The sequence below is a fragment of the Chionomys nivalis genome, chromosome 20, assembly GCF_950005125.1.
Source record: "Chionomys nivalis chromosome 20, mChiNiv1.1, whole genome shotgun sequence".
In the NCBI taxonomy this organism is placed as follows: Eukaryota; Metazoa; Chordata; class Mammalia; order Rodentia; family Cricetidae; genus Chionomys; species Chionomys nivalis.
The window spans coordinates 30,893,742-31,037,920 of record NC_080105.1 but is presented as its reverse complement, the minus strand read 5'-3'; the positions used below and the strand labels follow the sequence as shown (position 1 = coordinate 31,037,920).

The window sequence follows — 144,179 nt, the reverse complement described above, 5'->3', positions numbered from 1 at the left end:
AGGAGGTGGTACTTGGTGTATCTCAAAGTGCCAAAATAAGAGTAGCAATGCCCATGGTTGGTACAGAGAATCTGGGACTCCTTCGCTGCAGGTTTGGACACAAAATTATGTAGCCACTTGGAAGATGGTTTCACAGATTCTTTTTCTCTTCTTTTTAAAAATTTCCGAACAATCTAGTTGGCACCTCTTTCCTCTGTGCACATGCGCATGCCTGTGGAGGCCAAAAACCAGCATTTGAGGATCTTTCTCAGTTTCTCTCCACTGTGCCGCTTTGGGACAGTCTCTCACTGGCAGACCAGGTAGCTCCAGGGATCCGCTTGTCTCTATCCCTCCCCCTCCCCTAGTACTAGAGTTATAGACATGCATTACACACACGGGGCTTTTGCATGGATACTGGGGATCAAATTCATAGTCTCATGATTGTATGCAAAGTCCTTTACCAACTGAGCCATCTCCCCGGTCCCCAGTTTGACAGATTCCTGTAAAGTCAAATGTAGTTTTTCTTTATGACTTATATCCCACTCTTGTGTATTTGCCCAAGAGAAAGAACATGCATTCATATTAAAACCTCTATGTGAACCTTTCTAGCAACTTCATTCACAGCAACTCCTAACTGGAAATCAATCTAATGCCCATCATCTGAAATATCCTCAAAGAGTGATGTATCTGTGCAGAGGTCTACATACAATTCAGTGACAACGGGGGCCAAACGATTGCTACTCAGAACAACCTGGATGGAATTAAGATGTTTATGCTGCTTGAGATCATATGGAAGCAAAAGGTAAGTTTGAGTCTCTCTATGCTATGTCCTTCAAGTTTTATTTTTTAAGATTTCTTTTATTCTGAGCCAGGATCAGTAGCAAATACCTTTAATCCTAGCACTTGGGAGGTTGAAGGAGTTGAGTTGGATCTTTGTGAGTTGCGAGACCAGCCTGTTGTACATAGAGCAGGCTAGCCAGGGCTACATGGTGAGATTCTGCCTTTAAAAGAGAGAAAGGAGGAAAGAAATAAAGAAATGGAAAGATTTTTATGAGTACAGGTGTTTTTCTTGCACACACGTCAGTGCACCACATGTGTGTCTGGTGCCTGCATAGGCTAGAGGAAGACACTGGAGTCCTTGAAATAGGGGTTACAGTCATGAGCCCTCATGTGGATGCTGGGAAGCCAACCAGATCCTTTGCAAGAGTAGCAAGGGGTCTTCTTAACTACTGAGCCATCTCTTCAGGCCCACATTATTCATGTTTAAAAGGAAAATATGTAGGAAGAAAAATCTGACTATTGATGGCTGAGGTCAGGAACCAGGGAGCAGACTAATGTTAAATGGCCAGCAAGAACTCTTTGGGATAGCAGAAAGGTCTATACATGCTGTTACTAACCATATACACTTGTCTAGACTCATCAAATGGCGATAAAAAAAAGACAGACTTTATGTCTGTATATTGTCTTTATATTTGACTTTAGAACTATAATACAAATTTTTTTTTTTTTTTTTAAAAGCACAAAAAAGAAGGGTGAAGACAGAGCAGCAAGGATAAGGTTCAGGCTAGGGCAGGGGCCACCGAATCAAAGGCGCGCAGGATTTAAGAATCTTTGACCTTAAAATCAAATTTGAGATTGACTTTTGTCTTGTTGTGTTACCTTGGGGACAGTATTTACCTTTGCACCTCTGTCTTTCCATCTTTAAAATGAGCTCGCAATTGTGGTCGTGTCCGTCCGTCCGTCCCTCCCGTGTCCTCCCCCCACCCCCCAGTGTCAGCAAAGGGTGTAACTAATCACCACTCTGTTTGGGTTGTATGAGAAGTGGAAATGGTTAACTTCCATGCTTGTTGAGGGGTGGGAGCAGGGAGTAGAAGGAGGCAAAGCTGAAGGTCCTGGGGGTAGAGAACCCCCAGGGGACATGCAGATGGGGGAGCGGGGGGGGGGGGGGGGGGGGGGAGACCTTGAGTTCAAACCCAAACCTGCTGAGGTTAAAGGGATGTTTTGAGTAGCTTGCTGGCGAACCTTTTGCTGGGATGCAAGTAGGCATCAAGAATTGTTGACAGCAAAAGGCTGTTGCTCAGAGTAATCTAAGTTGTAAAGCAAAGGCATTAAAAATAAAATTCCCAACTTGGAAAGTGAATTGTGCTTTTAATTTGGTCTCATGTTAAATACCTGCTTCTGAAGTTTCCACTAATATATTTAGGGATTAATTTTATTTGGTTGTTATCTAAGCCAAATAGATAGCCAGTCCTTCATACCCACAGGCCTCACGTCTTCAAACCTTACCATCTGGGAGTTGGAAAATGTCCTAAAGAAGGGTTTGCATGTTGTTGCTGCTATGTGGCATGCAGTTAGGCCTGTGAGGGCTGCATCTGTACTGAGCCTGTCACTACTTCCTACATAGTTCCCTCACCACGGTTTCAAGTGCTCTGCCACTGAGTTACGGCCCCAGCCTTATGTTGTAGTTCGTGTTGAAGGTAATCAAGGCATGATTAAAGTGCAGGGAAGAATGTGTGTGTTACATGCAAACAATACGGCATTTAATATGAAGGACTCCGGCATCCCTGGATTTGGGAATCTGAGAGGGGACTCGAGTGAATTCCGAGGATGTATAGGGAGAATTCTATTATTTCAATGCTCCATATTTTAGTGCCTGAAAAGGCACTCAACAGATGATGGTGATCAGGAGTCTAGGAAGTGGTTGAGTGTGTAAGAGCACTTGTGGCACAAGCATAGAGACCTGGGGTCAGATTCCCAGTACCCACATAAAATAGACAGGCATGGTTGTGTGAACCTGTAACCCCAGTGCTGGGGAGTCCGGAGAGAGGATCACTGGGGTGGGCTGGCTGTCAGCCTAGCCAATCAACAAGATCCAGGTTCCGTGAGGAATTCTGTGTCAAGAGAATAAGCCAGAGAAGAATGAGGAGGAGGAGGAGGCCTCATGTCCTCATGAATTCCACACACATGCTCATGGGAACATACTTAGGTATACACATGCATAAATCGCACTTATACCAGGCAACTAATAGATGATAATAATAATATTGAGCAGACCTATTGAATACTTTCTCTTTAATTATTGGGGGGTTCTTGGAGCACCTGGACTCTGGGACTCTAGCAAAGTAGAGATGGATCTGAGATGTGAGTTGGGAAATGGTTACACGTCTTGATACACCCCTTAAATTGGTCTCTGCTGGCACTGGCTTTAAGTGTTACTTGGTTCCTTCACTTTTCAGCAAACACGGTTTCTTCATTTGCTGTCTTCAGGATGTTTTTCTTGACCAGAGCTGCAGTCTTCTCTTACCCCCACAGGCACTTTTCTTTTGTTTATTGGCAGTTGGAACCATCCAGGAAAGACCTCCAACTTCTCTGAAAATGGGAGTTTTGCATTTCCTGTTGTGCCTTGGGCAACAGGGCCGGAAGGTGGCATAGAGAAAGCAGGTCTTGTTGTCTGGCAGGAAGCCAGGCTATTTCATTGTTACCCATTCAGCCAGGGCACCAGAGTGTTGGTTAGGTTCCTAATCACAGAGCTGTGTGAGCCTGCGATTGCTGAGCGACTTCCTGCAAACAGTTGGATGATTGCATTCCCTTAACTCAGCTGGGCAGGATGGCACATGCCCTAACCCTTGCTGTTGTCTCTTATTAGCATTTATTTCTCACTCCCCAAAGTCCAGGGACACAACCCTGGCCCCATGCTTGATGGTTCTGTAGACCCTCGGTTCTTACCTGGTCTTCTTTGAGCATCCTGCGCATGAAGACAGGTTGGGGGTGAATGTTATGTTTATTGAGCAAATTTGAGAACAAGTGGGTTCGTTGGAGTCAGAGTGAGACGGGTCGCTGGTTTGGTGAGAGGAGTAGGAAGTTAACGGACCGTAGGAGGAATGAGTCACAGCTGCTGTGAGTTTCAGAAACAGCTTAGCCTGGCCCCGCTGCAGGCCCTGGCTTGGCAATTTTAGCAAGCAAATCTGTCCTCGCTCCTCTGAATGGGGTAGGACAGGAAGGAGGTGGGAAGTCCTGAATAGGAAATCTCATGTTTGGAAACTGGACCGTGGTGTCTTGGTTCCTCTCGTGGGTAATCTTGGAAGTCTGGTCATCAGGCTGAGCTCAGAGGAGTGACCTTCCCAGACAACAAAGGTTTGGATGTACATAAGCTTCCCCGCTTTGTGGGGAGAGTTAAGTAGATGGATCTGATGCTTGCTGCATCTTCAAAACTAAGATGTTCTTAGCGCTTTGTCATTGTTCATGATCATGTGCATTTACACACCTCACCGTTAGACACTATTCCAGGAGTGTGGAAGGGTTTTTTTCAATGAGAAGGAGGGATATGCACACTCAAGGTTCCAGTAGTAATTCCTGGGACTACAGTGCTAGCTAAAGGAAGCTCAGAGTTCTTAGAGAAGAGGATAAAGAAAGGTCAGCATCTATAGGTTGGGTCAACTATTCAGACTATCAAGGGCATCTTTAGGCAAAAGCTGTCCAGAGAGATTCCTAGATATCAGAGCACCCTGGAGGATTCTGTGACCTAAGATCTTGGGAAGGCTAGGAGATTAAGAGGAAAGCTCCCTTCCCCTCTCCCCACCCACCCCTTGCTCTTTTCCTTGCAAGGATCTAAAGTTGTCACTTCCCCCTCTTAGCTCTTGGGAGAACGTTGTGAAATGAAGATTTGTTTCAGTTTCTTCTGCGTTCGAGCCCTGAGTTCAGGCCTGGGGACCAGACGAGCATCCAGCTTGAGAGACTCTGCAGACACCAGAGTGTCCCCAAGTTGCTCAGTGCAAAAGACAGAGATGCAATCTAACACGTGCCTTGGGAAACCTGGCACAGTTAACTGGGTCAGACTCCCCACTTATTGCCTGTAGAGATTACAGTATGAGAACCCAGGATCCCTGGGGGAGGTTCCTAGATTTGGAACAAGGGGAGAGGTCACCTACAGCATCCCGTGCACCAAACCCTCTTGATTGATCTTGTGTCATTGGTCTGAAAGGTCACCTCTAGCCAAGCCGTCTTGGTTCCGTGGAATAAACATTTTTCCCCCTCTGAGCATCAGTACATGTCATCTGGGAGCAGAAAATTTAAATGCATGTAGGTGACAGCTGAGCAGCACAAGCAAGACTTGGACGTTTTGTTCCTAGCCTGTCTCTTACAGAAGTAAATGCAGCACAGGACGGCTCGAATGCTTACTGCAACGACAGCCACATGCAATGTTCCCTTTTGTGTTTTTGGAGAATCCATAATCATTACCTGTCCAAATAGTCCCCCTGAGCATAATTAAATGGCGTTGTTTGACATTTATGCTACGGATATTTAGGATGTGACTTAACTGCTGTGCGATTAATTCCAAATCATCTGAAAAGCAGAGAAAGCGACAGCCTAGCAAAAATCCAAGCTAATGCACTGGCTGAAGTGCACGCTCAAGAAAGGACGTGGGCCTGAAGGCAAGCCAGGCTCGCTAGGGTGGACCCAGCTTGCTAGGCAAGGACACCGTGACCTGTCCATAGGGACGAGCTCCTCTACCACCTTGAAGACATGGAGTTTTAGAGTCATAAGGAAACCACCTGGACTCACAGTGATGGGGTTTTGTTTTAAAATAAAAATTCTCTTTAAAGCTGAGCTGTCACCAACATCACCTTTTATTTATTTTTTTTTAAAACCATATTAACTCATTGCTTTTTTGGACACTCTTTGTCTCCGATTGTGAGTTAATTATCAGCTTGTAGGTGCTCTGTGTTCCACGCTAACACAGGAGGATCTAGGTGTGTCCTGTAGAGAAGGCTGCAGGCTACGCTGGGCAGAGCTTTGTCATCTTAAAAAGAGTTTTTAAAAAGCAACTCTGCTAACTCACCGCCCCCTCCCTCTCTTTCTTATTCATCACCGACTCTAGGTCTGGGACTTAATTGAAGAAATGTTTAAAACTCCACTGATAGGTGGCCCTTCCCTGATCCTGGCCAGTGGAGAAGCGGTTGCTTTTGTTCTGAAGCTGCTCCAGGGGACAGTGAGAAATCTTCAAATTTCTTGCACGCAACGGTCAAACAGCTGCAGATTATTACAGACACTGGAACACATTTTGTGATTAAAATGAATCCCTGCACCTTAAGGCAGCTGGGGAGGCATCTGCAGAGTCAGGGGAAAGGCTCCCAGGAACCGAGCCTCTGAAATACTACACCCCAGGACGAAGGCCTCCTGCTGCAGGGGAAGGGAAATTTGCAGAGTCCCCAACCATTGCATGTGAAATCTCTAATTACATTTACTTATCTGGGACTCCGAATTTTCTTCTCCAAGCAACCACAGGGTTTGCATGCCATCCACCTACTCTTGCTTTTGAAAATGCCTGTCACATGATGAACTGTAACTATTAATGAAGATGCTCATTAAATAAAGTAATGTATATTTAGAATATTCATCCCTGTTCGACTTGTTCTACCTCAGCATCAAAATGACTAAAAGGATATAAGTTATGACAATTCCAGCTAGAACTTCAGTCTTTCAGCATAGAGAACCACAAACTCACTAATACGCTCAAGGCACATTTTTCTTGCCCAGAGAGATAAAAGCCAGATCCCTAAGAATCTTGCCCCTGATTTTTCTCTTGACTTAATTAGATGCAAGAAAAGAACCCAGCAACTTTTAGATGAATGGAAGTCAAGACTTATTTTGGTCACAGATTATCTGCTTATTTTCTAGATATGTGTGTGTGTATATATATGTGTGTGTGTGTGTGTGTATACATATATGTGTGTGTATATATATGTGTGTGTATGTATATATGTGTGTGTATATATGTGTGTATATATGTGTGTGTGTATATACATATATGTGTGTATGTATATATATGTGTGTATATATGTGTGTGTGTGTGTGTGTGTGTGTATATATGTGTGTGTGTATGTGTGTGTGTGTGTAACTAACTCAGCAAGCCGAGCCCAGTGTTCCTATCTGTCGTTTGAACTTTGAGAAGAACACAGGTGAGCTAAGTGACTGTCACCATTTTTCAGATGAGGAAACCGGAGTCTCTCAGTGTACGTGGCTGGGAACCGTCTGGCAGCAGAGGCAGTGACCTAGCCAACCCTCACGCGCCTGTGCTACACGACAAGCAGATGCTGAAGCGCAAAGAAAGATAAAAACCGCAGAAGTCAGGCTGGGAGATGTCTCAGCGGATAGGGCGCTTGTCAGGCAAGTGTGAGTATCCCACCGCTTACATAAAAACTGGGTGGTGTCATGGCCTGTCTGTAATCCCAGTTCCTGGGAGGTGGGACAGAGGAGCCCATGGCCGGTGGACTAGGTGGATTAGTGGAATAGATGGACTCTGGGTTCAGAGAGATGCCTGGCCCCAGTAAACAAAATGGAGAGTGGCCAAGGAAGATACTCAACGTCAACCTCTGGCCTCTGCGTGAATACTTATACATAGACACACGCACTCACCAACATATCTGCAGTAAACACATGTGAAAACACATATGGACACATATACAAAGTAGAAGCAACAAAAAATACACTAAAAAGAGGTGAGATTTATGAGGGGTTCTGCTAAGGTGTTGTTTGGGTGTATCTAGTTAGCCCCATGAGCTTCAGGATAAAAACAGTAGATGAAGAACTACTACACGGTCTGTCGAAGCACAATCTATGGAAGCCTTTTGGTTGCCACTAGGGTGGCAGCAAAGTGAACCAAATGAGTCACTAGGCAGTTTGTATTGGCTACGTGAGGCTACAAACGTATTCCAGTTCCTGGGATGACGTAAGGTTCATGCTCTTGGCGTCTACATACAAAATATATTCATCGCCTTCCCAAGAGCCCAGGTCACCTTGCTGCGTGGCATCAGGACAGGTCAGGGTGGAGCGGAAGGCAGAAGATTCCCCTCACTTCCTGCACCCCACAGGGACTTTGGTCCTCAGTCCTTTGACTTCAAAGACTTATCCCTGGAACCCCTTTTGTCTACACCACAGAAACGATTCCTGATCTCAGCTCCTGTGTCAGCGCTCAGTATTATTGTCGGAAAAAGCTTGCCTATCACGTGGAGAGCCCTGGGTCAGGCCCCAGTACCACGTACGCTGGGTGTGATGGTAGGGGGATCAGAAGGTCAAGGTCATCTTCAGCTATGTAGTGAGCTTGAGGTCAGCTTGGACTACATAAGACCCTGTCTCAAAAAATATGTAATATGTATATATTCATTTGTATGCGCTTATTTTACAGGGGAGAAACCGGCCTATCGGAGAGCAAGATCACACAGTGTGTTGGAGCACTGATGTGGACTCACAGGTCCTAACTCCAAGCTCACGGCACCATGAAGCCTGGACACCCGTAAGTCTTGACTGGTGCTAAAAGCTCTCCTAGGCCCACACCCTTTCGGTTCTTTTTCGGAGTTTTGAAGCCTTCTCCGATTCACCTTCTTGTGTTTCTTTCCAGTGTCGTTAGCGTATCTGCTTTCTGTCGTGAGCAGAGGAAGGGCAGACCCAGTGGCTGCTTGTGCCAAGACAGTGAGCCAGCACTTAAGTGGTACTCAGTCTAGGGTACCAGCATTTGTTCCTTTCCAGAATAATAGCCTGCTGTCTCCTCCTAGCACCATGCTTTGTTTGGAGGGGGGAGTGCAGTGTGTGACCCTATTCAAACCATAGCAAATTCAAACCACAGCGCATTCCAAAGCGGAAAAATTTAGTTCACCCATCAGCAATACTAGGTAACAAATAAATAAAAATAAGCCAATGTTTAAATGTCTATAATAAAGGCTTTACAATAAATTTCTTTTTAAAAGCTTAATTTCTATAAGGACATGGTTGTGCATACGTGTGTGTGTGTGTGTATGTGTGTGTATGTGTAGTGTGGTGTGTGTATTTTCCACGGTGTATCTGGCTAGCATTAGTTCTTTCCTTTTCAAAGGACTGGATTCAGTTCACCTGACTTGCCTAGCATGTGCCTTTACACACTGATTCCTCTCATTGGCCCTAGAATAAGTTTTTAATAAAACAGTATTGAAATAAGTGTTAACAATATCCCAGCGTACCGCAATGGATCTTTAGGATGTTGGTGAGTTTTCTGCGAGAGCTTGGTAGGCTACCATAATGAAATATCTTAGGGTAGATAACCTAAACAGCAGGAATTGGTCGTCTTGCTGTTTTGGAGGCTAGGGGTTTGCAATTGAGGGCTTGGGAAGTTTGCTTTCTTTCCTAGGCTTCCAAATGGCCGCTCTCTAACTGCGGGTTCACATGGCATTATCTGTGTGTGCACCTGTCTTGGGTCTATCTCTGGGTCTTAATCTCATGCTTTATAAGGACACAAGTTGTATGGGATTAGGGCTCACCCTGATGACCTCGTATTATCATGATTGCCTCCTTGTCTCTCATGTAGTCACATTCTGAAGTGCTGGGGTGGGGAGTCCAGCACATAAATTTAGGGACACGAGGCAAAATTTAGACTCTAAAATTCTGCAGAACAATTGATTTGAGAATTCTGCATGCCCTTTTATTATCAGAAATTAAAAAAAATCATATTGAGATGTTACACAATGTGAAGAACATTCATTACTTTCTTTCATTCTTCTTTCTATTTTATATATTATTGATCAATAAGAGACCCCTTTCAATACACTGACTCATCATATTGAGCCATTGAGGGCAATATTTTCTGGCAAGTAGCCAGAAAGGGAAGATTGGATACAAAATAGGGTCAGATCAAACAGCAACTGGTACCTGGACAGCATCACACATAGGGAAGTGTGGGTAGGAGCAAGTGGCTGGGGATGAGTGATAAGGGCATTGGCGTCAAACACTCAACTCTCCAGTGGGCTCCCCTAGCACCAGATATGGCCATGCAGGCATCTCCCACCCATTTGGTCTACTTTCTGTTTCCTTCTTGCCCTCCCACCGGATGTTCAAACCGGCCATTTTAGCTCCAAGTTTGCCTTTCCTTCTTGCCCGCAGTGGTCAAGTTCTCTGCAGACTCTGGTCCCCGCTTCCTTTGGGAATTCTTCCCTTGGCATTGGCTTGTATCAGTCCTCTGACTAAGACCCCAGACTCTCACTCTTCAGCCAACTACAGATTCTGTGGGTTGCCTGGCGACCCAAGCCAGCAGGTGGCCCTCTCTATCCTGGCTGTGTTCTTCTCATGAATCACCTCCAGATGCCCGGAGATGATCTATCAGCTCATGATAGAAGCTCTGCATCTCCACTGAGGTTTAGCAGTCAAGGAAGCTGACTTGATGGCAATGAGGTGTACATCTCAAGAATGACTGAGCCGTCAATCAGAGCAGTACCTGCAGCTTCTCTTAATCAGGATATGTGGGCTGGTGCTTTGGAGACATTAGCTTACTCCCCTGGAAAGAAAGAATATATTGTTCTGGGTCTGGAGATGCAGCCCCACTGGTAGAATGCTTGTCTAGTATGTGGAGATTTCTGGAACAGTCCCCAGCACCATGTAAACTGGGTGTAATGGTAGGAGGGTCAGAAGTTCAAGGTCATCCTCAGCTATGTAGTGAGGCCAGCTTGGACTACACGAGACCCTGTCTCAAAAAAAAAATGTAATATGTGTAGATTCATATGTATGTGCTTATTTTGTAGGGGAAAAATCTGCTTCTCAGAGAGCAAGATCACACAGTTAGTGTGTTAGAGCCCTGACACGGACTCCCAGGTGCTAACTCCAAGCCCATGGCACCATGAAGCCCCACACCAGCCTTGGCAGGTGCTAAAAGCACTCCTACGTCCAGCCTGTTTGTCACTCTGGCTGGACTGTTTCTTTCTACGTCCCAGTTCAAAAGTCCCCTCAGCAGACTCTGTCAGAAGCTCCCCCGGTATTCGTAATTGCTCCTCTCAGTAATGTGAACGGTTCCCACGGAGAACCGGAGAACCGCTCTGCCTGGTTGCTTGGGGAAAGAGATGCTTTCTAAATTCAAACGATCACACAGGGGTTTCTGTCTGGCTTGGCCTTGATCTTTAACCTTCTGCAGTTTGACCTTTTCAGTATTTCCATCTCTCCTAGGACAGTATTTCCATCTTGGCCTAGGACAGGAAGCGCCCTGCATCTCTCCGAATACATTTGTGATCTCGAAGTGTCCCTTATCTTTCCTGCCTGTATTTTAAAGAAAAAAGTGTACATGCACAGATGTGCAAACTTAGTTGAATTTCTTTAAAATCTTTGATATAAATTGTGTGTGTGTGTATATGTGTGTGTGTTACAGGGTATTCCTTATGTAGAATTGTGTACTGCTGTTTTATGATTTGGGTACTAATGAAATGTTATCTATTCCTTTAACATTTGGTTTTAAAGAAGTTTTACAGATATTTTCTCATCTGATCTTACTCTCTGGGATTAGGCGGGTTCGCATTTTGCAGATGAGGAAACATGTTCCATGGGGCAGTGACTGAGGGGTCCACAAGTGTAGTTCAATGACGATGTGGGGGAGGAAATCCCAGATTCATGCAAAGTGATGACCCCACACACTCAAAGATCTAACTTTTGTTCGAGGGCTTTCTGGCTGGTTCTTCTGTGGATCAGTCTGCTGTAGCGTTGGAGGGCCGTGCTCACAGTTATACTGAGGATTTAACAACAACAAACAACTCCAGTCTACGTTTCCTTCCTTGCTGGGATCATGAGCTGGAGGTGCGGCTGAAATGGCACATGAGAATTTCAGTAACATTTCCCTTGGCTTCCTGAATCTGGGTCTTGGAAAGTGCAGTCTCTTCCTTCAGCTTCTAAAGTGTGTTCAACAGGAGAGGGGACAGCCACTCACACACTGCAGAAAGTGTCGCCATGGTAATGGAATCGCACCAACCATGTTCTCATGAAAGTATCTTGTTCCCTTGCTACTGCCAGAACTGCAAACCAAAACCCTCCACCCAGAATTTAGAAATGTGTTGCCGAGTGGAAAGACATGCATCCTGATCATCAGTGACTTTCTGCTTGTTTTGTGCAAGTTCAGCGAGACCTTAAGAAAATAAACACTATGCGAGACGCTAGAGAAGAGAATTCCAGAAAGAGAAAGACCTGGAAACAGAGTTCTAGGAAGAGGGGTTGTGCAGGTTGGATTTTAGGCACAGAGAGGAGGACAGTGTGACTAACACAAGGGTACCAACTTCTTTTACAAAGGACCAATTGGTGATCATTTTAAGTACCGTGGGCCATGCAACCTGGGCTGCAACTGTGCATCTCTGTCCTTTGAGCACAAAGCAACCCTGGACAACACACAAACAAACACGCATGGCTGTTGTGCATTGCAACTTTGGCTATGGACACTGAAATCTGAATTACACATAATCGTTGTGTATTGCAAAATATTATTCATTTGATTCCCTCGCCCCCCCCCCCACTGAATTGTAGCATGAATAATAAAAACCCAGAGGCAGATATTGGAGTTCAAGCTGAAAGATCAGAGAAGCAAAGCACCCTAGAGAGCTCTCTCTCTCTCTCTCTCTTTTTTATTTATTTATTTATTTATTTATTTTGAGACAGGGTTTCTCCATAGCTTTTTTGGTTCCTGTCCTGGAACTAGCTCTTCTAGACCAGGCTGGCCTCGAACTCACAGAGATCCTCCTGCCTCTGCCTCCCTAGTGCTGGGATTAAAGGCGTGCGCCATCACCGCCCAGCCACTAGAGAGTTCTTACCTCTACGAAATCTTCAGACTGACAAGAGAGTGAGTTCCTGTCTCATCCCGCCTTACATTCCTCTCTAATGCTGGGTTTAAAGGTGTGTGCCACTACTGCCTGGCCTATGTGGCTGACTAGTGTGGCTAGCTTTGCATTCTGGTCTTTAGGCAAGCTTTATTTATTAAAACACAAATAAAACATCACTATACTGAATGACTTAAAAATGTGAAAATCATTCTTAATAAAATATCACTATGCTGAATGATTTAAAAAATGTGAAAACCATTCTTGGTTTAAGGGCTATACACAAACAGGTAGTCAGCTAGATTTTGCCTGTACACTGTAGTGTACTGTTCAGGGATAAGAAAACGAGTGTAAGGAAAAGCTATAGAGAGGTGGGCAGGCCTGGGTTGGAATACATGTGGACCATGTGATACGTTTCAACAACACGTGTGCATCTGAGCAGAACCAGCTGTCAGAAAGCAACAGTAGTTGCGGAGATGCTACTTCAGAACTTGTTCTCATAGATTTTAAAAGAGGGATAACATACTGTGGTGGTTTGAATGCAATTGGCGCCCATAAACTCAAAGGGAGTGGCACTATTAGGAGGTGTGGCCTTGTTGGAGGAAGTGTGTCACTGTAGAGAGGGGCTTTGAGGTCTCCTATGCTCAAGATACAGACAGCCCAGTGTCTCAGTTCACTTCCTGTTGCCTCCACCAGATGTAGAACCCTTGGCTACCTCTCCAGCGTTATGTCTGCCTGCACACTGCCATGTCCCACCATGATGATAATAGACTGAACCTCTGAACTGAGCCACCCAGTTGAATGTTTTCCTTTATAAGAATTGCCATGGTCGTGGTGTCTCTTCACAGCAATAAAAACCCCAAGACACATATTCAACTGGAAATTAGACCCTCAACCCCCAAGGAACTGATCAATGGGAGGATGACGGGTTTCAGCATCCAGCATCAGTGAGGACCACGTATGTCACAACCAATAGTTTTTCTACACTGTTTTCTTCTTGCTTTAGTGATAACACTGAGAGCACTTGCCTTGGTCAAAATTTTTTACCAGTCTCAGAAAAATAGGCTATTCTACAAAAAGTCAGATATTAATAATAAAAATGAACAGACACGCTTAGGTTTTGTTGTTGACTCCATGTATTCATATGTGTGTACATGCTTGCTGTGGTCAGAATCATGCATCAACTTCACAAAGCTCAAGGAGCCCAGGTTGCTTGAAGTCCATTGTTTTTGGGTGGGACTGACGGTGTTTCTGGGACATCAATGCTTGTCAAGTGTTGACTTTTTAAAAGAAGGTTGTCTATAAAGTAATGTGTTTCGTTATGATGTTTTCACCTATAGATGCCAGTGTGTTTTGTTCTAATTTTTGCCCTCTGCTCAATGACTATCCCTTGAGTTGGTAGATGGAATAAAGAAGATCCACCCCAGTGATGTGGGAGAGGCATCCTATCTGTTGAGGGAGGGTCTCAATAAAGCAGCAAGGAACACAGTAAAGTCAACTTCTCTATTCAAGAGAGGACACCCCATTCCTGGCCTACGGGCTTTCAGACTGAGGCCTGCACTGACACCATCATCTTGTTAGGTTCTCAGGCCTTCACACTTGGGTTCATTTGCACCACCAGCTTGGGCCTGGTGTTCGATTCCCAGGGCCTCCAGTTGTCAACGATAGGTCGTGAGACTCCTTAAGCACACGAGCCAGTACCTATATATATACACACAGCATAGATGTATATATGTATGTATGTATGATGAATGCATATATGTGTATACACACTTGTACTGATATGCATATTCACATACATTCCTATGTCATATCAAGGTATAATATGACATTATGTTAATATATTATATTAATATTATATATTATATCATATATTAATATTATATAATATTGTATTAATATTATATATTATATTAAATATTATAATATTCATGTTTTGTTGAAGCATATGATAGCAAAACTTATTCTGCTGATTGAAGCGCATTGCAATATCAAAACCATTAAACTTACAGTTGTCACAAGAACACATTCAGTTACTTGCTTTTTCCCCGTTTCAGGTTTATTTGTACAAATAGTCCAGGAGACCATCGGTCCCATGTGTACCTCACAGTCCAGGAGTTATAACAGTCCTCTGTCCTCACCTTGGTAAATATAAAGAGTCTCTATGTGGAACCCTCATGGTGGGCTGGACACCCAGAGCTGGAGCTAGCCTCCAGACACACACTATCAAACATCTGGTAAAATGTTATTTTAGTCCACAGGTGCTCTGCCTCCTTGGCCAGAAGCTAAACATCTGGAGAGAAGATATTTTCTTCAGTTTCCAGCAGATGTTTGGTGTTACGGCATAGACACAGGCATGTAATTAAAGTAACTTGTGAGCGAAATGCTGAGTTAACACATAACTCGAGGCTAATCTTCCATTCATCCTGAGTGTGACCGTGAATACCCAACTCTATCATTACAGCTGCACATCTACTAATGAACGCCCTGCGAGGGTCCAGGAATCCCCATCTCCGGGCCTCCCTCTGGGGACTGTGACTTTTCCCTTTCCTTCTTGGGGGTCCAGTTGAAGTGCCACAGGAAAATTGTTTTCAATCTGGGGCCTCAGGGGCTAAGAGCTGTCCTATGGATCTTTTGAATGATACAAATTTCTTCTGCATTGGCTCCGGGCTGCCTCCTCTCAGTTCTACTTCTAATGGGAAGAAACGAGGCTCATACCTCTACTAATATCAGCTCTGGTTTAGAACCGTAACCGTATTGGCTTATAGTACCAAATCAGTTTGCCAAGTCGGGGCTCTTCACGGAGGGAGGTGGATTTTTTAAGGTCTGGAACCTTCTGTCATGGTTTCTAAATGCTGGGAGTCAATAATTGATGATGCACATATGCATGCCTTTTAAATACTCCGCTGTTTACTTTTCAGCTCAGCCCCCAGTGCTGGAAGCTGCTGAACATTTCACTTCAGTGCTTTGCTCTGCTCCATTCTTCACCATCTGTATGAGGCTGGCATCTGCTGCTATGACACGGTACCCGATAGTCAATGTAGAGAAGTATGGGAGACACGGAAAGAGAGTCCTCAGTGGCTAGGAGTGCCATTCCCACCCACACTGGGTGCCTCATAGGCATCTGTAATTCCAGTTCCGAGGGAATGTAGTGCTCCCTGGAGCACCTATACTTAAGTGCCTGTGCACATAGCCTCATACAGAAACACATACATAATTGAAAACATTATTATTATTATTATTAAGCTCACGGTTCTGATCATTCAAGAGCAGGTTCCAGCAACTGTTGGGCTCAGGGCAGAACTTCTGGTCACATCACAATAAGGCAAATGGCATTGCTATAGGAAGTCATATAAGAAGAAGGGATGACATGACAAGATTGGAAGGCTGACAGGTCCACAGGACAGGCTTGCTTTTCTTTCCTCTTCTTTCTTATGACAACCCACCACGTCTGTAACTCATCAGGGTCCCAAAAGAACCGCATTGAGTCTCGAAGCTGACAGTGAAGACTAAGTCAGCTTTTGCTGGGTCCCACCTTTGAAACGTTCTGCTTTCTCCCTGCACTGCCACCCTGGAACCAAGTTTCCCAGCACATGAGCCTGTGCCCAGGAGCTTGGGTGGGAGGGGTGGACACAGCCATACACGCTGAGGTTCTAGCCAGCCCTTGTCTTGCCCTGATAAGTGTCACATCAATGAAAGAAGCAGCCATCTCTTCCCGGTGAGTAACTGTCCAGATCTGAACTTGGGATGTGGACTTCCCAGCTGTGCTGAGTAGACAGGCGCAGGACACTTGGTGTTCAGAGCATCTTCAGTAGCCTGGACTCTACTAGCAGTTTGCCTCCTTGGACGCCATGGTGGTCCTTAAAGATGGTATGTATGGGGTGTTTTGCCTGTATGTATGTCTGTGAACCACATGCCTAATGACCATGGAAGTCAGAAGGGGGCGTCAGATCTCCTAGAACTAGAATTACAGGTGATTGTGGACCTCCATGTGGGTGCTGGGAAGAGAAACCAGGTCCTTTGGAAGAGCTGTAAATAGTTTTTAACCACTGAGCCATCTCTGAAGCCCCTGATTTGGACTTTAAAACAATTATATATTTGAGCTGGGCATGGTAGTCCATGCCTTCAATGCCAGCACTTGGAAGGCAGGGGCAAGTGACTCTCTGAGAGTTTGAGACCAGCTTGTCGTCATAGTGAGTTCCACACCAGCCAGAGCTACATAGTTAGACTCAACTGGAGAAATGGCTCAGAGACTAAGAATGCTCGCTGCTCGAGCAGAGGACCCAAGTTTGGTTTCCAGCACCCACATCTAACAGACTACAGCTGCTATTTACTCCAGCAGATCTGAGGCACTTTTCTGGTCCCCCCAGATACTTCTCCCACACGCATGGCGAGCACCCACACAGACACATACACACCAATAAAAAGAACTCTTTAAAACGTTTATGCTTTATTAGTGTGTGCACATGTGTGCATGATATATGTATGGTAGGGTGCATGCGTGCAATGGCGTGTATGTGGAAATGAGAGAATTTCTTCCAGAAGTCAGGGCGTTGTGGTTCCAGGAATGGAACTCAGGTCATCAGGCCCAAGCGACATGTGCCTTTACCTACTAGTCAGCTTGTCAGCTCCTCGAACTGGACTTCTCAGAATCTAGTAATTGAACTTACACATAACTGAAGTGAAATTAAGAACTAGAATAGACTTTTTCATTGTTATTAGATTTCTTTGAATTCTTTCAAATAACACACTTAAAGCACTGTGCTTAAGTTTGAACATGAATTATGTTATTTTCATATTTTGTGAGCATCAAATTCCAGAAACTGTGCTCTTCTGTATTTATTTCTTACATGTCATATATGTTCCTTTGAGAGTGAATATTTAAATCACAAGGAACAAATGATTTTGAAAAATAGCTAAGACATTATAAAGCAATTGTAGGAAGATGATATTCAGTGTAACTTGAAGATATATGGATTTTAAAAACCTTCAAGTACTGTGTGTATGGTATCTTGGATGTGGGAGCTCAGTGCTTTCTTTTTTAAATACTGTGGAACAGACAACTAAAAGTTTTAGGGAGTTTACATAAAATTCATAAAAGTGCTCTGTGGTAAATTCCTGAAAAGAATCCCAGATTTTATGTTGTTAAAAATGAAATCTATAATCAAGTATTACTTTTTAGTAGAAAAAAATAATTTCCACTATACATGGAAATCATCAGGCAAGCAGAATAGATGTTATGAGGGGCAATGGGAAAGTTCCAGAAGAAAAGGAAGTAACTTATTCAAAGAGAACTGTTGACATTTTGAAGAATTCCTTTGGGTTTATGCATGATATTCATTGAGGTATTCACATAAAAATTTAATTTTGTGTCCACTGTCACACTTAGGTTCATAATGAATGAAAATGTTCACAAATGAGAAAGTGCTTATGTAATCAGATGTAAGTACCATGACAGATGACAAGGCCAGTTTCTCAAGTCAGGGAAAAAAGAATCGGCAGGACATTTCATGGCAGCATGGCTGGAATCAGCCGCAGGTACCGTGAAGCACGCGCTGTAATTCAGCCAGTTTCACATTATTGAAAAGTCCTCATCCAGAAAGGGACAGAAAACAAATAAAAGGGAGATAATTTGAGGATATCATGAGCAATGATGGGCCCGTTAAGCAGGTAATCCTGACATGGCTGGGCTCACTTAGAGCGATCCTGGGTTCACCCCATAGAACTCCATCAGTGGTACCCACGCTTGCACAGCCGTGTGCGGCTTGGTTGGAACACTTCCTTCTGCTTTATGGTGTCTCGGATGTGGCTGATTGTGTTTTCTTTCCTATCTCCAGTGATCTGGAATTGAAGGGTGACTAACAGATTGTAATAGTGACTCTCTTTATCTTCTGCGTTTCAACCAACAGCCTATCTTCCCCGGTCCAGAACTGCAATGTTATCAAACAGGTAAAAAGAAAACCTATTTAGTTAGAAATGAGGGCAACCCACAGGCCATGGAGGCATGCATCGGTAATCCCAGAACTTTGGCCGTGGAGGCTGCATAACAAAATTTAAGGCCAGTATGGGCTTCTCTAGGCCCAAGTTCAAAAACAAACGCGAAGAGTGGAGCTTGAAGCCAGGATCCATAGTTTGAAGATCAAAAATAAACAGATGCTAAGTTATGAAGTTCCACATATGTCAATAAAATTTAAAAATTTTAGAAACTATTACAAAAGGAATTTTTCATGGGAAAAAATCTGAAAAATGTTAGAAATCAAACCACACCCCGGAACTACTATAATTCTGGAATGAATATTGATTTTTTTTTTAAAAGTCATGACACAATCTCTAAAAATCATCACTTTTCACCCAAAAATCTGAGGACAAAAGTGTATGCCTGAAATCTGCCCCAACATAAGGTTATTTGGGGCTATGTGGTGTAAAGTCATTAATTAAATTCACTTCATTTACCCCTGGAGAAGGAAATCAGAGGGGCTAGATAGAAATGAGCATTCTGCCTTTCAAACTTAGAAGACAGAATTGAAAACACTGACCAGAGAACAGAGTGTTTCAGCAAATCCCTCCGGTCCTGGACAGAGAGACAATGAGGGAGCAGTTGCGAATTCCTCCAAAAGGCCGGCAAGTTGAGAAATTTCTTTGATGCTCAAGAGGTGATTGGGAAATTGACAGCATGATTTTGAAACCATAGATGGATCCCACGCAGACCCCTTCACAGCTCCCACTGCCCACGGAATAAAATCCAGACCCCTTGCTAGCTCTGCCCACCTCTTGCCACATTCCATGTCTTTCCAGCCCTTTCTGTCAACTCCCAGAAGATGGTTCAAAGTTAAACCATGTCCCTGCCCTCATTTGCATGCTAAAGTCTACCCAGTATCCTCCAGTACCCAGAATGTGACCTTATATTTACTTACTTGTTTGTTAGTTTAGAGACAGGGTCTTATTAGGTAATCCTGGCCCAGACCTTACTGTATAGACCAGGCAGCTTTAAATTTCCAGAGATTTGCCTACCCTGCCTTGAGATAGCTGGGATAATTGGCATGTCGCTCCCTGTCCAGCCTTTAGGTGAACACTAAGGATATGGACCCTGGTCCCCATGCTATTGTGGGAAGCACTTCACCACCTGAGCCAAGTCTCCAGCTCTACTTTACCAACTTGAGGTTCCACATGTGAAATCTCTCTCTTTAATCCCTAAGGGCATCACAGCAGTCTTTCCAATGAGCATCGAGATAAAGCTAGGGACCCTTCCTCAGGCCGCTTTAGAGGCAGAGGCTGAACTCCCTCCCAGTCACTTGGGAAGTGATTCCGAAAAGCATCTCATGACGTCCTTTGAAGTTGAAAATCTTCTCTTTGGACAAGATCACTCATCACACACAGGAGAGAGAGACACACACACAAAGAGAGACGAGGGAGAGGGTGAGGAGGAGGGGAAGGGAGAACTATCTTGGAAATTTTAGAGTTATTCATCAGAATATTTATTACTAAGCATTGGGCAATATATTACCCAATGTAAACTCATGATTTTCCTGATTTTGTAACAGACTAAGCTCTGTTACTGTTTCTAGTGAAATAATACCGAGCAAACATGCTCAAAAAAATGTCTTCAATGTGTCAGTAGTTTCACAGAACTGCACATGGCTGCAGTTCTGTCGTCTTTGCTAGAGTTTAACCTTTAACCCGGCTGTCTTTATTCATCTTAGACTTCGCTGGAAGGCTCTTTGCAGCACAGGACTTACCTTTACATTGATTGTGTGCTCTGGAAAGTGTGGAACCCTCATCTTCTTTGGCTCTCCCCTCACCCTAAATTTTAAAAGCCTCGGAGGAGAGCCCTGGTGGCCAGCACAGAAGTGGTACCAGTGACCCTGTGGACTGATCTGGAGTCTTAGCTGGCAGTCTGCTGAGGGTCTCTGACTTCATTTCAAATGTGTTTATGTTTACCCGAGTTAGCGTGCCACATATTGTACAATCCTAGGCGCTGCTATAATAGCTGGAGGCCACGACCCTGCCCTTACCGAGATGCTACAATGGAAATGAAATAGGAATTGAGTAGACTGTAAAAAAGATGACAGTGGCTCTCTTTCTTTCATTCACAGCTATACAGCCAGTGCTGAGGGCAGCCAGCAAATATTGCTAATTGAATGATTAATTATTTTGTTTAAGTATCTCACTTGTCCTCAAGATAAATTAAAAACCCATTCAAAAAGGGACTCAGAGTGTATCTCCAATTTGTCCCCCTCAGGCAAGATCGACTGCTTAACTAAGCAGTGTTTTTCCTCAACCCTCCCAAAGAGAAAGAAAACACCATCAGTACACCCGGGAAGATTCTTAGGACATCCGCTCTGCAGACGAAATGAAAAACTCAATCCCCAAGGAAATAGTTTAGTTTTATCATTCAGCAAATGATACTTTTCTCACAGACTATTAAAAACATTCTTTTGCTATATTGACTAATTTCCTGCAGAGATTTATGTGTGTGTGCATGTATCATCAAAGAGCCAAGAAATATTTAGTGACTGTGTATCGATACCATGTGGATGCTCTGAGTCATTTTATATCTATGATTGGTAGTGATATCTCATCAAGGGCATAAGAACATGGTGTTATTCATCCTATATTCTGTGAGTTAAGGGTCTGGAAAATTGCAGGCAGTACCTATGCCCAGGGTAGGCCCAGGGGTGCAGACAAGGGGTGTGTGTATGTGTGTGTGTGTGAAAGAGAGAGAGAGAGAGAGAGAGAGAGAGAGAGAGAGAGAGAGAGACGGTGGTGGGGATGGCTGTAATATTTCCCAGATTTCTGGCTCTTGATAAAATGACAAATCTGAGTTTGTAAGCAAAGATGTTATGAGTTTACTTTTAGACTGCAACCCCAGAACTTGTGAGGCTGATCAAGGACAGTTCTGACTTCCAGGCAGCCTGACTGACATGGTGAGACCCAGTCTGTGTTTTCCTTGTGTGAGCATTGACCTGAATTTGATATATATGTATCTCATGGGCATCTAGGAGGTAATATGACTGTAGCTCAGAGTTTTACTTTGAAATCATTACCAAATATAGATGCTTCTCAACTTATAAGAGGCCTGACTCCCAGAAACCCATCACAAATGGAAACACTATACCTTAAAATGCACTGGATAGACCAAGCCTTAGGGACTGTTATAGTTTAGCAACTGGTACATTGCAGAGTGTGGGCCGTTCCACCTGGTGATCTTGGGGCTGACTAGGAGATGAGGATGTCTGCCTTGCTCAACATGGCAACAAAGTATTATACTGCATAGTGCTAGCCCAGGAAAAGGCCAAAATTCAAAATTTGCAGTAAGGTTTCTACTGAATCCTTGTTGCTTTTGTACCACTGCATAATTGGAAAAATTAAAAGAACGACTGTTAAGTTCAGGACCATCTGTAGCGATATTTGAGGTTTGGGGCGTGGAGGAGAGCACCCAAAGAGAAAGAACATATGAAATGAGAAAATAAGGGGGTTGAAGATAGGATGCTTGGAAACACCATAATTTAGGGGGCTGGCAGAAAAACAGGAGGCAGCCAAGAAATGGAACGGGACAGAAAGATATCACATCAGCCCGGAGGGGGATGGGAAGTGCAGTCTGCACGTGAAATGATTAGCGGATGAGAACTGGAAACAGCACGTTTGAAAAATTACTAGTTGGAAGTATGTACGAATACTGGTAAAACTATTTCTGAGGGTAAAATTTTAGGTCCTCCCTGGTCGCTGTGTGTGTGTGTGTGAGTACATTCATGCACACGGTGGGGGCCAGATTTCATGTCCTTGCTCACATTAGGAAAACACTAACAGCTGAGCTATATCTTCAACCTTGTTTCTTCAAGCCAAGGTCTTACCTAGAACTCAGGATCAACCTCCCTCAGTCTCACAAGTGCTAGGATTAAAGCTGTCTGCTATCATGCTCAGCAATGCTATTTTCTGACTTCCATATTATGGCAATCAGTTACATTTGTATTAAAATGTTATTAAAGGGGTCTGGAGAGGTGGCTCAACGGTTAAGAACACTCACTATGCTCTCAGAGGACCCAGGTTCAGTTTTTCGGTCCCCAAACGCAGATTCACAACCACCCATATTCCAGTTCCAGGAGATCTAAGGTCCTCTTTTGACTTCTGTGGGCTCTACGCGCACACACACAATGCACTTATATGCACACAGGAAAAACCACTTCTACATATAAAATAAAGTAAATGAATCATTTAAAATGTTATTGAAGTATAAAACAAATGCCGAGACAGCCTAGCCTGTTCTGTAAGAACTTACAGATAGGAGCAAGGAATTGTGGATCTAAAAATATCTGACCATGGATGTGCTGGGCCCCAGGCTAATGATAAACAAGGAACGTAAGAATGACTCTGATGTTCTACACAGAAAGGAGGCCAGCTGGCTTAGCAAGGGAGGGACGTGGGTCCTGGAGGGTGCACTGGCAACACAGGAGGTTAGAGGGCAGTCTGCCACCACACTCAGATGACTTCATGTGTCTTACAACCAGTATGGCCTTTATTCTGAAAGCTCCAGATGGGTTGCGGAGGGGCGGTGAGAGAACTAGAACTGGGATGGAAGCGAAGTAAGTTTCTGCTTAACTTTGGTAACAACGTGTCTATTGACGAGTCAGAACCCAAGGAGGCAACTGGGCAGGGGTCTCAGGAGCCACAATGGTGGAAGGCAGTGCTCTCGGGGTGTGCCTTAGCCAGAGACACTGGGGCATGGCATTGATGTGTGAAGAGGGCGATTGATTGTGATTGGATGTATACGGATACAACTGATTGGATGGACAAATGTTGTGGGAAGGAAGAAATGAAAGACAACTAAAAAACCCCAAACAGTCCAAGCCGACTTTTCGTTGCTTCTCAAAGATCACACATGATTAGGACATGGCTCTTCCTCAAACAGTGAGGTCAGGCTGCACTAAGAGCTGGCAGGGCCAGTTCCTGATGGAGCATCTCGTGAAGACTCACCGATGGGAGGACAATCTTCAGAAGCAAACAGTTGGGATGCTTTCTTTACCAAGCAACGGGCCTTCCAGGACTGGCCTCTGTGCACAGCCGTAAGTCATTAGGATGCCAGGTAGAGAGACTTGTGGGCATGTCCTGTCTGGCTCCCCCGAGTGTTTGCCACTGAGGCGGCTACTGTCACGGACACCAGCAAGGTAACATTGATTGGCCCCATCACACCTCATTGTTTCTTTCTCTCCTTGGGCCTGCACATAAAAATAATGCTGAATTGAGCCTGGAATGATGCAGAAATTCAGAAGGATACCTTTCTTCCCTTCTCCTTCTTCTAGGGACGAGAATACAATGGTCTGGGTACAGATGAAAATAAACAGATACCTATCACACACGCCTAGAACTTCAAAACTGGAGAGCTAAGGCAGGGACATCTTAGGTCCAGGACTACTTGGGCCACAGTTATGGCTAACCTGGACTTCTTTAGATAGGAAGATCCTGTCTAAAAACAGAAAAATACATGCACAAGCAAACAAACAAACAAACAAGTAAAACAAGCAGAACAACAGCAGCAAAGAAAACAACAAGCAGGGGCTGTCTAGATGGCTCAGCGGGGAAGACTGTGGCTGCGAAAGCATGGACAGATGAGTTCAAATCCCAGTTCTCACTTGAAAAGCCAGGCCTGGCTGTGTGCACACCTAATTCCACCGCTGTGGCTGGGAAAGCTTGCTGGAGCGGCTGGCTGCCAGTCGTTCGAGGTTCAGTGAGAAACCTTGTCTTAAAGCAATACCGTAGAGGATGACAGAACAGGCCACTCTGGCCTCTGCAAGTGCATGACTTGCACACACACCAACACACACACATGTACCACATACGCTCATGCACACAAAAAAGCAGGCAAGCATAGAATGATCAGCGGTTATTAGGTTTTTAACTTAGGCGCCATCTTGCAGTTTGTACACTCTCCTGGTTATTGATGTATGTAATACATATATGAAAACAAGGTTTGTACAGTGTTATTAGGGGAGGGATAAAGGACGATTTGTACATGAGGGAAATCTATTTTTGAGACAAGGCAGAGTCCTTAATCCCGCTGTTTTCCTTTCACAAGTGCATGGATACTTTCCTTTCTCCTGTCGGTGGAACCCAGCACTTCTGTGACAAACAGGAGACAATTAGTTTTCAGATGTGTACGCCTAGGTCGTTACAGTCTCCTGGGATGGGACCTTCTCTAGTGGCTAGAGAAGGCCGAGAGGCTGATGAAATGGTAAACCCAGGGAAGAAACAGGTGTAACTAAATGTAACGAAATATTTTAAAGTTAAATGATCACAGAAGAGGTTCCAAGGGAGCTGGCCTAGGAGAGCTAATGGCAACAGATGTTGCACCTGTCCTAAGTACCGGACCCCCTTAAATTCTTTATTAGGTCCATTGTACAGCATGGAAGACAGCGGCCAGGGATGTCCAGCTAATAAGAGGGTCGAATATGGACTTGGCTAGAAGTCATCTGTCCCTTTAAGCCTTCACTCCAGGGCCAGCCACAAGCAAGACATTTTAAGTTAAGTAGTGCACAACCTTGCCCATCTCATCTTGCAGGAAAGGAACATTAATAGTGAAGGCATGAAGTAGCCTTGAGGAATCACTTGCTAGGGGAAGGCCTTTCTAATCATCCTAGCGCTCACACAGAATGCCAGGCTGCCCCCCCTCCCCCAGTAGACCAGTAGGAGACGCAATAAAGTCGGGAGGAAAGTAATGCCCTCTTTTCAGCTGACTTCGTTCCTTACATTCCTTTGTAGCGGGCGACTTTCCAAGATGAGTTTATGTGTGCAGCCTGAGCACAGAGGTTCCGAACACTTAACCCACGGGTCAGGAAGGGTTGCCAGGCTTCCCAGGCGCCCCCTGGTCGGTCCCCGCCTTCAGGTAGGATGCAGAGTCAGGTAACTCCTTCCTTCCCTACGGTCACCTAGCTGGTGGCTAGATCCCGAGCCTGCGCCTGGCCCGCCACTTCTGGAGTCCCCACTCCAGCCTGGCCGCGGTGAAAATCGAGCGCCCCTCAGCGCGAGCCACACACTCACGCGCTGCCGCTTGTTGCTCCCCCGCAGCCGCGACGTGGGGAAGTGAAAATGAAATTGACTTTTCCGAGAAATGATGAAAGCCGCGCTGCCCGCCAATGAACAGCGGCGGCGAACTTCCGCACCTCCCGGCTGGCGGCTGGAGCCCTCCCTCTGCCTCCACCTCCGGGTTGCACAAGCTTGAAACAAACACTGGGGAGGAAGGGCGGGGAGGGAGGAGGGCGGAGGGGGAGCGAGGGAGGGAGCGGGGCCGGGAGAGGGCGGGGGTGGGGGGATTTCCAGCCTCGGCTCCTCGCAGTTTCCTCTCCTTGTTTTGCTTTCGATCTGGACTGTTCTCAGGCAAGCCGGGGAGTAACTTTTAGTTTTGCTCCTGCGATTATTCAACTGACGGGCTTTCATTTCCATTTTACACACCCTAACAACACTTACACCTTGCGGGATTGTATTGGTAGCGTGAAAAAAAGCACACTGAGAGGTAACATTTTTTTCAAATAATAGTTGTGACTGTGCGTGTGTTTTCTCTCGAGGGCATGTTGATGGGGACAGGAGGAGCTCTGTATGTATGTGCGTCCTGATGCTTTGACACGATGTTTTGCAGACGGAAAATGCCGGGGTTCATAAATATTAATACCGATTTTTGGAGGAAGAGTCGGCGCAGTTATGGATCATCTGATTTTAGGGGAAGCAGGGTCTGCTGCTGTTGCTGCTGGTACTGGGGCTGCTGAGGCTGCAAGGAGGAGGAGGAGGTAGAGAGGGAGGAGGAGGTTAGTGGAGGTTTAATTTCACTTTTGGATTTGCAGATGCGAAGAGGTGGCTCCATGGACACAGATCTGCTCTGTGTGATTCTGCGCCCCAGGTGTCGTGCGTTGTGGGTGCTGGTCCGCTGGAGTCGGGCCTCATTTAAAATAATATTGGGTTGTGTGTCTGCGTGTGTGTGTGTGTGTTTACAGACACTGTCGCCACCAGGTCCGAAGAAGGGAACAGGGGTTCTTCTCGGTGCCCGGCAGCCCTTCTCTCCGGGCAGTCTCTGGTGTAAATAGACTGGCACCCGCGGTCCCCAGATACCCATGCCCGGGCAGTGGCCACAGTAAACTTGATGGGTGCCATGAGACGCTCCCGGGATGCGCTCGCCCGCGGGGCTCCGGATCGGGTGACGGGCGTCGGGTGCCAGCGGCCACTCGGGCCGGGCGGGCTCCGCGCGCGGCTGGGCGCGGGCCTGGCTGGCGCGCCCGGCTTCCCGGGGGCTGGGCCGCCGCCACTCGCCAGGGACGTCGCGTCCTCCTACCCGCCGGCCAGCGCCTGGCCTGGCCTCGGGGCTTTGTCACTGCACTTGTCCCAGTGCTCAAGGCACCCGAGAGGCGCGTCCCGGGAGGGCTCTGTGCGCAGGGGTCACCTACCCCGGCGCGGCCTAGCTGCGAGCGCCTCCGGGTCCCCGCGGGCGCCCCCGGGCCGGCCTGGCGCGCTGGGCCCGACCCGCCTTGGCTACGGAACGGGCGAGGTGTGGGGGCGGGGAGCCTCCGGGGACCGTGCGGCGCCCCCGCGGGCAGGAGTTGGGGGCTGGCGAACCCTCGGGGGGTCTCCTGAGCTCGGTGGAGATCCGAGTGCCCGCCCCGTGCCCTCCGACCCGCTCCGGGCGCCGGGTGACATTCGCCCGCCAGCCGAACATGGTTGGTGCAGAGCCGCAGCCGCCACTTCCTCTCCGCCCCAGCGGCCCGGCTCTCTGGGCGAGCGATGCGGGCCGCGGCCAATCGCGGTGCCCGGCCAGTCCCCGCCACTCGGCCTTAGGGGCCGGCGCCCCTGAGTCGCCCGGGGAAGCCTCAGCGAGAGCGCAGGGCCCGGTCGTCGCAGCCGGTGCCTCCGCTGGGCCCCGGGTCTTAATCGTTGGCCACCCTCAGCCCCCTCGCCCCTTAGGAGCAGGGAAGAGAAGGAGGCCAGCAGCCTCAGCCCCGAGCCAGGACAGTGCTCGGGCACCAGGTGAGACGCCCGGGTCAACCGGTGGAGGCAAGACCCTTGGTGATCGGCTGTAAATAAGACACTAGGGGTTGGCAGTCGAGGTTGTCACTGGTCCGCTGCCCGGTTTGCAGACCTCCCTTAACCCCCTGTGTTGGAAACTTGGGGACATGTTCCTCCTCCTCTCCTCCCTCTGGTGTGGGCACTCCTTGTCCTTGGTTGTGTCTGTGACAGGGAGGCAGAGTGGTGCCGGGGTTAGCTTTCTGCCACTGGCCTCCGTGTGGCCGGGACTCCGGGCTGCTCTTGACGAATGGCTCCGGAGGGTGGAGGATAGTTAGACTTTCTGTTGTGCATTTTCAGGAATCACTGAGGTTGTCGTCAAAGCCTGAAGTCATTTATTAGTTCTTTTCCAGCGACTGACTGCAAATAACATTTGAAGTCTGTACTTCTCTGGTGCTTAAGGGCAGGTGCAGGGACGGGTCTGTTAGCCCACTGTTTACAGAAGGTGGATGACTGGATGGTAGACAGATGTACACTGCCTGGTCAGGGCAGGGCCCCAGAGGTCGCCCCGTTTAACTTCATCACTCGCACAAGTTCAGAATTACATGATTTTTCTCAACTCTCTCTCTTTTAACTTGGAGTGGGGGTGTCACAAAAACAGAAACCAATACAATCTTGGAATCTTGTCTTTTCTAAGGCAGATTCTGGCAAATGTTATATTTAGGACTTAAGTTGGCATCTCTTTTAAGGGCTAACTCTGGTACATCCATTGATTGACGAGGCAAAGTCCGGAATTTCACTGTAATTGGTGAATGATTATCATTTACAGCCTCGCTTGTGTAAGAAGTCAGCTTTTGTCCCGCATTAAGATCTCAGAGATCTTATCTGTTAACGATTTGTTACTGCTTCTTAAAATTAAACATATTTCCTTCTCAATGAGTTGTCCTTTTTTTCTGCTGACCTTCAAAAGTTAGGAAGAACTCCACATATTTCAGACTGACTTACCTGTAAAAATATCATCTTTATAAAAAAAATGAGGGTTTGTAATCAAACTGGAAGCAAATTAAGGCAAAAGAGGAATTGCCATAAATTCTTGACGGTTCTGTGAACTATGGCCTTACTTTTCTCCTACCCCACCTCCTGAAATACTTCATTAAGCAAATATTTAATATGCCAGAGCTAGTGAAAGCTGTTTAAATTTAGAAGTGGAATACTTAAAGCTTTCGATATTCAATATTTGATACACGTCGATTTCCTTGCAAACCCTTTTATTCTCAGCTTCATTTAGTAAAAGCTGTGTTTTATTTCTAGCCTTTTCACTTCAGTTTTTAAAAGAGCAAACAGACTGCTGAACCAACCGCACAGGGGCTATCACATCCCAGCTCCCTTATCTGCCTTCCACCAAACGGGCTGAAAGTAATCAAGAGAGAACTTATTTATACATTTGGCAAATATTTGTGGGACATGAACTGCCCGATACAGTGGTAGTCTGTGTGAATTTATCTGGAAGCGAGGAGGACAGCTAGCTTCCTCAGCTTCTACAAAGGCTGCCTTCTAGTCATAAGCTGACAACCAAAAATAAATACAGTAATTACCTTTGGGGGTTAGTCTCAGAAAGGTAATAATACATTCTACTTACAGGGCCGCTTTGGGGAACAATTGTGATACTGTGCGGGAAAGAACATTGTGTACATTTTAGCAATCTACAAATGTGTTACTCATTAACTTTGCAAGCTTTATTAGATTATTGTTAAGATTTATATATATATATGTAAAGCTTATATGTACACACATATATATGTATATATACATATGGAGGTGTGTGTCCTGGTACATACTTCTAATCCCAGTATTAAGGAGGCAGAAGCAGGAGGATTGTGCGTTCAAGTTCAGGTACAGATGGAAACCCTGTATTTAAAGTAAAAGTGGGGAATCACAATTAGGACGATACTTCTGGGGACCTATAAAATAATGGCAGAGGATTAAATAGCGGGCAACTATTATATGTGAAATTTCAAGAAAATATTTAACAGTGAAATACCATGTAAATGAAATTGTGTGTGTGTGTGTGTGTGTGTGCGTGCTAGGAGAAAAGTTAAGTGGTATCCATGGAGAGCAAATGGTATGGGAACAACGGATTTGGATGAATGTTTTCTTTATTTACTTATACATCAATTAAATTACTTTATCATAGTGAACTCACACAAATACTAGCCCAGTCCCAAACTCTCTGCATTTCTGTGAGCTTTTATACAGTTAGAATGGCCTTTCTGAAGTCATGGAGCTTCACTTGGGGGTTTATACTTCACCATTAATTCTATTTGTGTGCACTTATCTCCCACTAAAATGGAAACCTATAGCAGGGTTGAAAGTAGAGAACCATTAGCTTTACACCCTCGTTCATGACTCATGGTCCCCTTTGCCTACATTCTGTCCTTCCCTGTCACCTACTGTGACCCTTTCATGATCTCTTTTTTAAATAGCATTCGATACCCACACTTACAGTTGTGTCCATATGTGTTGCAGGTTAGGCTCTGAACATGAGAGACAACATCTTTTCCCTGTTTACAGGAGAGACAATACACAGGTCGCACCGTGCTGTGGCCTGAATTTCCTTCGCCGCTGTTTCAGACTCGTTAAGTGATGGCTGCGACAGATATGGCTTAGCTCTTGTCTATATTTAGTTGCATTGTCTTTGGAAAGCCTCGGGACACTCGGATTTACCGACTCCTCGAGTGCTCAACACTCTGTGTGTAAAAATAGTATGACATGACAGGTGAAAATAAACACCAATAGTGCATATTTATAATATATGTAAATATATAATCACATACACAGGTATATTTCTATGAAACAGCAGAAAGTATTAATAGTAGGGCCAGTTGTTTTCATCTGTATGGCATCCCACGTTCCTTCCTGAATAGGGGAGGGGATGAGCAGGACTTTCTACCTCTGTCTGTCCCAATCATGCCCTGCTCTCTGGCTTGCATGGATTAATATTTAGTTAGAAATATCAGCTTAATGTATAACTGGCCAACTTGAGGGGGTGTTAGCTGGTAGCGATTGTATCTGAGAAAGTTTGATCAAGCTTTGATTTTTACCTCCCCACCCCACCCTGTAACAAATTATGTGTCGATATCAGATTTAAACCTGAAACTATTATTTGAGAAGAAAATGCTAAAGAAAATACTACCCAGAAAGATACATGCCCCAGGCAGCTGCCACCCAACTGTGGCCATGTCATGAAGATTCCCCGGGCTTTCTCTGAATTAAGTCAAAGGGCTGTCAGGGAGCCCTTTAAATTGATTTCACTCTTTACCGATTCACCTTTGTATAGATTCTCTGACACAAATTTTGTTCGTTTAGGAAGAATTAATGAGACTAGACTTCTTTTTGCCACTTAGCCTCCTATGACTTCCAGTCAGAAATCCTGGCCAACTCAAGAAAGCTATTCTCATCAAATCTAGTAAATGTAATCCTATCCAAACATAGGGAAACCCAGCATGTTGGCACTCTGGGCAAGTCTGTATTAAGGTGACAGCCATGAGGTACTGGAACCAACTTGCGATTTCCCTCAGAACTTCAAGTTCTGCTGGCATCCAGGAGTCTCAAATCATTGCTTTAAGTGAATAGTTAGTTAAACGTAGCAACAAACGTATTCACTTATCAAACAACTTGTGGACAACTGGTCATGTACAAAACTTTGTTTAGAGGAAGGTGGATGGGCTCAGAATCCTAGAATTCACTACACACACACAATTTATATACATACAAAAGCATAGTACATGTATATAGATTACTTAATTTCAAGTTCTGTTCATATAGAATGTAAACATAAATTGATTTGTTTAAAATAATATAGATCACACACAGAGACACATACACACAACACACACACATGCATGCACACACACACACACACATATGTGTATGTGCCCTGAATTGAACCCAGAGCCTTGAGAATGTTAAGCAAGTGTTACACCCCAAGACTTGGAGATGACTTTTATTGCTTTTATTTATTCTTTAGTAACTTCCCCTTTTGGGACCTTAATTTCCATAAAATGTGGTTAGATAGTTCTGTAATCCTTAGGGGACCAGGAAATACATTTGTTTATTATTAAATGACCAAAGGAAAGGAACATTTAAAAACTATTCAGGATTCTTTAGATTTGAGACTGGCTACAGTCCTCAAGTCTAAATCTTTCAGACTTGAGCTTGGCTATAATCCATAGTATTATTATACATTATAGCATATAATATATCTCTTCGCTCCATCATTATGAACCTTTTGTTCCCTAGAGTGTGCCAGGTCCCTCAATTGTGTGGCCAGGGCAAAGGTGCAGAAGCACTCACTGTTCAAGGATTTCTTCCCAGGGTGAGTCTTCGGTCTTGGCCTGGGCTCAAAGGCTATGCCAAGCAGACAACAAGCAAAGGCCACTTGCTTCTACATTTTACATATTGTTTTGAATAGGGCTCCCTGTGTTGGTGCCGCCCATATTGACCTTAGGGATCCTGCCAAAAATGGTATTCACATCATGGTTGTCCTACGCTGACTTTTGCATTCTAAAGAGTGAAGAAAGACAGTGTCATATGGTGGCGCCTCCTTGTGCAGGAAGGTCATAGTTATGGTGGGTTCTTTCTCCTGTCTTGTTTGCTTCTGTTTTGGATTGTACTTCCCTTTATCAGCTCTGGTGAGCCAGAAAGAACTAGAGCTGAGCAAAGAGACACGTGGAAACACATAGGAGAAACAGGAGGCTCTTGGGGGGACTTCCTAAACTTTTTTTTTTTTTAAATCTTGAGAACATACCCAATGCAGTTGAACAGAGATCTTAATTTAGAATTTTGTGTGATAAAAGCCTGCCCAGTTTTCATTAAACAAACTTATTTTTGAGCAACAAGTACTTCCCATGCCATTTTTCAAAATAATTTATTTCCAAATGTACTTACCAACCTACTGCTATCCTGAGCAACAGTATTGGATGCCCATGCTTTAGGCAACCAAAAAGGAAGTAAACCAAAAGAACTTAATTGGTCCTTAGTGAGTTTATGCCTATCGGATTTAGGGACAACCCAAAAAAAGTCCTTTTGCAGACAGAAGATCTATCTGTTTTGGCCCTGTGAGCTTCACATCTGACTCACTCCCCATTTTATTGGGTTGACATTGTGAATGAGAGGGAGGTGCATACAGATTGCTTTATCTCAGCCAATATCAGGCATTTTTAATTCTGTTCTCCTTATCCTAGATTTACTGAAGGTGAAGAAAGAGCAGTGTGAGAAGGGAATGTCCTGACACCTAACTGTGGTGTTGGTAGGGTGGTGGAGTGGAACTGGGGAGCGTGCGTGCACACAAGGGGAGAGTGGGGGAGAGAAAGAGGAGAAAGCTGAAGAGTTGGTACTTGGTAGCGGAGGAGAGGGGAGAGGCAGTGAGCAGGTAGAAATTGCACAGCTGACTTGAATGGTTAGGATTTATCTTTATTTCATATGTATGAGTGTTCTGTCTGCATGGATGTCTGTGTATCGTGTGCTTGCCTGATGCCTGTAGAGACCAGACCAGGGTGGCAGATCCCCTGGAACTGGAGTTACAGATGGTTGCTAGCCTCTGTGTAACCTCTGGGAATCAACCTGGGTTCTCTGGAAGATGACCAAGCATTCTTAAACACTGAGCAATCTCTTAGGCTCCAAGTTTAGCATTTTAAATACTGTAAACATATCCCATGAAGTTAAGTTCCGGGAAATTCCTTTCATTGCAAAGTGTCAGCCACACTGTGTAGTGAAGGAAGGAGAGGTGCATGAGGTTGTTAGTACTTACTCGTGGGTGTGTTGAAATGCTGAAGGAGCCCCCTCTGTTGTCTTTGGGGTTAGACCTTTAACCCTGCGCAAGACAGAATGTGACATGGAGCTGCCAGGCAGCCGCTGCCTCTGTGCAAGTGAACATAGATTTACAGGTGACTGTCTTTTGGGCATGGTCAGAGTCACCTTAGAGGTATTGATGTTGAAGTTTTGGGGATGGAAGGACAGAGACTCACACTGTAAGGCCCCTAAACTTTATCTAGTCCCCACCCCCAGAAGATAGGAGACAACACAGCAAATCAGAAACACTGTGGTAGCTCTCATAGGCTATGTCTCCCAGACTGCTCTGCTTTGATTGGGTTTTACTCTTCTCCCATCCCAAGTTGTTTATATGGAAGCCAGAAAGCTGGAAATGAGACTGGACAGTATTGTGCTTCCTGCCAGCTCAGGTCAAGAGTGAACTGTGAGCTCCTTAGCTAGGTAGGTACCACAGGTCGCCCACTGTTGGGAAACCTGGTGAAGCATCATATAGCTGAAGCTTTACACAAAGAGGAGTTTTCTGGAATTTAGCTTAGTGATATATGCTCCCAGTGTTGAAAATGTTAAATGTTCTAGCCAGGCAGTCACAGTGGTGAATACTTGCTTCCCTAACATCAGGGAGGCTGAGGCAGGAGGATTGCTGCAAAGTTGAGGTGGTCTTGGGTACACAGTGAGCTCAGGGCTAGCTTGAATACAAAGTCAGCCTTTGTTTCAAGCCAAACAAACCTTAATGTAACAAGAGTTAAATGGTCTGTTCCATTAATGGTGCTTCTAGGAATCTACTTCCTTGAGGTGACTGGAGGTTAGAACAAATATTTATGGGTAAGGTAGTTTATTCAATTGGATTTCACTGTATAGAGACTTGTGAACCTTTTGAATAGCCAACAAGAGAAACACATGTAAATTATGGCGTATCTGGAAAGTAGGTAGTTTTTAAAAGTCATACTTTTGGCTAGCATTTAATGAGGGGAAATATTTATCATATATGTATTGGCTGGGAGAAAAGGATATTAGATTGTGCCCCTGCTCTTATTTTAAAAATTGTGCGAATTTTGTTTATGCAATGTTAAAAGATACTGGAAGAAAACAGTTTGATAGTAGGATATAGTTGACTCTCTTTAAGTACCCTCCCCCAAGACACTTTGTGTTTGTTTAAATTTGAGTCATCCATAGTTCCTTTCATGACTAGAGAAACGGTCTCAAGACAGTGCTCATGTGTTCCCACTGACCAAACTCTAGCAAGTGTGAAATTAGAAAAAGGAAATTGGGCCAGGTAGTTTGGGTGCTTGCCTTTAACTTTAGCACTCGAGAGGCAGGGGCAAGCAGATCTCTGTGAGTTTGAGACCAACCTGGTCTACAGAGTGAATTCTAGGACAGCCAGTGTTACACAGAGAAGCCTTGTCTCTGAAAAACAAACAATTAAAGAAAGAAAGACGACCTAGGAAACTGAATGTTGCGGAGCAGGATGCTAACTATTGACTTAACCATTCTCCATCTCACTCTGCTTCCTTATACAGATCCAGGCTCAGAATTGGGATGCTCCTAGCCAATGCTGGGAGGCACCATTGCCTTGCTATGCCAAGAACTAGTAATGGTCTATGATGTTATCCCATGAGACAATTCTGCCATAGAAACACAACACTGGAGAAGGAGACAAGAATTACCGTTATTTACAAGCAAGTCAACAAGAGGATCAGTGCAGTATTGGTCTCCACACCTAGACCCTGATGCATCGTGTTGGGGGCATTGCATGCTGTAGAGAAACTGTCCCTAGAGGGAGGAAGAAGGAGAGAGGTATGAAGAGAGAGACAGGCAAGGACACACAGAGAGAGCTCTAAACCTTTGCTCCTTTGAAATGGAGTGGAAAGGATTCAGGCTTCTTTTATGATATATGGCTCTTATCTAGTGATGTCCTCCAAGTTCTGTCCCTATCCTTTGTGTAGTAGAAATGCCTGGACAGACAGGGATTAGCTTTAGCAGCTGGGGACCCTCATTAAGTAAGAGGTCTGGACTAGGCTCTATTTTTTGGTCCTGTTGAAGAGATAAAAGGTTTTTTTTTCCCCATCAGATAAGAGCAGTTCATTTAGACAAATGACCACAGATCTACTTCTCAGGGTGTATGCAAATGAGGAGGTCTAGTGAGCATGGTCTTCCTTTACAGCCTACCCCTTCCCTGGTGACTTCACATGTCTGTTCTTTATCTGATGAAATATTAGAACAGTTTCACTCCAATTATGAATATAGTCCTATTTTATGATTGTGCTGAAACTTAGGTTAGGTGTATCAATCCTTAGTCCAGAAACTCGGGGGGGAGGAAGTTAATGAGGAGCACACAGTCCGGTACAAATACAACACAAGCCATGTGTTTATTTCTTGGTTTTAGTATCTATATTAGTAAAGTAAAAGAAACAGGTGAAATAATAAAATTTGTTTGACGCATTACTTCCCAAATGTTACCACTTTAGTATCAGGAGTGCAAAGATAATGTTACTTTACATTTCTTTTTAATAGTAAATCTTTAAAGCCTAGTGTGTTTTTTTTAAACCTGCACCTTGTCTTAATTGGACCTCACTAAATTCTGAGGGCTCAGCAGACACAAGAGGCTAGCTACCATAGTTGATGGTAAGGAGTGGAAGATGCAGAGAGCCTGGGGAGATGCTTAGTTGGGAGAGTGTCCCCTGCACAAGCATGAGGACCAGCGTTTGATTCCCAGCACCCACATAAAAAGCCAGGTCTGATGGTCCACATTTGTAATCCTGACACTGGAGTGCTGGAGTCAGGAGGATCACTGCCAGTGACAGGCCCTGTATCAAAAAAAAGGCAGACTGTGCCAGAGGAGTGATACTGAGTATTTCACACCCCCACATCCCCCCCACACGCACGCACGCACGCACGCACACACACGAGTGATGCTGAGTGATCTCCTGATACACACACACGCACGCACACACACACAGACACATGAGTGATGCTGAGTGATCTCCTGATACATGCACACGCACACACACACAACACACACACATGCGAGATCAGTGTCACTCCTCTGGGACAGTTTACCTTTTTTTGATACAGGGCCTGTCACTGGCAGTGATCCTCCTGTCCCCACCACCCCAGTGCTGGGATTACAAACGTGGACCATCAGATCTGGCTTTTTATGTGAGTGCTGGGGATCGGACTCTGGTCCTCATGCTTGTGCAGTGTGTGTGTGTGTGTGTGTGTGAGAGCGGGATGTGGGGGTCTGGGGACAATTTTAATATAAGAACGGAGCTTAGAAGGACTAAAAGGAAGTAGGTAAAGCCTTCTGCTTTAGCCAGAGCCTCATCACTCTCTTTCGGCCTCTTATCATAAGCCTGACTTGATTTCTTCAGCCGAAAACAGTAAGCACTCTGAATGGCCACAGAAACAGCACACAGCACATGCTGTTCCTATGGCTTCAAGCTGTGTGCATACCTGAGTGTTTGCGGGCCTCTGGGTGTGTTGTGAAAAGCTTTGGTTATTTCATTTTTCTCATCTCCGTGATGTGTCACTTGAGACCCGGGATCATGTGCTTCTCTGCATTCCTCGCGGGCACTTGATGCGCCGTAAGAACTAGATAAATATTTGCTGCGTTGATTTTCAGTTTAGAGCAAAGGTTAGCTCAGAAAGCTGAGATCCAGCCCAGAAGGAGTGAGGTCGGCTTTGTGTTAGAAACCTGTTGGTATGTGTATCTAGCACATAGGCAAGGAATCTTGTCACCTAGCAGGGGCCTTGTCGCTGTGTGTAAGAGGTCCAACAGCCGTAAGATGAAAAAATCGCTCAGCTTTTCTTTTTCGTACCACGACTCTTGAAAGAACCTGACATTTCATTCCCAGTGGTGATAGCTACACCTTTTTTTTTTTTTTTTTTTTTTTTTGTGAATATAAATCTATTTGGTGGTAAACTGGAGATGGGCTTCCAAGAGCTGCTGCTCTCTGCATGGATAAAACTAGCTGCACCTTTGTTATCATCATTAACAAACACTTCCGGCCCTTAACCTGTGCAGTGAAATTCTTTGGAAATCAAGTGCGTTTTATAGCTGCCTCTGTTTGTTCCCTTTGGCTTTAATTGTTTGGGCTCAAGCACCAGGCCTGTCTGCAGAGCTCGGGCCATTCATTTTCACTGAAGCCAACCTAAGAAATGCTTAGGTAGCCTGTCGCTGCAAGATTAAATGTGACCTTCACGGAATTCTGTTAGCAGGGCCAGCAGCTAGAAAAATAAAGACCAAACCAAACCCTCAGCAACAAAACTCCCAGCTGTTCAGTGGGGCCGAACTTTCCTGATTATTCTCCTCCATAAAAACACAGCAGCAGATTGGTTTTAAGTGAATTCCAGTGGGTTTAGGGATTTGCAGCCGGCAGAAGAACAGAAAAATATAATCTCACTTTAGAATAATAATCCGGAAGGCAAGTCTACAGTGAGTGATTCTCAGGGGTTCTGGGATTTTCCTCGTCTGGGAGAGTTTAACTTCCGTGCACAGTTGGCCTCGCCTTTCAAGTTAAGGAGCCCTTAAGTGGGAAGGGAAAACCGCAATAGGGAGAGCATGAGCTTAGGGATGTGGGGCATGCTGGTACCTGTGGCCATGTTGAGGCTCCCTTTTCTTCTCCCCACTGTAGAATGGAGGTAGAAGCTCGGGGAGCCTGTAAAGGAGGCCCCGGTCGGGACAGTACCTGAACTGCTTCTACTGCTTTGAGGTACACTGTACTGATGACGCGGGCATTCACACAGCGGCAGGAAAATGTTCTGGGAGAGGAATTGCTGGGGCCAGGCAGCTTCAGGGCAGCAAAAGATTGTTTATGGATTGATTTAGTAGTTTTTGAAAATCAGTACATTTACAGTTTGGGAGATGGGCTAGAGGAAAGCGCTCGGTAGAAAAAACCAACTGTTCTGTTCATGCGCTGAGTCATTTGCTGAGGAGGGAGATGGGGTTTGACCTAGCTAGGTACCTCCATCCCCAATATTGGGGCGCCTCAGTCGTCTATAGCAGGATTACTCGACTAGGCAACTAAAACATGGTTTTAGCAGCCACTAGAGATTATCTATGAGTCCAAAGGCCACATCACAGCTATCTCATCTTGTCAGGGAAGCCACAGTGAGCAGGACTTCTGATCAGTGTATGTATCTTTTGGTTCTAGAAACCAGATTGTTGGTAGATTGTAGAACAGGCCTAAAAGCATAGACTGTTTTGATGTTGCTTCCTGTATCCCATGATGCTTCCACATGTAGCAGTGGCCATAGCGCTCCTGTCAGGGACCTGCTTTCTCTGAGGAAGCCTGAGGATAAGGCTGGTAGCTGTCCACACAGGATTCTTCCCTTTCGCTGAGGGTCGATGCAGCCGCTGATCCTGACTAAGCCATTCTGCCCTGAATCTCTCCTTGAAGGCTTGTGCCAAGAGAACCCACCTCTTGGCGTGACTAGTGGGGCTTCTCCAACCTGAGCTGAGAGACCATCACCATGAAGGGAAAGCTAGCCTTTAGTTGATCCAAAAAGCGCTACTCTCCTCTCTGTGTGTGTGCCTCTAGTGAATACTTCAAGTCACCTATGCTAAAAATGAGTGCTTTTCATCAGAGAAGACCGAAGACAACTGTGGCAGCAAGTGGCGGATTTACAGATAGATGCCTCCTTGTCACCTCTCAATTGCAAAATTTAAGTCATAAGATTTGCCCTCTCAGTTATCTTTAAGTGGACAGTTCAGTGGCCTTAAGATTATTTATAATGTGTGTAACCATCGCCACTAACCATTTCCTGAATTAAAAAAAAAAAATCATCTGAACCAGAAACTCTCTTCCGTATTCAGCAATCACTCTGCTTTTCTTAGTCCCTGGAAGCCACCGTTCTCCTTTCTCGGCAAACTTGACGCCTCATGGTGGTGGAAGCATTCCATGTTTGTCTTTTTTTTTTTGTGTGTGTGTGTCTGACGCATTTCATTCAATAGCCTACTTCCTTTGTTCATCCTGGCAATGGCATGTGTCAGACCAAAAGATGTTCTCATGCTTTGTTAGTCCAGCACCTGTCGGTGGACGCGGGCTGTCATTACATCTCGGCTCTTCTGAGCAATGCTGCTGTGAACATGGCTGTAGACAATATCCGCTGAGGGTGTTTCTACCTGGACATCTATGATTTCTTTGCTCTTTTCTCTCAAAAAAATCTTTTAAGACTATACTGTAAACCATTTTAGAATTTGTAAGTTTATTGAGTATGGTTAAAAAAAAACCTGTGACCAAATTTAGCCTAAAACTTACAGTGACAGGCTTATAGTTCAAAAGCTATACCTAGGTAATCTTTGTTCACTACAACTTAGTATATATGTGATTCAATTCTTATTTAGATTATGATGTATATGTAACTTGGATTTAACTCTTGTTTAAAAATAGATCTACTAGGAAAAGTTGATGCTTTTCAATAGCAACCATGCGACTTGCTTCCATCTTGTCTGATGACTTCATCAGAATAAGCAAGCATGTGGCTGACAGCCATCTTTACTAAGGTTAAAAGAGTATACGCTGTGTCATTTCACCACTGTCTTGATTAAGATAGCCACGTGGCATAAACCAACTAAAGCAACACTTATAAAACTTCTTAGTCCTACTGAGTTGCCTGCTTATCATTGTATCTCCGTTTTAGACTACGGAGGCAACAGTATGTCTCCAGATTGTCCTGAATTAGGATGCTAATAGCATAGTCATGAGTTCAAAATTTTAAATTTCTTTTGTCATCTTCTAAGTATAGACTTAAATGTGCTTCTCATTGTACTGACAACATCTCTGTCCAGTCTATATAAGCTATATAATCCAGCCGTCTGGATAGAGGAAAGAATGTTCATTCTTTTAACCCCAAACCATAGCTTTTGTTATGGCTTGAAGGTGTGAGTCTACTGCTTTTTCCATGATGTGGATTTCACTACAGATTACAAACAGTGGTCATGTGTCTAAAACTTTTATTGTTCCTTTTTATTTTTATAAACTTTTCGGGAAGTCATGACTTGTATCCATCTGTCACAGGTCAGACAGACTCCAGATAAGTGCACCTGTCAATAAACAGCCTCAGTTTCCCCACCTGCCTATCTCTGAGAGTGGGATCTCTCTTTGTCCCATGGCCTTGGGACTCCAAGTACCAGAATTTGGGGCCTGGAAGTTTCAAGTGTACACCCAAGTTAAAAATTTCCCCCAAACTTCTTAATTTTACCTTCTGTCTCTAGTCTGTATCTGTCCCCACGCCTCCGCAGGTTTCCAGTCGGCTGCAGACCTCCCCAAAACTGCCTGTAACGCTGCAGCCCTAGATCCTAGTTCACAGACTGCTCCGGGGCTTGCCTGCTCTTCCCTAGTCCAGATTGGTCCCGCAGAACATGGGCAGTGAGCATCTCAGAAGCAGATGTGATGTCCTCCAGCCCGCTCTCCTCTTTCTTACATCTCAGCCTTCCCGAAACCTGCCGACTTCCTAATTTCGCTAAGAAGCATTACACAAGAGATTGGTTTACCCCTTACTATCAGCATAAAGGCCGGAATGTTAGGTCCTAGGAACCACTGAACTGTTTTACATAGTTACTGTACCATTTTCTTTTTATGCTTCTTCTTGAAATGCACACCAGTTCCAAGGACTTTGCCTCTTCCCCAACACGTGTTGCTTTTTAGGGGCTATTTGTACTTCTCCTTTTTAAATAATCCTGATAGATGTGAGGGATTCCTCATTATGATATTGTGATTCCCAGTTCCTTAGTAACTATAGTAGGGTAGAATGTCTTTTCGTGATGAGAAATATCTGTTTAAATTCTGTGCCTGATTTTAAATTGTTTATTTCTTGGATGCTCAGCTGTTAGATCAAATCATTCTCTTGGTAGGTTTCAGATGACATTAAAATACGGTCTGGAAAGTGAGCCTCCAAAATGAACTGCTGTTAAGTGTTGATAAAATGCACTTTGGGCAGTCTTTACGTTATTGATGAATGAAGTGCATGGGTACATGGAAAATTAGGAAAAAGTTCTCAACTTCCCCATAGAATGGGGATTTCTTCATGCATTTTAAAAAATGATGTATTTTATATGTATGATGTGTGTGTGTGTGTGTGTGTGTGTGTGTGGTGCCCATGAATGTCAGAAGAGGGCATCGGATCTTCTGGAACTGGAATTATGGGTGATTGTGAGCTACCATGTGGGTGCTGGGAACTGAGTCCAGATGCTCTGTGAGAGCAGCAAGAGCCCTTAACCTTCTAGACCATCTCCCCAGCCTCCGAATTAGGAGTTTCTTCAGTGATTATAGCCTGTCTTGCTGTTCAGGCTCTTATTTTGTTGGGCTGTGCATTAAATGCTTTTTTCCCTATTATATTTCAAGTCCCACCATTTCTATAAAGAGGGGAAAACATCAGGGGAATGTGGAGGTGAGTTAATTGCAGCCAGCCCTTGCTTTCAGGATAACTGCTTAGGACTGATAAGGAAGTCCATTGGACCCCAAGGCTCTGCTGTGTGTCTATTCTGGGGGCATATGAGTAAGTCTTTGCTCACTCCAGATAGGGGACTGATGATAGGCCAAAGTACAGACACCACCAATGTTCAGCTTGAATCGATAGTTTATTGGGGTCACTCACAGGGCTGCTTATTCTCAGGAGCATGCATTATTCGAAGGCAGAAACATCACTGAAAGACCATTTGTAGCACGGGGAAGAAGGAACTCTGCACAGCTTACTGGCAGCTATACTGCAATATCTGTATCTATTCTATGTTATATTATACTCTAGCCATACTGCCTTCCTATATATAACTGCTATCCTAGATATAACATCTAGCCTATGTTATATTATACGCTAGCTATAATCTCTTCTCAGCTGTCCTTATTGCTTATGGGGAGGAAGCGGTCTTGTAAATCCATTATATTTTGGGGACTCCCTGAGACTGGCGAGTTATTTAATGTCCCGAGTCTCCAGGAACTTCTCTATAGGAGGGAATGTTTCCATTCAGATGAAATCTCCACACAGGCTCAGCGCTTGCACTGCATCCCAGAGGGAAGGTGAGTCAGTTCAGCCTCGGAATAACAATTAGGGGCTTAATAATTTAAGCCTAGCCCTCTCCGCAATGGCTCAGTACCACTATGTGGATGGAAAAATGTATTGCTGTAATAACAGCCCTGTTAAGCAAATAAACGCATTTGAATATTTGTTATGAATCATCAACAGAATGAGGAACCTCTTGTTTCTGAGACAGAGTCTCAGTATGAAGTTCAGGCTGGCTTCAAACTTGTGATCCTCCTGCCTCAGCCTGTGTGCAGGTGTCTGCCACCATGTTCAGTTCCAGAGTGAGGAACTTGTCACTTTTTCTTACAAGAGCTGTAGCATATGAAGACACTGAGTGGCAGCTCAATCGTGGTAGCAGATTCATTGTTAGTTGATATTTATGGTCTGCTCAAGTATTTATTTCATTCATTCTCTCTGAAAAATTGATTTTGTTGAATAGCACAGTGTGGCAAGTTAATGTGGACAATAACTAATCATGAATTGCAAATATTGGGAAAAGACACATAATATCATATCTGATACAATGTGGGGTAGTAGAAGTGTCAGAACCTATTATTCCCCCTTTTAAGGATATGTACCTATTTTTATTCATAAGTGTGTGCCATCATGTATGTCTCTGCATATAATGTGCATGCAGTGCCTATAGGGATCAGAAATGGGCATCAGACCTCCTGGAACTGGTGTTACAGATGCTTGTGAGCCACTATGTGGGTGCTGGGAGCTAAGCACAGGTCCTCTGCAAAAGCAGCCTGTACTCTCCAGTGCCATTTCTCTAGCCCAAGGGGCGAAATTCCTCCTCCCCACAAAAATCTCTAAAATGAGCTTTTCGTGCTGTGAAAGCAATGACAGCAATGAGATGAAGCTGAAGCCGTCTCTACACACCGCTTTAAGGAGAGCTCTGCATGGGATGAATTCCCGCGGCAGGTCCTTGTGAGCAGCTGTGTGTGCAGTACTGTGCTGCGAAGATGGACAGTTGAAAATTTTCCATCCATGCTCTCCGAGATCTGAGAGTTTAGCAAAGGAGGAGGCAGGTAATAGAACATCTGTGGTGACAGAAGAAGAAGGAATGTGAGCATCGGAGGGAGAAGCATGGCAGGCCTGAAGCTCAGGGAGGGAAGAGGGAGGATGTGAGAACTTGGGGGTGTGCTCTATTCACAACTTCTGGAAGGGAGAGAGAGAGAGACAGAGAGACAGTTGGTAATTTCGGGGCAAGCCAGAGAAGGTCCTAGAGCCCTGTGTGGCTGCAGCCTGGAGAGGTGTCCGGTCTGACTGAGCGCATGAGTCGGTGGGGATGGCCATGGTGAGTGCCTATGACTTGCATTCTGCTTTCCCAGTTAGGAAAGGTTTTATCTAGGGTTAGGACAAATGTTTTCTTTTCTTTTTTTCCTTGTAGAGAGCAGATTGCGTGGATTTGGAATATGTCTCAGAAAATACCGACTGGGACGGAGTGCAGCAGAACTCCAACCCTGCGATGTGTGGGAAGCAGTGGGGGGTGTGTACTTGCAGGCTGTAGACTTGACGAGTAGTGCAAAAAGGACTGCGTACTGACCGATGATAACCTGACTCATCTTTCAGATTGATTCCCCTCCCTCCCTCCCTCCCTCCCTCCCTCCCTCCCTCCCTCCCTCCCTCCCTCCCTCCGTCCCTCCCTTCCTCCCTCTCTCCCCCCTCCCTCCTTCCCTTCCTCCCTCCCTCTCCCCCCTCCCTCCCTCTTTCCCTCTCTCCCCCTCCCTCCTTCCTTTCCTCCCTTCCTCTCCCCCCTCCCTCCTTCCCTTCCTCCCTCCCTCTGCCCCCTCCCTCCTTCCCTTCCTCCCTCCCTCCCTCTCTCCCACCTCCCTCCTTCTGCAGTGATGGGGATAAAATCAGAGGCCTTGTGCATGCAAGACAAGCACTCTCATTGAAGAACACCCTGGCCTAACTGCTTTTGCTGTATCTAAGGGGAAGTAATACAAAGATAGAAAAATATCTTTTGTACTCTTTTATTTTGAATCGATTCATAAAAAAGTGAAGCGATTCTGAGTGGGTTTATCATACTCAAAGTGAAGGGCAGACAGGGGCAATGTCTCAGATTTGGATAAAATCCCTCCAGGTTAGGGAGGCTGGAAAATGGTGGTGCTCCTAGGCCAGGCTTTAGCAGGGTGGACATATGCAGGATGGGGCTTTCTTCTCTAGGGGAGTCCTTCTTCTAGCCCTCGCTCTGTGTGAGGCCTTTTTCCTAAGAACACAGCATAATGCTAGGCCATAGAATGGCAGGCAGAACATCTCAGATTCAGGCTTAGACACTGGAGGACGGGATGGAGGCCCGCCCTTGTGTTGGCTCTCATGTGACTGAGACTCCCGCAGCGTGACTGAGGTAAACATGGCGTTGCCCTTGGCCGTGGTGGTCAGAGCACCTGGCCTCTTGGCCTGCAGTGCATCAGTGGCAGCTTTAATTAGATATTTGCTGAGCTCGTCACTATGGGAATACTATTCGAAGGTCTTACTTCGAGGCCTTAGCTGTGTCTGGGGCTTATTTTCACTTACTACACATTCTGCACTCGATTATAAATAACTGTCTTTTGGAACGAGTTATGAATTTTCGAGGGCTGTGGAGTTCTTCTCACAGGGCAGAGTGAGGTGGCTCACATAGGCACATTCCATAAATGTGGGTCGAGTTCAATTGTAATGGTTAAATTAGTTCCCCGGGTCCTGTTACCTGTCCACCGTCGGTTAGGGATAGAGAGGTTATGGCCTCCGCTTCCTAGAAATGGACACAGAGCAGACAGCAGGTAGGAAACTGCACCAGCCACATCTGTGCACACTCTGGTGTGTGCTGGGTGTGTCCTTCAGTCAGCCAACAAGGACCCCATAAGTGCAAGGATGGCTTGCTCTCTCTTGACTAGCCGTGCTCAGTCGAGGTTTGCAGCTGTTTCCTCATCTGGCCCTTGCCCAGCGGCACAGCTTCTCATATTAATGGTTCAGCTGCTTCCTTATGCTCCCCCCTTTTCTTTCTCCCTTGTTTTTCTTTTGTTTGCCTGTGTTTTTTTTCCCCTGGGATGCTTTTCCTTCCTTTTGACCTGAGGAGCATCTGCTTTTCAGACTCAGTTTGACTGCCTCTTCTTCTATGAAACCTTCTAGAGACCTTCTTTTTTCCTGAGTTTTATGTAAGAAAATAAAACCCTCTCAACACAGGTTCCACATGACCCGCCCATAGAAAACACCGGGTTACAGTCCTGTGAAATGCATGTGCAAGGGTGGAGTTGAGTGGGACATGGAGGTTAAGCTGACCTTCTGTGTTAAATGACCACACTGGAGGTGTGGGGTAGCAGGAGGGCATCATTGCCAGCACATCTCCATCGCCCCTGGTAAGCTTCTCTAGTAACGTCATGAGGACTTTATGACTTGGCTTTGCTTGGATGTGAGTGGCTCTAACATTGCCTTGTACCTTATTTGGCTACCGTGTCTGAACCATCTTGGGTTTCACAGAGCTCTTCCTAACGCTGAGTGCTCAGGACTCTTCATGGTGCATGAGTCAAGGAAGTTTATTTTTAAATGAAACGTTGAATAAATTCAAAAGTTAGTTAATATACCAGACTGAATTCTCTGGATTATATGAAAATAGTAAATCAGTTCACTTTTCAGCCTTTATGCTTTTTTGCAATCTTTTTATTTTCCTTATCACTCACGTATGATAAATTTATCCCAACATAGAGTTGATATGTTAACACGCTTCTCCCTCCCGGCTCCATCTGTTCTCTAGAAGAGATTCATCTACTTCCTTATTGACTAATAATCACGCTGTGTCATTATCTACAAGGCACAATGCTTGATAAATTGAGGGGGCGTTCAGAGATGCAAAGGTAAGAGTCTTGCTCAGAAGGACTTTGTACAGTGATAAGCCCGCTTTCAGGTGCACGGTGTGAACGCCGGTATCACCAGGTGGCCAGAATCAGTGGAAGAAGGGTTGGGACGGTGGAACCAAGGTGAATTATAGTGGCTTGGGGTGCGAGTTTTAGTCCACACTGTGGAGTTATTCAAAGATTTTGAGCAAGGAGGTGTTGGAGACATTAATCTGGTCACCGTTGCTCAGGGCAGGGGATACACTTCTGTTCTGTACAGTGGACCTTGGATGCCTTCTTGCTCTCTGGAGAATCTGTCCTTGTCCTCTCTCCCTTAGGCAGAACTTGCCATGCCATGTGATGTTTCTTTGGAGACGTCTGAGAGGAGGCCAGTTCAGTCTCATGGTAGTTCTGGCATGGTTCTTAGGTTTTGGTTGATAGGTGAGGCCCGTAAACGTCCTTAACAGGCTGCATATGGGTAACATTCAAATCTAGGTGTGCTTGACACCAAACCTGAGCTATTTCTACCATGCCATGTTAATAAGGAAAAAGAAGGAAACCAGTGTGGCTTTCAAAAACGTTTAAAGCGTTAAAAATTACACTTGCTTATTGTGTGTGTGTGTGTGTGTGTTGCACAGTTCACACTGCGTGTGTAGGGATCAAAGGCCATCTTGGAGCAGTCAGATCTTTTCTTCCATTGTGTGAGTTTCAGGGATCGTACTGCGGCTTGGCAGCAAGTCAAGTGCTTTACCCACTGAGCCATCTTGCTGGCCTCACTGTGGTTTGGAAAAGGGTTGCTTCAGAGGAGAACCTGGCAACCATACAATGCACACCAATTTCAGCTTTTGGCAACTGTTCGGAAATTGAGAGGCAGTGAGTATTTTTTTTTTTTTTTAATATGTTAAGGCAGTTCTGCTTACAGGGCAGAAATGTGTTCCTGTGTCAGGAAGATGCGTGGACCTTGAGTAGGGAGCAATGTTAGCTTTTTGCAGTTGGAGTTCATTACTAATGATGGTGTCTCCCAAGGATAGACTCAAACTCTGATAACTCAGCGCCTAAGTTTATAGTTTGGATTTGTATGTTGGAACCAGGCTTTATCTGAACATAAGCATCTGTAGTATGTGTGATGATGATGATGATGATGATGATGATGATAATGATGATGAAATTGACAACAACAGTAAGTAAGTATCCTTTATTGGGTGATCACTAGAAGAAAGGCAGCTTAAAGGCAACCCCTGGAGGAGTTCCGGCAAGAGTGGGCAGAAGAGAATCATTTCATCTTACAGGAGGGCAGCACAATGGCCTTTTCAAGAGCAGATAGATACTTCTTTCCTCTGTATTTGGGAATCCATTTGTCTTTAAGGTGCTTTGCAACCAATAGGCTTGAAATAAGATAGCAGGAAAAATGGTAGCTTTTTGCAAAGCTTCCTTGGGTGTCAGTAAGCTGCCCCTGCTAAGCATCCTGTCCTTTGGCTTTTCTAACCAATGGACTGAACACATTAGTATCAGAAGTGGACTCCCCTCAAGATATACTCCTTTCCCTCTTTATGTCTTTCTAATGTGTGTGGGTGTTTTGCCTGCTTGTATGTCTGTGCAGGACGTGCAAGCCTAATGCCAGAGAAGGTGGAAGAGTGTGTTGCATCCTCTGGAACTGGGATTTCAGATGGTTGTGAACAGCCATGTGGGTTCTGGAAGTTGAACCTGGGCCCTTTGCAAGAGCAGGCAGTGCTCTTAACTGCTAAGCCATCTCTCTAGCTCCTGTTACTTCTTTCTTTATCTTTGTGGTGCCCGGAGTTGACCTCATGCCTGCTAAGCAATTGCTCTACCACTGAGCTATAGCTGAAGCCCTGAGATCTGTTATGCTTTAGAAGGTTGTGTTATGTTCAAGAAGGTTGCATGCATTTCTGTCTGTGCACCCCATGCATGCCTAGTGCCAGAGAAGGCTAGAAAAATGTGTTGGGTTCCCTGGAACTGGAGTTACAGATGGTTGTGAGCTGCCACATGGGTACTGGGAATAGAACCTGAGACCTCTGGAAGAGCAGTGAGTGCTTTTAACTTCTGAGCCATCTGTCCAGCCCCCTCATGTACCATCTTAATATACTTTCCCCATATATAGCCTGTCCCTGGCTTACGAAGGCTTGGTTTATGACTTGTTGACCTAATGATGCTCTTTCTTCCTGGGGTAACGATATGCAGCAGTGTATTTCCTCATAACTGTAGGCAGTGCAGCTAGCCACAGCTGCTACAGGACCACAGGAAAGCGGGCTCCGGCATGAGCACCCTGCAGTGTGCTGTGTGGCTGACCTGTGGTGGGTAGGTTAGGTGTGACACATGCATTTTCAACTTGACTATGGCTTGTTGGGATGTCGCCTCCCTGAGAGCTGCAGAGCAACTTGCTGCTGTTTCTCGGTTGTACATAAAGACGTGCCAGTCCTTTCTGGGCTTGCTGACTTGAACAGTTGGTGGCAGACCACCTTCATTTCAGAAAGGAGAAGAGGGGCATCTTGAATGGATCTCCTTTCAACTCCTAGAACAAGAGACTGTCTTAGAGCTTGTTTCTTTCTCTTGTTCTGTGACACAGTGACTGCTCAGAGGAGATGCTGATCGGGAGAAAATAGGGCTCCCCCCATTTTCCATGTAGAAAGAAGGCTTGAAAATGCAGCATGAGCTAGGCACTGGTGGCACACGCCTTTAATCCCAGCACTCGACAGGCAGAGGCAGGCAGATCTCAGAGTTTGAGGCCAACCTGGTCTACAGAGCAAGTTCCAGGACAGCCAAGGGTATACAGAGAAACCCTGTCTCAAAATAAATAAATAAATAAATAAATAAAAATAAAATAAAAAGAAAAGAAAAACAAAAGAAAATTCAGTATGAACTCAAATCTATCTGCTTGGGAATCTGATCGTGGCACTTGATTTGCTGAATTATGCAAACTGGTATCTTCTAGGTGCTAGGACCTGGAGCCAAGCACACTCAGCTTCCCCAGCATGGTTTTAAGTTTACAATGTCTCAGAAGCCAGACTACTTTACTGTCTCATGTGTAGAATTGTTCAAGAAGATAATTTCTTTAAAACTGGATGGAGCCAGGGGTGGTGGCGCACGCCTTTAATCCCAGTACTCAGGAGGCAGAGGCCAGCCTGGACTACAAGAGCTAGTTCCAGGACAGGAACCAAAAAGCTACGGAGAAACCCTGTCTTGAAAATCCAAAAAAAAAAAAAAAACAAAAAACAAAAAACAAAAAAAAAAAACAAAAAAAAACCTGGAGTAAAACATAAAATTTTGTAATTTAGTTTTATCTGGAAAATAATTTATTTTTGCAACCCCACACAGCTTTTTTAAAAAATATTTTTAAAAATTATTACATTTGTATCTACAAAATATTCATTTGTTAATGATAGATTTTTTTAAAAAAAGAAAACATATTTTACTCATGACTAAATTACTTGAGAAGCATTCCTAGAAGGTACATTGCTGAGCCCAATAGCGTCATTTAAAATTTTGGTGCGTATTGCTAAGCTTCTATCTGGAAATTTTGTACCTATTTGTAGTCCATGGTGCATGAAATATAAAGTATTCTCATCCCCCCCCTTTTGGTGTGTGTGTATATGTGTGTATGTGTGTGTGTTTGTGTATGTGTGTGTGTATGTATGTATGTCTGTGTGTTTGTGTGTGTTATGTGTGTATGTGTCTGTGTGTTTGTGCATGTGTGTATGTGTCTGTGCTTGTGTGTGTATGTGCATGTGTGTATGTGTCCGTGTGTTTGTGTGTGTATGTGTGTGTTTGTGTGTTTTGTGTCTGTAGATCAGAGGACACCTTGGGTGTCATTCTTTAGGTCCACTATAACTTAATTTTAAAGATTTATTTATTTTTATCGTATGGGTATGAGTGCCCATGGAGTCCAGAGATGGCACCAGATAACCTAGAATTGTTATAGACAGTTGTGAGTTGCCATGTGGGTTCTGGGAACTAAATCCGAGTTCAGAGGTACCCTTCACCTCGGAGCCATTAGCTCCATTTCCCTGACTAGGAAAGAACTTGTTTTTGTTGAGACAGTCTCTCATTGGCTGGCTCTTTCGTTAGGGTAGCCTGGCTGGGCAGCAAGCCCCAGGGTTCCTCTTGTCAGCCTTCCAGTGCTAGGTTTCTGAGCATGTGCCACCATGCTTGGCTTGAGATGCCTGCCCTAGTCTACAGAATGGTGGGATTGCAATAAGTGCTTTACATTTCTCTTCACTTTATTCTTAATAATCCTGCTAAGAACAGAGAGGATCGGTGACCTGCCCAAGGCCGCAGCGTTGAGGAATAGAGCTGCAACTGAAAGCAGGCAGGTTCAGCCAGGTCCCATGCTGTTGCCTAAGATACTATTGCTGTGGCAGGGGATGTAAGAAAACCAGCTACATGATGCAGTGGCAAAGGTTTGCCCCTCTTTCAGAGCCTCTGAGTGTGGCGATGGCTTTGCCTCTTACCTCTCCTCCATGCTCCTGGTAGGTTAGGGATAGACTGGTTTTCCCGGAGTAGAACCTTTTTAGTCTTGGGCTAGAGAGATGGCTGAAGAGCACTTGCTGCTCTTCCGGAGGACCCGAGTTCCGTTCCTAGACTCCACATTGGAGGGCTCATAACTAAGTTCCTCTGCTTCAGCTCTACAGGACCCAACACCCTCTTCTGGTCTGAGGACATCTGTGCATACTTGGCACACACACACTTGGCATAACACAGTACCCATACACACACACACACACACACACCAAACACACACACACATCTCAAAAACAAAATAAAACAACCTCCCAACAAAAACAAAAACATACAAACCTCTGTGTTTACTTTTATGGGGAAACTGTTGTTTCGAGAGCGTTCTTTTGGAAAGAATAGAAAGTCATTTTGGAGAGCCAGTCCCTGGTCAGTGTCCCTGCACTTCCTCTTTTCCCTTTTCTGTGGCTGCTAGGCCGAGAAAGGCAGCGGATAGTGCTGTGTCTTACTTCCGGGGCCTGTCTTCCTGCCTCTTTCTCCTCGGAAGCACTCATGGGCAGGATGAGTGCTGGCGGCCCTGCTTGGCTCACTGTATTCTCTAGATGGATGCTGCAGAGGGTGCTGTGGGATCTCAGGCTTTGAAGCCACGCTCTCTTTCCTTTTGGGTTTGTTGTGAAGGATTGCAAAAACCATGTTTGTTCTTATCGGTGCAACCCTGGGGTTATGTAGGGTCATAAGACTTCCTTTTTGAGGAAAAGTCCCAGACAGCTTGCTTATCTCCTTGTTCCATCTGTGTTTGGGGGCGATGGCATTTTTAATTGTCCTTCCTTTAATCTAACCAAAGACTGAACAAAACTAAAAAGTGTTGGGCACAACGAACAGCGTAGGCCTGTGTGTTCTATGTGCTAGATGGGCTTGGGAGGACCATACATCTCGGGCTCCAGACCTGGGGAGACAGTTGCCACAGCTAGAGACACGTCCAAAACCAATATTCCTTCCCAGCATTTATGTTTGAGGACCCAAAGGGCACATGTGGAAAAAAGAGTGTCCCCTGGGGATTTCCTGTTAGCAACGTTACCTCTGAAGATTGAAGGCTGCAGTTCAGTGCTGGGTACCCAGTGTTTATGCTGGGGACCCCAGCTCTTCCCGCACAGGTGTGACATGGACGAAGGCACAGACAGAATGAAGGTGGCAATGGTCCCGACATCACAGGGTGACCCAGCTTCAGTGAGAACCCCTGCCACCCCGAATGGCAGCTACTCAGTGCCTAGTCACCGCTGTCGTGACCCCCTTGTCACCAGAGGAATGTGGAAAGCCTGGGTTTGAGACAGTTTTGACTTTGCATGTGCGTATGTATGCACAGTTCAGTTCAGGTACAGCTGCTAAGTGTTTGGGCACGTTTAGAAGAGTCTTGAGAACACCGTCACCTCGGCCCTCTTCAGGGTTAGTGCTTCTAGACCACCCTGAGTGGTGTGCGCTCAGGGATGTCACAGAAGCACAGTTTGTCATTCTTCCCACATTGCTGTGATGCCCTTTGCCTTTCGGTCACAATCGCGTGATGAAAGAACGCAGGCAGTAAGGGTTCCAGGCTTTTTTTCCCTCCAACGGTATAAATTATCACTCATCCTACTATTGAGGTTCACGTTTGGTTTCACGCCATGGCCTTTGCAGAGGAGTAAGGCTTATCCCAATAAAGGCATAGCCCTCAGTTTCCACACGTGATGTAAACCTCATCCAAATGCACACAGAAACAAATAATAAACTTGGTATAATTTGTTACACACAGCATTCAGTTGTAATATATCACCTTTATAATCACTTTTTGGAATAAAACATTTCCATTTATTTATTTTTGTTTGTTTGTTTTGTGTGTGTGTGTCAGGGTGGGTGTGCCATGGTGTGAGCATGGAGATCAGAGAATGACTTTCCGGAGTTGATTCCCTCATTCCACAGTGTTGATTGCAGGAGTCAAACTCAGGTCGTCAGGCTTGACATCAGGTACCTTGGCTAGCTGAGCCATCTTGCTGGCCCCAAATCAAGTATGAAATATCATTGCCATCAGCGGACAAACAAGGGTATGGCAGATGTCATTATAGAGGAGATTTAGGACATTTTGAATCTTCCTAGATTCTTATTTTATAAATGAGCATTTCATGCATTAGATGAGTAAAAGATGGTAATTTTATTCACACGGCTAGGTCAACTTTTTCAGGGGAAGTAATCATTCAAATAGTTAAGATTCAGAAACAAAAACAAAAAAGAAAAAAAGATTCGAATTTCATGAGAATATTCAGGAAACGCATTTTCCCACTTTCTAACAGGGCCAGAATTTGCATTCTTTCATATTCGAACTAAAAAATGCTGTAATTCACTAAATTAAACGTAGCATTAAGTTCTTTTGTAGTGGAACTAAAACATGCTGTCATTCACTAGTTTAACCCAATGTGTGCCAGACAGCTTTGAAATGTAAGTAGAGTCAGCGACCAGGATGCCCGGTTTCCTGCACAGAAGAGAAGCAACAATATGTTCTGAGGTTGGAAGTAACTTCAAATCCACTGCCCTTACCTGTAATCAGAAGGGTACAGAAGTCTGGAAGTTCCTGTCACCACTCCTCTGGCAGACCCTGAGTCGACATGAGGCTACTCATAGCATTCATTTGTCTCAGTCAGTGGGGATGTATGCATTTTGCAACAAAATATTGTTTTGCTTGCTTAAGAGGGTCTGCCTTAAACACAGTTGTGGGCCTTCTATTCCACATGGTATATGTACCTTATTGTCCTTCTAAATCTAAACACTTTGAATTTTGAAACACTCCTGGCCCAAAGGTCTTGAATGAAAGATGGTAGCTTGTTCTAGTGCGGTAGTTTTTTCAGCCATAGGAACCTCCCATCTTGGTTTTTCTAAGAACAGCCCCAGTTTTTCTTTTTCTTAGATATAGTCTCATCTATGTAGCCCAGGCTGGCATCAGTTTTGATTCTCTTGAGGATTGTCCCTCTTTATATCAGTTTCCAGGATAGCCACGAATAATAAGGCCCGATCTCTACTCAAAACTCTCCCAGCTTGACTAGTAAGTTACGTGATCACCATGCTGATCACCGTGAACTGTTGGTTATAGGCACCATGGTGCTAGTGGAGAGAATTAAGTTCCTAATGAATTCCTATATATGGGATTCAAAACAAGCAAGAATATATCTTATAAATCTAAAATAATATAACATTTATAAGAAGTAATTCTAAAATATATTCCTTAATGTCTCCGTTGGCAGAATTCCCTCCAGCACATACAGATGATATTTCTTTTTCGAGCGGCCTATCATTTTCTTTATTGCTGTTACCTATGAATTTCCCTTTGCTCTTCATGATGCTTGATGTTAATGTCATGGTCCCCACATACCCACTGGGGATACTTTGCAAGATTCCCAGTGAGTATGTGCCCCTAGTGGGTAGTACTGGAGTTATAGCTAGATAGATTTTTTCTTATGCATGCCTACTTCTGAAGTTTTGTTATAAGTTAGGTGTAGTAGGATATCAGTAATGAGGGTTAGAGAGATGACTTAGAAGTTAGGAGTGCTTGCTGCTCTTCCAGAAGGCCCTAGTAGGGTTCCAAAATCTTACAAGCACCTGAAGCTCCAATCCCAGGGGATCTGACGCTCTTCTGGATTTTGCAAGTTACCTGCACTCATCTGCACATATTCCCCCATAGACAGACAGACAGACACACACACACAATACGAAAGGAGAGAGATAAAGAACATAGTAATAAAATAGAACAATTCTAACATAATAGCACAATAAGCTACTTAAAATTTATAAATTGTTTATTTCTGGAACTTCCATTTAATATTTTCAGACAGTAATTGACCTCCCGTAATGGAAATGATGGATAAGGGAGACTACTGTAGCAGGTTACTGGTCATTTATTTTAAAATATTTATTAGCTTTTGCCATACTCCATCCAAGGCCTTGGAACAGAATAATAAAAAAAAAAAGAATTGGTTATGTTCATGATTATTTCTTAACTAGTGGGGCACACAGATTTGAGGGGCTTTACTTGGGGATGCTAGGAAATCTTGCTTAGGGAGTAATTTTGAAGCTAAATCAGAAAACTGAATAAGCCAGTTTATTAGTTACCATTGTGGGGGGGCGGGGGGACAGGAGACACTAGGTTGCCCTAGCTGGTCTAGAACTCATTATGTAGACCAGGCTGACCTTGAACTCTCAGAGATCCACCTGCCTCTGGTGCTGAGATCAGAGGCGTGCGCCACCACACCTGGTCTTAGTTACTTTCCTGTTGCTGTGACTGGATTGCTGGCCCATTTGGATGTATAGTTCACTGAGGCCAAAGGGCATGGCAGTGGAGATGGCCGCCTATTGCAGCCGTAGGAGAAAGAGGCTGTTGACTCGTATCTGAATGGATCAGCAAGTATTGAAGGAACAAGAACTGGAACTGGGCTAAAAATCACAAGGTCTGCCTAATAGCAAGATACTTCCTCCAGTTAAGTGCTCTGTCCTAAGGGTTCTCCCTAAACATCTCTGCTAAGTACTCAAACATGTGAGCCAGTGAGGGACATGTCACTTTCTCAAACTGCCAGCAAGTGAGTGAGGAGATACTTGAGGCTGAGGGACAATAGGTGAAGAGGCCTTGGGGGAGACAGTCCTGCCCGCTCCCCCTCCCAGAAGTTTGGGGAGCAAGGACAACACAGCACAGGGCCTGGAAGGGAGTCCGTGTGTGTGACATCAGTGGGCATTCAGCAGAGCGACAAGATCTTATTTGTGTATTTAGACAGCGTTCTGGCTGCAGAGCCAATGCTGGGGCAGGGATGTGGGTGGCGGAGGGCAGTCGGGATGGCTGTTTGGTACAGTCTTTGCAGAAGGAAGCAATTGTTCTTGACCACTGGCTTCGTTTTCCAGCCTCACAGAGTCTTAGCTGTTCCTCCCGGACAATAGTTATATGTGCTGTGCTTGGTCTTCTGGGGTCAGCCCAGGGACTGCGATTTCCAGGCTGGCTGGAACAAGCAGAACTGAAGGCTCATTCAGGCTTCCTTCTGCAAATGAGGGAAAGTTGCAAATGAGAAGCCGAGGGCGAAGCCCTGACTCATGGTGGGACTCTGTGCAGCCAAGTACCCAAGAGGCTGTGGGAGTGGGCATTGCTTTCACTAGACAATGAAACGGTGCCGAGGAAGACAGCTTTAGGGACTGATGGGAGATTGGGAGCTTTCCGAAAATTGCCTGCGGAATCTTGGTGGGGTGGGAACTTCTAAGATACACAACCTGTGGCTGCTTAGGAAGGGATGCCCCTCATGTTTTTCTTCGTTACCAAACTAACCTATAGGAGGTGAGACAGTACTTCTGGGAAATCAATGCCATTTTAAAAATGTAAAAAGCTGCCCTTAAATATTAGTATAGGAATTTCACCAGAGGTATGTCTTTGATGTCTAAATTTGAGAGACTTCTCTAGGTAAGCAGGCAACCTCTCTGGTCATCTTTTTAATTTTCTATGTGCCCTAGCAGTTTAAGTGAATTATGAACCGTCACTACCCACCCTTCCTAGGAAATGAGGTGCAGAGCCACATTGATCAGATAATAGTGGCCGCGTTGGGTCGCCCCTGAGCGCCAGCAGGACGGATGGGTAGTGGTGTATGTGCTTAGTGTCTCAGTTGCCCGTACTATGAAGAATGGCCAACAGCTTAACTCAAGAAACTTAACAAGAGACTTTTCCAGGGTTTGTTATATTTTGCAGAAATTTGTTTCCCTCCCGCCTTGTAAATTATTTACATACTTTGCTATTGTCTTCCCTGCCAAGCCCTTTCCTTGAGAACTGATTTCAGACTTAGACCAAAGTTACAGGAATAGCACAAAGAATCTCTTTTCTTTCCACCCCCACCCTTCCTCCCAGAACCCTGAGAGGTTACTTCCTAATTCTGGTGTCCTTTCTCTCCTGAATACTTGAGTGTTTTTCCTACGTTAAAGACACTCTTCAACGTCACCACAGCGTGACCACCAGAACCAGGAAGTGCACTGGTGCATCGGTACCATTAATTCACAGATCCATTCAAGTCTGCCAGATGTCTCAATAATGGCCTTTGTGTCTGATCCAGGGCCTGGCGTCGCATTCAGGAATCCTTCCTTTTTAGTCTGTCCTCAGCTTGCACGGACTTGACATTTTTGACAATTACAGGCCATTACTTTCTAGAATATCTGCCAATCCGGCCTCACTGGGCATTTCCTGATGGTGTTATTCAGGTCATAGACTTTCAAATAGCATCATTTCAGGCATGATGCCCTCATCTGGCATCCTCGGGGTTATACACGTCTCTGATTGGTCCCTTTCCTGATGATGCTCATTTCATCACTTGATTAAGGAGTTACTAGCCTCTCTTTGTTGGAAAGCTATTTTCCCCTTTGTAGTAAAAATAATTTGTGAGAGGTACTTTAGTACTAAGGTGCCATTTGTCAGCCTTTCTCTTACATGTTAGCATTTATTAATCTTCTCCTCCTTCATTTTTACATGTATTTTTTTTATTTGCGTGTGTGAGTTGGGGGTACATGCCAGGATGGGTGTGGGGGGGTCAAAAGGTCACTGTCACACTCAGTTCTGTTTGCTATCATGTATGTTCTGGGGATTGAACTCAGGCCGTCAGGCATGACAGTCAGTGCCTTTGCCCATTGAGCCATCCCACCAGCTCTGGTTTTCTGCTTCTTGAGACAGGATTTCATGGTAGAGCCCAGGCTGGCCTCAGACTATGTAGCCCCACAGGCCTTGAACTGGGGACAGTGTTCCAGCCTTGGGCTCTGAGGAACTGGGTGTACAACTGTGCCAACACGCCCTGCTTTTCACTGATGCTTCTTAATTGAAGAATTACTACTTTGCTGGGAACCAAACGTTAATCTCTAGTTCTTATTGTTCTCCTATGTTTGTTGATTGACATTCTACTTTATGGAAAAGCTTATTTTATGTTTACTTTTTCAAGGATGCTTACATTTTTCTTATTACTTATTTTTTATGGAATTTTAAATCTTTTTTATTGTTTTTATTGAGCTATATATTTTTCTCCCTTCCTCTCCACTCCCCTTCTTCCATGGTTCCCATGCTCCCAATTTACTTAGGCAATCCTGTCTTTTTCTACTTCTCATGTAGATTAGATCCATGTGTGTCTCTCTTAGGGAACTTTTTGTTGTCTAGTTTCTCTGGGATTGTGACTTGTAGGCTGATTTTTCTTTACTTTATGTATAAAAGCCACTTATGAATGAGTAGATATGATATTTGTCTTTCTGGCTCTGGGCTACCTCACTCAAAATGATGTTTTCTGGATCCACTCATTTGCCCACAAACTTCAAGATGTCATTTTTTTATGCTGTGTAGTACTCCACTGTGTAAATGTACCACACTTTCCTTTTCCATTCTTTGGTTGAGGGGCATTTAGGTTGTTTCCAGGTTCTGGCTATGAGAAACAATGCTACTATGAATGTAGTTGAGCACATGTCCTTGTGGTACGATTGAGCATCCTTTGGGTATATACCCAAAAGTGGTATTGCTGGGTCTTGAAGTCTTTTTATTACTTATTTGATGCTCAGATTGTTTATGATTTGGCCAATGCAGTCGCCTTAAGCTGAAATTTGCTGCTGTTTCTTTTTTGATACGTTCTTTTATTCTTTGAAGACTTTCCTATTTTCTTGTCCTACATAAGTAAGTAAACATTCTGCTTAAGGCTTGACTTTTGTGTTCCCTGGCCTGGCCTTGGAATCAACCACTGCTCTAAGAATCTCTGGCTCTGGCTACTGGAGTAGTCAGGAGCTAAGATCTGAACAAGGGTGTGCTTATTGCCCTTGATGTGTGTCTTAGGGTTTACTATTGCCATGAAGAGAACCCGTGACCATGGCAGTTCTTAAAAGGAAAACATTTCATTGGGGTTGGCTTTCAGTTTCAGAGGTTCAGTCCATTGTCATCATGGTGGGGAGCATGGTGGTGCGCGGGCAGATATGACACTGGAGGAATAGCTGAGAGCCCTGCGTCCTTCGGGCAACAAGAAGTTGGCTGAGACACCGTGTAGTATCCTGAGCATAGGAAACTTCAAAGCCCACTCCCACACTGACACACTTCCCCCAACAAGGCCACACCCACTCCAGTGAAGTCACATCTGGTAGTGCCGTTCCTTATGAGATTATGGGGGCCAGTTACGTTCACACTATGATAATGTGTTTGTTACTCATCCCAGGTAACAGGACAGGTAGAGAGCACATGTGTGTATGCACATACATGTGTATTTATGATATAATATGCACCCATACTTACACATCCACATTCTTTTCACATCTACATTATTTCTGTATTTTAATATGTGGAAAAGACCATGGATCAAAGCCGGTTCTCTTGCCGCTACCCAGCACCCTCCATGATTCTGGCCTTCTATGTGTAACTTTCTTCCGCTTAGTCTGACTGCATTCTGTATCATCTGGCCTGCACAGATGATTGGAGGGCTTCATGGCTGCCTCATTGCCATCAGGAAGTCTTCATTGTCCCCTGCCTCTTGTTAGTGATCCCGCACAAGGCCTCCACCTCCTAGCGGAACCCTATCCTCTGTCTCCCTGCAGCTGTCTTCTTCCTGCACGGTCCTCTGAGGCCCACGTGGCCTTGCAAGGATGCAGCTGCCTCTCCCCATGAAGCCCCCGCTATGTGCTCCCATACTCTCCCCGATGAAGCCCCCATTATGCGCTCCCATACTCTCCCCGATGAAGCCCCCACTATGTGCTCTCATACTCACCACTTTGGTCTTCTCACCTCACAGGTGTCTATTAGTTTTTGTACACCCGTGACTACAGACAGTGCAACTGAAAGCAACAGAAATGGATGCTCTCATGGTTCTGAAAGCCAGGGGCTGGAGAGCACGGTGTTGGCCAAGTTGCTTCCTTCTGGAGCCCCAAGGGAGAAGCTGCTGGGAAGCACCTTCCCCTTGCTTCTGGTGTTGCTGGCAGGCCTTGATTCTGTGGTTTGGAGATGGGTTACCCCCGCCCCCCCATACACACACACACACACACTGCTGCCTTTTGAGTGTTCCCTGCCAGAGTCCAGATGCCATCCACATTGAAGGACATTGGTCACATGGGATCTGGAGAATGGGCCTGTTGGGTTCAGTCTATACTACTTCGAACGTAATTAAAGGATCCTGAATACACCACCCCAGATATACTTGTTTGGTATTTTTCAAGTTAATGATTCTGAGAAACTCAAGCACGGGAGTCGACCTGGGAAGCTATGCTTTTGTAAAAATAACCCAAACCATACATCTCATAAGAAAATATTCATTAGAGAGTGTTTGGTCAGAGAGGGTTGCCATGACCACTCTTCCTACCCGAGACTATATCTGCACAGCAATATCTTACTCAGCACACACACACCTCTCCACACATATGTAAACACCGCCTCTCACAAGCCTCAACTGCTTTTGTAGCTCCGGATGTTACTTCTGTTTCAATCACCTGCTTCTTTTTGAGTCGCGCATTCAACGGGAGGCCTGTGTATATGGATTAGATATGGCTTTTCCCTTGTTAGTCTGCCTAATGCCATCTTAATTTGTAGCCCAGCCAAAGAATCTAGAAGAATAGAAGGAATCTCCCCCCCCGCCCCAATTTCTCCCCTGTGGTAGGTTCACCTTAATCCAGGTTGGCTTCCTACTAATGTAAGTTTATCTGCAGATACTCCCCCTTTCCAAATAATGTTATATTCACAATTTTTGATGGATGAGAATGTTGTGGGGCTGGGGGGTTGTGGGAGACTGTTCAAGCTGCTGTATCTGCTTGCTGTGCTCTGCTGAGTGGGCGTTTAGATTAAGTCATTTGCCTGAGACGAGAAAGGAGGAAAGCAGGGAGATGGAATCTCCTTCGGCTGTGTTGATTAATATTGCTGTATTTTTCCTATTTCCCATCTAAAGTTCAGGCCTTCTGCCAGCGTCAGAACGAATGTAGGAAATGCAGGACTTAGAGGGAGCATAGGCTAGCCTATGCTATGAGGGTGTTGGGCTTCAGCCTTCCGGATATTGTAAGCTTCACTTTGTTCGGGAAATGTTTATGCCTTCTGTATTGGCCACTTTAGAGTTAGGGTATGATGCCATCCCCCAGCTGCCTAGCTTGAAACCAGACAACTCTCCCTTGGTGTAAGTTGCAGGCCAAGCATGTGTCCTGAATCCCACAAGTGCTGTTTAACTGGAGCACTTGGGATGGGTCAGTTATAACGGTCACTAACACAGTAGAAGACAGCTTCGTTCTTGTGGTCCCTACCGCCCAAGGGGAAGCCTGCTGTGGCACACAGTCCCTGGTAGGTTGTGCTTGATGGCTGGAAAAACTGTTGCTTCCTCCACTTTATTTTTCACTTTAATGTTTTGAGCATCCTCATACAAATTATACCTTTTATATTCTCAATATTTCATTATTGGGAATAACGTGGACTCTACCACATTTTATTTAAACATCTCTCTACAGTCTAGCTATTTCAATCCACTTAAATGCTTCAAAGTTATAAAGAGTGCTCCTTAAACATTTATTTCTTCTTTTTCAGAGCCTCATACTGAACCCAGGGCCTTGTACTTTCTAGACAAGTGCTCTCCTACTGAGCCACACCTCCAATCTCTCCTTAAACGCCTTGAGCCATAAATTTTGTCTCCACCAGGATGAGTGATTATTAGCTAATTGCTACTGATCAGAGGCTGTGCTAGGTATATGATCATCGCAAACTGAGGAAGTTACAGCTTTGGGGGGAAGAATGAAAGCATTCGGTTCTTGGGTTCTGCTACCCTCTGCATTTGGTTCATGGAGCAGCACCCTAGAAAATGGTTGCGGCTGACAGTGTACCCCCTCACCACCCAATGGCTTCTAAGTTGTGGAGAGAGTAGAGGGGACGAAAGGGTTTCTGAGTTTTATAATGGCAGGTTGGTTTCTCACTTAAGATAGAAAATCCCAATTCTTACTTCATATAAGGTATAGTAATAAAGAGATGCCCAAGTTACAGGCTCCCTCAGCACACTTGGAGACACACAGGAGCTAAGGAGCTCTTCCCTGGGATGTCTTGGAGGCATGGTGGCTAAGACACTAAGTATCTTACTCCATGATAAGTAAAGACAGTGTTGGGACCTATGGAGGTAGCAATGACTCATTAAGGCATTCCGTGTCAGGGCCAGAGAAACGGATCAGTGGTCAAGAGTGCCTGAACCAGGATTTATATTGCAGCCTCGACATAACAAAGCTGTGCACATCTGTAACCCCAGCTCCAAATGGGATGGAGGCAAAGAGGACCTTGGGGTCTTGCTGGCTTCCAGCCTAGCAAGAAGACATGAGTCCCAGGTCAAGGAGAGGCTTTATTTTTAAAGGAATAGGCCGAGATCTTGGGCTCCTGATACCTTCTTCTGGCCTCTGTGTGTGCACACAAGTACATACACTTGCCCACTTGCACATTTAAAAAAATCTAGTTGAACATTAGGGCTGGGGATGTGGGTCAGCAGCTGGTAGAGTGCTTGAGGCTCGAAGCAGCTGGGCATGGCAGCACACTCTTGTAATGCTACTGTCCAAAGGGTAGAGGTGAACACATCAGTTTAAAGCCACCCTCAGCTACATACCACGAAGCTCTTCAACAGCAACAACAAAACCCAGCAAAGTTCCATGTTGCTGAGAGTTGGATCACACCCAGGGGACTGAGCCAGGAGGATCAGGAGCTTGAGGCTAGTCTGGGCTATATATGACATAATGAGATCCTATCTCAAAACTAAACTCCAACTTGTCAGATTAGTTAGCTATGAACAGGACAAGATGGCTGGACATTAGCATCTAAATATTTTGTAGTGTTATAAAATTAGTAAGAGTTGGAACTCTGCTGGCCCTAATAAAACTTCCTTGGGAGGGGAGGTTCAAATCTTACCCCTGAAAGCCAAGAGAAGAAGTGATTTGGGATTGAGAAGTCCAGGCCAGACGGAGCGCTGAGATGTTTAAGTGATTGGGTGGTTCTCAGGCTTGGAATCTTGTGAAGTCCTTGTCATTTTGGCGTGAGAAGCAATATGGCTCCCTAGCTTCTTGTTTCTCTTCCTACAAACGGGCAAGAGGTGGAGATGGGCAGAGAGGAACGGGACTGGGTCCTTTAGCGGCTTTCCAACACCTGAAGTAAGTGTAAATGTGAATTTAACATCAGGGTGGTGGAGCATTAGACTTCTGTGGGACGTCTGCTCTTGAAATAGCTCTCCAGGTTAACGGGAAAGAGGCCAGGTGGGGCACATGCTCCTCCTCCCCTGCTCTCCAGTCCTTTGGAGCACCCGGAAGTGTGTGCACTGTCCAGGTGACCCTGCGTTAGGAAACAGGCTTCAGGGAAGCAACTGGAGAGTGTACCCAAGTGATGCAACTGGGGCAAACCCCCTCTGGTTCTTTTCCTCTCCCTGATTCTTAAAGAAAGGGGGGAGGAGAAAGGCTGGAGAGAAGGAAGACACTTTTGCCTTAGAGCACAGGGAGCGGGGAAACACTTTTTCTCAGCAAGCTACAGAAGTAAAACTGTGCTTGGTCAGGGTGTGCAGAAACTTCTGTAAGTCCTGTTTTTCAGGAAGGCACCAGAGGGAAGTTGGAAATGGCTTCCTATTCAATAGACTCGGTCCCTGGAGCTGACACTGGGTTTGCTGTACTGTGTTCCACAGCCCCACCCGTGGCCCCGCTGCGCAGGTTCCCAATGTGGATGTGTGTGAGGTGGTGATACCCTGCCCAGTGGACCCCAGTTTGGCCTGCAAGTGTGTGTGTGTTCTTTACCCGAAGGATAAATAAAGAAGGGTCTAAGATGGCTGTCCAAGCCCCAGCTTTCATGATTAGCAGCTCTGTCTCCTTGAACTCTTTATTTAAACTTAAGTGGCTGCTCCTCCATCTGTAAATTAGAAGTCACAGCAGCACCTTCATGCTGTGGGTGTGCTGAGCTAATGCTCCTAATGCCTATCACTTGCACAACATAATTAAACTCTTGGATGGGGTAGCTGTTGTTATTCTTCTGCCCAGTGTGAGGAGATGCTGGACCTGACAGCTGGTGGTGTCTGCAGGAGCTTGCAGGTCTAGACTGGGATCATTTAGTTATTTACACTTGAGGTTCTCCACTTACCAACAGGCAGTGTTCTGAGTATTCTGGAGGTGACTGAGCTTGGAGAAGATGGGTCAGGTTCTCACTGTATACAGTTTCAATGTCAGGTGCTTAACCTGCCTCTTCTGTCAGCTCCACAGGGGTGCCCAGTTGTTTCCACCAGGTATCTGTTGGGTGACCGTGACTGGGGAAGGTTAGATATGGCCTAGAAACTGTCTCTCCTTCTTTGGTGACAAGAATTGTCTCATCCATGCCTGCCACATTTGAGGTGTTGGTGGACAAAAGTGACTGGCAACTTTCTTCTTGGAGTGTGTAGATAGAGCTGATTATTACAAGAGTCTGCTGGGTAGAATTGATCTATGCTTCTTAGGTGCAGTGTGGAAGAGTGCAGTCAAATGCATCTCCACATACAGAAATGTCAGCACAGCCTTCCAGCTCCAGAGGGACCTTTGTCTTGATGGATTAAAGCGCAGAAGATTGAAACAGACTAGAAGACAGTGAGAGCCTGTGTTAAGTAACTGTTACAGGTTGTGTTAGAAGCTCAAAGGAAGGGGGATGGGGCCTCAGTTGTGGGGTAGACACTGTAGAAGAGATAGCACTTGACAATCTGCAGAGGGCTGGTTGAGTATCTCCTGACTGGGCCTTTTCTGAGCTCCAGCCTTATGGGTCTCATTGACCATCCAATATTATCTTGACCGTCCCAAGGAGATCTCAGAGTAGTAGGCCAGCAACCAACCTTGGCATGTCTTCAAGACACATTGGGTTGCAATGGCTCCCATCTTGTCTGAAAGCAGGAAAGGAGGTCACAGAGGTGCACAGACGTTTGAAGGTGGAGGAGAACTAGAAATTTAGAAGGAAAAGCCTGTTGGTTTACGCATTCTCCATGAAGCAACCGGCAAGATCATTTGCCGCCATTGAGGGTGGAGGTGAACCTCAGAAGCCTGAGGTAGGTGAAAGCTGAAGAGACTTACGTGAGAATGGAGAGGAGGAACTGGGAAGCCAAAAGCAGGGGAGGCCTACAGAGGCTTTGAGAGATCGATGGAGGCGATGAGCCATTGGTTCGACCTGTCATAATTGTTTGTGGCATGAATGAATGAGGCAAGGTGAGGAGACCCATTTGTAGTGAGGCCATGGTAGAGCTACTGTGTTGGAATGAACATGGTGCCAGAGAACACTCTAGGGTCAAGAAGCAAGAGAGCTAGGTCAAGTCAAGGAAAAGCGACTTGGGGAACCTGCGCTTAGTTGGCAGAGCTAAGGCATAGGGTTGCTAGAATGGTTCTGGGAGATATTGGAGACCTAGGAAGGGTCCTTGAAAGTCATGGTAAGAGGTTTGGACTTTTCCAGAAGGACCACAGCAGCCTTGTTTCTGAGACTGCCAAATGTAACGAGGAAACAGACTGAAGGCAGAATGGCTACTACAGGTTTGCTGGGTGGCACAGATGAGGAAGGCAGCGTGGGTAACCAGGCTGCCCTGGTGAGGATGAAGAGGGTATGGTCATAGGGCAGCCCCATGGGAGTGGACTGCTAGGTGTGGCAATCGGTGGGAAGGCCAGGGAAGTGGTAATGAGTGAGGTTAAGTACAGAGGGGCCAGTCAAGAGTCAAAAGAGGAGCAGCTGTTTTCCCATGAGTGTGCCTGGCCTGGGCCCCTTAATGTTGCCTTGGTCTCGGAGTTGCTCTTCAAGCCTGATGGGACCTCTCAGCAAACACATGAGCATTGCAGGTTACGTGCATCTTCAGGGCCTGCTCCCTGACTGAAGAGTTGCTCTTGTGAGGATGTAATGAGAGCCACTTTGTGGGATGACCACCATGTCGGCTGTCATACCCCAAACTGGAGATACTCTGGTGTCTTTTGAGCACACATATGGAGACCCTAAGGCCCTTCTGCTGTGTGTTTATCGTGGTGATACAACAGTACCCATTATGACCAGACCCCAAATCAAACCACATTGGGTACCAGAGGAGTCAGTACCCAGAGACAATGTTGTTTTTTGTAAAATTGCTATGGTAGTTTAATATCTTCCAAAAGGACCCAGAACTCACCTGATCAGAAATCATCCAACTATCATCTGCATGACTCTCAGCTTGGAAAGCGTGTTTTGTGATAGCACATTCTGGAATTTTAATTTCCTATGCATTTGCTTTCCATTAGTAGTGAGCTCCACTCACTGCCAGCCTCCCCCTGTCCCATGACTCATTTGGAGATGTTTGTTAAACATCGCGGATGCGGAAGGCCATTAGATTAATGGGCACTAAGTGGCCATGATTCGCCCTACTAGTGGCATATCAAAATTACTCCAGGATAATGAAAGTGATTCCTGCTCCCAAGCCCCAGAGAGTTTGCCTAGAGTGCAACTGGGGGAATTGTCTTTCGAGGTTCGCCAGGTGATAATATCGCACTGCAATTTAAGAGACTGGGATAAATGCAAAACAGAAAAGGTAACTGTGGCTTGTGATGCTTCGGGGTGGCCATTTACCGAGTAATAGAATCAGTGATTGAATTGCTTTTACCTTTATGGAGAAAACAATGGGCTGAAAACTTTGGAAACTTGTTCTTTGTGCGTGTGTTTGTGTGTGTATGTGTGCATGTGCATGTGTAAGGTGTGGGTAAGTGTGCACCTCTGTGTACATGCATATGGAGTCCAGAGTTTGTCAGTGTCTGTCTTCCTTATCTATCTTGATTTTTGAGCTAGGATCCCCTTCTGAACTTAGAGCTGGTTCACCCAGGTTGGCTGGCCAGCAAACTCCTCCCAGTATGGGAATTACGGATGTATGCGTTATGCCTGGCTTTTACAGGGATCTTGGGGAGCAGGTCCCCATGCTTTTGTGGCAAATACTTTACTGCCGAGCCATCTCCTCAGCTTGAAACTTGTTCTTTTTATTTCTTTCATGTGTATCTGTGTGTGCCTGAGTGTATGTATGTGTGCCACATGCAGACAGTGCCTGCGGAGGCCAAGACAGGGCATCAGATCCCTTTACAGACGGCTGTGAGCTGCTCATGGTGGGTGCTGAGAGCTGAACCCAGGTCTTCTGGAAGAGTAACAAGAGATTTACTACTGAACCATTTCTCCCCTGAAATGTATTCTTTAATGAATTGGACATACATTTTTTTTTAAAAGTTTCATGAAACAGTGAATTCGGAAATAAAGATGAAGTTGATGTCGATAGCATTAGGTTTTCTCCACTTTGTCTGGCACTCCGCTGAAATGTCAGGACATCTTTCTGGTTTCATGACTGACAGTCGTTGACTTACTCCTTCATGTTCCACCAGAATATGTAGAGTAATATGTACAAATACCACAGACGGAGAAATAGACATAGCCAAGTGTGAGGGTCTCCGAACCCTTAGCATGTCATGTCCTATTGTCTTGGCTCTGAATCTGATCTTTATGTGCAAGCAAATGCCAGTAAGTTTCTGCATATTCATTTCTGTCTCCCAGTAGCCCACAGGTTACTAAGGATAGATTTATGGATTTATTTCTTCTTGCCTCCCTGTATTCCTCGTTTGCTTCCTGTTTCCTGCCAATATATTCTCTCTCTCTCTCTCTCTCTCTCTCTCTCTCTCTCTCTCTCTCTCTCTCTAAATGTTCAGTCTAAATGCAATTCTTTTTAAACTTTGTCAATCATAGTATTAGTATCAACCAGTATGCTAGAGCACCCTTTAATGCTAAGATACAAAATAGAAAGAAATTTCTTAAAATTATGTTGACTCTATTTGTAGTGCCCTCTTATCTTTTCTATTTTATACTTCAATGCATTAAAATGAAATTAAACTTGCTGGTTGTAAACAAGAATACCAGTCTTAATGAAAACAAAGAAACAACAGCAGATTCCAAACAGACTGCATAGTGTCTTAGTGGGCTATGGCCAAAGGTTTGAGAACACGTTGGGTTCTGGAGTGGCCTTTGGAAGCAGAGGGCAGATTTGAACTTCATCTCCACCGCATCTTGAGGTCAGGCTAAGTAGGTGGTTTCATTTCCTGGGCTACGAGGTGGCGATGAGACGTGCTCTGGTGGCTTGTTGGAAGACCTAATGAAGTTATTCATGGAAAGTTTTTGCTCGGCCGCTAGTAAGCCCTGAAATGAATACAATATTGAAAACCATGGTGATGTCATGGCTCAGCTTCAGTGCCCTCCCTGTTCGTGTACTTCTGCACTGAAGTTCTTACTGTTACTGAGAAGCACACGGCAGTTTGTGTGAGGAGTATAGACTATCATATAAGAAATGAACTTATAAGAAATAGGGGAAGCTAATTGCATGCTGAGGAAGAATTACTACTGGGAGTTGCTCTCTTAGTCTTTTAACTTTAATGTAGGTTTTTTTCCTTTCCATTTCTGAAGGGAACATCTCCCCCCTTCTTCTCCTCTCCCCTCACCCCTACTCTGCCTCCCTTTTAATTTTTCTTTTTAACTTATTACCATCTTTGGGGATGCGGTGTCCTTTTAACTACTTTTGCTCATCTCTAAAACGTAAGTAGTGGTATCTGATGGTTAAGGCTGTTGTGTGTGTTCCTGAAGAGCAACATTAAGTATCTAGGACTTGTTTCTCCTATGGTAGGTGATTCAGGAGCTTCCTTCACCTGTGATTTTGCATGAGCCAGCTTCTCTGTCTTCATTAGCCACACTCCCCCTCAGCCCTGCTTTGATCCATTTTTGTCTTCCTCATCGTCTCTGCTGAACTCTCCTTCCCCAGGCATTTTCTCCCATCCAATATGCTCTTCCTCCATCACAGTGCTTTCCTTGGAAATCCAATTAATAGTGATTTATGTATTCCTTATGAACTGGTTAGCTTAGTTGGCAATTAATCACAGATGAATCTCTGGCCTCCGCTGCATCATTTTATTATGATAATTACAGAATTATTAGTTAGCTTTATGTGATTTATGTCTCACATACTCAACTAATTTATGGCTTCCCAGAGGGTAGTGGTCACATCTGACATATCTTTGAACACTCCCACCCACGACAGCACTTAGCACAGTTTCCTGTAATACCATGTCATAAGATCTGCTGAGGGTAGCTGGAGACCCAGACAGCATGTGCCTGAAGACGAGAGTGCCCAGTAGCCAGCACCATGAGAGAAACTCTTTCACCAAGGAAATTAGATTGACACCAGCTTTTATCTCAAGAGCGAAAAGTCCTGGAGGCTGGAAAGAGGGCTGGGGACATAGTTCTGTGAGGAGGGCTGGTAAGTGACCAAGGGCCCCATGAACGCTGTTTAAAAATGGTGTAACTGCAGAAGAACTAGGGCAGGATGTGACTGTCCCCAGCTTCCAGGACACAGACTCACACTTCGCTCTGTCCTTAGGCTGTTACCTCCTATCTTCTCTTCATCGCTTCTGGCTTTTACCTGCCCTGCTGTGACTCATGCTGTAGTGACCTGATAAACTGTATAGAAAATTCTGGAAGGCAACAGTTGTGTGTTTTTAAATTTTTAATCTAATCGCTCTCTATCTCCATCTCTATATATTTGTTTTGAGTCAGGTCTCACTGTACAATCCATGCTCACTTTGAACTTAACCCCCCTGCCTTGGCTTCCTGAGTACTAGAGTCCAGAGTTGTAGGATGCCTCACCATGCTTAGTCTATGGTGGGAAGCTGCATGTGTCTGTCTGAGGAAAAATGTCTTGATTTCATCTTTATTCTTTACAGGAAATATGTCTGTGCATAAAATCCACAAAGCAGTCATTTCCTTTAATTCTTTTTCTTTAAAATTAGTTTTGCATTGCGTGTGCACGCGTGTGTGCGCATGCATGTGTGCAGCCACAGGGCACGCGTGGAGGTCAGAGCACAACTGCAGGAGTTACCCCTTTGCTTCCATCATGGTGTGGTGGGGACTGAGCTCGTCATCTGGCTTGGTGGCCCGTGACTTTGCTAAACCAAACCGGCCCGAGAGTTTTCTCGAAGGCCTTCTGTCTTCCGTTGTCTCCTCCAGAAACGTTTTCGCCTCACTCCTCCTGTCGGCACAGGCTGTCAAGTTACCCGTGTTTTAAACCCTAAAGTGTTTTATCCGTGGAGTTTATGGTCTTCTTACGTGTTTTAACTTTTTGTTTTTCATTTCCTTCTGTATCTTTCCTTTGACCTGTTTTCGGTTCACATATTATTCCCCCACCCCCCATATCAGTGCTATTTTTAGCCCATCCTTGAGTTCTTAATTTTAATGACATCCATTAATTCTATAATTAAAAATTTTTAAGTAGCTTAGTTAACAAAAATTTTCCACCTTTGCCTTTTATTTCCTAAACATATTAGGCACAACTGTTTTTAAAACCATCCGAGGGCTGGGTGGGATTCTGGCTTTCAGTCAGAATCTGGGAAGCAGAGAGAGGTGGGTCTCTGTGAGTTTGGGGCCAGCCTGGTCCACACAGTGAGACGCTGTCTAAAACAAAGGCCTGAAGATATCTCGTCTATGCCTTTGTACACCATTATATCCGTTTAAGACCGGTGTCTGTGTTCCACGCGCCTTTTCCCATCATTCATCATTTCTCCTGACTTTCTGCTTGCTGCTGTTTATATTTCTAGCTCTAGTGACTCAGTGCTGGTGACTGCCTATGAAGAGCTGCAGAGATCATGGTTAACTCTCGGATAATGTTATTTTCTTGAACACAAGATTTACATTTACTTTTTGGAAGCTCTAGTCTAGTTTAATTTGATTAGAATTTGAGATGATTCAAAACTGGGTTCCCATCTTTACTTGGTGAGTTTCCACTTAGGTGTGTGTGTGTGTGTGTGTGTGTGTGTGTGTGTGTTCATACGTGTGGGCACATGTGTCTGTGTGCATCTGGAAACCTCAGGTCAACATCGGCTCTCTGCCAATTGCTCTTTCTTTTATTTTATGAGACACAGTCTGTTTTATCAGTTCTGTTAGCCTAGATGGCCAGCATGCAAGCCCAGAAGATCCTTCTGTCTCCATTTCCCCCAAAACTAGGTTTAGAGGGTGTGCCACGCCCAGCTCTTTATCTGTCTGCGTATCCTGTTTCTTCTTATGTTAACTCTCGGGATCCAGCTAAGACCTCCTCAGTGCTGCACAGCAAGTGCCTTACTGACTGAACCATCTTCTGAGCTCATCCATTTATTTTTATTTTCTTTTGTTTGTTTTATTTTATGTTCAATTTTTTTTTTGTGTGTGTGTGTGTGTGTGTGTGTGTACACGTGAGTGCAGGTGCCCTTGGAGGCTAGAGGCGTCGGCTCCCCCTGGAGCTGGGGTTACAGGTGGTTGTAAGCCAACTTGGGTGCTGGGAAACAAGCCTTGGTCTTCCAAGTAAAAAAATAACAGCAAGTGCTCCTAATTGCTAAGCTACCTCTCCAGCCCCGCTGAGTTATTACTTACTTGGGAAAGCTCCAGGGCCTCCTTTTCCTGGCCGAGTGCTGGTCTTCAGTGGTTGCCTTCGTCACCTGAATGTGCCCCAAGTTCTGATCAGCTTCTGAGCCTCACAACCTCCTCCCAGGAGTCGGCACTGCCACTAGGACGGTTAGATATCTCTAGAAGAACAGAACATCAGCATGATTGAAATTGTAGTTTAGGCAGATGCATGTACTGGTGGCATATGAGAAAGAGAAACTGGAAAAGGAAATGTCGAAAATGTCAGAATGACAAGAGAGGCCATTGGCCACCCTAGTGGAGGGCTTTCTAGAGGAAGAAGTAGACCTGGGCTGTCTGCATCATGTAGACCTGGGCTGTCTGCATCATATGGACTTGATGGGATCTCAGCTGCCCTAGCAGGTTGCTTTTTAACAGTTCTCCAACCTACCCCTCTATAGGGATTGGTATGTCCTCACCAAGTCCCTCTCTCCTAGGGCTTCAATATTTGATAATAAAACTCTACAAAACCTTATTGGTAATACCCAGCACGTCTGAAGCTAATAGCAAAGGCAGTCATGGATAGTATTGCCATCCCAAGAACCACATCTCAGTTATTTAGGTGGAAATTCAACATGGCAGCCTACAGCACTATTCAGGACCATGATGACATTGTCAGCTTCATGGGGGAAGGACCGCGCCATGGTGTGTTAATCACAAGTACCTTGCATGGCTTTATGCAGTGACCTTGACATCACCCATTAACCAAACAGTGGTTCCATCTTATCGTGGGTTTTGTTTCCTGTGGTTTCTGTTGCCCTGGGTCAACTGTGTTCTGAAAATATTGTGTAAAATTCCATAAAGAGACTTGAAGTTTTAAAATCACACATCGTTCCTAGTGGTAGAAGGAAATTCCATGCCTTTGGCTCTATCCCACCTCCCCAGTAAATCATCCACATGTCCTGTGTATCTGTGTTGTGTGCTACTTTGTCATTAGATCCATCCGAGTTAGCAGATCACCTGTCACAGTATTGCTTTGTCTGCGTTCAGGTAATTCTTATTCTACTTAAGCTGGCTTCACAGGGCAAGTGAGGCTAGCTATCAGTGAGCTCGCCGGAAAGAAACCAGAAAATATTTTCTTCATATTCAAAGATAAGAGCCCATACCATGGTCTACATGTGGTGGTTGGAGGGCAACTTTGTGGAATTTGTTCTCTTTTTCCACTGTTGTGTGCTTCCCCGCACCGAGCCAGCCCTGGTTCGTTGGAGAAATTTAGCTTTTTGTTTTGTAGGTAATTTTAAAAGCAAGGATAATGTCATCACTTTTTTTTAGAGGTAGCTATTATAGATTCTAGGGCACTTCTGTCAGAATGTAGGGCTCAATGACTCCTCAAGGGACAGAGCACTAAGAACAAAGCGAAGACGCGTTCTCCTTCGGCTACAGTGTGTGACGGTCTCAGTAGGCATGCGTGTGTTGTGAGCAGTGGAGAAAAACAATGAAAATAAACACAGGAATCTTTTAAACATTTGTATATGTTTCTTCGCATATCTTAGTTTCTTTTGTGTTCCTGAAACAAAACACCTGAAGTTGTATCTTTATAAAGAAAAGACTGGTATAAGGCTTGGCATCGTGAAGGTCCAGGAGCATGGAGATGGTAGGGACCTCTGCCAACGCAGTGACAGAAAGTGTTTGGAATTAAGATTGAGGGGAGATGCAAGGCCTTCTTTCAAAAGTCCTCCCTTTTTTATTCATGGTTGCTTTTTATTTCATGTGCGTGGGTGTTTGCCTGCATGTATGTTTCTTCACCATGTATGCAATGCCTGTAGAGGCCAGAAGAAGACATCAGATTCCTTGAAACTGGAATTACAGACCATCGTGAGATGCCGTGTGGGTGCTAGGAACCAAACTCTGGCCCGCTACAAGAACAGCTGGTGCTCTTAACCATTGAGCCATTTCTCCAGCTCCCTCACAACCGCTCCCTCAGGAATTGACCTGTTCCAGAGACAGCACTGATCTGCTCATGACACTGGAGGCGCTGGAGCCTAAAGACCTCGTAGGAGCCTCTATCACTTGAAGTTGCACCAACTCACCCTACCAATTTTGAACCAAATAGGAACCAAATTTCTATCATATGAACCTTTGAGAGGTAAGCCAAACAACTAGTATTTTGGCTAAGGAAGAGATAAACTTTGAATCTGTACTGAGCTGAACCCCCGTTAGTGATGGGCCAACAGACGAACAAAGCACTAAAGCCTGGCAATGAAATGAATGGAACAGATCTGCCCACCAGAAAGACCAGACATTGGAGGATGCTACAGAATAGCCAGGCTATTCATATGGAGCAATTAAAGGGCATCTGGATCCTGGCTTCTCAGAGCATGGTCTAGGGACCTAAGAGCTTATTAGTTTTCTCTCTGGCGTTAGAGGATGTTGCACAATGGCCTTCCAGGACCTGCTGTTCTCTGTGTTTTCTCCCTTCTGGTTCCTTCTTAGGGCTGCCATAGCGCAGACTGCACGGCTTAAAGCAATAGCAGTGTGTTTGTCACAGTTCTACCCTGAGTCAGAAATCAAAGAGTTAACCAGGCTGTGCTTCCCTGAAGGCTTGAGGGGAGGTGCCATCCTTGCTACTTCCCCATTCTGGAAGCATTTGTTGGTTTGGGGGAAGGTCCCCTGGTCTCTGTTGCTGCCTTCATGTGGCTGTCTTCTCTCCATGTCTGTGCCCATAGTTCCTTCGTGGTGTGGGTCTTTGTCTTCGGTTCCCTCTTAGAATGGCATCAGCTTCCAGTGAGACTCTGGTGAGGTCATTTTCACCAGTAGATAAATATATAGCTTTGATGGTTTTTTTTTTTGTTGTTTTTGTTGTTTTTTTTGTTTTTGTTTTTGTTTTTCGAGGCAGGGTTTCTCTGTGGTTTTGGAGCCTGTCCTGGAACTAGCTCTTGTAGACCAGGCTGGTCTTGAACTCACAGAGATCCGCCTGCCTCTGCCTCCCAAGTGCTGGGATTAAAGGCGTGCGCCACCACCGCCCGGCTAGCTTTGATGTTTTAAAATGGCTTGTTTAATAGAGGCTGCTGATTAATACTGAATTTACACGGGATGAAGTGGCACACACCTTTAATCCCAGCATCCAGGAGGCAGAGGCATGCCAATCTCTGTAAGTTAGAGGCCAGTCTGGTCTACAAATCGAGTTCCAGGGCAGCCAGGGCTACATAGAGCAACCCTATCTCAAAAATAACAACAAAATGAACTCACAGTCAAGCATATATATACAACACTGATATAAATCATGCCTACGTCTCTGAGTAAGTTTTTCTGACTACATTTATTTTCCCCACAAGGAACAGCACAGACTCTGTGTGTGTGTGTGTGTGCACACACGTGCGTGCACGCGCATGCTTAGAAATACAACACAGTACTTTAGCACTGCTTTGGGGACATTTTAAATGACAAGGTGATCAACCAACAGCACAGAATAATTTAACATGTCGTACTAAATAGACTGTGGAAAAGAATGCGGTTTGTGATAGGAGAGGGGCAGAAAGAACGTGGAGTGTTGCTTTGTTTGACCTCAGCTGGCTGCATCCATACCGGGCATCTTGCATTTCCCCCTTTGGCACAGATTCATAAGGACCAGGAAAGCACTGTAAAGACGGGTTTTCCAATTACAAATACATGTTTAGTAAGATAATTCTCACGTGCAGCATTTCGAAATAATGTGCACCGGCTCTACAAATAGGTTATTTACGAATGGAAATGGAAGGAGCCATACTGCAGAGATTTTGCCCTGGAAGCAGGGCTGCTCAGGTGTGCGTCTTGCTCTGCCCTGCCACTGAGTTTAGGCGTGCCAGCACTTCTGTTTACCACCTCAGAAGAATCATGACTTCTGTGACTGTCCCTAATTTTGCTATTCTGTCCCCACTTCACGTCTTGAGGTCTTCTTCTGAGGGGAGATTTGAGTAGGTTGCAGTCACCACTTGGCAGGGCACAGCCTTTATGGTGGCGGCATTGTACGTAACTTTCCCCAGTGTTTCCAGAACCCTTTGGTAACTCCGTGCACCTATACACGGGGTTCTTCATGTTTCTAATTCCCTTCTTTACCGAGTCCCGAGTCCTTTAAGAATCAAGACGTCAGAGTGTTTTACCATATCCAACTCCCAGCCTCTCATTTTCAATCGAGATCTTTGAATGGATGGATGATGGGTGAATGAATGCGTGGCGGGAACAATTTGGGATTCGTGAAAAGCAGCTGTATTGGTGACTGCTCATCACCATCACATGTCCTTTTGTAAGGTCTCTAAGGTCCCCATTACTGTCTCAATTTGGGATTCATGAAAAGCAGCTGTATTGGTGACTGTTCATCACCATCACATGTCCTTTTGTAAGGTCTCTAAGGTCCCCATTACTGTCTCAAAGAATGGCTACAGTTCCGTAGCAGCTTTGCCTGGCTTGCTTAGAGCTTGTGTGGTCCTTGTGCCGAACACTGTAAAGCCAAGACAGAACCTGGCTTTACAGAATTACACATTTTACTCGAAGGAGTGGAGTTCATCCTCTCAGAGTTCACGATTTGCACGGGAAGCGAAACTGTGGACAGCTGAAGAGTTTATAGGCACAATAAGAGATGAAAGCCAGGACTTACACAGCTGCCCTAAAGCAATGTCTGCCGCTCAGATAATCAGAGTAAGATCTGTGGGCAGCTTCAGGCTGGAGTGATCTGGAATGACCTTTTTTGGAGAAGGAGTTGTAGAGCTTAGGTCTTGGAAGACGCAGAAAGATTGACAAGGCCAAGGAGGAAGGGAGAGTTTGGTGTGAGCAAGAGGCACAGTGGCCTTGAGCTTTGGAAGGGGTGCAGAGAATAGATGAGTGGTTCCCATGTACAAAGGTGAGGTCCTTGCTGATTCACATAATGGTGCTTGTTCTCTTGGCATGAGCTGGGGACAGAGCATAGGGGCGAGCTTGGCAAGATAGAGGGGAGAATATGAGGCTTGTACCATCTTGGCCCACATTCATCTGTATGGGCTTTCCAGTTAAGTTTGGAGGAAAAGAGGTAAAGAAATGAGAGGGCTCCAGGTTGGAGAGGGGACCGTACTGTCACATTGCCTGTGAAGCCTTGTAGAGTGGAAGCCGAGTCGGCGCCATCTTTGCTTTCAGGTGTCAGGGTGAATGGAAATTTACAGACATAAGCATCATGAAGACGTAGGGTGGAAAGTTGGAAGTGACTTTATCCGTGGTCCCATGGTAGCTATGTTTGGGTGGGAAAATGACAGACTACCATAGGGGTATTGCGTGGCCTGGTGGGGGACAGATATGCCAGCCATGCAAGTGCTTTTCAAAGGGAGAGCGAGCAAAGGGCAAAGGCGTGCGGCTGAGCCAGAGCTGGGAGACTGGAGTTGAAGAAGAATGCTGGGTGGGGTGGCTAAGAGATGGCACTGGGGTAGATGGAGAAGCGAAGATGAGAACAGGGCAAGGGGCCTGTGATCTCTGTGATCACAGTGATCTAGTCAGAAGGCATGACCAGTCGGTAACAAACCTTTAGTGAAACCAAATTGACGAGTGCGTTAATGCCAGTATCGAGAGGTCAATTGTTTACACATCCTAGATCCTCCAAGGAATGTGTCAGTTACCATAGTTTGCCTCAGAACTGTTGGCCTGGCGTTTGCTTGTCGTTTGGAAGGTGAAATATTGGTCCTTGAATGTCTGACATATTGACAGTTACGCTGCACGGCCAGCTTAGAGAGGATGAGGGTGGGTAGATCTTGGGTTGAGGCAAAGGCACTAAGAGGCATCTGGGCCTCCAGCTAGCTGGACATGTGGCACACCATGCCCATAAAAACTCTTCTGCCGAGAGTCAGCATAGAGACGGTCAGGCCTGGTCCATTTTGCCACCCACTGAAAGACCAGGTGAAGGAGCAGCTGGCGGGAGAGCTACCAACTCCTCCTAGGGAAGGATCAGGCCAGGGGTGTAGAACGTCATGGTGCAGATAAGACAGCTGCAGAAATACCCATTGCTCTGCTTCTCTTCCTCCACAGGGTACCATGCCGGTGGAAAGGATGCGAATGCGCCCATGGCTGGAGGAACAGATAAATTCAAATACGATACCGGGGCTAAAGTGGCTGAATAAGGTAGGTATGTTGGCTGTGTGTGTGTGTGTGTGTGTGTGTGTGTGTGTATGTATGTGCATTGTTGGGGGAATGGGAGACAGAGAGAAGAGAAGAGGGAAAGGAAGGGGAGGAGACATTACTTGTTGAAAGTGCCCACGGGACCACCAATAAAGTTGTGTTCTGAATCTTTTGCTCATTCATACAGGAAACACCCAGCTAATAATGATCACAAAACATGAATTTTTCATGTCAAAAAGGTTTTGGTCACATTTCTGAAATAAAGTGGGCTACAGAGAAGAGGTGAGTTTAGGGAGGAGGAGGGATGGAATCCAGATGATGGACACACTAGACATGAAAGAGGATATAAAGATAATTGTTTTGCTGGTTATCATTGATATTATCTTTTTTATGGTGGATAAGTACATAAAAATACAACAAATGGAAAGATAAAATCCACCGTGAAGCTCCACAGCTTCAGCACGGCTGCTCTCAGCGTTCAGAAGCTCACCGAGATGTATAGACTTTGGGTCTGGCTAATCTCCCGGCATGGTGCTTTTCTCTTGCAAGTTCTTTATGGTAAAATTTAACATTTTTTAAAGGTTTTTTTTTTTTTTTTTTTAAATTTATCATCTTCTCAGACTGTCACCTCAACCCGAGTACCAGTTGTAGCCTTTGCTTTTCAGGTGACTTTGTGAAGCTCCTTTTGTGGTTTCTCCCCGCCCTTGCCCTTCTTCCCCTTCCTCAGGTGCCCTCTTCGCTGCTCCAAGGGCTCAGGCACTAAAGGACAAAGGGGCTGCACGGTGGTGTTTGTTTTTGTCTGAGTGGAGGATCCTAACCTTTGAAAGATTCTTCGTTTCAAGAACTTTTGCTCTTTTTCCTTAAAAACAAACCAAAACAGTACTGTCATGCTGGGTGTGGTGTTGCTTACCTTTATTTCCAGAACTTGGGAGGCAAAAGTAGCCCGGTGAGGAGGATCTCTGAGTTTGAGGCCAGTCTGGTTGACAGGGTGAGTTCTAGGCCAGCCTGGATACACAGCAAGATTCGGTCCAGAAAATAGACACAAAAGTACTGTCACGACATGAAACTCCATTTGTACGCCCACTTACCCTAAATAAGTAGTTATTAGTCATTTGCATTTCCCCAAATACGCACGCGCACGCACATGCACACGCACACGCACACACACCCACACTTATTCTGTTAACTGTAGCACTCTCAACTTACCTAGCTATTAGGGGTAAATTGAGGAGAGATTATGTGAGCAATTTTGCTTTAATCTAAAAATGCACGCTTACAGACTAGAGCAGTGGTTCTCCTGCTTCTGAACGCTGAGACCCTTTACTCCAGCCTCTTATGTTGTGGGATCCCCTACCATAAAATTATTTTCATTGCTACTTCATAGCTATGATTTTCTGCTGTTATGAATGATAATGTAAATATCTGCTATACAGGCTATCTGCGGTGTGACTTCCGTGAAAGGGTCATTCAACCCCAAAGGGGCCATAATCCCACAGGATGAAAAACACTGGTTCAGAGTAACAGCTACGTAAAAATACGTTATGCCCTCTCTAAAGAGCCCCAAGGGAAGATTTTTTTCCTCCTTCCACCAAGAACACCAACAATTCTGAGCAAATGTCTCTTTCTTCTTTTCCACTCTATTCCCCTCCTCTTCTAATCTGGAGGACATGGTGAATGAGTTAATGAGGCAGGCTTTATTTTCCCACCAGGTGTAAGAGCTTAAAGCCAGAGAGAGATCGTGGCCTGCTTTTAATGAATGAAAAAGATACTGTGAAGTAATTAAAAAAAAAACAAACTCTGGTTCATTTTATCTTTTTAGATCCCACTGAAATTTTATTCTTTCTCTTGCCCATTTATTTTGAATTTAGTATGACTGTAGTTGACTATCTGCTTGAGTCTTTTCTGAAATAAGGTGGACCACAGAGGAAATAGAAATAAATAAACCTCTTACTGGCTTCACTTGTTCTGTCAGGTACTGGAACTTTGTGGCAAGCAATATATTTTTTTTTCCAAGCTTGCAATATCTATAGTTAGTTGAGGTTTAGGTATATAGTTAGTCTCTTCTAAAAATACAAACAAGAACTCAGGTCACCCTTGATTGCTCAGCGAACAGCAGTACAAACATGGGTAAAAAGAAAGAGGGTGGTAATTCAGAGACAGTGTGGGGAGATGCAGGGGAACAGATAACAGCAATGGCAGCTGACTTTTGCTAAGTATTTTGTGCTACTTCCACTGCTAAGCAAAGTGTGGCATGCATCAACTCACTGAGGTGCAGAGAGATAAGTGGGACTCGTTTGGACTCCTGGTGTGAGATTGAAGTATGTGTTTCTCGGTTCTCAAAAAAAGCAACTGATCTCTTTCTGCTATATCTTTTTCTAACCTGAGTTTTCTATTCTCACTTTTGTTTGTCCTGAACCACATCTGTATGTGGAGAACATGGATTATCATTGTTCCTTTTTTGTCAAGTAGCCACTGACAACCTTAGTTAGGTGTTCGCTGCAGGAGGTTGACCAGTAGTCTGTACCTTCAAAGACCCATTTCAACCTCTAGAGCTTGGGAATGTAGCTTATTTGGAGAAGAGCTTTTAGATGCAGTAAGGACTTCAAGATGAGAACATGTGGACTATCTGCCTCGGCCCTAAATTCAAGGGCAGGTATCTTTAGAAGACACAAAAGAACACACCCACACAGAGGAAAAGCTTTGTGAAGACAGAGGGGGTGCAATCAAGCCACAGGCAAAGGGACTTCTAGGTCTAGCAGAAGCTGCAAGAGGGAGGAAAGACTCTTCTAGAAGTTTTGAAAAACGTTGAAAGCCTGCCAACACCTTAATTTTGGATTTCTGACTTTCAGAACTGTAATAGAATGTATTTCCACTATACACCACCCAGGGTTTGGTCATTTTTTTATAATAGCCCTAGGAAAAAAGTCTGCCTATCTGTACTTCCTCCTCTGTGGAGACACCTTTCCACTGCCCATCACCCGCAATGGTGGGGATAAAAAGGCCATGTGCTATGAACTCTGCCTTGTTCATATTTTTCTGCTCTAGGGCCAGAGATAATAATTTCTCATTGTATAACCAAACCCTTAGCATGCTCAGGCTGCCCTCCCTGCTAGGCTCCCTTCTCTGTTTCTTGGCCCCACAATTCTTTTCCTAAAGAAGAGGAGGGAAGGAGACCTCCTTGTCATCTTATGGGTGCTTTTGCTAGGACTGGACCTGAGGTCATCTGACTAAAAGGAGCCTGTCACTGGCTCTAGCTACCTGAGTTTCTCAGGGCAGCATTGATACAGGAGTGCCTAGGCTGCTGAGGGTCTGAGGGTCCCTGTTAGGCAGGTCATCCACAAGGGCTAGCGTACAGCAGCTGTGTGTCTGTGCACATGGACAAAACAGGCCTGAGATGGGTCAGAGCATTTTCTGTCCATACCTAAACTCCCACGGGGATCCTTTTATAGGTTTTCTCTAACTTAAGCTTGTTGGCACTCATCTGTCACTGAGAGCCTCTTGTTTTTCCCTCACAAGCACTTCCAGAGCCCTCTTGGTATTCTGAGTGGTTTGAGGCCATTCCAAAATTTTTTTTCCTGTTGAAGATTATTGGGATTCTAGGTAAAGAAATGTACTAGCCTAAAACTTTAGGTCCAACTTGTTAAAAGCATACAAACAAACACACAAAAATCTAGAAGCTTCTTTAAGGAACTAGGATACTCCTATCAGACCTGACCTACTTCCCAAAACAGCACTAACCCATTTGCAAGGGCAGAACCTATGATCCAATTATTCTCCGCTGGACCCCCATCACTTAAAGGTTCCATTGTCTCAACCTATTCACACTGCAGACCAGGACAGCCTTGCAAGAAACACTCAAGCCGCATCCAAACCATAGCAGTTGATACTCAGAATGAATTTTTACTGATGCCTGGAAGCTGTTGGTACAGGGCATGGCTATCCTGATGGTTACTCTATAAACAGTGCCAGACCCAGTGCCTGACCAAGTAGGAGGCTCTCTATAGAGGGGCTTGTGATCCTGTGAATGAAGGTAATAGGCCCAAATTCATGGGGTTGGCTACTCTCGTGTCTGTCTCCAACCAAGAGTCCAGCCTCTGTAGGATGTCCTTAGACAGACACAGGTAGATGATTAAGTCTTAATTTGTTTCCATTTCCCACTTCTAATAAAATTAAAGGATATCTGTCATGTAGTGGGGTCTAACCGCAGTGGAAGAGTCCAGACGAACATTAGTATGTTGCCAAAGCAGCATCTGTATCACTTGTGCATGAGGCCCTGGAAGGACCATCTACTTTTTACAACAGTGTTTGCAGATAACATAGTCTGACCGAATCATATGTCGAGAAGGAATAGGAGGCTAAATTCTCATATGCCCGTAATCTGGATTTCTTGCTACTTGCTTTATCTTTCCTGTGTGTGTGTGTGGGGTGGGGGGGTGGTGGTATCTTAAAGCCATTGGATGATGGTGTTCATCTGTAAGATTTAGGATATTTTCTTACCTATCTACTATATAATTGTAAATTGAACAAAGTAAATTGTAGTTTTTCTAGTATCACTGTCCCACTTATATTCAGATGCCTTGTGTATTCCCAAGATAACTTTTAAAAATAAGTTATTTTTTTGAGATATAAATATAATTACATCACTTCCTCTTGTATGTCCTCCCATTTACCGCCACCCACACTCTTTTAAATTTGTGGCCCCTTTTTATTCAATTGTTTTTTATATGTCTATTCTTAAACACAAAAATTCAACCTGCTTAGTCAGTATGTTACATGTATGTATGTTTTCAGGATCGACCATTTGGATGACCGGTTGAATAACCGGTCGGTGTGCTCCTCACTGGGGAAGACAGTTTCTCTCGTTCTCAGCATTCCTTAGGTGCCCATGGCTCTTATCTGGGGTTGAAGCCTCCTGAGCTTCCCCCCTTCCACATTAGCAATCTATTGGTGCCATCCTTGTTCAGACAGCCAGTTGGTGAGACTTCATGGGTGTGCTTTCGGACATATCTAGGAAACACAATCTCACAGCAAACTCCTTTTTCCTCTGGCCCTTAAAATCTTTTTTTTTTAATTATTTATTTATTATGTATACAATATTCTTTCTGCGTGTATGCCTGAAGGCCAGAAGAGGGCACCAGACCTCATTACAGATGGTTGTGAGCCATCATGTGGTTGCTGGGAATTGAACTCAGGACCTTTGGAAGAGCAGGCAATGCTCTTAACCGCTGAGCCATCTCTCCAGCCCCCTTAAAATCTTTTTACCCCCCTGTTATGCAATGACCCCCGAGTCTTAGGTGCAAGAATTGCGTTGTTGGTGCAGCAGTTAGGACTGGCTTCTCCTACTCTGCCTTTTGATTGATTGTTTTCTGCGTCAGTCTCTGTCTGTTGCAAAGAGTTTCCTTGGTGATGGATGAAAACTACACTTATCTGTTGGCATTAGAACAAATATTTAGGATGTAGTTAATGATTGTGCTGGTTTAGCAAAGTGGAAGTTGCAAATTCTCCTTGAAGATGCTTGATTTCACTATTCCTGGGTAGTTGTGTGGGTTTTCAGTACTAGACATGATTTCCCTCTTGACGAGTGGATCTTATATCCAAAGTCCAACTAGAGATCTGTTGGTTACCACCCAGGTATTCTGTGCCACTACAAAACCTTTAGGGTTAGCACGTAATTCTGGTCATCCTTGTGCTTCATAGGGGTCAAAACTGGGCAGGATTTTTGGCTGCCTCTCTCCTTTGGGATGGCACTTTCTGAATCCATGAGAGATAGTCTCCAGGAAGAAAGCTTTCAGCTCAGGGCTTCTGGATCCTTGGTCCAAAATGTATAGTGTCCTAAGCAATAGGGACTTGGCTTCCACCTTAGAGCTGGGGTGGGGTGGGGTGGGCAGCTAAAGGTAATAGCAAGAGCCTATAATGTTTGGGGATCTCTTAGACAGCCCTGACCAGCAACACAAAAGAGGGCTTCTTATGCCTGTTGTTGGAGTTTTTTCAGGTGGTCTTTGTGTCTTGGGGAAAGGATTGTCATCCCAGATGGGAAAATTCAACTCCATTCAAACTATGCATGTATATCTACATACCAATATGCATGTAAACTCCTTGCAACAGTCAGAGACCACTGCAGAAAACAGTCAATCAAAAGTCAGAGTTATGGAACCCAGTCCTAACTGTTGCTTCTACAGCACAGTTCTTTTACCTAAGAGGCAGGAATCATTGCATAAGAGAGGGAGGAAAGATGAAAGAGCCAGAGGAACAGGGAATTTGCTGTGAGATTGTGTCTCCTAGATATGTCAGAAAGCGTATTTTTAAGTAAATAGTTAATTGTATGGTTCCTTGTGGCTTTTTCAGACACCCTTACTGTTATTTTACCCTCCTCTGTCCTTCTGTGGCATTTCTCTCCTCCCCCTTCCTAGTTAGAGCTCCCATGTTTTCCCCATCTACCCCTTCAGATGTTTTACCCTGCTGTTCTTCTCTGTTGCTATCCCACCCGACCCCTGCATTGGTCCATTTCTACCTTCCCGGTTTCCATGGTTACTCATGTTACATACCCACACCTGAGGAGTTGGAGCTAGAAACTTCGGATGAGAGAGATCATTTGATGCTTGTCTTTCCAGGGCTGGGTTACCTCCCTCGGTATGGTCTTTTCTAGTTCTATCCATTTAGCTCCCAGTTTCATGATTTCGTTTTTCTTTACAACTGATTTCCAGAGTGTATATGGATCACATTTTCATTGTCTGTCCATCGGTTGAAAGATATTGACGTTGTTTTCATTTCCTAAGTGTTGTACGTAGAACATCAATGGACAGACTGATTGAAATATCCATGGAGTAGGCTGTGCCATGGGGTGGTGAAATCGGGTCACGTGGTAGACCTGCTTTTAGCTTCCCCACAGTGATTCCCAGAGTGGTTGGACTAGTTCGCAGTCCTCCCAACAGTGAGCGAGGGCTCCTCTTTCTCCACATCCCTTCTCCAGCAGTTTTTGTCAATCCTTTGTTAACCTTTGCCATTCTGACTTTGGTGAAATTAAATCTCAAAATTGTCCTGATTTGGATTTCCCTAATTGCTAGGAACGATGAACTTTTTTTTTTCCTTTTCTTTCTTTCTTTCTTTTTTTTTTTTTTTGAGGTATTTCTTAGACTTTTTTTTTTCCTCTTGAGAACTGTGTTCAGATTCAGGTTCATTTTTTGAATAGTCTTTTGTTTTGTTTGACTCTTTCGTTTTTGAGTTCTCTATATATTCTGGATATTAAACCTCTAGCAGATGTACAGCTGACAATGATTCCCACCATGCTCTGGGCTCACACTTCGCCCTGTTGACTGTTATTTCAGTTGGGTGGAAAACTTTTAGTTTCATGAAGTCTCACTTGTCTATTGTTGACCTTAATTCCTGGGCCAATGAAGTCCTATCCAGGCAGTCATTTCCTAGACCTCTATCATGTAAGTACTGGCTATGTTTTCTTATAGAAGTTTTAGATTTTCAGGTTTGAGCTTGAGGTCTTTGATCTGTTTGGAGTTTAGTTTTTGTGAAAGGGGATAGATACTGGTCTAATTTCTTTCTTCTGTGTGTGGTCAGTAAGTTTCCCCAGCACCATTGTTGAAGATGCTTTCTTGACCCTGTATCCTGCCGCATTGCTGAACTTATCATTTCTAGATGTTTTCCGGTAGAATTTTTGGTATCTCTAATGTATAATATCATGCCATTTGCAAACAGAGATGGTTTGATTTCTTCTTTCCTATTTATATCCCTTTAATTTCCCTCTCTTGCCTTATTGTGCTCTAGCAAGTGCAAAGGAATGGGGATAGTGGACATCCCTGTATATTATCTGATTTAAGTGGGGTTGATTTAAGCTTTTCTTCATTTAGGATGACATTGTCTTGAATTTCTCACATATAGCCTTCTAGCCTACTCTATCTAGAACTTTTATCTTGAAGGCATTTTGGATCTTGCATCTATTGTGATGATCATGTGATTTTGTCTTTAATTCCATTTATGTGTTTTATTGACTTGTGAGGCATAATAGTTTTGATGTATGTCTGTGTTTGACTCAAGTCTCTTCTGACTGTGAGCGTAAGTGCCCTGTTTTGTTTTCCTTTCTTACATTGGCTTGTGGGAGAATCTAGACTAGTCCCGGATTTTTCTCTGTGGTTACTTGTCATTTTTTGAGGCCATTTATTTAAGAATGAAGGAGGCAGCCGCTGCTGAGTTCATCATCTCTCTCATGGCTCTGTGATTTCCGTTCTCATTGTTGATATTCGCGGTAGAGATCCTAGACCAAGGCTCCATGGCCACGCCTCAGGTCAAAGGACTTTCTCTTTTCTTCACTTTGAAGCAGGCTTGTGTTTATAAGGGCTATCTCTGCACAGGGTAAAAAGTCCAAACAGAAGGAACAAACCAGTTAGAACATCTTATCAGTGTTAGGGGGAAATGAAGCAAAGAGAGATGACAGAACTAGTTTCCATGGGGACCAAGGTATGTGCGGTTCCCCTTGCTCAAGAGAGCCTCAGGTGATTTTTCTCAGTTCAGCCAGTTCTTCCTCAGACCAGTTGGGCAGGTCTGTGCACATGCACACATGGGAGGACTCAGGGGCAGTCTTGCCACTCAAAGAGTGTACAACCACCATGCACGCAGGACTGCGAGGCATTCTGGGCCCCTGGAGTCTGGAGATGCCTCAGGGTCTGGGCAGACACATAATAGCACAGCTTCTGTTCATTGATGCTCAAGGATTTTTGATAAGATGCCTGTGTAAAATCTCAGTTTAAAAATGAATCTTAGATTTGGAGAGATGGTTCAGCAGTTAAGAGAGTATACTGCTCTTGGACTGGACTCTACCTCAGTTCCCACCCACATTTGGTGACTCCAACCCAGCTGTGACCCCAGCTTCAGGGGATCCTCTGGATCTGCAGTGATATGCATATATGCTTCCCCACAACACTTCTCCTCAACGATACACAGACACACACAATCTCTCACACCACACACACACACACACACACACGTTTACATTAAAGTATTTTTAAGCTTCTGAATGCATTTATTTAGCAGTATGAAAAAGTAGTGAAAAGTTATGTGTAGTCTTTAAAAAACTTACCCCTTTAACTATTTTAGAGCATGCATTTCAGAGTCATTAGACGCCTTCCCAGCATTTCACAGCCAATCACCACCAATTCCTTCCAAACCGTTTTTCACTCCACCCAAATAAGTCGCCATATTCATTAACCAGTCACTACCATGTCTTCCTTCCCTGGTTCTTGGCAACAGCTGATCTGCCTTCAGCCCTCATAGCTTTGCTCTTCCTGATTGTTCCATATAAACGGGGGCCTTTCATGGTTGTTCCTTTGTGTCGGGGTTCTTCTTGTCCGTACCGTCTCATACGGTTGAACATGGGGTTGCACGTGTCAGTACTCCGTTCCTGATCTGTGTAAATGAGATGGAATGACAACCAGTGGGATACGTGAAGCAGAATGAAGTGATATTCCACGGAATGCACTTGCTACATGGAGTTTATGAATTCACCAGCCGGTAGGCATTAGGGCTGTTTTATCTTTGGGCTTTATTACTATGTGCACATCCACATATCACAAATTGAATACTTGTAATTCTTTGAGCACACATCCAGACAGTCAGTGAAATTCTGGAGTGGCCAGGAGGCAGTTTGTGTGTTTAACTTTCTGAGGACTGGCCAGAGCGTTTCCCACAGCGTCTCTGCTGTTCCACATTCGCTTAGCGGTGCTCGAGGGTTCCCGTGTCTCCCGATTCTCAGCAATGCCTCTTATATTCTAGTTTTCTTTTCTTTCCTCTAGCCATTCCAGTGGGGGTGAGATGCATGTTGTTTTAATTTGTAATTCTTTAGTGATTCAAGGTCTTTTGGGGATCTTTACTCATGTCAGGATGATCTGTCCTGGCAATTGCTAGATTCAGTCATTGTTTTTATGATTTCATGATTCTTGTTTGATTCCTGTGAATCCTATTGAATCCCTATTTGTGTGTGTGTGTTCAAATGTGTGTGTGTGCGTGTGTGTGTGTGTGCATGCTCATGCATGCAGTTCTTGAAAAGACGTTACTTAATGTCTTGTGGACTAGAATTCAGGTTGCGTTACATCAGAACTCTTCATCTAGGAAGAAAGTACAACACGTTTTTCAGAGTCTATTTTCAAGCGAGAAGCTTTAAATTATAGGGGTGAATTCCAGGAAAATATCTGGAGTCCTTTTTTAAAGAATACTTTGTATTTATTCGTTGACAGCTTCATACATGTAAACAATATACTTTGACCATATCCATCTCTAACTCCCTTTCCACCCCTTCTAGACCTTTCCCAGATATACCCCATCTATTAGTTCCTCCTCCCCTCCATGTGCATGGGTGTGGGGCCAGCAGCCTTAGCATGAGCAGAGTCATAGCGGCCACACCCCCCAAAGGAAATGACCCTCCCTCCCTGATCAGCCTCAGCTGACAGTATATCTCCTCGGAGACTTTGGGAGCCCGTCTCCCTTTCAGTCTTCATTTTGACTGGCTTGGTTTTGTGCAGGTAACCATAGCTGCTGCTGCTGGTCCCTAAGTGCAATAGTTCTTCTTCTATGATGCTCCGTGAGTCTGGAGGGGATTGATAAGATGTCCCATTTAAGGCCGAACACTCAATAGTCACTTATTCTCTGTACTTTGCCTGCATGGAATGCTACCCACTGCCAAAAGAAACTTCTCTAGCTAAGGCTGAGAACAGCACTATTGTGTGGGTTTAAACAAAAACATTTAGAAGGCAGATTGACAACATGTCAACTCAGCAAAAAAGTTGTACTGGGTTCTCAACTAGGGCCTATGACTTTCACAGTCACGGGACTTTTGAACAAGTTTACAATACCAGGCACAAATTCCCACCCGTGGAGCAGGCCTCAGAAATCAGAAAGCAGTTGGGCCGGGCGGTGGTGGCGCACGCCTTTAATCCCAGCACTCTGGAGGCAGAGGCAGGCGAATCTCTGTGAGTTCGAGGCCAGCCTGATCTATGAGAGCTAGTTCCAGGACAGGAACCAAAAGCTACGGAGAAACCCTGTCTCGAAAAATCCAAAAAAAAAAAAAAAAAAAAAAAAAAAAAAAAAGAAAGCAGTTGATTACTGGCGTCCATGCCACTATGGCACCAGTGGGTACATCTTCCCCTGCTGCATTACTGTGCATGCAGAATCCAGTGCTGAACCATTGAGAGTTTAATACCATGGATGCGTTTTCTCCCTCAGCATCCTCATAGCACCTTCTGGGATTTTGAAATCTAGCCAACAGGGAAAACATTTCCATGAAATCAATTCCTTTTTGTTTGTATTCATTTTCACAAAGACACCAAAAACAGCATCAAGCAATTTTGCTCTCTGATTTTCACACACATTAAAACACTAAAATTCCTCTCAACCTTCTGCCCCCCCCCCCAATGGCCCACCTGTGGCTGCCACACACTGAACAATGCAGAGTTCATGAAAATGCCCGTGGCTTTCAGTTCTTCTTTATTAACGGACTGATATAAATACAGTAAAATTTCCCCCCTAATAGTAGTGTTGGAAACTCTCCAGCATTTGAAAATATTGTCAGTTCAGTCTCTGTGCGTGGTTCTGTATAGAGGTCTCCTTGAGATGGCTGGGTCCTTTTCTAGATTTCACTGTGTGAGATCCTGAGATGGAAACCCCCTACTGACCTTCCTTTTTTCTCTCCAGGTGTGTGGTGCAGGAGGGATCCCTGGTACTTAGCAATGATCAGAACTGCCCAGAAGCTTTAAACAAACAAAATACACCTCTCCACCTTACCCACCCCACCCCACCACATTCCACAGAATTCAAGACAGCAGGGCAGAGAATCTACATCTTGACGGCAAGAGACAATGTGTTTATTAATAAGGGATCACACAACTGTGGCTCTGCAAAATTTAGATACAGTGAACCAAAAGTTCCTTGGCAAAATAGTTGAATTCCTTTCTTTGGTTCCCTCACTTATAAAATGGAAATTAGAAGCATCTACTTAGCCCTTGGTCAATTGCAAGAAACAAAAGTGAGCCTCACGTGGACATCATCGGATGTGCAGGGCACAGGTGTGGTCGGAGGGAGGGCTACCCACGTGGACATGCATTGTCAGAGGTGCAGGGCACAGGTGCAGTCGGAGAGCTACCCACGTGGACATGCATCGTCAGAGGTGCAGGGCACAGGTGTAGTCAGAGGGAAGGCTACCCACCTTTCTTTTCACACATGAGGTGTTACTGTGACTAGAACCTTTTTCTAGAGTGTTAGTTTCTGAGCACGTGTTTGCTGGGTTTGGTTTAAGCAGTTGTGAGTTATGTTCGGGAGGTAAGACAGAATCTAGTATAAGGTTTGTTGCTGTTTGCTAGAGAATGAGAATGATCTCACAGACTGGATAGCTTTGCATTTCCTGCTCTTACGTCCAGGTCAGTAGACCCAGAGGGTTAGAACAGCGCGCGCGCGCACACACACACACACACACACACACACACGCTACCCCTAGGTTTGGGAAATACCCATGCAAAACTGAAGATCCTTGTTTTCTGTGGCAGTAGTCTCCAATACACTAGACATTTCTTTAGCAGCACAACAAGAAGAAAAATAGCATTCATACTAGAAGTTCCAACCAGTGACTGGGTTATATGTGGCTGTATGACCAGTAAGGGAAATAAAGCATGGGACACAACATCGTAGCATAAATCTTCACCTCTGACCTTACAGCACACTCCTGTTCTGTTAGGCTGAGCAAGACTCTGAATTGCTTCTTGGGTGGATTGTCAGAATTAAGGACCCAGTAGGGCAGTGGGTTTTCTTTTTAAGTTTCCTTCAAATTGCATGTGTACGTATATGTGTGTTGCATGTTTGCATGCTTACATGCTCATGTGCTTGCCATTGTGCATGTATGATGTTGGATGTCCTTCTTAATGACACTCCACCTTATTGTTTGAGGCTGTGTCTCTCAGTGAACCTGGGGCCTACTGATTGAGTGAGATTAAATAGCCGGCGTGCTTCAGGGATCTCTGTCTCTACCTCCCCAGCTTTAGGGTTATAGGCTGTGCTGGATAGATTAATGTCAATTCGACACAAGCTAAAAGTCATCTGAGAGGAGGGGACATCGATTAAGGAAACGTATTGCTAAGATCTGGTGGTAGGCAGGCCTGTAGGGCATTCTATTTATTAGAGATTGATGGGGGAGGGCCCAGCCCATTGTAGGTGGTGCCATCCCTAGGCTGGTAGTCCTGAATTCTTAAAAAAAGAAAAAAAAAACAGGGTGAGCAAGCCAATAAACAGGACCCTTCCATGACCTCTGCATCAGCTCCTGTCTCCAGGGTCCCGCCCTGATAGTTTCTGTCCTGACTTCCTTCAGTGATGAAACTTGACGTGGAAACATGAGACAAATAAACCCTTTTCTAATGGAAATCGTAACCCTAACCAAGACAGGCACACACCACACCTGGCTTTTTATGAGGGCACTTGAACTTGGGTCTTCATGTTTGCACAGCAAGCGTACAAGCAACTGAGCCACCTTCCCAGACCATGGGCTTGTTTTACGGTCAGCCCCACTACATACCCTCACATACTCAGTTTAACTCAGATGTGGAATTTAGCACAACTTCAGGAGCCCACGCTGTCCTCAGACAAACCCCACAACTTCAGCTTTTACTTTACTTCTCCTCCCTTCGTTTCAGGAAAAGAAGATTTTCCAGATCCCCTGGATGCATGCAGCTAGACATGGGTGGGACGTGGAAAAGGATGCACCGCTCTTCAGAAACTGGGCGATCCACACAGGTATCGACCCTTGCCTTGTTTGTTTACACGTTGTTGAATTTTGCTTTCATTACACAAATCTCCTGGCTTATGACCTCATGAAGAGAGCTCTGAAATCCTGTGACTTGTCCCCAGGTACATTTAGGGGATGTATAAGGAGGATAGACGATGTCACTCAGCAGTGATGTCCCACCCATCCTTGGGGCTCTCAGTCCTTCAGTTTCTCATTGATGTGGTATTCTTATAAGTTCTTAAACATAACGAGGGGGAACTTCAGCACTACTAACTTATAACAATATTTTCATTTATTACAAAATTTCTGCAGGGAGATCTCTTTAGAAGTGGACTTTGTGCATGTTATTTGAAGCTAATTAATTCTGCTTGTTGGCTTTCTAGTCGTCTGTATGGGTGGATTCTTCCTTCCTCCATTTTATTTTCTCCTCCAACTGTACGGTAGAACCAGAGAGACCAGCTTGTCCCAGTGAGGTCCCTGGTGTCCAAGTTTTTCAAATAAAATGGCTGTACTTTAGAAAGTACAGGAAAGCAAGATTGTTAGTCGTCTGGGACAGAGGCGCTCTCTCTCTCTCTCTCTCTCTCTCTCTCTCTCTCTCTCTCTTTCTCTCTCTCTCTGTACTGCTTTAGACTTTTTTGCCTGTGTTAATGTCCCCCCTCTTTTTCTTTGTCTTCGGCTATTTTGCTAGGAAAGCATCAGCCAGGAGTAGATAAACCTGATCCAAAAACATGGAAAGCAAATTTTCGATGTGCCATGAATTCCTTGCCTGATATCGAAGAAGTGAAAGACAGAAGTATAAAGAAAGGAAACAATGCCTTCAGAGTGTACAGGATGTTGCCCTTATCTGAACGGCCTTCCAAGAAAGGTAAAGCTCTTTACTGACTAAATAAATGATCCCTCACTGTAGGCCATGGGGCCCGAGTCTCTTCATTTCTGCCTCTGTAGTTACTTTGAAGGGTAGAATACTTGTTCACTTGAGAGGCGATAATTCTGTCTTTACTTGCCTTGGAAAAATGACTTTCAAGGCACCGAAGGCCAAAAGATCCGTTTGTGATTTTGATCGTGTACATCTGAGGCAGTGGGTTTCAGGAGGAATTTAATGTGGGGAAGCCCACCTTTCTGTCCTTCCAGAATTGATCCAGAACTCGCTTTTTGTTGCCACAGGAAAGAAACCAAAGACGGAGAAAGAAGAGAGAGTTAAGCACATCAAGGTAATCTTTGGTTGCTTAGAAAGCTCGTGTTGGGACCGTGTATTAATGATTCATATTCTGTCTCATCAAAACGAGTAACAAGACCTTTGTGGAGGCTCTGCTCTTTCTCCTCTTCCTATTGTGTTGTATCTATTTATATTTCCTCCTCTGCACGCACTCACTTGCAGACACAAGTACACATATGCTTGGCTTACTCCACTGTCCCAGAGAAAAGCACAAAGATGGAACAGATTTAGAGCTGGACAGTCACCCCCACTTAGCCTGTCACTTAGCTCCAACCAAGCTCCAGCGACCAACTTACGTCTATTACTGTGAAATGGGTTTTCAGGCTATGAAATATATTTGAAAACTATAGTAATTCTTCTGTATTTCTATTAAGAAGTGTTAGCTATCTTTCTGTCCCATCATAAGCTATGAGCTTGAGAACACAGTAGTTCAGACTCTCTAGCAGTCTGAGTCTCCGTGGTTCTTCTCTGTTCCGTGGTTGAATCAGTCTGTAGTTCTCTGAGGGGATGGGTCTGTGTGCTGGAGGTCTTCAGTTGACTAGATGGTGAAACCACCCCTACATTCCAATTCTCTTAGTACATAGAAGGTGTAGCCCTTGTTAAATAGTGAGAGAGATGTCAGATCCCGTGCCTGACTGAGGAGGCCCATCGGTTGCTAAGAAAAGGGGCAGACAGTACAGTTAGAGACCCAGGGACCATCCAGGAGGTGATGTAGGTCACTGTCTTCCGTGTGTAGGGGAAGGGACTGATGGATAAGAGTTGAATGGCTTGGGTGCAAGGCTCCTTAGATGTGAGCTTGAAGAAGCGGAACATTCTGATTTACAATAAGAAAAAAGTAAGCAAAAATCACAAAGTGACTTAATTTAGGTATGCCATTGAGTTGGGAAGGGACAACATCCTGTGCTATCATTGGGGTGTGGTCACCAGGAGTCCCCTCCCCTGCAAGGTATCCTCATGGGTAATGATGTAGTTCTGTTTGTGTAGAAGCTATCCATATTTCCCATTTACTTTAAATTACCCCTTAGTTACTTTTAATGCCTAATATTATATAAAAATTGTTGTGTTGTATCATTTAGGGATCAATAACAAGAAAAGAAGTCTATATATGTTTTGTATAGACCAGTGGTTGGTTGAATACTAGGTATAGAATTATGGTATACATATGGTTAACTGCTATTAGATTTATTTTTTTAAATGTGTATAGGATGCCTACCTGTATGTCTGTGAACCATGTATATGCCTGGTGCCTACAGAGGCCAGAGAGGGGCTCAGATCCCTTGGAGCTGGACAGTTGTGTAAATTACACTAACCACCACCCTAATTTTAGCATAAATCAACTCCTGACCATATTTATTTCATCAGTGCCTCCATCTCTTTCCTGACTTTCAGTACATCACAGATATTTGTCCCACTTTGACTTATAGAAACAACTTTTGATAGTTGTCAAAATATTTTGAAGCAAATTTCAAATATGTTGCTTCTTCCATAAATACGTTACTAAATATCTTTAAAAGTAAATCATTTTAGCTGATGTATTGGCAGTGATTCCTCAGTATTATTAAATATCGAGGCAATGCTCAGGGATCCAGTTATCTCAGGAATGTCATTACAGCTTCTTATAATTTTTTTAACCTTATTTAAGACCATATTGAAGGGTATGGTAGGGAACACACATCTATAATCCTTGAATTCAAGAGACTAAGACAGGGAGATCTTGAGGATGAGGCTGTCCTGGATCATGTACTAACAAAAGAAAAAAGAAAAGGAAATTGATATGAGAACCATGTGTGGTTTTTTTCTTAAGGATTTCTCTTTGTTTGCTTTTTTTTTTTTTTTTTTTTTTTTTTTTTTTTTTTTTTTTTTTTTTAGACATGGTCTCACTGTGTAGCTGAGGCAGGCTCCAGATTTAAAAGCAGTTCACTTCCCTCAACCTCTCCAATGCTGGGATTATGGACAGGAGCCACCACAGCCAGCTTGAGTGGTTTTATTTTTAATCTGTGGTGTTTTTGTATATCTCTTTTTATATAAAAAGATTATTTTCTCTGTGTGATTATAAAAAACTAGTTATTAGTCATATTGCTTTCCATTGTGTTATTTCTTTAAGCCTACATTTTGAGCATCCCTGTTCAGTAAGAGAACAAAATTGAACTTTTTTTCTCCCCACAAAAAACATAGTTTGAAGAATTCGCTGCAGTCTTAGGCGTGATTGTATCATATCTGCTATTTTCACAGCGTTGAGTGACTAGACATAGAGCACATAATTCCTATTGATAACTGAGTGGCCACACAAACATTTATTGAGTAAACATAAGCAAAATAAGTGTGACGGGAGTCAGGGGCTTTATATTAGGGTGCAGATTTAATTTCACAATTGTAGTTCGAAAAGCTACAGCGGAATACCATCTACTTTTGAGTGTATTTTGCCTACATGTCACCACTGTGTTCCATTTGATATCAAATACCAAGGAGTATGTGGTAGTCATTATATTGTGACTCTTTAAGACAGAAAAACCACTTTCTGTGAAAGTGGGGCCCAGTCAAGCTTAAGACATGTAATATTTCAGGACTGTGGAAAGATGAGGAAGTGTGGATCCTGAGGAGGATGGCGTGCGGGCTTCTCATAAGTAAGGAGTAACTTTGGTTATATCAGCCTTGTGGGTCTTGTCTTTTGTAAGGTCACCAAAATGAGCAAACTGGGGAAGGCACAGCCTTGGGCGGGGCTTAGCCGCATTGATCCAAGAACTGAGAGGCCTTAGGGGCGACCAGTGGGTGAAGCTCCCGCTCAGCAGCGAGTGTTAAGAAATCTTGACTAACACTGTGTTCCTCAAGGGACATTGCTCCCTCAGCAGAGGGCTGATGAATCACAGAGTGTGGCCTAACCTTTGGATGTAGACCTTTTGTGCATGTCTTGCGGTGTTAAGGTAGAACATGAATCAGGCTTCTTCAATTGTGGGGTTCATAGTTGCTAAAGACATTGCTTGACTTAGGGTACCTGCAGAATGTTCGCGAAGTTAATTCCATGATTGCTCTGGGATCATATACTCAGAAGATTTTCTTTAATAAATTATTAATAGTTGATTCTTTTTTTGTTGCAAATCAAAATATATAAACTGAGCCAGGTTGGTGGCAGATGCCTGTACTCCCTGAATGGGGGAAGTAGGACCAGGAGTTTTTAGGTAAGCCTCAGCCACGTAGCAAGCTTGAGGCCAGCCTGTGCTACACGAGATCCTGTCTCAAAAAGTAAAACAATCCCCGACAAAACAACAACAAAACTAAGAAAATGCCTACGCAGAAGTCTTCATTTGTATGCCAATGTGTGAGTGGCTAGCTCAGCTAGCCGCCTACTGAGAAAATTGGTATGTTCCTAGGAGTGCAGCTACTTACAGTGGTTGATGCGAGTGCTTCCCAAGCTTTAGTGCAAGCTAAAGTTTTAATTTTTTTAGGGTTCGCTAGCTAGGCGCTTGAAGTTTTCCCCTGGGCTGCAGACATGTTCACTGTTTGCTCTTTGTTGTCCCCACAAAACAGTATCTCCAGGATTCCTGGTCATGTAGTGGAAGTGGAGATAAAGGGAGACCTTCAGGGTTCAAACGGGGTCACGCTAGGCGGGATAGTATTTTCTTGTCATTCCGCATTTACAAAGCAGAAGCAGGAGGATGCTAAGTCTGGGGATAAGCCCCTTTCTCAAAGTAAGATAAAGTTGCTTGTGCCTGTTCTTTCCGAAGTCAAAGTGTTAGGAAAAAAATGCTTCTTATGGATACATACCTATGTGTCTATGGCATGTGTAGTCATAGGTCATATGAATACATGACACTAACTAAATATGTTCTACCCTTCATCCCTGTCCACATTCTGTTCTTTATTTGGGCACAGACACCCCCAGATTGAGGAATTAATACAAACCTGTGGCATGTAGTCGGTCTGGCAGAGGTAAAGCTATTCTGCTATTCCGAAGAGGCTGTTAGACCCTAAAACAATGAACCCCTAAGAAATGGGAAGTCTCCTAGAAATCTCATGCTGGGAGAAGGAAAAGACCCCAAGGGGGAAACTTGTCTCCCAATTAGATTTCACACAGTCCTAATAATTCATTAGACAACCTTATCATATCAAACTTTGGGGTCACAGCCTGTTTCTCTAAGCCATGTTTGGTCACCTATCCTCAATAAACCAATTAAAAGACCCAAATAGCAGGAATCAGGAAATGTAGGGGTTTTGTTTGTTTGCTTGTTTTTACATATGGCCACTTTGGGAAGAAGAACAGAAAGATCCAGTGAACCCCTCAAGTCCATCTTCAGGGTCCTGAAAGGCAATTAAAGTTCAAATAGGGGGCAGAGAGCATGAACATCTTCACAGTCCTGGTCACAGTGTGGTCCTGCCCACCACCGACCCATCCTCTTCTGGGCTTCGGTCGCATTTTGTAAGGTAGTCTATTTGAGACACCTTCTTTGCCACCACTCTCAGTCTGACTGAGAGTGTATCCTGTGCTTAGTGAGCCATGCGTCACGGGAATAAACTTGGCCTACGTGAGGCTACCTACCTGCCTACCGACGAAAGTTAGAATAAGAGAAACATCAGTGAGCAGTCCTAGACAGCGAATGTGTGTGTTTCAAAAAATATCATGGAACAGATTGCTGTGTGGGATAGAGGCGGCACCAAGAACAGCCAAGAACAGTAAGGCTAGAAGTGGGTAGAACGGCAGGTGTTGACAATTTTTAGTTTCTCTAGATGATTTCGTTACCTTTTTCAGCTCTTCCTGCTATGGTCAGATTTTCTCCCTTTTCCTTGTCAAGGAAGTGCAGGTACAGGGATGAGCCATTTCCCAAGATGTCATAGCTTCAAGGAGTCAGTGAGCTCGTGCCACAGCCTTTTGGAAGCCATAGAACCTGAGCCAGACCTTAACCAGATCAGATGGTCCTCATTCCCTAGTCGCAGGACCTTCTGTGAATGGAGGTCTAGAGGTTAGAATTACTTGGTTTTCTCTGAGTGAATATAGAAAGGGCTTAATTTGAGTGATTTTTGTGTGGAGAACACCGGGAAATAAAGACACACAGGTAAGGCAGAATGGGTGCTTCCTGCCCTCAAAGGTTGTTTGCTGAGGAAAACACAAGTATTTCCAGATCAAAACATCAGCATTTCTATGGAAACAGAATAGACAGGTGCCTAACATCATTTGGTGAAAGTACTGGTTTATGTTAGTTCTGAGTGCAGACTTGTGGGTAGGAGACACAGAAAGGTAGATACGAGTTCCACAGAACTTCCTCATAGGACTGTTTACTGCATCTGAGACCAGAGTTGGCTTCAGACTGTGCGGTCCCAGTTTGATAGGTCAGTGGCTGCCTGAGGGAGCTGTTCCTGCAGCAGCCCCTTCCTTGCTTGGGAAAGCTCTTCAGGTTTGAAACTGTGATTGCAAGAGAATCTGTGTCAGCAATCTACTTGGAAACACCAGAGCTGCTCTGGATAAAGCAGGCACAGAGGATGAAGCAGGCTGGGAGCATCTCTGGTCCTCCCCTTCCCCTGATGGTGAGCCAGATGGCCTCTATGCGCCCTGCAACGATAACTTTCTTCGAGATAGCTTTATCTAGAGCTGAATCTGAGTGACTGTGGCTCTGGAACATAGATTTAGGTCACTCCAAATTCCATGTTCCAACGTGGAAGCAGTTCCATGAAGATTTATAGACTTATAGAATCAAGAAAATCACAAGTCAAGTTTAAAATACACTGAAGGGTTCATCAGAGAGACACTTAGAGAGAGATGGGGAGCTTTTCCATAGGCCTTTTATCTGATGGCAGTCTTTTTAATCATTTATGTTTATTTCATGTGCATTTGTGGTTTTACCTGCATGTATGTCCATGTGAGGGTATTAGATACCCTGGAACTGGAGTTACAGACAGTTGTGAGCTGCCATGTGGGAGTTGGGAATTGAACCCGGGTTCTCTAAAAGGCCAGCTCTTAACCACTGAGCCATCTCCCTGTGCCCTGGATGGCGTTCTTAGTTTAGAGTTGGCGCACAGTAGTGGACATCTACGTTAATATATTTTTTAAAGTTTGTATTAACTAGTCACGTGATGTTGGTTCTGACACAGAGGGGTCAAGGATGCCTATTTTGGAGGCTAAAGCTAGCTCGTGGCAGGTTAATTGGTCCTGAACCAGCAACATTCCAGTCTCCTTATATTACTGAAGTTATTCAATGGGTCAGTCTCTCCAGACACAATGAACCAGAAATTCTTGTTCACGCGTCTATGGATAACTTCAGGAAATAAAGTTAAACTACTTGGGCAAAGTTTTGGAACCCAGTGGAGTTTATATTTAATGGTGGCTCATGGTAGGAGGAAGAGAATGACAAACTCTAGCAAGTGTAGACAGAGATGGTGACCAATGCGGTGGAGAGGAGGAGACGTTTCTCCTGGGTATGACCAGTAAAGACAGGAGTGGGTTAAAGAGGAGGCTACAGGGAGGGAATTCTAGGCCTGGAGCTTGTTTGTGGATGAAGTGAGAGAGTGCAGGCGAGCAAGCGCCAGCTGACTGAGGTTCAGAGCTGTGAACATTCACTCCAGAACAATGCTGGAAGCCTTGAGAGCAGTCCTTCTCTGAGACAGGAATTCTCTGAGAGGGCAGGAAAGAAGAGGATGTGAAGGGTGTGCCAACGGCAGAGGTCAAAAGGCAACCGGCAGTGAGAGGGAAGGAAAGATGAAGGTGGACCAGAGGTCTCCAACAGCTTTTGTTCTCTGTGGTGCTGGGACTGTGTGGTGGGAGTCTCTGCACCCTCCCAGGCTCAGTTCCCCACCGCCTTCATTATGAAGCTCAGCCTGGACCTTTTGTTAGCAGATCCCTAAGATGCCCTTAGATTTGATGTCCTGGATTTGATGTTTAGAGAGCATTTTGGGATAGGAGGTGTGTTAGGGTGGGAACTATTCTTATGGCCATTCCATTGGGCCCTGGAAGGGCAGATCTAGACAAAGCACAGCGGGGAGGCAGAAGTGGCTGGGAGCAGAGGGAGGAGTAAGATGCTTCAGGCACACTGGTCTGATACTTTATCTGAGGTCCACTCTAGCAAGCCAAGCAGGAGACCAACCAAAGTGGAAGGTTTCACAGTTGTAAGGATGGCTACCACATGTTGTTAAAACTCTCCTTTGAGCCAGTTTCCTTTCTTTTAAAAATCCATTAATCTCTGCACTAGGCCTTAGGTTCTGTAATTACAGATGATGTCTTTGAGCTTAGAGATTGGGCAGGGCTAATGCACCATGGAGGGAATCTGCCCGAGCACGGTTTGTTTGGTTGGTTTTGCTGGCGTGAAGCAAGAGACTTAGAAACCAAGGTAGCTACAGGCGTTGATTTGTACAAGAGCCTCTGTCTAACAGGAGGCTCAGCACTCCCTGGGCTAGAGTGAGGTATGGTTGAGACCAGGCAGAAGTGGGCCTTTAGAGGTGACCAGGACAGGCCACCTGTCACTGACACTGTCTCTGTGCATGCTCATAGAAGACCATTACCTCTAGTCACAGTTTGGAATCCTTGGGTTTATAATGTAATTTAGGTTGTTTAAAACATAATTGTATCATGCCATTTATTATTTATGCTTCTGTGCGCATGCCCACACATGCACAGTGCTCGCAGAGGTCAGAGAACAAGCTAGGGAAGCGTGTCTCTCCTGTCACATTGGTCTGAACTCAGGTCCTCAGGCTCGGCAGCCAATACCTGTATCTGCCGAGCCATCTTGCTGACCCAGTTCAGCTTCTGATATCCCCATTTCTAATGGTTTCAAAACTTTTGACTGAGTTCTTGAAGAAACGTCTCTCTTGGGATCATTTGTTCCACTTGCCAGGGACCTGAACAGTCCATTGTGCTGGGCGCATGTCACCATCTTGTCCCTCTGGAGTGACACCATCAATGAGAGTTTGCCCGGAGTGGTGGGAGGAGGAGTAAGGCAAGTTCCAAATAGCCTCTCAGTAGCCAGTGGCTGAAAGTTCTGCCTTGGGCAGGACACCAGGTAGGCAGAGAGGAGCAGGGGTCCACCCCGGTCTGTTTCTGTTTCACCCTGATCCATCTCTGTTCTGCCCCCATCCATCTCTGTTCCACCCCAGTCATCTCTGCTCCACTCTGATCCATCTCTGCTCCACCCCAGTCATTTCTGCTCCACCCCAATCATCTCTGTTCCACCCTGATCCGTCTTGGTCTCCATCAGGATGAGTGCAGAAGGCAGAGGCTGTCTTTGCATTTGAACGTCCTGTGCAGGCAAAGGCTTAGCTCAGCTCCTGCATCTCACCAGGCTAAATGGAGCATGATCTGGGATAATTAATTTAGTGAGTCATAACTTTCTCTCACAAGAAGTGACAAAAGTCTCACTTGCCACCGGTTAAACTGTAGATCATGTGAAACACTTAGAGGTCCCTGTTGCAAAGTCAGAATAATTCAGTTTTTGAATAATGCATACCTGACTGTTTTATTACTTTGATATGAAATCTACAAATAGAATAATCTTTTTTAAGGAAACAAAAGAAGATCATACAGAAGCAGTTCTTCCTGTCCTTTCTTCAGAGACCTGTACTTAGTTCCTTGGGGAGGAATTGAGGAGGCAAAAAAAAGTTCTGGAACATTATTGGGGAGGAAAAAACAGAGCAGGGGCTATTGAGAGAGCTACGGAGAAAGGATAGTGTTGTGGGGAGTTGCACCCCACAGCCATGTCACAGGGTTCAGGATCTTGAGGAGGAGGCATGGTGCAGCATTTAAAACCAACACTCAGGAGGCAGAAGCAGGTGGATCTCTGTGAGTTCAAGGTCAGCTTGGTATATAGAGGGAGTTTCAGGACAGCCAGGGCTATACAGAGAAGCCCTGTCTCAAAAATCAATCAATAAACAAGCAAGCGAACAGGCGAACAAATAAATAAATAACAAAAAGGGAGACAATGTCCTCCCTGTTTGATACCAGAGGATGAAGCTGAGGGGAAGGGACTTGAGAAAGGGCCCGTGGATTTGGGAAGAAGTTCTGTTGGTGACCTTCAGTGGTAGCGAGTGTTATTCTATAAGTGCCTGTCTCTATTCACCTCATTTAAACTTCACCTCACTCCGTGGTGCGGTAGTTGTTACTGTTCTCAGCACACAGATGTCTACAATACCTTAAGAAGGGATTGCAGGGTTAAATCAGCCCGCAGACTAGTGAGAAGCCAAGGGTCCAGGCTTGGTCTGACTCCCACTCCTCTTGTTAGCATGTCCTCTGGGGGCTTCATTCTGCTGACAGAGGTGAGATAGGACTGTAGGCCTTTTCAAGGATGCGCGTGAGGAGGCAGAGTTAGCAGAGGCACGCACTTGTTCAGATGTTTGACTATAAAGGAAGGAAAACTGAAAAGGCCCTTCCCACCCTCCCCAACAGGTCAAACCTTTCATTGGAACTTATTAACAAGGGGAAATACAAGATGCTGAGGGAGAAAGGACCGGAATTTCTGCTCAGTGGACTGCTCTGGGCCCTTCTGGATATTTGGCCTTTCGCAGAGCTGGTAAACCCTACTACAGCGAGTTCGTTTTGTTTTGTTTTTCTCAAGCTGAGTTGAACATCAAGGTGAAGCCTTTCAAACCATAATAGTCATGGGAGTTTGCCAGAAGATCATGGAGACTGTATGGAATTTGATCTTGATTCCCGGTGTGACCAATTGCTAAGAATGGCTCATAGGCCTTAGAATGCCAAGTACTCCCGACGTTGCCACTCCCACAATCCTCCTCTGCTTGCAGTCCTGTCCTCATTCTCCTCCTCCAGCCTCTCCTTCTGTTTTAAATTCCTCAGGAGTTGTCTTATGTGGCTTTTGGGGCGGGGGGCTTATTGCTATCATTGAAACAAATGTAGTCCTATTGGAAGGAAGTATTCTCATCGAAGGTCCGAGAGTCACGAGGACTGATTTTCCTTGATTGGCTGATAGTTTCACGGAGGGAAGTTCAGATACACGCGAATGAAGAAGAAACGCGGAGTTCAAGCAGGGAAAGAATGTCTTCTGCTTTCACGATGTCGCTTTTCAGGCTGGGTGGGTGTTTTAGGCACAAGAAGGACATTTATGTGACGCTCTGGAGGTGAGGTAGGCTGCCTGTCTGGTGATGAGCTGATGAGAGGAGGCTTCAGCTGAAGTTGTGACCCTTATATCAGACCATCAGTGCAGGGTGCTCGAGTGGCTGTACCCCACCACGGAGTGTCCCTGGATGTTGTCCCCCTTCCTCTGGGCTCCTGTCACTGGCTAACCACAGAGGCAGAGTTTGTCCTAAAAAGTGATTGCAAAAGCAGGGAAAATGGCTTCTCCCTCTGGGAGAATCCGGGAGTTGGTTTCTCCGCATCCTCCCTCAGAGGAGAGAGGCTTGGGTTCCCTGCAGCACAGGGCTTGCACGAGAGAGCTGCCGCTCTGCTCAGCCACAGAGCTATCCTGTGCAGCTGCAGGTATTTCCTGAAGGCAAGCCAGATGTGCTGAGAGCATTTCCGTGAAGGAGAACGAAAGAAACCGAATAGCTAGCGTCTTTAATGTCAGGCTAATTTAGAGAGGCAGGGGATGCATTTGGGACATGGCATGAATGACAAACCCCAGGATTCAACAAATTAGACAGGGGGACAATGGAAGCTAAGAAAAGGGAGGGAAAGGAAGTGTTCTCAATTCTTTTTTCTTTTCTTCTTCCTAGCAAGAACCAGTTGAGTCATCTTTGGGGCTTAGTAATGGAGTAAGTGACCTTTCTCCTGAGTATGCGGTCCTGACTTCAGCTATAAAAAATGAAGTGGATAGTACGGTGAACATCATAGGTAAACTGTTTTGACATCTTATTTCTATACTCCCGAGCAGCCTCCAAGGTCTAAAATTTGCAAAACAGTAATCTCAGAATAACATAGTAAGAGGGAGTCTTGGAACATGTCCAGATCCAAGTTCAAGTCCCTCGAGGTCAGGGCTTCAGAGATGAGATGAAGATTCGTAGACGAGTCAGAACCAAGAAAAGAAAGCCAGGTTTGAAATGCTTCCTCCCTTGTGGCTGATGGCCGGCGACTCCTCATCAATCTTGTTCAGTCACAGGGACAGAAATGCCGTTTATTTAACTTGGGAACCAAGGAGAGGAAAGGCCGTCCTGTGGGTCCTCACAGCTTCCTCCTTGTGACACCTGCCCAGAGGTAGCACTCACTTTACTGGCCAAGAAACTGAGGCGCAGAAACTTTCTGTCAAAGGACTGGCTGGCCCTACAGATTTACTATGCGTTCTCGACCATCCATACAGTTCTGTGCGAAGAAAGTAAATAGGGGGCGAGCTCAGCTCTATTCCCAATTTTGTGGGGACACAGTAAACAAAGCCACAGGCAAGCATAGCACCCCTGTTTGTGGCCGGTGATAAAAAAGGAAGAAAACAGAGGTGCTTGGGAACAACCTAGAAACCAGATTTACATGGAGGTCACGGTGGGTGTCTTCAGAAGAGCGACATTCCCCTGTAGCGGGTGTGTGAGGAGCTGCAGGTGATGCGTGGAGGCAGAGGTGATGTTGACAGAGGCCCTGGGCAGAGAACATATGAGGGAACAGAGAGCAGGCCAGGCTGTGAAGCATGGAAGCATGATGGCAGTGATGGGTCAGGAGGTCCCCTCAGAGGGCGAGGACGTGCGATGCTATTCCTGCATGTCAGCTTGAACACACACACACACACACACACACACACACACACACACACACACACACACAGTTTAATCCAGATCTTTAGAGGTGGGCGAGCCACTTCAATCTGGGACACACCTTCTGGCAGCCTACATAAAGGGCATGGAAGAAGGAAGCCTTTTCTGTTTTGCCTGTTTGCCTCGTTCTCACTGGCCAGTCCATTCCTCCACTGGTATTAGAGCCTGCTTGAATCAGAATTCTGGCATATGTTGAAGACCAGCTGAGACATCCAGCCTCGTGGACTGAACAGCTATTGGATTCTTGGACTTTCCATTGGTAGACAGCCATTGTTGGACTAGCTGAACCACAACCTATCAGCCATAAATTCCTTCTATTGGTTCCGTTCTCTGGAGAGCTCTGAATAATACAGATTTTGATGCCAGAAGTGGTTCCAGAGCAACAGATATATAAGAATGAAGTTTTTAAGTATCTGGAAGAGGTTTTCCAATTTTCCAATGCTGCAGTTACTGGAACCTCTCCTAGAAGCTTGGAGAATAGCAAAAGCCCATGGTGCAAAGTATTTTATAAACTTCAGGAGAAACATGCATTAAATCATCCTGGTTTGCCAGCTGTGACAAGCAACAGATTTGGTGACTGTGTATATAAAACTTTTGACAGTTCGTGGAAAAAATAAGGAAAACGATGATGCTTAACTCCTAGCATCTCTGGATAAACCAACAAAGGGAAAGAATGAGCCCCATGATCCAACTAACCAACTTTTAGCATCTTGGGATACAGTGAAAGACAGCAATGAACTTGGTGATAAAACCTACCAGTTCCGAGCGCACACAAACAGCCTAAAGGCCTCTGAGTGCCCCCGGAGAATCTCTCTAGTAGCCACGGAGTGCAAGTTGTGCAAAGTTAAACCAAAGCCCTCATTATAAGGTTGAATTAACAGTGAAAATTCCTGCTACGGTTTTGGAGGGAGTCGAGTTGGAGGGTGTTGGTAGTTAAAGTAAGGGCATTAATTAGCGAAGAATGGGATCTGTAACTTGGGGTGGAGATGAGTGGGAGGCCCCTATGGAAGCTGAGAACTTTGAACCCTCAAATTCTCAAGGGCTTATCTTAGGAAGGAGTTTCTCCACCCTCAGCCGATGATGTACTCGTAGGCCCAGCCCCTGAAATATTGCCTTTTTCACCTTTGATCTTCCTTGTCCGCTAAGCCTGCAGTGACTGTCACTGAAGGAGATGACAGGCAAGACAATGCCGATGTCCCTCAGGGTCCACCAGTGCTGCTTCTAGACCTATAACCAGACTTAAGACTAAGCAGGCCCCTAGGGAAGAGATAGGAAGTATAGGCCAGAAGGAGGTGCACCACATAGAATACTAAAGAATTTATCGAGTTTGCTAATCTGTCCAAGCAGAAGTCTTGAAGGGAATGTGCATGGTAATGGATTTTAAGGGTATGGGATAATGGTGGAAGGAGCCTAAGACTGGATCACACTGTGTTTACTGATCTGAACCCACAAAGTGAAGATTTTATCTTTAGTATAGACGCTTGCTCAGTTACAAATGGTGTTGAAAGTTTGAATGGTTGACTGAAGCATTTGTCAAAAGAAGACTGAAAAGGAATTTTAGAGGCCCGATATCCCTTGGCTTAGCTGATGAAGGGATTTTAAGGACCAGGGAAGAAGCAGCGCTAGAGAGGGTGCTTGGTGTAAAACCTAACCCCCCACAATGGGAAGACCCAGAAGACACACCCTTCGCCAATCCCATCAGACAGCAAAATGGTGAGGGGGTACCAGCACATTTGAGGAGTTTTCGTGCCCTTTCCCTAGCTTAGGGTTGGAGATGCTCTGCTCAGTTAGATGAATTAAGTGCAGTGGGTTTAATTGGGGCTGGGAGTAGCAAGTGCCAGGTGGCAAGTACTTGCCAAAGGCATGGTGGTTGTTGTTATCGTAATGAGCAGCCTAGACAAAGCAATGTTGACAGCAGCCTAGCCGGTAATGGTCAGCACAGGTAAAATGATTCATATGGCGGCATGACTTATATGGACCTTTGGTGCTGGCTAGTCAAATTGGTGTTTCCAGTGCCTACTGCATCTTGTTTGAGCTGTACGAGTGAAAAAAAATGCAAACAGATGAAAGATAGGTGACACTGGATCACGGCAAAAGAGAATCTCAGCTTATGAAGCAATTTCCAGACTTGAGTCAGTTTGCAGATGCAGGTCCCCTTGAAAGAAGGGACAGTCAGGTTCTCCTGAGGAAGGACCTTGATCAAAAACATAAAAGTTTTACTGTTAGCCTTTCTCCAGTCATCCCCCAGAGGAGCCTACGGCCTTTTACAAGGATAACTGTTCGCTGGGGGAAAGGAAGCAATCAGACTTTTCAGGGTCTGTTGGATACCGGCTCTAAATTGATGCTGATTCTGGGAGCTCCCAAGAAATGTTCTGGCCATCCAGTTAAAGTAGGGGCTTATAGAGGTCGGATGATTGATGGAGTTTTGGCCAAAATATAGCTCACAATAGGTGCAGCCCCCCCCAATTCATCTGGTAGTCAGTTCCCTGGTTTCACAATGTATAACTGGAATAGATATACTTAGAAGTTGGCAGAATTCTCGTATTGGTTCCCTGACCTGTGAAGCAAGGGCTATTATGGTTGGAAAGGCTAAATGGAAGCCTCAGCCAGGGAAAACAGTCAAAGACAGTATTGCATTCCAGGAGGAACTGAAGCAATTAGTGCCACCATCAAGGACTTGAAAGAGGCAGGGGTGCAGGTCCCCACCACATCTCCCTTTAACTCTCCTGTCTGGCCAGTGCAGAAGACACATGGATCATAGACAATGACAGCTGACTATCAAAAACCCAGTCAAGTAGTGACTCCGATTGCAGCTGTTGCCCCAGATGTGGTGCCCTTACTTGAGCAGATTAACGCATCTCCTGGTACGTGGTGTGCAGCTAGGGATCTGACGAATGGATTTTTCTCTGTACTGGTCCATAGGATCACAAGAGACAATTTGCTTTTAATTTTCAAGGCCAGAAGCACACTCTTTCAATTTTACCACAAGAATGTATTCCCTCTCCAGTCCAGTGTCAGAACCTTTGTTTAAAGAGATCTTGATCATTTGTCTTCAACAAAATAATACCACATTGGTTCACAATATTGGTGATATGCTGATGGTACCTCGTGAGCAGGAGGTAGCAAGCACTTTGGACTTGGTAATTCGTGCACATCAGAGGATGAGAAATAAATCCAACCAAAAATTCAAGGGCCTTCTACCTCAGTGAAATTTTTAGGAGTCCATTGATGTGGAACATGCAAAAATAGTCCTTCTTAGGTGAAGGATGAGTTTGCATTTGGCCCCTCCCACCACCAAGAAAGGAGCATATTTAGTGGGCCTGTTTGGGTTCTGGAGACAGCTTATTCCTCACGTGGTGTGTTACTTCTGCCCCTATTCCACATGTCTTAGAAAGCTGCTTACTTTGTGTGGAGCCTGGACAGGAGAAGGCTCTTCAGCAGGCGCAGGCTGCTGCGTGAACTGCTCTACCACTTGAACCATAAGATAAGAGCAGCCCTGATGGTACTTGAGCGTCAGTGGCAGACAAGGATGCTGTTTGGAGCCTTTGGGGCAGGGCTCTTCCATCATCTGTGGACAACTGTTCCCCCTCCGAGAGACAGCTCTTGACCTGCTGTTGAACCTTAGTGAAAACTGAATGTTTGACGATTTATCTACGGAGTTACCATGCAACCCGACTATCCGTCATGAGCTGGGTGCTATCTGACCCAACAAGTCATAAAGTAGGACGGACACAGCTGAAATCCGTTATCAAATGGAAGCAGTATACATGTGATCCGGCCCAAGCAGGTTCTGGGGATACAAGCAAGTTCCGTTAAGAAGTTGCTCAAATGCCTATGGTTTCCACTCCTGTTACAATGTCAGCTACTCCCAAGCCTGCACCTATAGCTTCATGGGATATGCCCTGTGATCAGCTGAGTGAGGAAAGCAAGCAAGCTGGGGCCTGGTTTACTCATGGTTCTGCACTTTATGCAGACATCACTCAGAACTGGACAGCTGCAGCATGCCTGGGACAAGGTCGGACAAGCCTGAAAAACGCTTGTGAAGGGATACCTTCACTGGGGGAGAACGTTGGTCAGCCCACATGTTCATACATTGTGTTTGAAAGGAGAAATGGCTAGATGTTCATTTGTTCACCAATTCATGGGCTGTAGCCAGTGAATTTGCTGGATGGTTGGAAAATTGGGGAGGAAGGCATTCAGGGAAGAAGTATGAAGCTAGATCTCTCCAAACGAATGAAGAACGCAAAGAGTCTCATGTCCCACGTCAATTCTCCTCAAAAAGCCATTTCAGCAGTGGAGGATTTCAGGAATCAAGTACATAGGAGGACGCATTCTGTGGACAGTCAGCCTTTTTTCCCAGTCCTCCCTGTCATTGCCCACGAACAATGTGGCCATGGTAACAGAGACTTATACATGGGCTCCACAACATGGACTTCCACTCACCAAGGCTGACCTGGCTACAGCTGCTGCTGAGTGCCAGCCAGATATGCCAGCTGCAGAGACCAACACTGAGTAACTGCAGATATGACATCTTTCCTGAGGTGACCAGTCCGTGACCTGGTGGCAGGTTGGCTACTCTGGACCACTTCCTCCACGGAAGAGACAACACTTCATCCTTACTGGAGTAGAACTTATTCTGGTTATGGATTTGCCTTTCCTGCGCATGATGCTTCTGCCAAAACCACCATCCAGGGACTTACAGAATGTCTTATCACTCTCATGGTATTCCACACAGGATTGCCACTGACCGAGGAACTCATGTCACAGCCAGAGAAGTGTAACAGTGGGCCCACCCTCGTGGGAGCCAATGGTCTTACCATGTTTCCCACCATTCAGAAACAGCTGCGGTGACAGAAAGATGGAGTAGCCTTTTCAAAGACACAGCTACAGCACTAACTATGTGGCAGCAGCATGGAGGGCTGGGGTAGGGTTCTGCAGGAGGCAGTAAGTGCTCTGAATCAGTGTCCAATGTATGGTGCCATTTCTCCCATAGCCGGGATCCATGGGCCCAGGAATTAGGGATGGAAAAGGGAATAGTTCCACTCAGTATCACCCTTAGTGACCCACAAGGGAACTATTTGATTCCTGTTCCCATGACCTTAAGTTCTGCTGGCCCAGAAGTTTGGGTTGCAGAGGCGAAAGCGCACATGCCAGGAGCTATAACAAACATTCCCTTGAATAGAAGCTCAGACTTCCCTCTGCCTGCTTAGGGCTTCTGATGCCCTTAAGCCGAGGCTAAGAAAGGCGACGTGATTGATCCAGATTATCAAGGGGAAATTAGACTTAGCTCCGCAATGGAGCTAAGAAAGATTATGTCTGGAGTGTGGGAAATCCTTTAGGGCATCTCCTGGTACCACTATGTCCTGTGATTAAAGTCAAGGGGAAGCTACAGCAATCTAATCCAGACAGGATGAAAAGGGCACAGACCCTTCAGGAACGAAGGTATGGGCCACTTTTGCAGAAAAAGAGCCAAGACCTGTTGAGGTTCTTGCCAAGGGTGGAGGAAGTACAGAATGGATGGTAGAAAAAGGTGGTTATGAACACCAGCTAAGGCCACGTGACCCAGAATGGATAGTAGAGGAAGATAGGTATAAATACCAACTAAGGCTAAGTGATCAGTTGCAGAAATGAGAATTATAATTGACATGAATATTTTTGTCATATTGTGTTTAGAAAGTGTTTGTACAGATATGTGGGTTTTCCTTTCTTGATTCTTTTATCACCTAATTTAACAGCAATAAGAAAATATCAGTGGTTATCATGTTTAAGTTTCCAAAAAATGTCCATCAAAGGTACCTATTCAAAAATTTTTTTAGAAAATATTTTAATAAATTTTAGCCCATAGCTAATCACTTTCAGTAATACTTAACATTTTATTTCAAAAACAATATTATATTTTTCTTTATCTCTTCTTAATCAAATTCCTTTTTTATTATTTAAAATTATTTTTAAATTTAAATATATTTTGTTCATATTCTTCCCCTCCCCAAGTCTTTCCAGAACCTGTGTTTGTAGTTGTATGAAGGATAGTCATATCACGTAAACATTATTATGACCTGGTTAAATATATAATGCATTTCTGATTGTATGTATGATGGTCATATCATGTTAGGCATAATTATGATGTGGTTATTGCTGTCATTGAAAGTTAACCATGACATAGGAGATACAACTGTGTGTCAAGTTGACAAGGGGTGGACGTGTGACGGACAACCAGTTCTTGGTTGTCAACCTGATTGTATCTAGAATTAACTAAAAATCCAAGTGACTGGGTACACCTGTGATGGGTTTTTTTTTCTCAATTAAATTATTTGATGTAGGAAGACCCACTTTTAATCTAGCTCTCTTGAGGTGGGACGATCCACCTTTAGTCTGGGCCACACCTTCTGCTGGCAGCCTATATAAAGGCCATGGAAGAAGGAAGGTTCTTGTTCTTTGCCTGCTTGACCTCACTCTTGCTGGCAAGGCCATTCCTTCTCTGACATTAGAGCCTACTTCTTCAGGCTGATGATCAGCTGAGATAGCCCACTTCGTGGACTGAGTAACTACTGGAGTCTTGGACTTGGTGTTGGTAGAGTTTGACTAGCTGAACCATAGTCTGTAAATATAATATATATGAATGAATATATATGTGTATATATATGTATATATACACACACTCTAACATATCTAGCATATATATAGCATATGCATATATATACATATATACACATTCTATCAGGTCTGTTCCTCTAGGAAACGCTGACTAATACAAGTAGGCAGAAACTATCATAAGAACTTTGTAGATCATGGTAAGAAAGTTGGGGTTTATTCAAAATATTGGGGGGTGTTTAAAACTGGGATTTGGGGGCTGGAAAGTTGACTCAGCAGTTAAGAGTGCTTGCTGCTCCCCCAAAGGATCAAGTTTAGCTCCCAGTACCAGTGTTGGGCAGCTCACAACTTCCTGTAACTCCAGTTTTGGGGAACCTGACGTCTTCTGGCCTCTGTGGGTACCTGCAAACATGCACCCATGTGCATAGGCATACAGACAGACACACACACACACCGAGACATAAACATGCACACACAAGCATATAAATTTTTTTTTAAAAAATCTATTTTTTTTTACACTGAAGCATAATATGGACAGGAAAGGGTCCCAAAGCAAGCATTACGCCTTCAGGGTTCCAGGCAAGTGGGTGATGAGTTATGAATGACATCACAGTGACATCCTGCTGAGACCCTGTAAGGAATGGACCCTGGAGGTGCCTTATAGACTAGAAGCTGCAGTGCACTTGGCTTGAATCGGCATTCAGAATCCAGAGTTGAGACTTCATGGCCCAGGGATACCTTTCGGTCCATAAACCTTTGCTCCAGTCTGGGATTCTGATGCTACCAAGCACTTGAAAGAACTAGCAAAGCTTTAATAAGCCTCTTGACTCGGCAGCTTTCTGTCTGGATTCTTGGTGGAACACTGATTGATGGGAGGCTACAGCCAGAGGCTCTCAGTATCCATCATCCCCCTGATTATTTTGGAGGTATCCCCTCTTTCCTGCCTCCTGCCCCTGTGGAAGTGCCTTCTTTCTTGTCTCTTTTGCCTGAGTTAGCTTTCTCAGCAGGCAGGCCTGGAGAATGTATGTATGACTCAGAATCCTTAAAAGAAATCTCCCCCTGCCAAACTCCAGGCACAGTTTCCTAAGATTTAGCTCATTTTGAATGTGTCGGGTGGCTCCGGAGTTACCCTTTATTAATAAATGAAGTCAGCCCCAAGTGATCCACCAAACCGAAGCTACAGTTGCACTATGGTTTTCCACAACTGTCGTTAGTTCTATTCAGTTACTTTTGATTGACAGGTAATAATTATGAGTATATATATATAGGGAGCAATATGATGCTGAGATCGATGCATCGGACAATTAATTCATCATGGTAATAAAAACATCTGCCACCTCATCGACATTTTATTTTGCGGTACTGGGTCTTTTTTCTTTTTTTTTAACATCAGTTTTTCCAGTCATTTGGAAGCATACAGTACAGTACAGTGTTATTATCGCTGACAGCAGGCAGTTCTAAAGAGCTCTAAAGTTGGTCCTCAACTCCAGACAAATGCTCCATGCCCTTAAACCAGCAGCTTCCCTTCCCCTTCCTTCCCACCAGAGTCTCCAGTGATGACCTCTGTCTCTGCTTCTAATGGATTGAATTTCTTTCGATTCACGGCCTGGGGCCAAGCAGCACTGTTTTTCTGTGCCTGAGTTACTTCACTTAGCAATGTGTCCTCTACTCTACCTTCCTCTTTTTTTTTTTTTAATTGTTTTGATGGAGTCTGCAGTGTGTGTAGGTTTTCTGAACATTCTTTGCCCTTTTGCACGGCTGGTGCAGCTCAGACAGAGCTGGTGTATGGTTGAGTCCTTGCTCTCTTCTGGGACAAAGATGCTGCTCAGATTTCCTGAGGCCATCACCCCACTGGATTAACGATTCCCTTCCTGGTCTTAACAGTGACCAGGAAGTTGATAGTTAATAGTTAATAGACATAATAGCACATTAATAATGAATAGTAGCAAAGTGCGTCTGAAGATATCTTCCTGATCAGCTGGTTGCTCTTACAAACTAAGTCACACTGAGATGAACTAAAGCCATCGCATATTTCAATAGGTGGATTAGTGCTGGTGCTTACTGTGTTATTGTCTCAGACTTTAAATCCCAAGGAGCTTTTGCTTACGGCCCTCCATGTATTTCTCATTAGCCACCTTGGTCTTTGAGGCTTGTGGATGGAGTTAAGCAACAGAGATCTGCACCCATGGCTGCAGTGACTTCTGAGCTCCTCTCTCCATCTCTTTACCTTGAAAATTGCTTCATTTACAAGAGACAGCATTTGCCACTTCCCACTGACTTGCTTCGAAACCCGGCTTGCATTTCAGTTTTGTATTCAGGCTGCAAGGCGTCTGCACCCTATGTTGACGGACATATGAAAACTGGAAGCTGAAACGGGTACTTAGCAAGATAACATTGCATAGGCTTGTCCGGAGGCTCTTTAGCCGGGGAGCTGGACTGAAAATCACTGAGTTCCATGGAGATTAGCCATCGGGACATTTTCATTCTGATCTCATAAGCGGAAATGTATTGTTGCCTTGACGAATGAACTCTTGTTTAGCATCTACAATGTATGACTCATTTTTGCCACAAGTCACGGCAGCAACACACACACACATACACACACACACACATCTAGAGTTTGAGTTTGGTTCCCAGTACCCATGTTGGGCAGTTCATAATTGCCTGTAATAAGTTCCAGAGGCTTTGACATCATCTGGCTTCTGTGGGTATGTGCATATTTGCATCCATACAAACAGACAGGCAGGCAGACATCCAGATGAACACACACACACACACACACACACACACGGAGGCAGACAGGGTCTGTGCTGTGCTCCTGCTACCCTCTCCATAACAGCTGGTAGCATCTTCAGGCAATCCAATTAGAGAGCAATGTACCCTTGCTGAATTGTGTCTTCTATGCTTCCTTTGCTCTGAGTGCCTAAAGTCCCAGATAAAGCATCCAGAACACCTACCTGTGTCCCCTCTAAAAGGGGACATTTTTATCCTTTAGTGTTTAATTTTGGTTGGGCGTGTGGTGGCTTACGTGTTTAGGTCATGGGAGAAGCCAGCAGTGTGTCAAATTGTTCTGGCGGTGCCTCGCTGGCCACCTGCCCTGGGTAGCAGAGCTTTTGCTGAGCTGTATGAGAAGGATCTGCAGGCCAGCCCAAGATGCCTGCAGGTGCCTCTCTCTGACTCACTGAGGCCTTGCTTTACAGCCCCATTGTGTTTCTTGATAAAAGGGAACTCCACCCTTGGCTTAGGCAGAGATCACCAGAAACAAGGGGCACCATTCAATAGTCTGAGGGACATAAAGCAACCAACGTGACTGGACACAGGACAGTTAGGAAGTGATGTATTTCATCTTCATTTTAAAACACACCTTGGACGCCTGTCATCTGACACTTTCTTCCAAGTTGATTAGCTTTCTGTAAAGCAGAAGTCGAGTTTTAGGAGCTGATTCTTTCCCTTTTCTTCTGTTTCTGAGTTGCCAGGGAGACAATCCAGGACCTTGTGTGCCAGGCGAACACTCCAGCACTGAGCTATGCAAGCTTAGCCTTAGTTTTTTATGTGTTTTGCTTTTGATTGTTTGTTTTAGCATAGTCTCAAAATCCAACAGCAGATACTATATTGCTCTTTTCTTTGGCAGCTTTGCCCCCCCCCCCCCCCAGTATCAGCACAGAGTAGATACTATGTTGTTCTTTTCTTTGGCAGCTTTGGCACCCCCCGCCCCCCACCAAAGTATCAGCACAGAGTAGATAGTATGTGTTTTTTCCTTTGGCAGCTTTGACCCCAGAGCTGGGTCACCTAGTGGGACAGTCACCTTGTGCTAACCAGGACCCAGAGGTGGTGGAATTTAGCTGTTGTTTTGTTTTTCTAGCTTATGGGCCTATGGAGGGTTTTTTTTTTTAATTTTTTTTTTTTTTGTGTGTGTGTGCTTAGGAAGGCTGTTATATTTCCATGACGTTTTCTCTCCTCCCCCTATTCCTAGCCACCTCCCCCCTGTTGATCATTAACTATCAGGACCTCCTGCCATTCTCCTGCCCCCGCTTCATCTTCTAATTCTGACACCATTTCCTAGCATGTGTTTCTTCTCACCCAGGCTCTGCTTCCACTCTTTCCTCTTCCTGCTCACCCCTCAGTCACACAGTGATTTTTTGAGAATGCCCTTATTACCATGTCACATTTCCCTCCGACACAAAACACATCAGAGTCACCTTCATGCCTGGCATCGCCTGTCCCTGCTTGTCAGTGTGCAGATGGTGTTTGAACTTGAAGTAGCCTGGATGATCTTACTGTATGCGGCGAACTGTTGAAGAGGAGGTTGATGGGATCCTTAGGGCCAAGGAGCAGCACCAGGTCTCCCACTTCCATTGCTAAGCGCAGCTGCTAGCCCAGCGCATTGTGCTTGTGTATTTGCTTCCAGATCATCGGCCTCTGAGATGCTGATGGACGCTAATGAAGTTTCCTTGGAAACCGTGTGTGCCCTGCTCTGTGCAGTAGCATGTGACCCTGTGTGCTCTCAGGTTGGAGAGGGCCCTCTGCAGCAGCTACACTCTTGCTTCTTCCTGTGCTGGCCTCAGCTAGTTGAGGTAGGAGTAAACTGAGGCCAGAGGTAGCCCAGATAGCTGAGCCACCCGGGGACCCAACCCTGACTTTCCGTTCCTAGCCCTATTATGGCTCATTTTTCTCCCTACCTAGTGTTGGCATTATTTTATTAAAATGAATGGTTGTCATATTTGACAGACATGAGCACCAGATTAACTCTTCATGGGCTCGGAGTCTAGACCTACTTTTGCAAAGTTTGATTCATACCCCTTAAAATCTGAGACCCTGTGCATCTGTGAATTAGAAACGGGATGTGCTTTAGTATCTGTAAATCATATAAAATAAAAATGATAATACCTATCCTACAGACTGCATGGAGCTGTGAGGACCAAGTGAAATGCGCAGTTGGTCATCCTCTGTTTAGAAGGAAGCTAGGATGATTCTATTATATTTCCAAAATCAAATTAACATGCATCTGAGTAGAAAATGTGCTTCCCCGTATGCCATGTCAGCAGGGCCGGTATCAGCAGTTTCAATCCTCAAACCATCTAAGGATTCATTTCTCCCGATAGTGAAATGTCAATCATCTGGTTTTATACACATAGCCAGTGAGCTCACTGCTTGGCCCTGTAGCTACCTGGTAACCCTGGCCATTCACCTCACCTCAGCATTTCAGCTTTTGAAACTGTAAAATGATAGACCGAGTCCCCCTCAAGGGCCTTTCTGTTTCCCATAGGCCCTGCTCTAAAACACTTTCTCTGAAGCCCGAGAGCTAGCTGCTTTCTCAGGTGGGGCCAGGGATCAACTCAGCAATTGTTAATAAAGTAAAGAGTGACCTTTTAAGCCATCAAACCGGTCCATCAGTAACCAGCTATGAATAATCTTGTTGTGATTCTCAGAAATTAGATTCAGATAAAGTTACGTTCCCGAGAGTGACTTTGCATAAGGGCCTGACCTTGTTGAGTTGGATGAGCTTGGTGGATTTCTTGCTTGCTGATTCAGTTGAGAATTTCTGGCACCAAACAGGAAGCTGGAGAAAAAAAAATTCACTTTGGTTTATGGGCCCAATGATTCATTAAAGTGAGATTTTTTGGGGGGGAGGGGGAGGGTTTTGAGACTGGGTTTTTCTGTGTAGCTTTGGAGCCTGTCAGTAGACCAGGCTGGCCTCAAACTCACAGGGATCTGCCTCCCTCCTCCTCCCATGTGTTGGGATTAAAGGTGTGCGCCATCACCATCCAGCTGAGATTTGAAAGGCCTTTATCTTAAAAGGGACCTAGGAAGTAAGAGTCTCTCAGTTTGAGCTGTATGGGATGCCTTTATTTAGAGACCACGTCACAGAGGAGTTGAAATCTGGAGTCCAAGGGAAGCTGACCTTGGCTCTTCAGATCTGTCCTGGACTAGTTGGCTGACCTTTACGCTTGATTATTTTTCTTCAATTCTATCTAAAATGGGGATCATAATTACAGTGCACTTTCCTTTATAGGGCTGGGAGGCTTTCCGAGGGTGTGCTCAGAGAGTTGGGTTTTATTGTTATTTTCCAGTCAGGTTACTCATTATCACCCAGAGGTGTGCCTTAGAGAAAGGCATGAGTGACAATGTCTACACACACCCACAAAACTTACCGGACTCTGCCATTTCCCTGTTCCTGCGGAGGGATGGCCCTTGACAGTTAGGACTTTCCCAAAGGGCTCTCACCAGTATGGAGATGGAGAAGCTTGCCCCCTTCTCAGGATAGCACAGCCCCGTGAAGGAGACCCGGCCTTAGACATAATAATGCAGTTGTGTACACTGGGTATCTAGTTTTTAGGCCGGAAGACAAAAACTTAGCTGTCTGTCCTAGTAGCTAGTGTTCAGGATCCACTAATAATTTAAATGGAACTACTTGTCTGCATTTTCTCTCAAGTCATGTATAGTAAATGAAATAGAGGACAAAAGCAATTCCTTTTAGGTATATATAATTCAACATTCTACCCCTGAGTTATACCCCCAGCCCTGGCAGTTCTCCAAGTTTAGACAAGGCTTTCGGTTGTGTAACTAGCAGCGTGTTCAAGCTAGAATGTTTTGATCAACTGAAAACCTTCTTACCCCTAACTTCTCATAGCGATATAGTCTGTTTCTTCTTTTTTCGCTTCTTACAGTTTAAAAAATCCCGCTTACTGCAACCCTGGACATTAGCTAGAAATCATGAATTGCCGTGTCCCATAGGTGCGGGTCTTGGGACTCCTCAGAGATTCCGGCTTCAGTCACAGAGCTGGGTTCCTTCACTACTTGCTCAGGAAAAGCCTGGAGAGCTCTGTGCTGGTGCCAGGCATGAGCCTGGACCGAGTGGAGTACAGAAAGTGCTGACGGCTCTTCCCGGCTCTCAGGAAATACTGTGCACAGTAAAAGGTTCAATAAAGAGGCGCTGGGTTAGGCAGCAACAGAGGCCGAAGATCAAGGTGTGCCGCAAGGTCATCTAGTTTGGGCTGGGCCCCAACTGCGGGATGTGAGAGACTTAGGGGAAGGTCACGTGAATCTGTGGGCGGGGCTCAGGAAACGCTCTAGAAAATAGGGCCCTCTGAGCAGTACCCGTAGCCCAGCGTCCATCACCTCTAGTCCTGCCTTTGGTTTTCCTGCTGGAGGAAAATAAACAACAACAAAAAGCCTTTTCTTCCTCAACTTAGATTTCTAGATCTCCCTCTGGTTTCATCTCTCCTTTCTCCGTCTCACCCTTTCTCTGCCTTCCGCCTGTTCCGGAAATGGCTGTGCGCTGACCTGCGACCCTCTGGACTTCTTACAAACCTATCCCTCCTCTTCATTGCCTCCGCTCTGGCCCTGCCAGTACCAGAGAGCGGCGTCTGTGCCAAGCAGGTGCTCCACCAGTCTGGCTTGGTTGAATAGCTAAGCTGGGCATTGTGAAGAAAAGAACAGGGAGAAAGAACCGGGGAGAACAAAGGGACACAGGCGAAAGATACCTGAGCCGTACCACTGTTGACAGTCCTAGCCAGCTTCCTGTCGGGAACAGGCGGCTTCCTGTTAGGAATGACAGCACAAAGGAGAAAGGAGCTTTGGAGCACTGAAATCAAAGGGGTTTTGATTGAAATGTAGTTATTGTAGGACCCTATTTCATTTGCCTCTTCTGCTTCTTGCTTGTACTGTGCATGGATACACACAGACAGACAGACAGACAGAGACAGACAAACACACACACACCTACCTGTTTGGTTTTTATCGTCACCTAACTGATTTGTAGGACTTTCAGTAGGATAAGACTTTGCTTTCCTGCTATTTTCTCTGTTCCCCTTTCATTTGTTTTGCTTGGGAGAAGAGGCAGAGGAAACCACAGAGAACACCATGTCAGCACCCAGAGTCTAGTGACTTTAACTACTGATGTCCTCATGCTCAAGATTGGATACTCTGAAGTATAAAATAAGACTCTAGGTCTCTGCCTCCATATGTGACTTCTCTTTAATTTTTTTTTTCTGCCAGGAAACCCCAGATTGTATCCAGATTCCCCCCATTCTGAGTGTCATGGATTTGAGGGCTCTTTTATTGCACCATGGTCCCCTTTGCTAACCTCCCTTTAGTATAGATCCTGTGACTTTTCAGCTCTGCTTTTCTTGAGTAGAATCCAGTTAATAACCTTACTGTGCTCCTAAAAGCAATTAAAACTGAAAGTTACTTAAAAAGAAGTTAGCCTGGGGCTGGAGAGATGCCTTCCAGAGGACCTCAGTTCTATTCCCAGGATCCACTCTGGGAGGCTCACAAGTCAGCTCCAGGGGATCTGATGCTTTCTCCCGGCCTCTGCAGGCACTCACGCATGTGCCCCATGCTCATGCATGCATGTACACACACACACGCACACGTGCACAAATGCTCATACATGTGCATGCGTGTCTGTGTTAGGGTCTCACTGTGCATCCCTGACTGATCTGGAACTCACTCTATAGACCAGCTGGCCTAGAACTCAGAGCTCTTCCTGAGTCTGCCTGTCAAGTGCTGGGATTAAGGGTATGCACCACCATGCCCAGAAGGTATTATATATATATATGCTGGAGAGATGGATCAGTGGTTTAAGTTTGCCCTGCTCTTGCAGAGGACTTTTGTTCAGTTCCCAGAACTCACGCTGTACAGCTCACACTGCCTGTAGCTCAAGCTCCAGGGAATCCAAAGCCCCTGTCCTCTGGGGGTGCTTATGCTCACATGCACACACACACACACTTAATAATAAATGAAATCTTGAAACATGTGTTCAAACATAATTTGGCAGCCAAAGAGACACTGTGAGTGGCTGAAAGCAGAGCTGCTGACAGTAGGTGACTTTCAGAGAGACTGGAGTGTGGCTTCTTCTGGCCAACACTGAACATTTTGCCTCTGCAGAAGGGTGGGACAGGGAGCGGAGCAGAGCACTGTGCAGAACCGCGCTGTGCAGAACCGCGCTGCGCAGAACCGCGCTGTGCAGAACCGCGCTGCGCAGAACCGCGCTGGGCAGAACCGCGCTGCGCAGAACCGCGCTGGGCAGAACCGCGCTGCGCAGAACCGCGCTGGGCAGAACCGCGCTGGGCAGAACCTCGCTGCGCAGAACCGCGCTGTGAGCATGTGGCTAAGTCACTGTGCCTTCCTCTGTTGGACCCAGTTTCTTTGTATCAGGATCCTGGTGCTTTGTTCTGATGACTGAAATGTCAAAATCTCCTCCATGCACCTAAGTACAGTATCGATTGTGGTTGTCTTGTGCTTTGAGGACCAGAGGGAAATGTGTTAGCACCCTACTTTCTTCCCTTTTACTAAATGGAGCCAATTTTCAGGGACATTTAATGCAGTTAGCTGGTGACAACAGTATACAGTCAATTCTGCTTAAAGTTAGCACCAGAGACATTGAAATTAAAAAACATAATGGACTATCATTCTTTATCCAAAATAATAAATGGTCAAAATAAAAATGGTAAGAACACCAAATGCTGGCAAGGATGTCGAGAAATTAGGTCACTCTGACACCGCCGATGAGAATGTAAAATATGCACCCGCCCCGGGGAACAGTTTGGCTGGTTCTCGGGAAGCTAAACGTGGAATTTCCGTATGAGCCAGCAATTGCACTCTTGGATGTTTATCCCAGAGGAATGGAAACATGTTTGTGGAAAATTTGAACACAAATGTTCACAGCAACCATGTCTGCACCAGGCAAAGACTGGTATCACCCCAAGCATCCGTCAGGGGGTGGATGGTTAAATAAATGGAATAGGTTCTCCAACAGTTTGCAATAGGTAAACAACTGAGTGTGTACATCAACAGAGGGCCAGCTATGGGTACACACAACTTGGTGGCTTGCTGGGGAATTGGGCTAAGTGAAAAAAAAAAAGCCAACCTCAATGGATTGCAGCATGAATATAATTTATTATTGTCCCCAAATAATTTTATTCTTAGGGTTTTTTTTTACCTCTTCTTTAATTTAATATACATAAACATAACCTGATAATTCCGTTTTGTGTTGCTCATATGTATATTCTTTTTTAGAGATAACCACTTGGAATTAGATAACCAGATAGAGGAGAAGAACAATTCTCCCTCTCTCAGCCATTACTTGCTAGAGCTGGGGCCACATGAGATGTCCCCCATGCCAGCTGCCGTTGTCATGTTCAGTTCTTGTTTAGACAACTATATGATTGATATTTCCAAGATACGTCTTCCCCGTCTTATACAGAAGAAACTGTCTCACAGTAGACTCCCTGATCCTCTGGCTCTTAGAGTCTTTCTGCCCATCTCTTCCCCGATGTTCCCTGAGCCTTAGTGTAGGGGCTGTGTTGTGGATGTATCAGTTGAGTCTGGGTACCCCACAACCACCTTTTCTCTTCACCAAAATAAAGATTTTAATTTAAAATATACGGAAGCAGTTTCAGAGTGCTTAGATTCGTCTTATCAGTGTCTGGGCAGTTAATACTCATATTAATGAGCCTCAGGGAGCCATTTCATTGTTCTGATGTTTTGGACAGTCGGTCACATTCAGATTAGGAAAGTAGAGGAGAACTTCCCCTTTCCATTCAGCCGGAAATGGCACAGTGGCTGGGTTTTTGTGTTTTCCTTCTTATAAAGGTTTGACAATGTCTGTCTGGACCACAGCATCCTGAAAATAGGCACATCACTTTCTTGCAGAGCAAGGGCAGAGAACAGAACTAGGTTGGGTTTAGAAAATTGGGATATCTGGCCCGAGGTTTGATCAAGATGCAGCCTGAGGTCTTGGCTGTGATCAGGTTGAATAGAGACTGTGAACATTGTCACCAGGGTGTAGCATAAGCAGGCATGTGGGGAACACATCTGGGCCAACTCATTGCAAACTTCTTCTCTGAGACATAAACTCAGAACTCGAGTTTGGCTTTCAGCTTCCTGGCAGGTGACTTGGGGGAGGCCTGGAATCGGAACCCTAGTTGGCAGCCTGCCTGAGCCGAGGAAGGTTTTCTGTTTGAGAGTGTGTGCTCTAACCATGCAGCCTAGAGACCCTGACAATCTCCTCTTCTTTGAAGTTGTAGGACAGTCCCACCTGGACAGCACCATTGAAGATCAAGAGATTGTCACCAATCCACCAGACATTTGCCAAGTTGTGGAAGTGACCACGGAGAGCGATGAACAGCCAGTCAGCATGAGTGAGCTCTACCCTCTCCAGATTTCTCCTGTGTCTTCCTACGCAGGTAAGGGGAGCAGGAGGGTGACCTGGAGACTCAGTAGGGAACAGACCAAGTCTAGCATCACCCCATCTCACCACCCCACAAGAATCTCTGTTCTGTACTAGAAATTACTAGTGTGGAATCATTCTTCCTCTTACGTTCTTGACGGCATCTTAGACGCCTCTGTGAGAAGAGGTGTTTATGGTATTCCCTTCCTTATTCGACTGCCCAGGATGTGGTTCAGCCCGGACTACAGATAACATTTCCCGTGATAAATGCTTCGCTGTCATCAGAAACACACAACAAATGATGTAGTCACTAGACCTGGCAAAGACTGAGAACGCACTGGAACATAATGAGTTCAAATTCACTCGTAATCTATTTGCCTAAGTTAACAGGATTTGGGGTCAGAGTGGTTTGACAGAGTCTAGATTTTACTAAGGTACATAGGACTTTAGACGTCATCTTTTCTAGATTCTCTCTTCGTGGAAGTGGATGAATTTTCTCCAGGTCACCTGGCCAACCAGTGTCCTGTCCAGGAGTTGAACTCAGCCTTCACCTTCGAGGTCGTTGTTAGATCGAATCCGTTCTACTGGCTTTACTTACCACTTCCACTTATTTCCTCCCTCTTTCCCTCCCTCCTTCCTTCCTTCCTTCCCTCCTTCCTTCCTTGTTTTGTAGAGCTGCTTCTAGCTGAACGGGGCAGCTGGGCCCATTTCTGCTTCTCCTAGAGCCTGGTCCTATCGTTGCAGAAATTAACCCGGGCGGAGTCACAGAATCAGACACAGACTGAGAAAATGACTCCCCGCGGCGTCCCCAGAATTACGTCATCTTACGCTCCCTTCCCGACCATCTCCGTTTAAGCTTTAGGGACTCAATCGCAATTAGGAAATCTAAATTCAGCGTCAGTGTTATTGTTTGCAACTACTGAAAAAATAAAAAGCAGAGGCCCAGGCAGGGTAAAAGCCGGGCAGCTCTAGCAGATGGTTCACCTTCTCCCCAGGCCTATTCGCATGCTTTCGAGGCCTCACAGGGATAGCACAGACTCACGTGGCAGAGTTCACTTAAACATCAGTTGCTTGTAAATTATCACAGATAAATTAACCTCATATCGATTAACCAGATAGCTTTCTTTTTTTTAAATTTATTTTTTAGTCGCAGTGAAATACACATAACACAAAATTGCCATTTGTTGAGCGTCCGGTTAAAGGGCTTTGAGTATGCTCACAGTATTGTGTAGCCTTCACTGCCGCCTGTCTCCAGAGGTCTTTCGCCTTAAACTAAAATGATGCACCCATTAAATATATAGTCCTGTACCTGAGTCTTGAGAACCACCGGTCTGTTTTCTGTCCACTCTGTGGGCTCTTAGGAGAGGAATCAAGCAGCCTTTACCCTTTTGTGACTGGCTTATTTTACTTAAAACGCATCATAACTTGCTTTTGTATTAGGAGCATTAAAAAGAATGGGAGAAAGAGCCCTAGTGACAGGAAGCCTATGACCTGTCCAACAGCTCGCCGTCAGTCAGTCATTCATCAGACAGAGTTTGGACTTATATGTGTCCATCTCCTCTTGGTCTTTGCCAGGGCCCAATGATTATATCATTTGTTATATGTCTGTTGCTGTCTGGAAATTATGCTAAATGCTTATTTGTATTGATTGCATTGCTTAATTATCAGGGGAAATGTTAGTCTCTCCTCTTCAAAAGTGAGGACTCCAAGGCTAATGTGAATCTAGGAATAAAAAAACTAGCGACAGATAAATCCATGTGCAGCTATGTTCTTAGACACTTGTCATGGTGCTGCATGGGGTCACATGCTATAGAATCATTTGATGGTCAAAGGACCCACCAGAGAAGGTAGACCAAAATCTTCATGCAGAAGCAACAGAAGCATTAAACACCGTGGTATTTTCCCTGTATTCGTGGAGCAAATGCTAAAGTCATGGCTTTCTTCTAAGCTGTTGTAGTTGCTAAACAGGATATGGGGCGGGAGGGGTGGAGGCTGAAAGTGGACTGGTGTACCTGATTAAGGCCTGATTAAGGTTTTCTAGGAGATTTAGGGAAGACTTTTTGCTGTCCTGTCAGCAGTGGTATTTTGTTTTAGCAGAGACATCCTGAGAACATCTGATGTGAGGGGAAAAAAAAATGAAATTTTCATTCCCCATTTTAAGACATTTGCATAGATTTCCAAAGGAAGGTATTTAGTCCCAGGGTGGTGCAGCAGCAGCCTGAATTTCTGTGAGAGGCCAGCTTTTCAGCCTGGTGTTTGGTTCACCCATGGTTTTCACTGCCGGAATTCTCCAGAATCTTGTAGAGGCAGGTCTATTGGATGGAGCCAAAATATTTCACTGCTGGTCCCTTTCTAGACTTGAAGACATGTTCCAAAGTTCTCTGTAGTTACTGACCACGGCTAGTTCAAGTCTTCTGGGCAGGAAGTTGATAACGTTTTGTAGCTCTCTGTTCTCATCTTTGGATTTTATGTTCATCAGTAGCATAGGCTGTTCGGTTGATTTTCATGGTAGAGTTACCTTGGTGCACACTGTTGTTTGGAGGCTGTTGTTGAATATCCTTTTCCTCAAAGGATCACTGACATATGATCCTGGGAATGTCCCCAAACCACGGTCACCTCTACAGCTCTGTCTTCTAATGAATTATTTAATTGTTGTTGAAGAGGAGTCTAGACAGCATCTCTGGGTGGAAGGAAGTGTTTGCACTGGATCATTTAAGCGGATAGAAAATTCTACTTTTTTGTAAAATTTTTCTTTTTTTTTTTTTTTTTTTTTGGTTTTTCGAGACAGGGTTTCTCTGTGGCTTTGGAGCCTGTCCTGGAACTAGCTCTTGTAGACCAGGCTGGTCTCAAACTCACAGAGATCCGCCTGCCTCTGCCTCCCTAGTGCTGGGATTAAAGGAGTGCTTCACCACCGCCCGGCTGATTTGTAAAATGTTTCAGAGCAGGGAAATACGTTTCAAAGCCCAGGCTTTGAAGCATGAAGACATTTTTGTTGTTTGTTTGTTTACTTAGTTGTTTTTGCAGTGCTGAAGAGTAAACTCAAGACTTCAGTCGTGGTGGAGCAAGTACTCCACCAGTGGCCCATATCCCCAGTCCTCACTGTATTTCCGTGTGGCTGTCCGTCGCGACTTCCTAGTATTTAACTGCATTGTTGCTGGTGTTGTAAAAGAAAACCATAATGGTAATTCAGGAGAAAGGAGGTGGAAAACAGGCTTGCGTAGCAAGCAAAATAAGAATCAACTGGTTATATAATCAGGACTAGAGAGGTCATGCAGACAGCCAGCTATCATTCTCCCAGAAACCATATATATATTTATGTTGTGAATGAGGCAAGGGCGCATTGGCGTGGAGACTAAGATTCAGATCTGAGCTGCTGAGTGGCCGGTTGCATCTTCTTGGGAATATAATTGAGGAAATTATATGGAAAGAAATCAATGCTAATCATATTGTGTTGAATGAGAGCCTTCCAGAAAATAGATCAGATATCACATAATACAATAACGTGTTCCATAAAATCTATCATCTCCTGCCCTGTGATGTGCTCGAGGTGGTTTGGTAATACGTATCCTCCAGGCAGATGTTAAAAGCTGGGCTGAAGCGGCCTGATTCTGGAGCTGCAGTTCTGGATGAGACCTTGATGTCACCTGATTCAAGGCTAAATGACTTTCTTCCCTTTTTGCTGCTGGCAGAGAGCATGCCAGAAAGGTTAAACCAATTGTTCGTGTATCTACTGCTACTGTGTAAATATTTCGGCTTTTTCTGGCCATGCTTGAAGAGTAACTTCCATCTTTTTTTTTTTTTTAAATCCCATTGTATTGGAAGTCAGTTTGAAAAGCATCCAAACTAATAAAAGGGGGAAGTGACATAATCCATGTCGACGTTTTGGCAGTCACATTGATCTGGAAGCTGCAGCTGCAGTGGACTCATTTGTCATGTAAGAAGTCGTTCTGGAAATGGCTATGGTGGACCAAAACCAAGAGAGCAGGAATGAGGACTTGGAGCCAACTACTGAGTAATAGCTATAAAAACCACCATTCATCTAACGGCAACACTTTGGGATCCTTAGTTAGGAACCCCAGGCACCTGCATCTCCTGGGCCGGAGGCTCTCAAGACTTCTTCCTCGAAAAGAACCAGACTTATAAACCAGTATGTGCATTTCACATTGCTGTAAGCACACGCGGTAATCAACTTTAAAAGAGCAAAAGACATGGTGACTCAGAGTTTCAGAGACTTCAGTTAAGGTCCAAACTCTTACACCCAGTTCCTGAAGTGGTGAGGCTCTGTGACGACACCAGAGACAGTTGGTCTGCATTTAGAAATGATTCCTTCCAGCCGCCATTGTGTCAGCCAAAAGCACGGGGCAGGATATTGTGCCATTACGTAGCCACAGCTTTATCCCTCTAGTTGAATGCTGGCTACTTTCAGGAAATTAGCTTTCTTATCCCCTACCAGGTCTGTTCACAGCTTCACCAAGGAGTGTTTAGCCTGGCATCTAACTTCTAAACCCTCCAACCACTATGGCTCAAGCTTGTGGGATCCTAGGACCTTGATGTCAACAACTCCTTTCTCCAACTCTTCTGCCTTTCAACATGCCTGGTGTCCTTGTGTGCTTGCTTTTATTTGAAGGGAAAGGGCCCAGAAGGATTTCTGGAGAGTCATTAGGAGGAGAAGGGGGCTTGATGCATGTGGAAGGAAGAGAAACTTTGGCTTCAGAGCGCAAACAAAGCTAAGCATGAAAATAGGAAGGGGATCTTGAAGTCTTGCCAGCAGGAAGGCAGCCTCTGGGCTCTGTTTGAGACTCTGGGATCTGAAGTGCAGTTTTGTTTTCTTTCCTCTGCTGACTCAAACCACAACTTGGCAAGTTTCTCAACATCTCCTTTCCTCGTTTTTCTTCTTGGGAGTGGCAGTCCTGACCCCCTGGAGGTTGAGCTAATGGGGCTTTTGTGTTTGGAGGGACGTTTCCTTTTCTGGTCTTCGTTTACTTCTGCCTGGAAACATTCCTTGTGCCTATTGTCAGATTGTCTCCACAGCTCAGACCATTGCCAGCTAAGTCCTAGGCTTCCTCGTGACATCTGTGGCCCCTATATGGGGTTGTTTAGGGTAGAACATTCTGAGTTGGCAGAGCAAAAGATCTGATTTTTGGTCAGTCTGTGGCAATCTCCCAGGCCTGTCTGAAGTCCCTGGAGAACAGTGGCTGAGAATCATGCAGAAAGCATTCCTGGGTGAGACTTGTGGACCTCACTTGCTTGCTGTCTGTTTAAGGAGTGCCCTGGGGGTACAGTTTGCTCATTTACTCTTTAACTTGATATATGTGGGGAGACCCATCTCAGGCCAGGGCTCTGAATGGTGGAAAGAGCTCTGGCTGGCCTGGAGTCATTGCATCTTAATTCTGTTCTCAGGTAGGCATGCAGCTAATCTCCCTCAGTAGTGGCAGGGTGGAAGAAAATGGAAAGGTCTAGAGACCATACTGCCATCTGACCACAGCAGCTTTCCGACTTGGGATCATCGCAAGGGATGAACAAGACCTGTATCCCTAGGTCCTAGCTGAGCCTTGCTATAGGTCTCTAAGTGCTCAGCTCTTATCAGTAGAATAAATGACCCAGACAAAATGCCCTGCTCAAGTCTGTGCATTTTGGATATGCTGCCCTCTATGCATTCAGTTTTGCAGTGGCGCTGAACAGTGAAAAGAACTGCTCTGCGTCATTTTCAATTTGTGAAACTTAACGTCAGATGATGTGCAATCAGCGGTCCCTGCATTTGACTCTGTTGCATCCAGCCCAGTGTGTAAACTCAGTGTTGAATACCACTGACATCGCAAGCTCTATGTGTCAGCCTTTCCAAACACTCCCACACTTACTCATCATGTAATCCTCCTTGGAAAGTGGCGGGCAACTGTAGCTCACTGTGGTTAAGGACGTTTCTCTGTGTCTCCCAGCTGGCAGGTCCAATCAGGTGTCTAATGGATTCTCTGTTGCCCTGTAGCAACATAACCATAACCATAATGGCTTAACACAATACACAGTTAACTATCTTACAATCCCTGTGGGCTGGGAATCCAGGTATGGCTTAGCTGGATTCTGCAGGAAAGCCTTGCTACCCTGTCATCAGGTTGGCTAGTGCTGCAACTCATCTGAGATCCAACTGTTGAGCCACTGGCTCCCACGGCCTTGGGCAAAATTGAATTCCTTGCCAGGGTTGAGCCGAAATCCCCAGTGTCTTGCTAGTTTTTACCTGGAAGCAGCCCTTAGTTTAAATTTGCCATGTGGGCCTCCCTGACACAGCCAGTGAACAACAGACAGGTTAGATCTTATATGATGACATGATCACACTCATAGAATATTTATATCTTTGCCAGGCGGTGGTGGCGCACACCTTTAATCCCAGCACTTGGGAGGCAGAGGCAGGTAGTTCTCTGTTAGTTCAAGGCCAGCCTGGACTACAAGAACTAGTTCCAGGACAGGCTCCAGAGCTACAGAGAAACCCTGTCTCAAAAAACCAATATATATCTTTGCTGTGTTCTGTTGGCTAAAAGCAAGTAACAGTTCAGGGGATGGGGCCCAAACATGGTAACCATGGAATGAAGGTCTTGGGGGAATCTAGACCATGGCCACCTGCTAAAACTCCAGTAACTGGATATCTATTAATCCAAGGGTAGAATACTAAAGGCAGGAGGCGGCAAGGAAGAGATTCAGGAAGAGGTTTTGGACAGTTTCACTGCGTCGGGATTTCCTGTGTCAAATGGGACGGACTAGAAAAAGATAATGTGTGGCATTGTGAGCAGAATTTCTGGGAGGGGAAGATGTCTCAGGAATTGCACAGAACCCCGGCAGGCAGAGGCTATGGCAGCATACTTGGTACAGCGAGCTCCTCTGCTCAGCACCATAGCCTTTTCACTGCTCTGAGGAGACCAAGCAGAGAACTGAAATGCACCCTGGCTTGTCCCACTTGGAAGTGTTTGACCTCACAAAGTGGAGGGAGAGGGCGTGTGCAGTTTCTTATTTCTGAAGTGCTGGCATAGGTTTTTAAGATACTTCCTGAGTCTCCAAAATAGCTTGAGCAACAAGAATATCTCTGTTTTTCTTTCTGTACAGAAAGCGAAACCACTGACAGTGTGCCTAGCGATGAGGAAAGCGCCGAGGTGAGCTGGCTTCCTGGTGCCTCTTGTTTTAAAGCACAGGTTTTACTTTGGGATCTCTCTCTCTTTCTCTCTCTCTGTGTGTGTGTGTGTGTGTGTGAGTGTATGTGTGACTGAGTGTAAGAGAGAGGGAGAAAGAGACAGACACAAGACAAAGAATGTACATAACCTAAAATTTACCTTAGCTTTTCTTTCTGAGTTGTAAAATGTAGTACTGAGCCCTGGGTGGGAGGGGGAGGAAGTGAAATGTGCCCCTCAGAAAAGAGGTGAATGTGACAGGGCAGGAAGAGAAAACTGGAGTCAAGGCCAGGAGATGTTGATAGGCTTATGGCTGTAAACATCCGATTTACCAACAGGAATATAACAGCCTGCTAGCCAGCAGTAAGCATCAGCAGCAGCTAGCAAAGTTGTCTTCATCCAGATCAGTCTCTTCCATTGCTCCTGTGAAGAGGCTGGTGTGTGGCCAATCTCCACTCCCCTCCCTGCCAACCTGCTTCCAGCTTCCCTCTGTAGGCCAGGCTCACACAATGGCAGGAAATGCCTGCAATGCTGGTGGGAAGACAAAGGGGGCTGGAGAAGATGTTTGGTTGAATTCCTAATATCCCAAGGTCAGGAATCCTGAGAAGACAGTAGGCATCTTGCTGGCATAGTTTGTGATCTGGCTTCTTGAAGGACTTTAACTCCTTTTTTGCCTGGCAACTGTAAGGCCAGTTGGGTTCAGAAAATGTGGATCTCAGACCCACCCACTTAAAAAGCCATCAGACATTTGTCGAGTGTTCCTAAGCTCCTTACTCTCCTCATCTGAACATTCAGGGTAACTAATCAGGTTGGGCTATTATGGCTGGAAACTTTCCGGTGTGCAACCCAGACAGCCTGCGCACAGGAACAGGAAGCCAAGTTGCCACCTTATTTTGTGTGTTTGCAGAATAGTCTTGGTCAGATTTCTGGGAGCTAGCAAATGGGACTCGATTTGAAAAGTAAGAGAAGCCATTGCTTTGCGTATGTCACTAAGTGGGAAGGAAAAGAACGTGTATATCTTGATTATTTTCTCTGAAAGGGGAGACCACACTGGCGGAAGAGGAACATTGAAGGCAAGCAGTACCTTAGCAACATGGGGACACGGAGCACCTACCTGCTGCCCAGCATGGCGACCTTTGTCACTTCCAACAAGCCAGACCTGCAGGTTACCATCAAAGAGGAGAGCTGTCCGATGCCTTACAACAGCTCCTGGCCCCCGTTTACAGACCTCCCCCTCCCTGCCCCAGTGACCCCCACACCCAGCAGCGGTCGGCCTGACCGGGAGACCCGGGCCAGCGTCATCAAGAAGACGTCTGACGTCACCCAGGCGCGTGTCAAGAGCTGCTAAGCTTTGACTCTCTCTGGTGGTTGTTGGGATTTCTTAGCTTTGTGTTGTTATTTGTTTGTATTTTATTTTTCTCTCTGATACCTATCTTAGACAAATCTAAGGGAAAAAGCCTTGATAATAGGATATTGATTGCTGTGTCCAACTCCAGGGCTGGGGCTTCTTTTTAACTCAGGACTCCAGCCCCTTGGTAGACGCATATCTCTAGAACCTGCTGGATCTCCCAGGGCTACTCCCTCAAGTTCATGGACCAACAGCCACACGGGCAGTGGAGGTGCTGCGTTGCCTACGGTCAAGGCCAGCATGGTGGAGTGGATGCCTCAGAATGGACGAGAAAATGTGAACTAGCTGGAATTTTTTATTCTTGTGAATATGTACATAGGGCAGTACTAGCAACGTTGCTGTCTGCTTCTGCACCTTATCTTGAAGCACTTACAATAGGCCTTCTTGTGATCTTGCTCTTCTTCACAGCACACTCGGCGTCCCCTTCTGTGCCCATGACCTCACTACCCACCCATCCCCAACCCATCCATTCCCAGCTCACTACCCACTCTCCCCTCTCCAACCCATCCAATCCCATTCCACACCCACCCCTCCCTCCCCAACCCATCCAATCCCATCCCACACCCACCCCTCCCTCCCCAACCCATCCAATCCCATCCCACACCCAGCACACCCTCCCCAACCCATCCAATCCCAGTCCACACCCATCCCACATTCCCCAACCCATCCAATCCCATCCCATACCCACCCCACCCTCCCCAACCCATCCAATCCCAGTCCACACCCACCCCACCCTCCCCAACCCATCCAATCCCAGTCCACACCCATCCCACATTCCCCAACCCATCCAATCCCATCCCATACCCACCCCACCCTCCCCAACCCATCCAATCCCAGTCCACACCCACCCCACCCTCACCAACCCATCCAATTCCAGCCCACACCCACCCTTCCCTCGCCCAGTTCCTTTCCCCTTTTCTCTCCTCAAAGGCAATGTTCTACATCTTGGAAGAGGAGGAAAAGAAATTTAATTTCTCCACAGCTGTCCCATTTTAAGACTGCTTGAAAAAAATCTTTCTAATCTGCTATGCTTGAATGCCACGCGGTACAAAGGAAAGCTGTCATGGAAATATTATGCAAATTCCCAGATTTGAAGACGAAAATACTCTAATTCTAACCAGAGCAAGCTTTTTTATTTTTTATACAGGGGAATATTTTATTCAAGGTAAAATTCTAAATAAAATATAATTGTTTTTTATCTTTTCTACAGCAAATTTATAATTTTAAGATTCCTTTTCTTGTTTATCAGCAGTTGTTATTACATCCTTGTGGCACATTTTTTTTTTAATTTTGTAAAGGTGAAAAAAAACTTTTATGAGCTCATGTAGCAATGAAATTATCCTGTGGATTGATAATAAATGAATATGGTATATAGTTAAAATTTTTAATGGGTATCACTCTTGGCTTTATCTGTGTCTATCTGCATAATCATGAATCAGAGCCGACAAACTATTTCCTCTTGGAGACTACCCTGCTGTCCTTGCTGACCACAAGAAACTTAGGAAGGTCCTATGATGAGGCTGCAAATTTCCTCTTCCACGACACTGGGCGCTGGGCAAATGTCCTACACGAGTTATCATCTTTGCTCATCACAGTTGTGCCCAGAAAGAGCATTTATCACTATTCCACATGGTAGAAGTGGAGACCTGAAATGAAGACCTCCTGCTCAGGTTACCCAGACAGCTCAAGACCAGGATGCTGACAGAGCCCAAGTCTGGAGCATTTCCAGTGGGGGTAGGGTGGTGGTGGAGGTGGTGATGGTGGTGGTGGTGGGGATAGTCTGTTTCCTAGTCCAGAGTTCTCTGCTGTGAGCAGATTGCTCTCAATTCAGTGGGTTTTCTGTCCTCTGTGGACTTGGACACACAACTCAAGTTTGTGTTGTTTATCTGGGCACAGATAAAACACTTTCAGTAATGAGAAACAGTGTGGTGTTCTACCTTTCTGTTCCTCTGTCTTCTAAGACCTAGGGGATTTTGCATGAAGGTATTGTCCTTAAAACGTATAATTTCGAGAGCCTGGTCTATCACCTACGAGAGCCCTGGTCTATCACCTACGAGGTCCCTGGTCTATCACCTAGTTGGAATTTGTTCCCTTTCCTATTGAATTATCCTTATTGCCCTCACACACACACCTTGGTATTTCAAGGTACAGCCCTGACCTTGAGAAGATCGCCTCCCTTACCTCCCAAGCTTCCTCAGAATACTTAAACATAGCTACCTTTCTGCCACCTTTGGGGGTTATGAAAAGATCACTGAGTTAATGTTTGAACAGTCCTTTGAATTTATGAAAGGACAAAGGGCTCTTTTTAAGTCTGTCTTCATGTGCGCCTGCAGATACAGCCAGTGATCATAAAATTATCCCTGAACACAAGTCAACGGAAACACATTACTGTTTGGTGTATGTGAAATGCCTCACACAGGTAAGCCAGTTGTTTCTCTTCAGAGCTCCTTTGTAGGGCGGATTTATTTGGATTCCTCAGGACAAGTCATAAGGTTCTTGATACATGAGCCCTCCCCTTTAGTAATTTAGATTTTAAAATCTCACTGATCACCCTGTTTTGTTTGCAAAACAGCAAAAAACAAACAAACAAAAAAAAAAAAAACAACAAAACAAAAAAAAACCCCGGCATAGAAGTCGGCCCTGACTCACAGTGATCAGTGGGTCTAGGATAACTCTGACCTTCCATCTACTCTCCCCTCCGGAACTAGACTAGCGGTCAAATTCAGGATTCAGAGATAGACCATTTAGGTGCTCAAGGTAATACTCTATTGCCAGTAAGACCACAAAAACAGAAGAGTGCTTAAAATATCCCCACGGAGGGCTGAGTTATTTCTAAGTCACACTTGCTAGGAGTGAAGGAAAACAAGAGGATTACACAAGACCTAGGGTAGATGTGAGGGAGCTAAGCAAACCAGATGGACGGCTCAGGCACAGGAGCCCCAGACCTTGTTGTTGTCACTTGGAGGAAGTGCTGGGGACACGTGATTTATTTAGTTGGCCTCTGTGTGTGCTGATATGGTTTTTTTTATGATGGGTTTTGCTGTGGGTGTGTTTAAGTAGCAATGTAACTGCTTTTTGGACAATAGTTTCCATTCTCTGCCCGTCACACCCATAACAAAGTTCCTCATAAATCTTTGATCTGGGAATTCAATAACAGCCATAAGGCAGGGCTAACCAAGCACCTTGATATGATTGGCTTCCACCATGTTGTTTGGGTGCCTTAAGTAAGTCCATCTTCAACCGTAGCCTTTCTTTCCCTATTTGGATGTCAAAGGCAGTGTGCCTTTTATTTGAATGTATTAGATGTACGTGGCTAAGAAATACAAATCCTTCGGACATCAAAGCCCTAAAATGATGCCCTTTTTTGGGTCGTTGTTGTTGCCTCAGATGCAAAAGGGCACTCTCATGTAACCTGTTCCCGAGGTAGAAATTGCAGGAATGAGGAAGATCAATGGTTTGGTTTCAGGATTCTGAGTTTTCAAGTTGATGCTTTTAAAAGTATTTTCTAGTTGAGTGGAAAAAAAATAGTGTTAAGCCCCACATGGCCTCTTGCCCCTGCATCTAAGAGGTGAAACATTAGACCTCCATTTGCTAGATGCTGTCCTTTGAGTGTTGAATTAGGTTTTAAGAGCCCCTTGTCATTTTAGCTTTGGACAAACAGACCCAGATAAAAGGAGGAAATCAAAACCCAAATCTTTTCCTGATGACAGACCAAAAAAAACAAAAAACAAAAAAAACAGGAAAAGGCTGGCAAACAGATAGCTGGGTCTGTGGCATGCAGGGCTAGTCTACCAGATACCTTTACTAGTTAGGGCTTTGCAAAGAATATGGAGGCAGAAGCTGGTTTTAGCTAGTTATATCCATCCATCTCATCCTGAAACTCCATCTCTTGGTATGTTACCTAGAGCCTGAATGAATGGTCAGAGGCACAGGGACAGGAACCTGACCAGCCAGGGAGCCTGGACACATCACCCCCACTGTGTCGCGGCTGCAGCGAACCCCTCCTCAGCGTTATCACACGTGTTTTTCCATCTCACCGGGCTGAAAGCCTCCACGTGCCCATTCTCATAAATGGTGCAAGGCAGGTGTCTGTAGATAACCACACCAGCTGCTCTATTCCAAACCCCACCATCCCTAGAGTGAAGGGGACAGTGTCAGTCCCCAACTATGCCCTTCAGCAAGGACTTGGATTGCAGCTGCAGACCTGGAGAACGGGGTCTTGCTATGGGGGTGTGGAGTTTTGGGTGAGGAGATACCAGGGATTGTTGCAGAAGCTGACTGGCTTCTGCACCCCTGCCAGCCCTAGTGGACACAGAAATAAGTCTCTGTAGTAGTGTGGGCATCGCTGACTCTGCTGTGATCATAAATGAGGGTTCTAAAGAGATTTGCTTCGGGGGCCATTCTAACAACAGGTGCTGAGATACTGCCTGAAAATAGAGCCTGGGAGGAAGGAAGTGGTCAGGCCTGAGGGCCGGTTTTAGCAAAAATGTTAAGTCTGTCCAAGAACTTTGGTCAGGCTGTGAAAGGATTGGGAGGAGGGACATTTTCGAGTTTACATAGTCTAGGGGTGCAACTCAGGGGTAGACGTATGCAGAACCCTGGGCAGTTTCCAGCACCTTGAAAATAAATAAGTAAACATATAGGTAAAAAATAAAAATTAAAGTGAGTTCCTATGGTCTGGCAAGCCCATGTTCTAGGATCCTTTGGGATGTCCCTTCGGAAAGAAAGCAGAGCGTGTGTCCCGAGCCTCTAAATAAACTTTGTTCCCGTTCTCCATGTCTCCTCTATGACCAGGTTCAAACAGAGTACTGGCTCCGTGGGAACACTGCGCCGGGTTCCACGTGTGTTGTTGGTTATCCTTCTACTCACGCTCAAGAGTCACTGCTGTCACACTCAGCCATCTGAGTCACACACCCACTGGGTCAGAGTCACACAACCTTTCGTGCAGGTCCGAAAACAAAGTCCAGGCCACGAATATCTCTAAATTCCAGGGTTTTTTTTTTCTTCTGGGAAGATGATATTAAAATTGGAACCCCCTACTGCGCAGCCACACAAACTGTCAAAGGGAAAAGACTCCAGATATGTTCCGTCTGGTTAAAGCTTGAATCTTCCATCTGGGATTGTTCCTGTTGCCCCCAAGCTCCCCAATATACAATTTCCAAGATAATTCAAATCCACATATTGTGCTGGGGATGTGTCTGAAGTTTCAGGACAATGTAAACAGCTAGTAGGGAGTGATTCCGGTGGTTAGCGATGCACCAGGCTTTATCCCCTCCGAGCACTAAACCCTGACAAATATTCTCTGCAGAGCTGGCTGTTCCGTCTGCCAACGATTCCCCTCCAGGGCTGTAAATCCAGCCCTTATCTTCATCGGCAGCATCTTTGCTCTGGGAAGCCCATACATCATGTTTTTAATGTGACTGAGATGCAGAAGAGGGTTCACAGCCCCGGCTCTGCGACATGCAGCCTATAGGGAAATTAGAATTTTAGGGAAAATGCGAAATACAGACAAAACCGATCGCTTAGATTCTAACTAGTGACTTTAGGGGATCACATGGTAGCCAGGCTATGACAGGGAAGGAAGCCACTGGATGGTCCAGCATGTTTTTAAGTTTCTATGTGTAGGACTGATTTTAAGTGCTATAATTCTAAGTGGTTTTCTTTTAGTAGCTTATGACTTTAATTTGGTAACTAATGATCTCGGTCCGCCCAGAATGAAGAGGTTCTATAGGATGGGGAATCTTCACTGTTGAAGTTGGGAATGTTTCAGGTAAACCATAGGTTGACCTGAATATTATGTTGAAATCGGAGTATATATGTATATGTGTTATGCTCTTTTGAAGATGTTAAAAGAAATTAAGCTTCGCGAGGTGTTATTATATGTTTATTTATTGTTGATGAGTCTATTGCTAATCCATTCATTTAGGCGTGGTGTGTTTTATGAAGAGACATAGACCTCATTCATTCAACACTCTCAAGTTCCCAGTGTGTGCTGGTCTTAGGTGTTAAAGCCACTAGGAAGTGAATGGAAGGTCTAAGAGAACTTTTATTCCAGCTGTGAGTGGGTGGGAACCATTCAACCAATGAGTGGCAACCTTTGGGTTACAGTAAAGGTTACAGAGGACAGTAAAGCAGGGCAAGGGAGACAGGGAGCAGTGGAGATACCCAGAGCCATCATCTTGGTGTTCGCAGGATCCGTTGCAGGCTGGCAGTTGCAAAACTCAGCAGTTAAGAGGAAAAGAAGGAAAAGGGTTGGTATCAGCAGTGTTCTCTTGCAGGAAGCAAAAACCACAATGGCTATTTTAAGCACAAAGGCATTGACGAGAGAGAAGCAGGTGCTTATGTGGGCAGGCTGGACAAGCCTCTGAAGGGCTGGTCCCACCTCCATTGCCACTGTGGAGGTGGGACACAAGGAGGCATCAACTGTGTGAAACACATTGGACTGGCTTCACTCTCGTCAGAGAGTCCCTGGCATAGTCACCTCCACTATCTCTTGATACTCATGACTTTAGTAACTGAACCCTGAGTCACTGCTTTAGAAAGTCCCAAGGCTCTATGTCGTATATAGGACTGGTTACAGCTGAATCAGGAAAATGGCTTTGACCTCACTACTGACTTCCCGTTCTTGTGCAAACAAGTCGAGCCTAATTTTGCAGTTAGGATCTCAGCTGTAAGACTGGGAAATGGGGTTCTAGATTTCCAGCCATGTCAGCAGAAATGGGCACACCATGGACAAGTAAAAGTGGATGTTACAGACCTCTAGTCTACCTCAAGAAACCAGTGCGAAAATGCTAAAGGCAGCGAGACTAGACAGAGGGAGGCAGCTTCACCCTGCACACTTCAGCCAAGGTGGAAAGGCAACTCAGCACTGGCTGGAACAAGTCTCTCAGTTTGACTAGTTTTTTTTTCTTTAATTTTTAAACATTTTCATTATTTTATGTGGATAGGTACTTTGCCTGCATGTATATCTCTGCATCGTATCATCAGGAGCAAAGAGAGGGCCTGGGATTTCCTGGAACTGGAGTTACACACATGTGTAAGCTATCACGTGGGCGCTGGGAATTGAACCCATGTCCCCTGGAAGAGCAGCCAGTGTTCTAACTTCTGAGTTTTCTCGCCATCATCAATGACGCTTGTTTTTTCTTTTTTCCCTCTCCCCCGACCCCTGATGCTTGTTTTTTCTTAAGATTCGATCCCACTCTATAACCCAGGCCGGCTCCCTCCTTCTGCTATGCTGCTGAGGCTGCCCTGGCACCCACGGTCCTGCCTCTGCATCCAAGCGCTGCCACATGCCACGACATCAAGGGCAGGCTTCACGTTTGAAGTCAGATCAGCCCGTGTTCAATTCGTTCTTACTTGTTAATGACTTTAGGCAACTGTCTTGACATTTTGAAAGAACTTTCTAAAAATGGGGCTGCTAACACCTTACTTGTAAGGCTGTTATCTCATTAAACACGATAATGCTGGTTATAGAGAGAGTGTAATGTAGACACTCGCTGGCAGCCTCCATCCCTATGAACTGTGGTTTGGAGAACTGGTACCAACTTATCCATAGTTTCCTGGACTCATACAAATTCAAGAGTTTATCAGTGAGGAACTCAGATCTCAAACATGTGACTGTAATACACACACACACACACACACACACACAGGGGTGGTTTGAATGAAAATGGCCCCGGGCCTACGAATAGCCCTATTATGAAGAGCGGTCTTTATGGTAGGAAGTATGTCACTTTGAGGTTTCAGAAGCTCAAGCCATACCTAGTGGCTTCACTGTCTCTTGCTGCTGTTTGCTGATGTGGATGTAGAACCCTCAGCTGCTTCTCCACACCATGTCTGCCTGCACACCACCATGCTTCCCACTATAACAATAATGGACTAAATCTGAAATGGAAGCTACTCCCAGTTCATTGTTTTCTTTTATAAGGATTGCCATAGTCATGGTGTCTCTTCACAGCAGTAAAACCCTAAGGCATGCACACGTGTGTGTGTGTGTGTGTGTATGTGTGTGTGTGTGTACATATATAAAACCTCCCCTCTAGCCTCATGTCTTGGACTTTATTGAAAGAGCCTAATTTCAAAGAGAAAGTTCCTCTCTGATAAACACTGAAGAGACAAAACTTTCTGGTGGTTTAAATTTTAAACCAATAGATTTTTTTTCTTCTTTTTATGAAGGTTTGTTTTATTTTAATTATGTGTGTGCTTGCACACACGTGTGCTTGGGATATGTGCATGTGGGTGCAGGTGCCTGTAGTGGCCAGAAGAGGATATGAGGTTCCCTGGAGCTAGAATTAGATCCAACTGTGACTCTCCTTATAGGAGAGCTTGGAACAACCAAACTGTGCTTCTTTATGAGGTCAGTATGTTCTGTTAGCTGCTGAGCCGTTTCTCCAGCCTGGGGCAGCTGCTCTTTGAGAATGTGAACACGTGCCAGAGGTGAGGCTCGGACACACCTTTCCACGGCCTCTGCTTAGATGAACTGATTGACATAAATGCCGTGGAGCTTCATGGGAAAGGAGCTGTCCCCGTGTGTCAGGGACTGGATTCCAGAGAAAGAATATAATCTAGGGGTGAGACCAGCTGGAGGCAGCTATGCCCTGAAGGTAGAAGAAGATGCTGCTGGTACCAAGTTGGAACTATGACTGAATCCCATAATGGCATCCATTGTGAAAGGCTTACACACCTTGAAGAAAAAATGGGTCCAAGTGATGGCTAATGTTCTGGCCATTCTTCTTCATGGTCTGTGGCCCCAGCCTGGGTGACAGTGGAGAAGAGAGAGAAGACCTTCCTTGAGGGTAGCCGTGGGGAGTACACTATAGAAGTCCCCAGTCATTATGTGATAGGATTGTTTTAATCGTCAGCTTGATGTAGCTTAGAATCACCTGGGACCAGGACCTCAGTGAAGAGGTCAAACTGCCTAAATCCGTTTGGCCTGAGGGCATGCCTGTGAGGAATCTCCCCCGCCATCAACTTATATGAGGTGGGGAGACCACCCCAGGAAGTGCCATTCCTTGGGTCTGAATCTTGGCCTGTGGAAGAGTAGAGGAAGCTAGTTTAGTAAGTACTAGGTACGCATGCGTTTATTCTTGCTCTGTTCTTGGATGTGATACAGCTGTTGCTTCAGGTTTTCTGTCCTGATTTTCTTGCTGGAACTCTAAGCCAGATAATCCTATTCTCTTGGAAGCTGCTTTTTTTTTTTTGCCATAGTAATTTTTTAATCACAGCATCATAAACAACACTAGGGACGACTACATAACCAGGTGACATGGTGTGAATGCTGTATTCCCTCCGCAGTCCATGTGATGAACGTTAGAGCAGTGTTCGTCAGCCTTCCTAATGCTGTGACCCTTTAACACAGTTCCTCACGTTGTAGTGACTCCAACCATACAATTATTTTTGATGCTACTTCATAACTGTAATTTTACTACTGCTGTGAATTATAATGTAAATATCTGTGTTTTCTGATGGTCTTAGGTGACCCCTGTGGAAGGGTCCTTTGACCCCAGGTTCAGATATTGTCCTAGTACAACAGAATTGAAATGGAAGTAGCTAGGTTCTGAAGACAGATGGCTAGGAGTTATCATTAGCATCCTTCTAAAAGAGGCACAAAAGTTGTGTTTGCCCCTCCACCAGGCGGAGACACAAAAAAGGTACAAATTTCTGGTGCCTGAGCCTTGGGACTTGTGTACTCCCAAAACGTCCACAACAAATTTCTATTTGTAAATTACATAGGGTGCAATACAGCGTTATATTTTCCTCAACTGACTCCAACAGTCTGGTAAGCAGAGCCTTAGGTAAGGGATGAAAAGTTGATTTAAAGCAAGACAAGGAGCTGGGTCAGGACAGTAGCAGCTCTGAGGCTGGTGTAGGAGAAGCGGACCCATACACCATGGCAGGGAATAGAAGATGTGGATGAAGAGGCATCCGGCAAGTGGGGGTTACTGGGGGGCACAGAGGCACTGCTGCCATAGCGGACACTGGGGTTAAGCTTAAGACAGCTGCCATAATGTATGGATCATGTGCACACACAAGGAACCCTTGAACATTCCAGTTATAACTGGATAATAAAGATGAAGGCTTTCGTTGTGAGGCGGCTACAGTGCTGTGGGAAATTACCTCTTGTTTCTTCCCCTACCATCCTTTTCTTTGCCAGTTCTGCAAGGAGCACCACTCACTTTCCACGCACGTGTCAAGTAAGACCTAAGGTACGCATAATGATAGTCCTAGAAAGAGGAGAAGCCATCAGTGGAACAGAACTGAAATCCATAACCCTTCCATAAATACGAGAAAATGTAAATTTATACATTGAAAGGACCCACTGTATATTTAGGAAAGCTGACCTAGAAAGAGCAGTTTTGAGGCATTTTCTAGAAGATCCTGAAATCCCAGTCTCTCTCTCTCTCTCTCTCTCTCTTTCTCTCTCTCTCTCTGTGTGTGTGTGTATGTGTGTGTCTTTCTACCCCCTCTCCCCTCTTCCCTCTCTCCTGTGATTCCCCCAGGGGTCTATATGAATTTCTTAATGTTGCTCTAGGTGAGCATAATCTGATGTTTAAAATAACATACATGCATTCTCTCACAGTTTTGTCATCAGGGCCATGATCCCTTGAGGGCTCATGGGAAAGTCCTTTCTGATCTCTTCCAAGCTCTGGTGCCTTCTGGTGTTCTCTGACTTGTGGCTGTCTCAATCCAGCCTTTCTTGTCTTAGCTCAGCACTCTTCCCATTCAGCTTCATGCCCTCCCTCTAGTTCTCTCTCTCTCAGATTTACAGCACATGCCTCCCTTTTATAGGAAGATTTTTCATTGAATGTTAGGGCCACCTGGATAATCTGGGAAAATCTCATCTCAAGATCTTTTAATGACATCTACAAAGGTTGTTTTCCAATTAAGAGAATAGTTATATGTGCCAGGGATTTGGGACTGGATATATCCTACTGGGGCCCTTTTTTAGCTCATTTCAGACCTTCTTCGTGAAAGGTCAAATCGTTTATGACCTTCAGGCTTCTCATGAATGACACGAAAAGGATGCCAGTGATAGGAACAACTTTTAAGTGACGTAAGGGCAAAGAGGGCAAGCTGGCACTTTTGTATCCAGCTAAACTGCCCTTCAAGATTCAAAGAGAAACAGCCCGGAAATAACCCGAGGAAATACTGCTTGGGTGCCAGTTGACTTTTAGAAGATGAGTTTCATACAAACAAGAGACAACTGGGAAAAAAATCAGCAGAAGTACTGGTAGCACACACGTGCTTGCTCATGTAATTTTATCACATGGTAAAAATCACTGTTTAGTTGGCTAGCTCAGACCGTGGATTGAAGAGTAATATGTACATGCTGTATATTCTATAAAAGCATCAGCCATGGCCAAAAGGGATGGGAGAAGAAGGAAAGGAGAATGGTATTATGGACAGTTCTACAGACAGTGGCCACGAGGAGCCTATCCTAAAATATTCAGCAGGAAGGGGAGGGGATTACCTGTACTGCAGTAAAATACAACAATAACCACGTAAAAAAAAATACAGAAATATCCTGAAATGCCGAAAGAAATAAAAGACAAGTAGCAAACAAAGCAAGACAGTTAAAGTATAAAATAAAGGATAACACATGCAGTAATTATAAGTTAGCATGACATGGCTAAATATAGCAGTCATGCTCATTATTGGCATAGGCTTTTGCCTTTTTGTGACAATTTTCAATTTGATCCTTAACACAAAAGACAAACCCATACTATATATAATAAACACATCTCAAATATGGTTAGTCAGGGGCCCCTAACTAAAACCCAGAATTAGCAGACGAATACTATAAAAATAAAAACCCGAAGGGTGGGTTGGTGATTCTAAGCAGACGAGTGAATGCAGCCCCAAGTTCTCTGTGATGTGGGTCTTGAGACGTACATGGCTTCCTTGTGAACAATGTGATAAGATGTAGCAGAGTGTGGTTCACATAATGAAGACAGAGCAGTTAGAAATATTCTATGTGCCACGGCAATTACCATATGAAGCGTAAATTTCACGAACTAGAAACACATTAATAATAGGTGATTTTAACACCCCATATCCAGGACAGAGAGTGCATTAATTAAAGAAAAAAGATCTAAGCATAAATAATTCAGTTAATAATAGATCAGTTTTGATTACACACACACACACACACACTCACACATATACACTAAAGATGCTAAAGATGAGGAATGTCTTCCCATATGAATCATTTCTAGGGATGCATAAAATGACCCTAGATTGATGTGATACCATTGCTTATATTTTATATTTTATCCTGTATTTTGCCAAGATCTTAGTAATGTGAGACACACATGCAGGCAAACCCGTTCTCACTGCAACACGTGACTGGATCTGAAACTCGGCCAGTGGTACCGTTTCTTTTGCGATCTTTTTCCAGACACTGCATACTATTATCTCCCTCTGAAGGACAGCGTGTGCGGTGACTATAACTGAAATGTACATTTAGACAGGCGTTTGGGGGATACATAACTCCCTCATCCCCCCGGGGCCTGGTTATAGGAGTATTTGATGCTTCTACCATGCACTAATGCTCCTTGTTGTGGTCTGTGGCACGCACAGAGTTGTCATGTTCCATTTACAGGGTCGGCGGGAAGCATGAAAAATGTAGGTCAGCGGCATATAAAATATTTATGAAAGATAAAAGCACAGATGTCCTTCCTTAGCGCACCTACCAAGTACAGAATACTTGAACAATAGTGGTTTGAGTTCTAGTTAAGATATGTCTCTTAACTATTTATATTGCTATTTAGTAATTCCTTTTTTCTTTTGCAGTAAGTAATTTTAGCAGTGTGATTTTTTTTTCAGTGCATAGTTGAAGCTGGAGAGGGCTCAGCAGTTAATATCGTGCTACCCATGCAGAGGCCCAGAGTTTGGTTTCTACCAAACTTGGTGGGTGTCTCACAACCCCCTGCAATTCTAGATCCAGATAATCTGATGCCCTCTTCTGGCCTCTGTTGGTACTTGCATTCATGTGGAATACATTTACACAGACCATACACATAAAAATAATTAAAAATAAAACATATCTTTAGAAATTAAAAAAATTAAAAGTACACACTAAATGAAAAAAAACTTTATGGTCTTGGTTTCCCCCCAAAATTGATAAGTGCAATTTAATGGAAAAATTATTATTGTCTTTTGATTTCTCAAAGAGACTGGGGGCAAACCCATAATTTGCAGAAAATACTGGTATACGCTGCCATCCCCTGGGAGCCTATGATGATATCATTGACCATAAGAAAACTTGAGGCCAAAATCTTCTGAAGAAATATGAGCATCTATCTCAAGAGCTGGTAATTATTTTAAGAAGCCTGTGCTGAAAATGGTTAGCATAAGCAGATGCAGAAGGTGAATTTACATATCCCTGTGAAGCAGTAATGCTTTTTTATTTAGATCAAACATCTGCTCTTCTCGGTGCTTCACCCCGCCCCCTTTTCCAGCCCCGCCTCCCCAGAGAAAAGCCATTGATGTTGATAGGGTGGACTGACAACTGATAGAAAAGCCCAGGATCTCACTGGAACACAAAGACACAATCAACAATGTCAAAAACACACTTCTGGAGGTCTGGGAAGACAGTTCAGTCAGTGGATGAAGATAGTTCAGTCTTGCTAGGTGAGTGTGAGGACCTGAGTTCGTAACCCCTAGCTCCCATGTCTCAGAAAATAATCCAGGGACTTGGCAGCACATGCCTGCAATCCCATGAGTGAGGAGGCCGAGACAGTAGGATCCCCGGAACTTGTTGGCCAGTCCCCCTAAACAAATTGATGAGCTCCAGGATCGATGAGACCTTGTGTTAAGAAATCATGGGGAAGGAGGCTGAAGAGAGGGTTTAGCCGTTACTGGTCGCTCATCAAGAGGACCTGAGTTCACTTTCTCCCCGACATAGCTTCACACAACTATGACTCCAACTCCAGGTGACCTGTCATCCTCTTGTGACTTCCAAGGGCTCTGCATGTAAGTGGCACACAGACATAATACTCATATGCTTAAAAAAAT

At 45.0% G+C, this 144,179-nt stretch overlaps 1 protein-coding gene across 6 annotated transcripts; it reads left to right on the top strand.

Moving 5' to 3' along the window:
• The first annotated feature begins 25,920 nt into the window (after window positions 1-25,920).
• On the top strand, window positions 25,921-131,361 carry Irf2 (interferon regulatory factor 2). 6 transcript variants are annotated; one of them, XM_057753154.1, is made up of 9 exons: window positions 25,921-26,073; window positions 77,097-77,189; window positions 90,863-90,962; window positions 91,643-91,819; window positions 92,119-92,165; window positions 102,815-102,932; window positions 121,453-121,617; window positions 128,694-128,740; window positions 129,795-131,361. In XM_057753154.1, exons 2-9 carry the CDS (start codon window positions 77,103-77,105, stop codon window positions 130,101-130,103), a joined length of 1,050 nt encoding a protein of 349 aa, XP_057609137.1. In that variant the 5' UTR covers window positions 25,921-26,073; window positions 77,097-77,102; the 3' UTR covers window positions 130,104-131,361. The 6 variants fall into 6 exon arrangements, with proteins under 6 accessions (XP_057609137.1, XP_057609139.1, XP_057609140.1 ...); XM_057753156.1 differs by lacking the exon at window positions 25,921-26,073 and adding an exon at window positions 26,246-26,362; XM_057753157.1 differs by lacking the exon at window positions 25,921-26,073 and adding an exon at window positions 26,426-26,454.
• Window positions 131,362-144,179: the final 12,818 nt, after the last annotated feature.

What these genes read in the sequence shown, in the direction of transcription:
- Irf2 (XM_057753153.1), top strand. An exon ending in GGCTAAAGTGGCTGAATAAG is followed by an intron (nt 77,190 to 90,862) that starts GTAGGTATGTTG and finishes CCTTCGTTTCAG; the next exon opens with GAAAAGAAGATTTTCCAGAT. An exon ending in TGAACGGCCTTCCAAGAAAG is followed by an intron (nt 91,820 to 92,118) that starts GTAAAGCTCTTT and finishes TTGTTGCCACAG; the next exon opens with GAAAGAAACCAAAGACGGAG.